Source organism: Camarhynchus parvulus, chromosome 13, assembly GCF_901933205.1.
Source record: "Camarhynchus parvulus chromosome 13, STF_HiC, whole genome shotgun sequence".
Taxonomy (NCBI): domain Eukaryota; kingdom Metazoa; phylum Chordata; class Aves; order Passeriformes; family Thraupidae; genus Camarhynchus; species Camarhynchus parvulus.
The window spans coordinates 2,008,009-2,144,384 of NC_044583.1; the positions used below are offsets into that span (position 1 = coordinate 2,008,009).

The 136,376-nt window shown below is 57.7% G+C and overlaps 6 protein-coding genes and 1 long non-coding RNA gene across 8 annotated transcripts; 5 read left to right on the plus strand and 2 right to left on the minus strand.

Annotated features, from left to right (window-relative positions):
- The first annotated feature begins 20,413 nt into the window (after nucleotides 1-20,413).
- LOC115908706 (START domain-containing protein 10-like) lies at nucleotides 20,414-27,058 on the plus strand. Its single transcript, XM_030957502.1, has 6 exons — nucleotides 20,414-20,578; nucleotides 24,372-24,519; nucleotides 24,610-24,713; nucleotides 24,805-24,922; nucleotides 25,590-25,642; nucleotides 26,590-27,058. The coding sequence occupies exons 1-6, from the start codon at nucleotides 20,414-20,416 to the stop codon at nucleotides 26,800-26,802; spliced, it is 801 nt and encodes a 266-aa protein (XP_030813362.1). The 3' UTR covers nucleotides 26,803-27,058.
- Nucleotides 27,059-33,047: 5,989 nt separating this feature from the next.
- ARAP3 (ArfGAP with RhoGAP domain, ankyrin repeat and PH domain 3) lies at nucleotides 33,048-58,176 on the plus strand. Its single transcript, XM_030957667.1, is given in 35 exon segments — nucleotides 33,048-33,198; nucleotides 34,837-35,356; nucleotides 35,359-35,905; nucleotides 36,493-36,548; nucleotides 36,776-36,849; nucleotides 37,631-37,701; nucleotides 42,505-42,774; nucleotides 44,161-44,230; nucleotides 44,651-44,771; nucleotides 44,971-45,158; nucleotides 46,614-46,720; nucleotides 46,823-47,022; nucleotides 47,171-47,256; nucleotides 48,082-48,264; nucleotides 48,476-48,638; nucleotides 48,934-49,065; nucleotides 49,138-49,294; nucleotides 49,422-49,524; nucleotides 49,727-49,925; nucleotides 50,007-50,070; nucleotides 50,884-51,047; nucleotides 51,190-51,402; nucleotides 52,195-52,300; nucleotides 52,775-52,922; nucleotides 53,079-53,147; nucleotides 53,438-53,512; nucleotides 53,621-53,735; nucleotides 54,408-54,536; nucleotides 54,706-54,839; nucleotides 54,981-55,063; nucleotides 55,271-55,306; nucleotides 55,757-55,820; nucleotides 55,914-56,051; nucleotides 56,331-56,369; nucleotides 57,003-58,176. Coding segments are annotated over 34 exon segments (5,352 nt in total). The 5' UTR covers nucleotides 33,048-33,198; nucleotides 34,837-34,875; the 3' UTR covers nucleotides 57,570-58,176.
- Nucleotides 58,116-60,440, minus strand: LOC115908820 (proteinase-activated receptor 3-like). The gene is made up of 3 exons (XM_030957684.1): nucleotides 60,332-60,440; nucleotides 58,459-59,474; nucleotides 58,116-58,169 (listed from the first exon to the last, which is right to left on the minus strand). Exons 1-3 carry the CDS (start codon nucleotides 60,438-60,440, stop codon nucleotides 58,116-58,118), a joined length of 1,179 nt encoding a protein of 392 aa, XP_030813544.1.
- Nucleotides 60,441-62,366: 1,926 nt separating this feature from the next.
- FCHSD1 (FCH and double SH3 domains 1) lies at nucleotides 62,367-68,250 on the plus strand. Of its 2 annotated transcripts, XM_030957348.1 has the most exons (19): nucleotides 62,367-62,490; nucleotides 62,747-62,844; nucleotides 63,420-63,465; nucleotides 64,310-64,383; nucleotides 64,612-64,756; nucleotides 64,831-64,967; nucleotides 65,041-65,104; nucleotides 65,188-65,316; nucleotides 65,492-65,614; nucleotides 65,695-65,790; nucleotides 65,866-65,973; nucleotides 66,076-66,180; nucleotides 66,384-66,614; nucleotides 66,701-66,784; nucleotides 66,892-67,048; nucleotides 67,131-67,336; nucleotides 67,433-67,523; nucleotides 67,603-67,670; nucleotides 67,828-68,250. In XM_030957348.1, exons 1-19 carry the CDS (start codon nucleotides 62,470-62,472, stop codon nucleotides 67,891-67,893), a joined length of 2,049 nt encoding a protein of 682 aa, XP_030813208.1. In that variant the 5' UTR covers nucleotides 62,367-62,469; the 3' UTR covers nucleotides 67,894-68,250. The 2 variants fall into 2 exon arrangements, with proteins under 2 accessions (XP_030813208.1, XP_030813207.1); XM_030957347.1 differs by having other exon boundaries at nucleotides 65,695-65,973.
- Nucleotides 68,251-68,268: 18 nt separating this feature from the next.
- Nucleotides 68,269-83,864, minus strand: RELL2 (RELT like 2). The gene is made up of 8 exons (XM_030957349.1): nucleotides 82,952-83,864; nucleotides 78,819-79,032; nucleotides 76,921-76,983; nucleotides 76,759-76,825; nucleotides 76,317-76,505; nucleotides 70,709-71,321; nucleotides 69,172-69,205; nucleotides 68,269-68,922 (listed from the first exon to the last, which is right to left on the minus strand). The coding sequence occupies exons 1-7, from the start codon at nucleotides 83,171-83,173 to the stop codon at nucleotides 69,173-69,175; spliced, it is 1,401 nt and encodes a 466-aa protein (XP_030813209.1). The 5' UTR covers nucleotides 83,174-83,864; the 3' UTR covers nucleotides 68,269-68,922; nucleotide 69,172.
- Nucleotides 83,865-85,945: 2,081 nt separating this feature from the next.
- Nucleotides 85,946-96,610, plus strand: HDAC3 (histone deacetylase 3). The gene is made up of 15 exons (XM_030957637.1): nucleotides 85,946-86,055; nucleotides 86,310-86,392; nucleotides 88,920-89,062; nucleotides 90,703-90,784; nucleotides 90,959-91,015; nucleotides 91,108-91,163; nucleotides 92,397-92,530; nucleotides 92,779-92,859; nucleotides 92,954-93,027; nucleotides 93,161-93,225; nucleotides 93,959-94,048; nucleotides 94,151-94,209; nucleotides 94,651-94,730; nucleotides 95,022-95,179; nucleotides 95,444-96,610. The coding sequence occupies exons 1-15, from the start codon at nucleotides 86,001-86,003 to the stop codon at nucleotides 95,511-95,513; spliced, it is 1,287 nt and encodes a 428-aa protein (XP_030813497.1). The 5' UTR covers nucleotides 85,946-86,000; the 3' UTR covers nucleotides 95,514-96,610.
- A 10,014-nt stretch (nucleotides 96,611-106,624) lies between these two features.
- LOC115908625 lies at nucleotides 106,625-121,461 on the plus strand. Its single transcript, XR_004061124.1, has 4 exons — nucleotides 106,625-106,693; nucleotides 109,153-109,327; nucleotides 114,656-114,709; nucleotides 118,611-121,461. It is a non-coding gene; the product is annotated as an uncharacterized LOC115908625 (long non-coding RNA).
- Nucleotides 121,462-136,376: the final 14,915 nt, after the last annotated feature.

A 136,376-nucleotide genomic window follows, 5' to 3' on the forward strand; every position in this document is an offset into this window, starting at 1 on the left:
GCTGGGCACAGCCTGGCACTGGTGCCCAAAGGGGGTAAAGGGGCAGAATCCCAAGCTGAGCTCCCAAGGGCTGACCTGAACCCCCCCAGTGCAGGGCCTGGCTCAAGGACAGACCCCCAGATCCTGCCCAAATTCCCATCTCAAATGCCCAGATGGAGAGAGGGACCTGCCACGGGGTGATGCCATCTCCCAGGCTATCAATAGCACTGCCTTTATGGTATGTTATAAAATGTTATTTTGGTCCTGGCAGTGCAGAACCACAGGAGTGTGAGAGCAGCCATGGGAATGAGATCACGGGAGGTGTGTGGGGTGGCAGTGTGGAGGGTGAGAGTGCCCTGGGCAAGGTGTGAGGGCGGCCAGGGAGCAGGGGGTGCTGCAAGGTGTGAGTGCTTGTGCAAGCTGTGCAAGCTGTCAGCCTGCAGGGTGCAGGACAGGCATGTGCACGCAGGTGACAAGGCACAGGAGGGACAAGAGAGGATCTGTCCCCAGCTGGGACAGCGATGCCACTGCATTGAGGCACAACCGGGGCACACAGAGCAAGGAGAGGCCTTTCCTGTGTGACCTGGAAAGGGGAAGATGCTGCAGCCCTGTCGCAGAGGGATGATTTTGCTCTCTGGATGATAATTCCCAGCGTTTGGGGCTGTCAGTTCCTGGTTAGCAGCTCCCCTTCCCCGGAGCTGCTCCGTGTAGTTGACACTGCAATTGTTCTCTGAAGAGAACATGCGACTCTCTTCTTATGTATTCCCTTTCCCGGTGTTTGTATTTGCTTCAAAGTCTCCTCATCACCCTGTTTGGTGACAAAAACTCATGTCTGGAGATCAGGGTAATGTGTTGCTTTTCAAAGCTCGGGGAGGAGGGGGTTGGCAGACACGGGTTTGCTGCATTATTCACTTCCCTGCGGCACCCTGCCTGCCTGGCAGCCCCCCCTCGGGCTGCTGGGACCCCTCTGTGACAGCTGGGACCCCCACCCTGACAGCTGGCACCCTCCAGGTGCTCAGCACCCCCCAGTGTGCTCTGGGGTGGTCGGGGGCACCCTGGCACAGCCAGGATGAGCGGAGAGCTGGGGATGCCAGGGTGAAGAAGCCCCCTGGGCAGGATTTGGAGCACTTGCACCCTCCCAGCGTTGGTGTCACTGTGTCACACGGGGTATGTGGCACAGGGATGAGGTGCCTTGACCTGCACCCGTGGTCACCTTGGCTGGTGGCCTGTCCCCTCCACTGGGGACACCAAGCACACCCAGGGCGCACAGAGCGCTCCCTCACTGAGGCGTGGGCACTGCCAGGTGTGCTGGCACAGCCCCCCCTCCTCCGTGTGTTCAGTGCCACGAGCACAGGCAGTTCTCTATCTAATTGATCAATTAATTATCTCCAGCATTCAGCTGCATATTGGTTTTAGATGAAGGGAGAGGCTAACAAGAGGATTAGGCATGTGAGGCTTCAAGGGAGCCAGCGAGAAGTGGGAGGAAGGGAGAGAGATGGGAGACAGGGAAACACGGGATGAGCACTCTCATGGTGGAAGGGATGGGGCTGGGAGCTGGGACTGGCACCGTGGGCACAGCTGCAGTGATGAGGAACTGAGCAGAGGATGCTCCAGAAGCGGAGATGCCAAGGCAGGGGATGCTCCAGAAATGCTGAGGCAAGGGGATGCTCTAGAAGGGAAGGACTGAGGCAGGAGGATGCTCCAAAACTGGTGATGCTGAGGCAGAGGACGCTCTAGAACTGCCATGCCAAGGCAGGAGGATGCTCCAGAAGGGATATGCTGAGGTAGGAGGATGCTCCAGAAGGGATAACCTGGGGCAGGAGGGTGCTCCAGAAGGGATATGCTGAGGCAAAAGGACGCTCCAGGAATGGTGGGATGATGCTGTGCCCCAGAATCACTCAGTGCCCACCATGACCTGCAGCCCTGGCCGAGCTCAGCCTGTCTCCAGCCCCTTCCACCCTGCCCAGGATGGCTGGGGACAGGCAGGGGACACTCCCGAGTCCTTGCACACTCACAGGCAGTGCCCCGCGCCTCCTGGAACCCTCAGCCTGCCGGGCTCAGGCACACCCGGGCAGCTTCCCAGCGACGTTCAGGAGAAAGGACGGCATCCGTGTCACCCCCAGCCGCCCCAGAGCCCCCCCGGCCGAGCCTGGCGGTGCCGAGCCCTCGGGGATGGCCCCGGGAGGTGTCAGCCATCGGCCTGGCAGCGGCTCATTAACGCGACAGGCTGTCACTCAGGCTGCAGCCAGCCCCGGGGGCACCCCGAGCGCCGCAGGGACCCCTGGCAGCGGAGGGCAGAGCCTCTGCACCCCCTGCACGCTTGGGGACAGCGCGGGGACAGCGGGGGGACAGCGGGAGCGCTGCACGGCCACCCCCGGGCAGGGCAGCGGGCAGGGGGACAGAGGTGACAGCACGATCCGCGGCCCCCTCCTGTCACCCCAAGAGCACGGCGGCCTCGTGGCGCTGTCAGGCGCTGGTGGCAGCTGCCAGCACGGGAGGTGACAGCCCGCTAATGACCGCGCGGGCCGGGATGGCTCCGACGCAGGGGAGGGACAAGGGGGTGACATTCCCGCAGCCCATCGTGCTGCCACCCGCTCCCTGGAGCCCTGTCAGCCCTGCTGTGCCCTCGGGACCCTCTGCAGCACAAACTCCCCGCGGCTCCGCGTGGCACAAGCGCTCGGTGGTCACACAGGGAGAGAGGTGGGCGCGGGTACCCCTGGAATTCAGCCTGGATCGTAAATTCATGGAATCCCAGAGCGGCTCGGGCTGGGAAGGACCTCAAACCCATCTCATTCCACCTCCTGCCACGGGCAGGACCCTTCCCACCATCCCAGGGGGCTCAGAGCTCCATCCCAGCCATGTCTGTGCAACGCCCACACATTTGCTGTGGGATGGGGGCACTCGGGGAACACTCCCAGGGGCTTTAACACCCCTCACCCCGGGGTGCTCAGCATGGGAGCTGCATGCAGGCACTCACAGCCCATCCCCGGCACAGCCACCACCTGCCCCGGACAGGGCTCTGGGGGCAGGGAGCACCCCCAGGCTCCTGCCCAGGCACCAGCACATCCCCGGGTGGTGCCAGTCGGGAATTCTGGCGTGTCCCAGCTGAGCTCCGGCTGATCCTGGCACAGCACAGCCCCATCCACCAGGCTGGGCAGCCACGGTGTCACACAGCACGGCAGGAGCTGCAGGGAGGCGAGCCGGGCTGGGCCGTGACACCGCCAAAAAGGAGGATGCTGAGGACGGGGACAACGCCAGGCAAGGCTGCGGTCACCGTGGGTTGGCTGCCTGGCTGGCTGCGACAAGGCCGCTGTGACAACGGCGCTGTGACAGCGCTGCTCGTGTCCCGGGGGCACGCAGCATCTCCCTCGTTAGGAGCGCTCGGGCCGCCCGCAGCTGCCGCTGCCGCCGCCGCTCTCTCCCCGTAATTAAACATCCAACGACCTTTGCCGGCTGCCTGAGACGCTGCAACAAATGAACGGGAAGCGCCAGATTAGAGCCCGGCTCAGCAGCCCCGCAAATCCCTTTAATGAGACATTTAGGCAGGGCCAGCGGGGTGCCCGCTGCCAGGGTGGGCTGGCACGGCGGGGATGGCACCTCGGCCAGCCTGGCGACAGCGACACCGAGCTCCTGCTGGGCCGGGAGCCGCGGGGCATCATCCCCGCAGGCACCCGGCACTCAGCCCTTGTTGGAGGGCGGCTCCAGCTTCTCCCACATCCCTTTGCATCCGCAAAGTGCCCCAAAGGATGTGGGAGCAACGCTGTGAGTGGCACCAGGACCAGGCTCCTGCAGGGACAGGGGGTCCCAGGGAGTGGGGACAGGGCTGGTGACACTGGGACAAGGCTCCTGCAGGGACAGGGGGTGCCGGGGAGTGGGGACAGGGCTGGTGACACTGGGACAAGGCTCCTGCAGGGACAGGGGGTGCCGGGGAGTGGGGACAGGGCTGGTGACACTGGGACAAGGCTCCTGCAGGGACACAGGGAGTGGGGACAGGGCTGGTGACACTGGGAGCAGGCTCCTGCAGGGACACAGGGACACAGGGAGTGGGGACAGGGCTGGTGACACTGGGACAAGGCTTCTGCAGGCACAGGAGGTCCCAGGGACACACAGGGAGCCCAGCCCAGCACTGCAGGGAGGTTGATCCCCTCCAATTGTAATATCAAAAGTGGAAAAGCCCGAATGAGTGACGGGGCCGTGTGGCTGGGGATCGATGGTGACACGGCACGCGATGTCACCGCTCAGATGGTGCCAAATGAAGCTGTTTGCTCCAAGTTCCCCCACAAAGGGAGAAGCCAGGGCTGGCACAGGGAGCAGATGGATGGTGGTGCTGAGGGCCCAGAGGGGGGATGTTTCCTGCCTTGACAGATAATTTGGAACAACAGCACCTCCCTCTCCTCACCTTCGGGTTTGGAAGGTGCAGATGTGGTGGGGGGACTGGGAGAGTGCCAGGATTCCATCCAGGCAGGCTGAGCATCAGGGACTGGGGTTCATCTAAGAGAGCCTGATGCCTCTGTCCCCCTTCTGGGACCAAAGTGTCCCCAAGGTCCCCAGTGACAGGGTCCAGGTGGATCAGGAAACACGGGCACATCCCATCTGCACTCTCCCTGAGCTGACTGGTGTCCCCAGCTCCTCTGCACTGTCCCACATGTCCCTGCTCCAGGGGTTATCTCCAGTGTCCCTGTGTGCCTCTGGACAGGGGGATTTAGCCCTGGTGTCCCTGGTGAGGCCATCCAGGGCCATTTATCCCTGGTGTCCCTGGCTGTCCCCACCTGAGGCATTGATCCCTGCTGTCCCTGGGTGTCCCTGCCTTGGGACATCGATCCCTGGGCTCCCTGATCTCAGGGTTACTCTCCACATCCCTGTGCCAGGTGTTTATCTCCAGTGTCCGTGGCATTCAGGGATTCTCTGCCCCATCCACCCCAGGGCCTGGTCATGCCCAGCCCCGCCCCATGCCCTCTGGCCACCCCAGGGCTGTGACATCGTCCCCACTCCAGCTGGGGGGTTCCCAGCTGGCTGAGTACCCATTCCCAGCAAAATCAGAGGGACGAGACCCAGAGGATCAGGGAATTCAGGTCAAACTCAGCCAGCACAGGAAGAAAAGCAGGGATGCCACACAGGAGAGCAGCAACATTTTCCAACCTGCTGATTCCAACGTGGCTCGTTCCAAGCTGACCTTAATCCCTGGCTAGCACAGCCAGTGCCTGGCACCTCCTGGTGGCATTTGGGACACGTGTGACAACCAGGCAGCGCCGGGAGCCGGCCGTGGCGGCGCCGGGGCCGCTCCCTCCTGCGGGAGAGGGCAGCGGGCAGAGGCGGGGGCCGGCAGCATCCACCTCATGCCTTTTAATAAAACATGAATTAGGTGCCAAGGCGTATTAGATTCACTTCCCCGGTGACAGAAAATCAAAGGCTTCTCCCATCTTTTCTAGAGGCGCGTTCCTGATTGATCTGGAAGAAGCAGCTCAGTGCGAGGGAAGGAGTCTATACACACCGAAACAGCTCTTTAATTTCTTAATTTAATATCTGACACGTAAAGATTCTCATTAAGCCAGTCAATGAAGCCTGGAAATACAATTTTCGTGCAAACTGTCGCTATCATAACTTACACGAAACTTCAGATGGTGCCCTGTGAGCGGTGTGATTAAAACCATTCATCTTCCCTGGCAGCCGCCCGCTCCCGCAGCCCCGGGCCGGCCCCCGCCTGTGCCCACCCGGCAGGTCCCGGGGTGCCCCCGGCGATGGGCACCCCCCGATGGATGCTGCGGGATGCGGGGCAGCGCTGTCCGGAGCGGCAGCAGGGCTGGGGAAGGAGCCTGGGCAGCTCCCACCGGGCACAGCCTCCGCAGCGCGTCCCGAGCCCGGGAATCTCCCCCACCGAGGCATGCGCGGGAGGGAGAGCTTCCCAAAGACGCTAATTAGGCAAATTAATTCCTATTGAGTCGCAGCTCTTCGCTGCCTTGAAAGAGGGGAGAAAAAAAAATTAAATACAGAAGCTACTTATTTCAGTGCTGATTAAATCCCAAATATTGAGACGTGGATTAGAAATTCCATGGGAGGTGACTCCACAGCAGAACCGGTGCCCACCTGGCACAGAGCAAGGGGGAGCCCCGAGGTTGGCATGGGGACATGAGCCCTTCTCCTCCTGCTCATTCCTCACGTCCCCTGGTGCTGCCAGCACCGGTCAGGGCCTGTGTTTGCTGGGCTCCTTCCTCTTCCATGGGCTGAGGAAGACGATGGTGAAGCCATGTGGGCACAGGACACCAGCCTGGCACAGGGCTGAGCCTCGGGGTGCCCTCAGGAACCACCATGAGAGGGATCCAGGCAGGGGTCCCATCCTCAGCAGGGCTTGAGAGGGGATTCATCACTTTCCATCCCCCTCCCCTGATCCAGCCCTGCGGAGCATTTCAGCTCCGAGGAAACTCCAGGAATCTCCCAGGAGCTGCAAATCCGTTCAGGACACCGGGCTGAGGGAAAGAAAAGCCACCCCAGGGACTCTGCAAAGGCTGCTGGATCTGTGTCACTGCAGGGGGAGCAGGGAAGTGTCGCACAGAATCCCAGAATTATTCGGTTTGGGCTGGAAGGCACCTCAAAGTTCATCTGGGCAGGGACAACTTCCACTATCCCAGGCTGCTCCAAACCCATCCAACCTGGCCTTGGGCACTGCCAGGGATCCAGGGGCAGCCACAGCTTCTCTGGGCACCCTGTGCCAGGGCCTGCCCACCTCAGGGATTCCTGTGCCAGCAGCTGGTGTCCATCAAAGAGGAGCTGGGGATGGCATTGGGGAAAGGGACTCCGTGGGCTGTCCAGCCCTTGGGGCTCTGCCGCCAGCCCAGTGCACCCCACGAGGTGCTGCCCGTGGGGTTGGCTGTCACACGCTGTCCCCAAGCCCTGCCCTCCTGCTGGGGAGGGGACACATCCCAGATGGATTCCCCAGGGTCCAGCCGCCATGCCTGGAACCCAAAGGATGCTCCAGTGAGGTGGAGACTGGGAAGAGCCTCGAGCACCGGGATGTCCCCTGCCCCCTTGTCCATGGCACAGGATGGGGTGGCACTGGCACCACCTAAAGGTGTCCAGCTCTGCTCCCCAGCATGCCAGAGCTCCGTGCAGCTCCAGGCCAGAGCGAGGAGGACGAGTGGGCCCCAGCAGGGTCACCCAGCCCTGCCTGTCTGAGCGACTGTGACTCCAACCTGTCGGGGTCTCTGGCTGCTCACAGTGACCCTGAGAAGAGTTGGAAAGTCTCTTTTCCCAGCCTGGTGCTTGAAGAAGGAGTCAGGGCTCTTCATTTCTTGATCTCAAGGTTGTTTATTGTTCCTTATCTATAAAAAATTTTCCCCTGCCCTGCCGAGGTCCATCCAGCAGGACAGTTCCAGGCACTCTGCCTGCCCCCAGGGCGGTGTTATGTCTTTATACTAAAAACTACATGTATACAATGTTTACAATTCCTTCCCAATACCTATCACCTGTGTTAGACAGTGAGCTTCTACTCTAAACCAATCCCAAAGTGCCACCATCACAGCAGAAGATGGAGGCCAAGAAGAAGGAGAAAGGCTGGACACACCCAGTTCCCTCCATCTTGCCTCCTGAACCCCCATACCAAAAACCCCAAAATCTACTTTTTCCACCCCGTGATAAATTCACTATCATTCTACTTAATTTGTCATGGCTTGCAGATCTTCATCTAAGGTTGGTAACTTGCTCCAGGGGTCATAATCAAACCCACAGGTGTTTTGGGCTCTGTGCCAGGGTCTCTGAGCCCCCTGGCAGGGGTCTTGGCCATCCTGGACAGCCAGAGGGATGTTCTGGGTTCCCACACCAGCCTCTCCCTAGGGACCAAACCCGCACCCAGCTCACCCCAGTGCGGTTCCTGCACCCGAGGGGCACCTTGTGGGTGTCCCGGGGGCTGTGGAAGGCACCGTGCCCGCTCACGCTGCCGCCAGAGCCGCTCCCCTGGTCCCCCTCCCGCGCGTTATCGGAGCCGTCGGAGCTGGCAGCTCCTGCCAGCGCTCCCGCTGCCTGACGTCGGCGCGGCTCGGAAGCGCGCGTGGCGTGTTTGATGTCAGGATTACCGGCTGGCTGTATTGTAAATGCTAAAATGAAATAAGAAGATTAGAGAAGAAAAGCGCCGCTCCGCAGCGTGCCTGTCGATTGCCTCCCGCCGGAGCCGCCACCACCGAGGGCGGGGGAGGGGGGCACGGCCTGCTGGCAGCCAGCCCTGCCAGGCAAGGGTTAAACGGGGCCAAGCGGCTCCCAGAGGCGCTGGTGCTGCTGCCACCGAGCCGGGGGAGAGGCGGATGGAGCCCTTTGCTCTGCCGGGGATGCTGGGACTCTCTGGCTCACGTGAGTATTGATGCTGCCACCCCGGGTGGGCCCTGGCAGCCCCCAGCCCCTGTGTCCCCCGGGGCAGGGCAGGGAGGGCTCACCTGGGCTGGGGTGGGTGTCTGCAGCCTGCCTGGGGGGGCTCTGCATCCCTCCCCACCCTGCTGCATCCCTGCCCAGGAATGAGGGCACGGCTGCCTCCCAGCCCTGGAGCTGGCACTTGGAGGGGAGGAGGCTTGTGCAGCCCCAGAGGGGGTGAGGACCCTCTGCGGGTCTTGTTGGGGGAGTCTGGGGCTTCCAAAGGGCAGCGTGGTGCTTTGTCCCTCAGGACATTCCTGAGCCCAGATCCAGCAGGGAATGGGAAGCAGGGATCAGGAATGTGGGCATCTCCACACCCCTCCTGCACCTCCTGCTCCCCCCACAAGCCTCTGTCACGGCCCTGAAGGGAAGGAGAGCCGGAGGGAGGGAAGGAGGGAGAGCTGGCACAGGGTCAGGCCCTGCTGAGCCTCTCTCCATCTCCTGCTGACAGCACCGTGCCCCAGGCACCTCGGCTGGCACCCCAGGGCCCAGATCCACGCACGCCAGGCTCTCCGTGGGCAGCAGGGCAGGGGATTTCAGCAGCACCATGATTAGCCTTTGTTTTGAGCTGTGCCCTTGGCCTCAGCCTGGCAGAGCTGTGGCTTGTCCTGCTGGGCCCAGCGCTGGAGGAGGAAGAGGAGGAAGATGAGCTGGAAGCCACGCCAGGATTTTCCCTGCATTCTTTGTGCTGGTCCTGCAGCAGCGTGTGGGGCACAGGCTGCTCAGCCTCACACGCAGTCCCACATCCCTCCTGGCAGGATAAATCCTGGCTCGCAGCTCCTCCCGTTAGGGCAGAACATGACCCCACCCAGCCGGGGCCGGCTCATCCCTCCGGGAATGCCGCGGGATCCCTGGGGCTGGATCCATAGCCGGTGTCGGGCAGCCAGGAGCATCCCAGGCACTGCTCCATCCTTCACCTGCTCAGGGCACGCCGGCAGCCCTGGGGCAGGCAGGACAGCACGAAGGGAACCTTCCCTTCCCTTCCCTTCCCTTCCCTTCCCTTCCCTTCCCTTCCCTTCCCTTCCCTTCCCTTCCCTTCCCTTCCCTTCCCTTCCCTCCTTCCTTCCTTCCCTTCCCTTCCCTTCCCTTCCCTTCCCTTCCCTTCCCTCCCCTCCCTCCCTTCCCTCCCTCCCCTCCCCTCCCTCCCCGGGGCTGGCCCTGTGCCCGGTCCATCCCGGTACCTTCTCTCCCGCATCTGTTCCCAATCAAAGCCTCATTTCAGCCCTCAGGAGGTTTTTCTGCTCCCGCTAACGAACACTATTGTGTTCGCCGTGTTTTCCCGAGCCCGGGAGCAGCGCTCGGGCCCAGCCGGTGCCAGCTCTGCTCACACGCGTGCGGAGAGAGCCTCGAGCAGGATCCTGCTCCTCTCCCTCCTGCCGGGACGGGGGTGGATCCATCCCCAGGGCACAGCGCGGGGCTGGAGCGGGGAACATGGGGCTGGTACCCCCGGAGGAGGAGGAGGAGGAGGGGGAAACTGCGGGCTTCACCCCTCTGCCCCCCAGCTCGGTGCTGGCAGCACTCGGTGCCCCGGTTGATGTCCCCACAGGGCTGCTGGGCAGGTGACACCATCACAGCACCCCCACCGCCCCAGGCCAGGCTCAGCCCAGGGCGTGCAGACCCCGCATCCCCCCGGATCTGCCAGGGACGGCCGGGGCTGCTCTGCCCCCTGCGGGACTCACCCCTCCCGTATTGCCGCGGGGCTTCTGTTGCTTCTGCGTGCCATTAATGAGCTTTAATTGCCTGTAAACACATCCCCGGCAGCGCCAGGGCTGCCTTGGGAGGACGCTGGAGTCGGGGAAAGGGAATGGGAAGAGGAAATCGTAGTAACTGTTGCTACGGCTGGAGCCGCCGCTCCCAAATGGGGCTGGGGCAGTGCCCACGCGGGGCAGGGGGCACAGCACAGCCCCTGTGCCCCGCCCGCAGTGCCACCAACCCTCTGTGCCACACGGGGCTGGGCATCCCCCCGAGAGCCCCCAGCCGGGATGCGACTGCATGTGGGGTGCCACAGAGGGGCTGGGGCAGTGGGGAGGGGTCCCTGCCCTCCCCTTTTCGCTGTCTTTGGGGTGCCACAGAGGGGCTGTAGGGACAGCGGGGTCCCTGTCCTACCCCTCTGGCTGTGTTTGAGGTCCCATAAAGGGCTGGGTCAGTGGGGAGGGGTCTCTGCCCTCCCGTTTTCACTGTTTGGGGTCCCAGGGAGAGGCTGTGGGGCTGGAGGTGGTGGGAAAGATCCCGGCCCTCACCCTCTGGCTGTGTGGGACAGCCCCCAGCGGGTCTGTAGGGTTGGGGCAGTGAGGACGGGTCCCTGCCCTCCCCTTTTCATTATGTTTGAGGTCTCACAGAGCAGCTGTAGGGACAGTGGGGTCCCTGCACTCCCTTTTCTGCTGTGTTTGAGGTCCCTTAGAGGATCTGTAGGCCTGGGTCAGTGGGGAGGGGTCCCTGCCCTCCCCTTTTCGCTGTTTGGTGTCCCAGGGAGGGACTGTGGGGCTGGGGGTGGTGGGAAGGATCCCGGCCCTCACCCTCGGTGGGACAGCCCCCAGCGGGTCTGTAGGGTTGGGGCAGTGGGGAGGGGTCCCTGTCCCACCCCTCTGGCTGTGTTTGAGGTCCCACAGAGGGTCTGTAGGGTTGGGGGCAGGGGGCACGGGTGTCCCTGTGCTGTCCCCTCGCTGGACACACACGTGGCACGGATGAAGCCTGCACAGGCCGGTGCCAGCGGGAGGGGGCTGTGAATGCCACTTTCTAGCTCAGCGCCCTGTAACTCTCCCTGACGCCGGGGCTCCAGCACCACAAACAGCGCATTTTAATCACCCTGAGAGCTCCCTGCCCCCATCCCGGCTCCCTGCCCTGCCCCCTGGCACAGGACAGGTGGCACTGGGTGTGTCCAGCACTGCTCCCGAGGTGCGGCCACTGATGTCACACCAGGGGCGTCACTCGGGACACATCCCTCGGGAGGGGTTGGGGGTGGGAGGGGTCCCGAGGTGCCCGAGAGTGGCCACGGGGACCCGGACAAGCCCGAGGAGCGGCCCAGGAGGTCCAACAGCACCAAGTGCTGGTGCTGCCCCTGGGTGGGGACAACCCCTGGGGTCAGGCCAGGCTGGGATGAGCAGCTGGGAGAAGGACCTGGGGGTGCTGGGGGTGGGAGCTGGACCTGCCCCAACCCAGAACCACCTGGGCTGAGCCCAGTGTGGGCAGCAGGGCAGGGGGGATTCTGTCCCTGTGGTGCCTTGGGAAGGCTGGCCTGGAACAGAGAATAGACTGAGCTAAAGGATAAAGTAGGGATTTATTAAGAGGCCTCAAATAGGTCCACCTTGGGCAGCACAACCCAAAATGAGCACAAAAGGGATGACAGGTCATGGGGTCTCTCACTTTTATAAGTTTTGGTCCATTTGCATATTGGAACTAATTGTCTAGCTCCAGCCCCTGCAGTCCCATCCTGTTTGTTTTCCTCTCTCCAGCCCATGTTGTTTGTGCTCTTGGGCTGAGATTTGGATCATTTGTCCTTGGTCCCCAGCTGGAGAAGGAATTGTTTTGTCTCCCTGCTCTGTGCAGAGAGCTCACCACCCCATAATATGAAGCCCAGACTCACACATTAAAGCAGAACAGAAACTGAAAAACAGAAAAGCTGAAACCTGAGGCCTCACCTGTGCCCCTGTGCTCAGGTGATTTCCCACGTGCAGAGCTGCCCCAGCCCCGGCCCAGCACAGGCAGGAGCTGGAGCTGCTGCAGCCAGGCCAGAGGAGGCTCCAGGATGAGCAGAGGGATGGAGCAGCTCTGCTGGCAGGAAAGGCTGGCACAGCTGCCATTGTTCACCTGCACAGGAGAAGCTTTGGGGGGAGCTCAGGGTGGCCTTGCAGGGCCTGAAGGAGCCCCAGGAAAGCTGGAGAGAGACAATTGCCAAGGGATGGAGGGACAGGACACAGGGAATGGCTCCCACTGCCAGAGGGCAGGGCTGGATGGGATATTGGGAATGAGGAATTGTTCCCTGGCAGGGTGGGCAGGCCCTGGCACAGGGTGCCCAGAGCAGCTGGGGCTGCCCCTGGATCCCTGGCAGTGCCCAAGGCCAGGCTGGAGCACCTGGGGCAGTGGGAGGTGTCCCTGCCATGCCCGGGGTGGGATGGGATGAGGTTTATCAGCTTTCAGCGCTGCAATCCAAGCAAGTTTCGCCCTGAGGACTGGGTGTGGGAGCAGCGGGAGCAGCGGCAGAGATCAATTCCTGCCACAAAGTTTCTTTTGCTGCTAATTTTCTGATTAGCCGCTGTCTGATGCGGAGCTTATTCCGAGGCGGGGTAATCTCGGTAAGCAGCAGGAGGGGCAGGGCCGGCGCTGAGCCCCGCACTCCGAGCCCATCACTCCTCAGGGGCTGACAAGCGCCGGGAGCGCTGTGGAAATCCTGTCTGCGGATGAGCCGAGAGGATTCTCCCGCTATCCCCCTAAAGCCTGCGTGTCACCTAGTCCAATAAAAGGCATTATCGGCAAGGTGGGATTTTGTTCTGCCGTATCTCGGGCCTCCAGCCCAGCCTCGACTCGGCTGATTTGCATGAGAACGGGGGGGTTTGGGCACGGTGGGTGCTGGGTGCTGCCTCCAGAGATGCTGATGGGAAGGGAGCTCCCGCCCGTTTTCCATCCTGCATTTTCACCGTCCCTTGGCCACCAGCCCTGCCCTAGGGTGGCTCCTGCCCTGGGAACAGCAGCAGCACCCAGCACTGGGTCTCAGCCCACCCATCTGCCTTCACGGGGGAGCTCGGGAGGCTCAGAGCATCTTTAGGGTGTCTCAGCTTCATCCTGCTCCATCCATCAGCTCAGAGTGATCCTGCACAGGGTGAGCACAGCCGGCTCTGGGGAGGCATTCCCAGGCTGGGAGGAGTGTCTGCAAGGGCACGCTGCGGTTATCCCCCCCAGAATGAAGAGCTCAGGGTGCAGGGTGTCACTCTGGGCTGGTCCTGGCCGTGCCATGTCCCCTGGATCCTGCACCCCACAGGAGATGCCACATCTCCAAGGATGGGGTGGGTACCACGGCATGGCAACCAGCTGTGCCCACACCTGTGGGGACACCAGCCTGACTCCTGAGCTGGCAGAGGATTCCGTGCAGAATGAAGCTCTCAGGGTGCAGGATGTCACTCTGGGCTGATCCACGTCCCCTGGATCCTGCACCCCACAGGAGATGCCACATCCCCAGGGATGGGGCGGGTACCAGCTGGTTGCTGTGCCCACACCCGAGGGGACACCAGCCTGACTCCTGAGCTGGCAGGGGCTTCCCTGCTGCCACCCAGCCCCTGGCAGCCCCGGGAGGGGGGCAGCAGGCACGGGCAGGCCTGGCAGTGGTGGGAGCACCCACGCCTGCTGCGCCCGGCTAATTTACTGTGTGGCTGCGCGCCGCGCCAGCCAATAACTTTGAAATGATGTGGAGATTTGCAGCCAAACCTTCTCATAAAGAGATTTAGGAGGGTGACAAAGATAATTAAACATCCTTCCCTGAGTATTGACTTGCAGCTGAAAGGGGAAAAAATAACTACATTTTTCACAGTCCTTTTAAATCATCCTGAGGCCCGGCTGGGCTCTGTGCAAATAAGGCTTGGCCTGGCAGCCGTGGGGCCATGGGTGCCAAATCCCTGCCTGGCAGCATGGCAATAACAACTGGGGGGAGCAGGGGGGACTTTGGGGAGCCCAGGGTGGGCAGGGAGGGATGCTCCAGGGCAAAGAAAAGGGGGGACGTGAGCCTGGCTGTCCCCTGCGCAGCCCTGAGGAGGAGGATTTGGCTAAAACAAGGAGCAGGGGGGTGGGAGGGACAGGAAAGGAGGGACACAGGGACACAGGACAGGGACAGGGGGAGGTGGCAGCTGTTGGAAGGCATGAAGGAGTGGCAGAGGGACTCAGGAGGTGGATCACAGCATGGCTGGGGTTGGAGGGGACCTTAAAGTCCATCTCACCCCAGCCCTCCAATGGATGGATGGAGTCCCATCATCCATGCCACCTTCTGAGGCACCTGCAGTGGGACAGAGCTGCTGTGGGATCCCCAGGAGCCCCCCCGTGCACTGAGGGCAGAGCTGGGGCCAAGCCTCATTGCATGGATGAGCAGCAGAGCCCCAGCCCACCCTTCCGTGCCCCTGTGGGCAGTGCCAGCCTCGGGAATGTGCCTGGCAGCCTCCTGCCACACCCCCGTGCTGTGCCAGTGGTGCCACCCGGCTCTGCCCGCTGGGACCCGGCAGGGCTGGGCACCTCAGGCTGAGATGGGCACCCCAGCAGGGATGGGCACCCCAGGTGTGCAGGGTCCCAGCTCCAAGGACTCTGGGGGGTGATCCCACAGACCCCCCCACACACACAGATTTCCCCTGACCCCAGAAACTCCCAGAGTGCCCACAAAAGCTCCGTGTTAGAGCTGGAGGTCCCGGGCACAGGATGTCTGTGCTGTCCCCGCTCTGTCCGTGCTGTCCCCGCTCTGTCCTCGCTCTGTCCCCGCTCTGTCCCCGCTCTGGGGGCTCGGGGTGCCCGGGGTTGAGCTGCTGGGAGCTGCCAGGAGCAGCAGGGATGCAATGACAGCGCAAGGAGGAGGAGGAGGAAAATTTCCGGGCAATTTCCACCCCATGCTCTGTTTGAGGGTGACATTTCCAGACAGAGTCCCCCCTCAGCCGAGGGGTGACATCCGAGTGGGGCGGGGGGACGCTGCTGGCGGCCGCGCTGCTCCTCGGTGTCCCTTTTCTGGCCGTGTCGCTCCGTGCGTGGAGCACGCGTGACACCCGCTGGGCGAGCAGCACACTGCAGGGCCGGTGCCCGGGCACGGGGGCACTGCCCGGGGCTGGCACCGTGCGCGACACGGGCTGCCCCCGAGGGAACGGGCTGGCACTGCCCGATGGGCTTATGGGGGGGTAACCTGGATGGGGGCAGAGCTGGGGGGGGCCCACAGTCCCCAAGGCTCTGGGGTGTTCTCAGGACCTGGTGGTTCCTGTGACTTTGGGGTTTTGGGGTCTCCTCAGGACCAAGTGTGTCCTGTGACTTTGGGGTTCAGGGGTCTCCCCAGGACTTAGTGGATCCTATAACCTCGGGGTTTTGGGGTCTCTCCAGGACCTGGTGGGTCCTGTGACTTTGGGGTTTTGGGATCACCCCAAGACCAAATGTGTCCTGTGACTTTGGGGTTTTGGGGTCTCCCCAAAAATTAGTGGGTCCTGTAATATTGGGGTTTTGGGGTCTTCCCAGGACTTAGCGGATCCTATAATCTTGTGGTTTTGGGATCACCCCAGGACCTGGTGGGTCCTGTGACTTTGGGGTTTTGGGGTCTCACAGAGGCTCTGGGGTCTCTCCACACCCAGGGTCCCTGCAGATTTGGGCTCACCAGGGCTCTGGGGCCCCACTGGGACTCTGGAATCTCTCTAGGATCTTGTCCTTGTAACTTTGGGGTCCCATTTATGGGACCAGAGCCGCAAGGCTCTGGTGGTAACGGGGCTCTAGAGTCTCTCTAGGATCTTGTCCTTGTAATTTTGGGGTTGCATTTGTGTCCCTGGGCTCACTGCAGCCCCAAGGCTCTGGTGGCTCTGGGGCTCTGGGGTTTCCCAGGGACCCTGGGGCCTCTGCAGCCCCCAGGCTTTGGGATCTCTCCAGAGCCCCTGCGGGCCCCTGCAGCCCTGGGACTCCCGGGTGGTTCCTGCAGCCCTGGGGCTCTGAGACCCCTCTCAGCTCCAGGGGCACCTGCAGGGCTTTGGGATCTCCCCTGCAGCCACAGTGTTTGCTGCCTTGCACCACTCCTGCCTCTGTCTGTGTCCCTCAAGGATCCTGATGTCTCTCAGGTATTCAGCACCTTCCTGGGACCATCCTCACCTCCCAGCCCCATCTCCTGGTGCAGCTCTGACCCTTCCTGGCTGCTCCAGCTGGGTTTCTCTGGGACAGGAAACTCTCAACCCATCTTCTGCTTTTCCTCCTGACTCTCTCGTTCCTTCCCCAGGGGATAAACCCTGCAGGAACAAGGAGCTGAGGGGAGTCAGGGCTGTGCTTCACATCAAGCCAAAGCAGAACCATTTCCTGCAGGAAAAACATTTTCATTTCAATTTGCAAAGGCTTTCAAAGGTGATTCTCAGAGGAGCAGGAGCAGTTGCTGCAGAGGGGATTGGATGTTCTTCTCCAGCTCTGGAGAGGCTCATCCTGCTAAGGCATCCAAGCCGTTAATGGAGCTGTGAACACCCACATGCAATGCCCTGCAACCGCACTCCCAGCATGGAAACCTCACATCCCAGCTCTGTAAAGACACTTGGAGGGTTTACAATGGGCCTGGAGGATGAAAAGGGGAGCAGGAGGAGGGAGGGAGCAGTGAGACACAGACAGGACAGAGCTGGGTGCTCCTCCCTGTGCCCCAAGCAGGGCCCCACATGCCCTGAGCCCACCTGGCTGCACTGAGGGCACAGAGGGACCCCTGGAGCTGCTGGTGTGACAGTCCCCTGTGCCATTCCCACACAGGGACAGCGTGGCCAGGAACAGGACCCTGCTGCTCCCAGCAGCCCTGGGCAGCCCAGGGAGTGGAGCTCCAGCCCAGGATGGGATTGATGGGACTGTTGGACCTCGAGGGCACATCATAAAATTGCCTCTGAGATAAAAGAATCATCATCATCCCAGTGTGGTTTGGGTGGGAAGGGAAATTAAATCCCATCCCATGCCAGCTGTTGCCATGGCAGGGACACCTCCCACTGCCCCAGTGTCCAGCCTGGCCTTGGGCACTGCCAGGGATCCAGGGGCAGCCCCAGCTGCTCTGGGCACCCTGTGCCAGGGTCTGCCCACCCTGCCAGGGAACAATTCCTCATTCCCAACATCCCATCCATCCCTGCCCTCTGGCAGCGGGAGCCATTCCCTGTGTCCTGTCCCTCCATCCCTTGTCCCCAGTCCCTCCCCAGCTCTCCTGGAGCCCCTTCAGGCCCTGCCAGGGCCTCTGAGCTCTCCCTGGAGCCTTCTCCTCTCCAGGTGAGCACCCCAGCTCTCCCAGCCTGGCTCCAGAGGGGCTCCAGCCCTGCAGCAGCTTTGTGGCCTCTCTGGTCTCACCCAGAAGCTCCCTGAGGAGAAGTTAAACAAGATGTGACAGAGGCAGCACCAACGTGAGGCTCCACATTTGTTGCACTGACCTTCCTCCTCCCCTGGGAAGCTCCCAGAGCACCCCCAGACCCAAACCTTGGCTGCAGAAGAGCCAAAGATGGTGGTGAAGGGCTTGGTTGGAGCCCTGAGTGCTCCAGGTGGGCCATGGGAGCCCAGCTCAGCCCAGCTGGAGGCTTGCAGGGGGATGTGGTGGTGAGCAGCAGCTCCTGGCTGCCTGTGCAGCTTTCCAGCTTGAGCACTGATCCAGGGGCTGCTGCTGAAGGGAAGAAAGAAATTTCCATTCAAGTTTCCAGCTGGAAGAGCCAGGGAGAGAAACGCTGACACCTCTGAGGTGCAGAGCAGGGCTGGTTCCACCTCAGTGGTGCTGTGCTGCTCCTTCACCGGGGGGCTCCTCCATGCCAGGACTGCAGTGCCCTCCCTTCTCTCTCCCCACGGATGCCTTTGGAGCTCCAGAGCCCCAGCCTCGGGTCCCACCCACAGGAGGCCCCTCCAGGCTGTACCTGGGGACAGTCCCCCCCTGCACAGGGACACACAGCACACTGCAGCACAGGGCTGGACAGCTCTGGGCAGTAAATCTGTGTGGCCAGAGCTGCTCCACAGCCCCAAGGCCACCCCAAGGTCTTTCCAAGCCGGGATCTGCCCCTCCCCTCCACTGCAGCAGCTCCTTCATGGAGCGTGGCACTGCCAGCCCTGCCCTGGGTGGCACTGCCAGCCCTGCCCTGCCCTGGGCAGCCCCAGGTGGGTGGCACTGCCAGCCCTGCCCTGGGTGGCACTGCCAGCCCTGCCCTGGCTGTGGCACAGCCCCAGGGACAGCCTGGGTGCCTGGGGAGCAGCAGGGCGGCCTCGGGCACTCTCAGGGCAGCCTCTGCCCTCTGGGAGCAGCTGCAGCTCCCCAGGTTCCTCCCTGCTCTCCTTCCCAGGGCTTTGTCCCCGTTCCTCAGTGCCCAGGGGATGCTGTCCCAGGGTCAGCATCCAAAAGCTGTCCCCAAAGCTCATCCCAGTGTGGATGAGGAGGGAGTTGCAGCCTGGCCTTGCAGGTGAGGCTGATCCAGGGGGAAGGGGTGTGACAGTGGTGGAGCCTTGTTCCAGGTGGGCTTCAAGAACCCCAAAACTCCAGTCAAGAGAAACCTTGTGGACATCAACAGGATGGGCAAGATGACCCCAGATGGCAGGCAGGCTGGGGCCCAGGGGCTGAGCAGGATCCCAGTGGAAGGTCCTGGATAAGGTTCTGGACAGCAGGATGGACAAATGGACAGCATGAGGAGGACGTGGCCCCAGCCTGGGTGCTCTGTGCAGCACCAGGGAATGCCAAGCTCTGTGCTCAGAGTGTTCCCAGTCCAGGGAGAGGTGGAGGGGCTGGAAAAGGAGCAGCAGATGCTGCTGGCAGGGCTGGAGCTGGGGGAGAGCTGGGTTGGGATCTACCAGCACCCTGCAGGTGCCCTGGGGACAGAGCCAGTCCCGCTCAGTAGGGCATGACTGGTACCCAGGGACAAGGGACATTCACTGCAGCTCCAGGCTGGGCAGCAGAATCGGTATTTCACCCTGGGGAGGTGGCACAGCTGTGGCACTGAGCTGGGCGAGCCCGTCCTCGCAGGCTGGGTGACCTTTCCTGTGCTGCTGGTGGGAGGGGGCTGGACACGCCCGGGGTGCAGCACGCTGTGAGCCCAGCGAGTTTCGGGTTGTGCTGGGCTGTGCCCCTGCCAGGCCCAGGGAGGCTGAGAGCGCCTGTGTGCTGGGCTGTGCCCAAACCTGGCTGGGGAGCGCTGTGTGCTGTGCCCACTAGCAGGCCCCTTGGTGCCACCCACACTGCTGTGTGCTGGGCGGCCCTCCCTCACTGAGAGCAAGCCCTTGCGGGCCCCAACGCCCCAGGGCAGGCTGAGAGCCCCGGGCCCCCCTTGTGTGCTGGGCGTGCCCCTCCCGCAGGCGCTAAACCTGGCCCAGGGCAGGCTGAGAGCAGAGCCTGTGTGCTGGGCTGTGCCCAAACCTGGCCAGGGCAGGCTGAGAGCGCCCTGTGTGCTGGGCGGCCCACTGGCCGGCAGGCTAGAGGGCCTGTGTGCTGGGCTGTGCCTGCCAGGCCCAGGGCAGGCTGGAGCGTGTGCTGCTGCAAACCTGGCCCAGGGCAGGCTGAGAGCAGAGCCTGTGTGCTGGGCCGTGCCCAGGCCAGGAGAAGATGTGTGGGTTCATGGGGTGTGCCCAAACCTGGCCCAGGGCAGGCTGAGAGCAGAGCCCTGTGTGCTGGGCCGTGCCCAAACCTGGCCCAGGGCAGGCTGAGAGCAGAGCCCTGTGTGCTGGGCCGTGCCCAAACCTGGCCCAGGGCAGGCTGAGAGCAGGGCCCTGTGTGCTGGGCTGTGCCCAAACCTGGCCCAGGGCAGGCTGAGAGCAGGGCCCTGTGTGCTGGGCCGTGCCCAAACCTGGCCCAGGGCAGGCTGAGAGCCGGGCCCTGCCCCCTGCCTGGCCCACACCCAGGGCTGGGCTCTCTGCTGCTCCTGGCATCAGCTGATGTCTCCGGGCAGCCGCTGCTGCAAAGTCAGGCACACAGATTGCCGGGGCAGCGGCCAGGGGACAGCAGGGGTGGCAGCCCGGGGGGCTGGGAGAGCCGGGGGCAGCCGGGCCCTGAAAGCCGAGCCACCTGCGCGCTGCTACCTGCTGAATAATAGAAGAGCTGCCGGCCAGCCCAGAGAAATGTGATGCTGCTGAGGCGGCCCGGGAGGACATCCGAGCTGCTGCCGGAGCTGCGATAGCGACTGCAGCCAAGGAGCCTCCCGGCCCCGAGGAGCCTGCCGGCCCCGCGGGCTGCCCGCAGCGCTCTGCCCGGCCTGCCCGGGGTGCCCGGCCCGCTCCGGGGGCACGGGCTGCGGCTGGCAGGACCATGTGAGCTGCCCGGGCACCCAGCGAGCAGAGAGCTCAAGGGCAGGGCTGGGTGTCCCGGGGGGTGAGGCAGAGGCTGCCCGCAGGCAGGCAGCAGCTCAGCCCCATGTCCAGAGGAGGGGAGATGGTTTATATCCCCGATGACTCCGACTTCAGCTCCTTCAGGGATCAGTGCGAGAGCCTGGAGGGCTGGCACTGCCGCTACAACAAGGCTGGCGTGACCGTGTGGAGCCAGGGCCAGGAGGAGAGCTGCACCGTGCAGAAAATCAAGGTAAGCGGAGCTTCCCTGCCCCAGCCGTGTGTCGGCGGCTCCTGAGGGTCCCTGGGCACTGCCCCGTGCTGGGGATGCCAGTCCGGCTGGCCTGGGGGTGTTTCTGCCCCGAATTCCAGGGCTGGCAGGGTTAGACCCGAAGGTGCTTCCCAGCTGCTGCTCCAGCTCCTGCTGCCGGTCCGGGGCTGCCCCTGCCGGGATTCCCCAGCCTGCTGCTCACCTGGGCCTGCCCCTGCTCCCCACAGCATCCTGCTGCTCACCTGGGGCTGTCCCTGCTCCCCACAGCATCCTGTGCTCACCTGGGGCTGTCCCTGCTCCCCACAGCATCCTGCTGCTCACCTGGGGCTGCCCCTGCTCCCCACAGCATCCTGCTGCTCACCTGGGGCTGTCCCTGCTCCCCACAGCATCCTGCTGCTCACCTGGGGCTGTCCCTGCTCCCCACAGCATCCTGCTGCTCACTGGGGCTCTCCCTGCTCCCCACAGCATCCTGTGCTCACCTGGGGCTCCCCACACACTGCTCACCTGGGGCTGTCCCTCCCCACAGCATCCTGCTGCTCACCTGGGGCTGTCCCTGCTCCCCACAGCATCCTGCTGCTCACTGGGGCTGTCCCTGCTCCCCACAGCATCCTGCTGCTCACCTGGGGCTCTCCCTGCTCCCCACAGCATCCTGTGCTCACCTGGGGCTGTCCCTGCTCCCCACAGCATCCTGCTGCTCACCTGGGGCTCTCCCTGCTCCCCACAGCATCCTGTGCTCACCTGGGGCTGTCCCTGCTCCCCACAGCATCCTGCTGCTCACTGGGGCTCTCCCTGCTCCCCACACCACTGGGATCAGTCACACTGTGGAGATGGCCCTGCCGGGAGCCCCCGGACAGGCTCATGGGATGTGTCCCCGGTCTCCCTTCCCCGGCTCTGCCATCCCCTCCCATCCTCATGGGATGGGATCCTGTGGCAGCCCCAGGTGCTGTTCTGGGAGGTTTGTCACTTGCCAGGGGCTGGAGCTGGGGTGCTGCAGAGGGACAGGAGGTTCAGCCATCCCTCAGGTACCTTGTGGTTGATCTGCACAGCCCCAGTGGCACTGCCAGGTGGCCCCAGGCACGCCAGGAGTGGCTGCAGGGGGCACAGGGTGAGCCCAGGGTGGGTGTCACAGGCTTTGGCTTTTCTGGCACCAAGAATCCCAACCCCTGGGCAGGGATGGGACCTGCCAGAGCGAGGAGAGGCAGAACATCCGACCTGCAGGGCAGCCCAGCTGCTGGAGAGCATTAGGGTCAGGGTTAGAGCTCACCCAGCAGTGTTGCCACAGCCCCAGGGAGGTGGTGAGGAGGGAACAACGCCCTGGAAGAGGCTCTCCCACCGCTGTCCTGAGCACAGGACAGCCAGCAGTGCCTCTCCTGCAGCCGAGGCACGAGGAGTGGCTGGGCACACACTGCTGCCCTGGACAGAGACCCTTCAGGGCCAGGGGGAGGAGCAGGAGCAGCACTCTCAGCAGGGCTGCAGCTGCAATACACATTTCCCTGCTGCTGTGAGCCAGGGAAGAGCTGCTGCACCTGGGTGAGGGAGCATTTAAACCAGCTGGGCATGCACAGGATTAAGGGGTGCTGAGGGGTCAGGCCAGTGCCCCTTTAAAAATTCCTGGTGACTGCAGCAGGTCCCTGACACGTGGGAAGAGGCAAAAATCACATTCCTGACCTAAAAGGAAGCTCCAGGGTGGCACTGTGGGCTGCTGTGTCACCTCCATCCCCAGGAAGGACACGGAGAACGTGCTCCTGGAAGAAGGAGGAGGGCAGTGGTGGCAGCAGCAAGGACCTGCCAAGGGTAAATCCTGCCTGAGCAGCCTCTGCAGGAGAGGTTGGCTCTGTGGCTGTGGTCAGGTCCAGCCTTGGACAGGGCTTCCCATGGTGAGATGTGGACTGGAGAGGTGGATGCTGCTCAGGGTGACCAGGACAGGCTGGCAGGAAGCCCTGGAGTCCAGCCCCCAGCCTGGCAGAGGGGCTGCAGCTCTGTCCCCCCTGCCACCACTGAGCCCACAGGGAGGGGACCCCAGGCAGGTCCTGGGTACTCAGGGAGCATCACCAGCCTGGTTCAGGGCAATCATGGGGGTTTCCCTGCCCTGGAGAGGGCCTGGGCACGGTGCAGGGGTTGTCACTGCCCAGAGCCCCTTCCCAAAACGTGGGATGCAGTCTGAGCTGCACAGCTCCCTTGGGGTCAGGAGAGCATCAGTCTGTCCATTAGCAGAGGGAGTTAATTACCTCAGACTCCCTGAGCAGCTGGAGCTCTGGGTTTTTTTCCCACCCGAATTCCCTGTGGATGGGTCTGGGCTCTGTGCTTTCCCCATCCCAGCTGCTGGGGGTGGTGGACAGGCTTTAGTGGGGAATTTAGGGCTGCAAGGCTGTGACGGTCCCTCCGTGACAACCAGAGTTTCCTGGATCCCATGAGCTCCACCTGCAGCTGGAAAAATCCCTCGCCCTGCAGCAGCAGCACCTCCAGCCCCCGCTGCAGCCAGGCAGGGAGAGCAGGAGGGGGCTGGGTGCTGCCACCCTGCCCCGGTGCCCCGGGCACTGCAGCGCATCCCCGAGCCCGGCCTGGGCACGAGTCCATCCAGCCCCGGCCACCAGGGAGAGCTTGTCCGAGATTGATGGCACCTGCCACGCTCACAGGGCCAGCTCCGCTTACACGGCGCCTCATCAAAGATGCAAGGGCTCTAACGAGGAGCCGATGACATCTCCCTCCTGCCGGCGCTCGGAGGAGCAGGGCGGCCGCCTTCATCAATAATGCACGGCTGGTGCAGCTCCGCGGCTCCGGTTACAGCCGGGCCCGACAGCCTCTGGAGCGGGCCCGAAACCCCCCGAGAGACAGCCCAAACCCCCCCAAGGAGTGGCTCTGAAGCCCCCCTAGAGTGGGCCCAAGATCCCCAGGGAGCGGGCCTGAAATGCCCCTGGGAGTGGCCCCAAAACCCCCCGGGGCCGGACACAAAACCTCCCTAGAGTGGGTCTGAAACCCGCCCAGAGCGGACCCAAACCCCCCCCGGGACTGGGCCCCAAACCCACCCAGAGCAGCCCTGAAACCCCCCGGGAGCAGCCCCAAAACCCCCCAGGAATGGCCCTGAAACCGCCCTAGGAGCGAGCCTGAAACTCCCCCAGGAGTGGCCCCAAACCCCCCCGGGGGCAGCCCCAAAACCCCCCAGGAGCAGCCCCCGTACCCAACGCTGTCCTGAAGCACGGGGGCACCCCTTTGTTTGCCCTGCAAGGACATGGGGTAGGGGACGGGCATCAAAGCCTGGACCAGCAGGATCACCGGTGTGAAGGTCATTCCAGCCCCACGGTGGCTCCAGGGCTGTCCTGCAGCAGGGACTGTCCGGCATCCTCCATGGCACAGGGACAGGGGACAGCCCGAAGTCATCATGCCATCCTCCATGGCACAGGGACACAGGACAGCCCAAAGTCCTGGTGCCATCCTCCATGGCACAGGGACACGGGACAGCACAAAGTCCTGGTGCCATCCTCCATGGCACAGGGACAGGGGAGAGTCCGAAGTCTTCATGTTATCCTCCATGGCACAGGGACAGGGGACAGCCCGAAGCCCTGGTGCCATCCTCCATGGCACAGGGACAACCTGAAGTCTTGGTGCCATCCTCCATGGCACAGGGACACAGGGCAGCGCAAAGTGCTGGTGCCATCCCCCATGGCACAGGGATAAGGGACAGCCCGAAGTTCTGGTGCCATCCTCCATGGCACAGGGACAGGGGACAGCCCGAAGTGGGCACAGCCTGGGCTGGGTGCTGCCCCTGTCCCCGCAGACCCGCATCTCCTGCAAGGACGTCCCTGCAGAGACGCTCTATGACGTGCTGCACGACACCAGCTACCGCAGCAAATGGGACTCCAACATGATCGAGACCTACGACATTGGCCGCCTCACCGTCAACGCTGATGTGGGATACTACTCCTGTGAGCACCCCCGAGACCCCCGGGCCCCTCCCCAGCCCCCCTGAGTGTGTGTGGGGCCGTGGGGCCGGGGGTAACGGGATCTGCCCGCAGGGAAGTGCCCCAGCCCCCTGAAGAACCGGGATTTCGTCACGCTGCGCTCCTGGCTGCCCCTGGGCAATGACTACATGATCATCAACTACAGCGTCAAGCACCCGGTGAGCCCCGGCTGCCCCCAGCCCTGGCAGGGCTGTCTGTGGACACAGGCAGGGCTGGGCAGGCTCTGAGGTGCCTGGAATGTCCCCACAGAAATACCCACCCCGCAAGGATTTCGTGAGGGCCGTGTCCCTGCAGACCGGGTACCTGATCAAGGCCAACGGGGACGGTGCCTGCATCCTCTATTACCTCACCCAAGTGGACCCTCGAGGTGAGTGCCCCTCACCCAGAGCTCACTCCCTGGCTCTGATTTTATATTATGCCACTTTTGTTTTCCCCCCTCCCTTCCCCAGCCTAAAAAAAGTTCCATCTGTCTGCCAATCTCTGATCCTCCCAGTCATAAGAACCACTGTCCAGTCAGTGGAACTCCAATTTTAGTTTGTAGGATCATGGCTTAAAGGCTTTGGGGTCCTGTGTTCACAGAAATATGCGTGTCACCGTATGTGTGTCTCTGCTATGCAGGTTTATGGTATGTCTTTTAATGCTGCAGAATTATTTGCAGAAGGTGGGCTCAAGCCCAGAAGTCATGTAGGAAGACTTGGTATTGATTAGAAAAAGAATTAACTCTGGCCTGGTGTTCTGCTTCTTCAACAGTCACAATCTTCTATCAATTCAAAAGTAATACAATTATTTTTATAGAATAATCTCTTTTTCAAAATCCAACAGTAGAATTAGTTCCACAAACTCATTCTGAAGCCCTCCCATTACTACATTATCTACGCATATCCAAATGGCTCTCCATCACCCAGGCGCCCAGGAATGGGGACAGCCCGAGGATGCAGGGGTGCCCACGCCAGCCCTGGGGGTGCTGCGGGCTCGTGGTGCCTCCCCTGGGGCTGGCCCTGCTTCTCTGGTGACAGAGCTTTGGGCTCTTGCAGGGTCGCTGCCGAAGTGGGTGGTGAACCGCGTGTCCCAGTTTGTGGCACCCAAGGTAAGGAGGGGATGGGGGTCCTGGGCAGCAGGGATGAGCTGCCCAAACTACCCTGGGTGGGGGCAGGATGGGTGACCCTGGGCTCACAGGGTGGGTGCTGGATGACCCAGGGCTCTGAGGATGGATGCTGGAAGACCCAGAACTCATAGAAAGGTGCTGGGAGACCCAGAGCTCACAGGCTGTGTCCTGGATAATTCAAGGCTCACAGGATGGGTGCTGGGTGACCCAGAAACTGCAGGATGGGTGCTGAGTGATCCAGAGCTCACAGAGCTCGCAGGATGGGTCCTGGGTAACCAACAGTTCATTCTTGCTCCCAGGTGGGTGCTGGTGAACATGCAGGATGGGTGCTGGTGATCCAGAGCTCACTAGGCTGGGTAAAAGCTCGCAGGATGGGTCCTGGGTACCCAGAAGCGCAGATCTGAGTGTCACTGGATGGGTCCTGGGTAATTCAAGGCTCCCAGGATGGGTGCTGGATGAACCAGAACCTGCAAGATGATATGATATTGATATAATCCAAGCTCTCAGGATGGTGCTGTTTGAAGCTGCAGGATGGGTGCTGAGTGATCCAGGGCTCACAGGATGGTTCCTGGATAATTCGAGCTCACAGGATGGGTGCTGGGTGACCCAGAACCTGCAGACGTGCTGGTGGTCCAGTTACAGTGGCTCTGGGTTTTTTTGTGCTGGGTGGTCCATCCCAGGACGGGTCTTGTCCGCTTCAGAATGGGTGCTGTGAGCGCGCAATGGGCCGACCAGGGCTCACAGAACGGATCCTCAGTGATGCAGGGCTCCCAGGATGAGTGCTGGGTGACACAGGGCATGCACTGGGCACATTGCTGGGACAGCCAGGCCCCCCATCCCATACCAGCACCCCAAACCCTGCAATGGGGTGCTGGGAGCTGTGCCCACAGCCCAGAGCAGCCCAAACCCCAGCCCCGCTGTGCCCTCAGGCCATGAAGAAGATCTACAAGGCTGGGCTGAAGTACCCGGAGTGGAAGCGCCGGCACGACCCCGGGTACAAGCCCTGGGTGTACCCCGAGCAGAACACGCTGCCCAGCGTCAGCCTGGCCGAGTTGTCCGTGCAGCACGCGGATTCCTTGGAGAACATCGACGAGACCGGCCTGCCTGAGGAGCACCTGAGCACCAGCGACCACGAGGCCTGAGCTCTGAGCACAGGGAACCCCCTCAGCGCCCAGGCTTGGCACCCAGGGGGCACAGCTGGGAATTTGGGCTGTCCCTGCTTCCCCGTAGTCACATCTGCTCTCCAAGTCCTTCATCGTTGACCCCTCTCCCTACCCAGGCAGTGGGAATTGTCCCATGGGGTCTGTGCAGTCACAGGGGCTGGGAAGAGGCAGGGTGGGCACCCTTGGTGGCCTCTGTGCCCATGGAGATGTCCCCAGAGGAGACAGAGCTGGCAGTGGGTGTTCAAGAGAGGCTGGGCAGGAGCTTTCCTGGCACCAGGATATGGCTCTGCCTCTGTAAGACCCTCAGAGGCCCAGAAGTGGGAGTCTCTGAGGGTCCTGCCCAGGCTTTGCAGCAGCACAAGGTTTGCATTGACCCTGTCTGACCTGGGTCCAGCTCTGCCAAGCCCGAGGTCAGGCTGGACCCACTGCAGCCCCCCACACCCAAGCTTAGTGTGACCCTCCCATCTCAGGGAGCCCTCCCAGGCCCTCTCCTGAGCACCAGGCTCACCTCTGCAGGCTGGCTCCAGCCCAGCTGGCTCTGGGGACCCCTTCCCCTGCTGGTTTGTGGGGCTTGTCCCGGCAGTGGGCTCCTGGGCCTCCTGTGTCCCCGCTCTCCCAGTGTTTGCCGCTGCTGTGGTTCCTGGCACAATAAAGGGGTTGGTGTGTGTGAGAGCTCATGGGGCTGGCACAGCATGGGGAGGCATGCAGCTCTGAGTGGGGCAGGAGGGCCCATCCACACAGCCCCAGCACCCCGGGGTGACCCTCAGCAGGGACAGAAGTGGCCCCAGCAGGACAGGACAGAGGGATGCTGGGCTCTGCACCCCACGGGAGCATGCGTGGGCAGGGGGCAGCTTCCACCCGACAACGGGAAGTTGGTCTAGACAGGCACTGCCGTGGGAATTCGCTGACAAATGAGGGATTTTCCACCCACTCCTCGCCCCCACACCCGAGGCAGCTGCTGGGCTCCATCCCCACCTGGGTTTGAGCCTGAGCTGTGCAAGGTCAGTGCAAATGGGGGTGTCACTGCAGCTTTTGGGGTCCCTCTGACCCAGCTTCATTCCCCCGGGCCCACTCCAGAGCTGCCCTGTGTATGCTTCCCCCACTCCTGGAGCTTTTCTCCACCCCAGCATCTCAGGCATGAATGCTTGCTGTCCCCCTTCAGCCACCGTGTTAGGTCACAAATGTCCCCTGCTGCCTCGGGGGACATCACACACACACAGAGTGCTGGGAAGGGGACAGCAGGGTCTGGCTGGCTGTTGGGACAGCGGGATCCAGGGGTTTGCAGCTAGGCTGGCTGCACAGAAGGCACCTCTGCCAGGAAAATGTGGGAAACAGGGGCAGGGGATGTGCAGCGTGCAGCACACCGTGACCCAGGGGTGCTCCCTCTCCTCACGCTGCTCCCACATCTGCCAGCACACCGGGATTATTTTACCTGTTAAAAGACACAAGCCAGCCTCAAATTGCCCCAAAACCACTCTGGCAGAGCTGGGAATTGATGAAAAACACCCCTGGGTGCCGCCGTGATGGGGCAGATCCCTCTGGCACCCCGAGCCCGGGGGTGCTGGGGTGCAGACCCTTCCCCCGCGGGAAGGAGCCTCATCCCTCATCCCTTCGCATTCCCGGATGTTTCCCTGCAGGATCCAGGCTGCGGCTCTGCCGGGGGTTATTTTTAGCCAGCCCTGAGCGGGAGTCAGGAGCTGCAGCCTGAGCACCGAGAGCCTGGCAGGGAGCCCCAGGAAAAGCTGTGCGGGGCTGGGTGACACCTCAGCCCGGGATGTGGCACAGGGAGCGTCCCTGTCACCGTCCGCATCCAGCACTGGGCTCTAGGAGAGCTCCTGGCCCCCAGAACGAGCCAGGGTGGGACCGGGGGGGCGCCGTGCACCGTGATTTCTCCTGGAACGATGTGGGTTTCCTGCGGCACAAACAGGAAAGGGACCGGCCACCGGCATCCCGATGGCGCGGGCAGGGTGCGGGGGGCTCGGAGGCCCCCGGGGGCCCTCGCTGGGGTTTTGGGGGAGCGGGTGGCCCAAGGTCCGGTGGGACCAGGGCCAGACACGCGGGGGCTGCGGCCCCGCACGAGAGCCCAGCTGGGCGCTCTTCCTGCCCGGCTCCGAGCGCGGAGGAGCCGCCCGCGCGCAGAGCTTGGAAAGGAAACGGGAAGCTGCTGCTGGCCGGGAGATTAGCCCGGGGCAGTAATGTCAGCCGGCCCTGATGCATCGGGGGCAGCGGCAGCGTGCCACGGGCCCCATCTGGCCACACACCGTGTCAAACGTGCCCCTGCTGGGGCAGGATGTGACTCCATCCCTGGATCCCGTGATTTGTGACTCCTGAGCTCATGGATAGGTCTTGGGCAGCTTTCGGCCCCACCACCCAGACCAGGACAGCGAGGAGCCCTCCCAGCAGCCCCATGGACTGGCCTTGAGCAGGGCTTTTGCCTGGAGAGGTCCAGCAGATTTCCAAGACTCCAGTTTCCTCCTCCCCAGGGGCTCAGCTCTCTGCCGTGCCCTGCAGACCCTCAGGGGCAGCCCCAGCCCCACATCCCCAGCTGTCCAATGTGGTATTTCCTCTCTAGGGATGAGCCTTGAGTGTCCCTCACCCTGTCCTGCTCCCCAGAGGTGCTCCCACCATCACCCCAGTGTGAACTGTGTGGGTGGGGCTGAAGGAAAAGCAAAATCTGCCCCAGGGTGCAGCAAAAGCTGAAGGCTGGGGAGGAAGGGAGGGATGGATGGATCAATGGAAGGATCGATGGAAGGAGAAGAAGGGAGGGAGAGAGGGATGGAAAGGAGTGGAGAGATGGACGGATGATGGATGGATGGATGGATGGATGGATGGATGGATGGATGGATGGATGGATGGATGGATGATGGATGGATGGATGGATGGATGGATGGATGGATGGATGGATGGATGGATGGATGGATGGGATGGATGGATTATGGATGGATGGATGGATGATGGGATGGATGATGGATGGATGGATGGATGGATGGATGGATGAGATGGATGGATGATGGATGGATGGATGGATGGATGGATGGATGGATGGATGGATGAGTTTGGATGATGGATGGATGGATGATGGTGATGGATGATGGATGATGGATGGATGATGTGATGGATGGATGATGGATGTGATGATGGAGGGATGGATGATGATGATGGATGGATGGATGGATGGATGGATGATGGATGGATGGATGGATGGATGGATGGATGGATGGATGGATGGATGGATGATGGATGGATGGATGGACGGACGGATGGATGGATGGATGGATGGATGGATGGATGGATGGATGGACGGATGGATGGATGGATGAAGGATGGATGGATGCATGGATTCCTGGACACAGGAATCTTGAGGGACGGTGTCATCCTGGGTACTGCCCAGAAAATGGAAGGATCAAAGGGACCTTCATGCTGGAAGGATCTAACCTTCACTTTGATGTTTGCTTCCTGCAGCCCCTTCTCAAAGCCCAGTCCTACCTCAGAGGGGTTTTCTGATCCTGCCCATCTGCCTTCTCCTGAGAGCAGGCACAACCTTCCTGCTCTGTCACCATGGCAGGACAGGGCCCTGTGCCTCTGCCCTAGCATGCTGCTGTCTAAATATAAATATAAATATAAATAGAAATATAAATAGAAATATAAATAGAAATAGAAATATACATAGAAATATAAATATAAATATAAATATAAATATACATATACATAGACATAGACATAGAAATATACATAGAAATATAAATAGAAATAGAAATAGAAAATATATAAGTAAATATATAAATATAAATAATCACATCAGCCGGCTGGCAAACACTAGGAGCAAGCAGAGGCTTTGAAACCTGCTCTACAAAACATGGGCTGATAAGAAGCCCTCGGGAAACCTCCCACCCCTGTGCCCTGCCCTGGTGCCCTGCTGTGCCCTGCTCCCCTCCCCGTGCCAGCTCTGGCGCTCTGGGGTGGTTCTATGGCTGGGGGATGTCCTGGGGGGGTTCTGGGAAGGAGCACTCCCCCTTGGGAACCAGGTACTGAGCAGGGACTCCTCCTGCCAAGGGAACAGAGCCCCAAACCCGGGAATTTGATGACTGTGAGGGAGAAGGGAGCAATGGAGAAGGTTTTCTGCACCAAACTGCCCTGTAAGCAGCCAGCAGGGTGTGGGACCTACACCCTGTCCTTGGGCACACCAACCCTGCCAGGACAGTGACCTGCCATCGTGAGGACACCCCAGAGACAACATTTCCCTCACCCACTGCCCATCCCTGCCCTGCTAGCAGCAGGGAGGGGCACTGCTCCCAGCAGCAGGTTCTGGGGGCTCCCAAAAGCCAGCAGGACAGGGAGGGATCCTGCCCCTGTGCCCAGCCCTGGGGACACCTCTGGCTGCTGTGTCCAGCTCTGGATGCTCAGCACAGCAGGGCCAGGAGCTCCTGGAGCTGAGCAAGGGCCTGGAGCATCTCAGTGCCCAGGAAAGGCTGAGGGAGCTGGGGCTGCTCAGCCTGGAGAGGAGCCCCAGGGAGAGAGAGGGGCCTCAGCCCTGGCTGTCCCTGCCTGTGTCCCTGCCTGTCCCTGCGTGTCCCTGGGTGTCCCTGGGTGTCCCCCTGGGTGTTCCTGGGTGTCCCTGAGTATCCCAGTCTGTCCCTGTCTGTCTGTCCCTGTGTCCCAGTCTGTCCCTGTCTGTGTCCGTGTGTCCCCCAGTCTGTCCCTGTCTGTCTGTCCGTGTGTCCCCCAGTCTGTCCGTGTGTCCCCCAGTCTGTCCCTGTCTGTCTGTCCGTGTGTCCCCCAGTCTGTCCCTGTCTGTGTGTCCGTGTGTCCCCAGTCTGTCCGTGTGTCCCCAGTCTGTCCCTGTCGTCGCCCCCCCCAGTCTGTCCATGCTCTCGCAGGCGTCCAGCCGCCCAGGCCCAGCCATGGCCCCAGAGCCACGGGCAGGGCCTGAGCCCAGGAGCTGCCCCTGCCCAGGAGGCAGAGCTGCTGCCCTGGGCAGTGCCAGCCCTGAGCAGATGGGGCAGAGGCTGTGCAGTGTCCCTGCCTGGGGACATGGCAGAAGCTTCTGGACACAACCCTGTGCCCTGAGCTCTGTCTGAGCAGTGAGTTTGGCCCTGCTGGAGCCCCTGTGGATCCTCCCAGCCTGACCCTGCCTGGGCTCTGTCCATGGAGGTGCTGCAGGTGCCAGCCTGTGCTCACTGCTGCAGCACAGCAGGACAGCGATGGTGACAGATCTGTGCTCTGTCCCCCCCAGCCACACCACAGACCTCAGCAGCCTTCCCAAGAACAGCAGGGCCCAAGAGCTTCCTCTGCAAGGCAGGGGGATGGCAGGGCAGACTGTGCCATCCCCCTGCACACCCTGAGTGTCCCCTGGCACCCCGAGGGTCTCCACACCCCATGCACAAGGGGGTCCCCTGCCCTGGGGATGTGTCACTGCCTGCTGGAGCAGCTGCTGGGGAAAGGCAAGGAAGGCAAAAGCCTTGCCAGGCTCGTGCTGAATTCTGCTTCTGCTTTGCAGCAGCAGCCTGTGGTGAGTGCCTTTCCCCCTGAGCTGCATGCAGGATTTCATGGGGTGGCCCTCCCACACCACCCCCACAAGGGCTCTGGGGGCACTGCTGGGGTGGGGAAGGAGCTGCTGGAGCTGGAGCTGGAGCAAGGCAGTGCTCAGCCCTCACAGGGCAGGGTTATCAGCATGGCATCAGGAGGGAGATATCAGCCTTGACACCCTCAAGCTTGGGTAAGAGCTGAGCTGCACCACCAGCCAGCCCTGCTGGGGCTCTTTCAGGAGGTGTTGTGTTAAAAGCAGCTGGGCCAGGCTGTGCTGAAAGCTCAGGCTCCTTGCAGGAGGGGATCCCATTGGATGTCCCTGTTCCACGCCAGCCCCTGCTGCCATCCTGCCCCTCAGCTCACCCCACATCCCCCTGCCCATGGGGCACCAGAAGTGGGATGAGGTGCAGCATTCCCGGCATCCCCACAGCACAAAGATGTTGATCTTCCCAAAATTTCACCCACCCAGCCCCCCAAGTGCCAGCCCTCCCATTCCCATAATCAGCATGAATATTTTATCCTGTTTTCCTCAGTTCAGCCCCAAGGAAGGCAGAGCCTGGCTGGGGGACAGGACCCAGCACAGCCGGGGCAGCGTCATGCCTGGAAGGGACAGGACAGAGGGTGGGACAGGGATGGGGACCAGAGGGCTGGCCTGGAGGAGGGACCGGCAGTGGGAGGCGCAGGCTGGGTGTTGCGGAGCCCGCGGCAGTTCCTGCACGGGACTGCCCTGGCATCCCCCCGGAGCCCAGAGGACACTGCCAGCCACCGTGCTGCCCCAGCAGAGCCAGGACACTACCACCCACCGTGCTGCCCCGCCGGAGCCAGCCCGGGGGCTGCGGGCCGCCAGAGGTGAGTGACAACCGCGGGGATGGCAGGAGAGGGATGGGACAGGTTTGGGCACGGTGGGGAAGGGCCAGGGCTGGGACAGCCCGTGCTCACTGTGCCGGCTGGGCAGGGGTTTGTAGGCACGGGGATGGTGCCCACCTGCCCGTGAAGTGTCACTGTCCCAAAGGGCCACAGCCCAGCACGGTGCCCGGCACGGTCCCGGAGCCCCAGGCACAGGGAGGTCTCAGGTGCCATCTCCTCACTGGAGAAGCCCCAGGCAGGGCAGGCAGAGGGCAGAGCCGGCTGCAGATCCCTCAGGGCGATACAGGCATGAAAAAGGGGGAAACTGCCCCATTTCGGCCCCAGCTGCTGGGCAGAAGTGGGTACAGCCCTTTAACCCTGGGGCACAGACACGCAGCCCACATCGCATGGGGACATCGCTGCCCTGCTCTGCCTTTTCTGTGTGGGACATCTCTGTCCTGCTCTGCCTTTTCTGTGTGGGACATCTCTGTTCTGCCTTTTCTGTGCGGGACATCGCTGCCCTGTTCTGCCTTTTCTGTGTGGGACATCGCTGCCCTGCTCTGCCTTTTCTGTGTGGGACATCTCTGTTCTGCCTTTTCTGTGCGGGACATTGCTGCCCTGCTCTGCCTTTTCTGTCGGTCCTGCACAGCCTGACAGCTGCCCTGTGCCCTGTCCCAGTCCCTGCCTTGGCTGTCCCTCCTCCTCCTCGCTGACAGCGTCCCCCACGTGCTGCCGGGGACACCGCAGCCTGGCAGGGCACCCGGGCAGGCCTGGCCCGGGCAGCGGGGCCGTGCCGGGCACGGGGGCTCAGCCCGGCTCTCCCGGGCCGGTTTCGGGACGCGGCGCGGCGGGAGGGGGCAGGGGATGCGTGGGAGCGTGCAGGCAGCAGGAAGGAAGCCTGCGCCGAACAATAGAGGGAAATGGAGGAACTGGAAAAAGAGCCAGTGGCAGCACCGTCAGCACAGATGGTTTAGCGCGGAGCTGCGTGATTCATGGGAAAAGGCCCTCAGCAGGCTCTGTCCCGGGCTGTGCCGCAGAGTCACCTCGGGCTGAGCGTTCCTGGTGGCGCCCGAGCCCGGCCGTGCCTCTGCGGCGATGCGCGGGTGTGTGGGTGGGTGGGTGGGTGGGTGGGAGTCTGTCCCCCCTCTGTCTGTCCGTGAGTCATGCTGACCTCTCCCATGCCCTCGCCAGCAGTGAGAGAGAGAGATTATGGTCTGGCCCTTCCGGCCGCAGAGCCCTCCCCGCGCTGGCCGGCACAGGAGCTCATCATCCCCGGGGAGGGGCCCGCGGCTCCCCCGCTATCTGCCCGGACCTCCCCCCACCACCGGCGGCTGCGCGGCTCTGCCGGCCCCGCGGAGCGTCCCGGAGCTCGGCATCTGCCCCAACCCTGCTCCTCGAGAGCTCCCGGAGCCTCAGTCCCTGCCCGGGCTCGGTCACGGCTCCGGAGCCCCGGGGAGCGCTGCAGAGCTGGGGAACAGCAGGACTGGGGCTCCCGGAGCTGGGAGTGGGAGGTGAGAGACTCTGGGGACGGCAGCGAGGTGTGGGCACCTCCAGGAGCATCCCGCGCCCTTCACGGCAGCTGCACCCACCCCCTTCCCCTTCCCGCCGCCTCCTCAGCCCCTCTCTCCCCTCCTCGCACAGATGATGGGCTGAGCATCCGTCCGGAGGCACCCCAGGGCCATGAGCTCCCCGTGCGGGCCTGACTCGGATATCGCGGACTGGCTGGCCAGCATCCACTTGGAGCGCTACCGGGATGTCTTCAAGCAGCACGGATACCACGTGGCCAGAGATGCCACCTCTCTGGACAGCCACCACCTGCAGCAGATCGGCGTCACCGCCACCGGGCACCGCAAGCGCATCCTCACCCTGGCGCAGCAGACTCGGCTGCTGAGCCAAGCCCGGGGCAGAGCCGCGGCAGGAGATTCCCATTGCCGGGGCACGGAGGTGCTGGATGCCCCCCAGGAGGGCAAGGATGCCATGAGAGCAGAGCCGGGAGGGACCAGCGACGCCTTTGGGACGCAGCCGCGTGTCACCGTGCCCAGCCGGGCACCGCCTGGAGACAAGGACGCTGCTCCTCCCGCCTCGAAGCCGGTTCCCAAGCCCAGGACGGTTTTCCCTCGCTCAAAGGCGGAGCAGGGATCAGTGCCCGTGGCCCCGGCACGCCCACGGTGCCAGCGCACGGCCCGGGCAGCGAGCGGGCACCGTCAGCCTTTGTGGTACTGGAGGGGTTCGTGCCAGGGGAGAGCTGCACGGATCTGGAGAGCCCGGAGGCGGCTCCGGGGGCAGCTGTGACCATGGGCGCGATCGCGTCCCGGCTGCGAGGGCGGGACAGCGCCCGGGAGGAGACCCGGCCGGCCCCGAGCCACGGACAGACCCTGGAGACAGCGGAGAACAGACAGACATGCCCCCCGTCCGTGCCCAGCGTGCCCCCACGGCACGGGCACAGGGCCCTGGCGGCCGAGCCCAGCCCTGGCAGTGCCCAGCAGGCTCCCCCGGGCAGGAGGGAGCCCTCGCCGTGCCCCAGGGCAGCGTCCTGTGAGCCGGGCTCGGGGCAGCCCCGGCTGCAGATGGTCTCCAATGTCATCTACGAAGGACTCGAGCGGCCGGCGGCAGCGGCGGAGGAGCCGGGAGGGGAGGAGGGGCCCCGGGGGGAGGGGGTCCCGCCGCCCCCCGCCCCGTGCCCGCAGGAGCAGCCCCGGCCGGAGGACAGGTCTGAGTGAGCCGAGGCTTTCCCTCGGCGCTGAGAGAGGGGGGCAGAGCAGGCAGAGATAAGGGTGCGGAGACCCCCCCAGCCCCGGGACCCACCCCAGAGCTGGCCCTGCTGCCCCCAGGTGCTCACCAGCCCCTTTCAGCACCCTCCCCGTGCCTTCCCCGGGCTCTGGATACGGCAGCTGGGATCCCTCTGGGATGACAGGACAGCCCTGGGCCCCCGATGGCTCCTTGCGGATGCAGGGAGGGGCTGCTGCCCTTTCTGTGCCCCTCTGGCAGCAGGGCTGGGGGTCCCCAGCATGCTGAGGGGTGGCTGAGTGAGGTTCTGGGGCTGCTCCTGCTGGGAACGGGGTGGGAGATGTCAGAGGAGGGAGATGCTGCGGTGGGAAATGGCCCACAGCCCCAGCAAACATCCCAGCAGTGCCAGGGTGGGAAGAGAAGGGAGCCAGGAGGTCACCGGGAGCGGGGAGGGGACGCTGCACATTCCAGGGGACAAAGCCGGGCTCGGGAGCAGCGTGCAGCGTTCCTGCCCAGCCAGACCGGACACCAGGGCCCCCAGTCCATAACCCCTGTCCTGTTTCCCTGCAGTCCTGGCTGGCCCGGCGCCCTGCCCCCCATCCCGCAGAGACCCACCGGCAAGCCAGGTGAGAGCCCCGGGGCACAGCAGGGACATCGGGGTGCCCGGGAAGGGGGAGGGGTCACCCACACCCCCTGCCTCACCCAGGGCCGGGGTGTCCATGCAGAGCACAGCCCCTGTGTCACTGTGTGTGTTGGGGGGCACTGTGGTGGGCTCGGGGTGCCCCCAAGGGCTGGCAGTCCTGGCTGCTCTCTGCCTGCCCTCTGATGCTTTCCCTGCCCTCTGTGCCCGCAGAGGGGAATGATCCGCCCATCACCCCCTACAGCGAGACCATCTTCGGCCACGTGGGCCTGCCTCGGGAAACAAAGGTGAGGGGACACTGGGGGGGGCTGTCCCCTGCTGTCACCCTGCAGCCCAGCAGTGCTGCAGAGCCCGGAGCTGCAGCTGGTGAGGCCACGGTGCCCAGCAGTGCCCAGGGAAGGTTCATCCCCCCAGAGGGTGCTGGCACTGCCCAGGCTGCCCAGGGAATGGGGGTTTAGCACGGCTTCCCAAGGAATGGGGATGGATGCAGGAGTTCCACCAGCCCAGCAGGCACAAAGGGCTCGTGGCAGGAGTTCCACAGTGCTGGGAATGTTGGAGGGCACAGGGAGGGAGCAGCTGGACTGGGTGTACAGCAGGGAGCAGGATTTAGCATTGGGGATCTGCCTGCCTTCCTTTTGCTGCACGTGAAGAGGGGCAGGAGGTGATGCCAGGGGTTTGGAGACGTGTGGTGGTGGCCTGTGTGACATTCCCTAGAGCAGGGAAGCCCTGGCCTTTGTGCCATCACTCAGGACTGGCTGAGCCTCGGGCTGCTGCTGGCCATGGGGCTCCTGAGCACTCCCAGAGATGCAAACCCCAACACCCCTGGGTGCCCCAGAGCTGGGCCGCCAGAGCTCCAGGAGCCTTTGGACACCAGGGATGCACAGGGGGGACTGCTGGGGGGTCTGGGCAGGGCCAAGGGGCTGGGTTGGATGTGTCCTTCCAGCTCAGCAGATTCTGTGATGTTGGGTCAGGGTCACAGGCTGAGCCCCTGCACTGAGGGCCAGGCAGGCTCAGGGGGTCTGCGATGGGACACAGGGGACAGGAGATGTGACCATTGTCTCCTCCCAGGCTGTTGGCAGCTCCTCCGAGCAGAGCTACGAGGCCGTGTCCGAGCTGGAGCTGGAGAGGGAAGGCTGCAGGTAGGGATCAGCTCCTGGGGCCTCAGGGGCTGGGCTGGGGACAGGGGACAGGGCACAGCCCTGGGGACAGCCTGAGGGGGGGCAGGGGACAGGGCACAGCCCTGGGGACAGCCTGAGGGGGGACAGCCCTCAGGGCACAGCCCTGGGGACAGCCAAAGGGGGAATGGGGGTTTTACCCCACGGCAGAGCTGATCAGGAGCCGCTGGGATGGTGACAGCACAAGAGCTGATGGGTTTGGAGATGAGCAGGACCTGTGCTGGTGGGAGATTTCTGGGGCAGCCCCAGGGGCACTGCACGCCTGTACACCCAGAGGAACCTGGTTTGGCCTCTGGGAACAGAGAAACACCATGGAGGACGGGGATTACTCAGAAATTAGCTGGCTCCAAGCTCCAGATGAGGGGTTGTGCAATCCCTGAAGGCTCCAGCAGCCTCAGAGCAGCATCTGCTGCTGCTCAGGCACTCTGTGGTGGACGACAGTGAAATTGTGAGGGGCACCTTTAAAACACTTTTGAAATGTACTTTCCATAACTCCTGATAGCATCTCAGAAAGAGGAAGGAAAGCTGCTCTTCCCATTTCGGATGGGGAGGGTTCCTTTTCCTGTGTTGCTCAGTGAGGAGGAGGTGAGCTGCAGCTCTGTGGCCTTCAGCCCTGCTGTGGCCTTGCTGGCCAGTGTGTGTCCCTCTCCTGCCTGGGGACACTCCCAGTGCCTCTCGTGCCCAGGGTGTGTGGCATTGTGGTGGCACCTGATCCATGGCACGGATCACAGCCACGGATGGGGAACTGCAAAGTTTCCTCCCCTGTGATATTACACACTTCTAATCAAGTACACACCCGCAATCCCAGTGCTGGCAATCAGTTGTGGAAGCCTTTTCCATGGCCTCAGGTCACATGCAGTGCTCTCCTGGGGGTCAGAGTCTGCCTGCACAGAAAGTCTAAAATCCTCAGCATCCAGAGCTCCAGCACCTGGGAACTGCTGTTTTGTACACAGAAACACTGCAATCTGAATACAGAAATACTGAAATACTGTGGAGCCTCTGAATCAGCTCAGAGGGGGGCTGGGCACTGACCTGTCTGCATCCAGGGCCTTCCAGGGACTGGGATCCAGAACATCCCAAGGGAAGTGGCCAGGCACTGGCAGCTGTGGGGTTTTGCAGCTGGCCTTGCTGAGAAGAGGCAGGATGTGACCATCAGCGCTGGCAGGGACAGCAGTTCAGGGTTTTTTCTCCCAGCCCAAGCAGGGCTGGGGTGTGGAGAGTGGAACAGGAGACAGAAAAGCCCTGAGATCCTTTTGCAGGAGGTGAGGCTTTCTGTTTCGGAGTGGATGTAGGTTGTTATTGGGATTAGGCTGATTAAGAAGGAGGTTTTGGCTGTGTTTGTAACTGTCAGACTCCCTGACTCCATCACCCCCCCCAGCCCCGCTGGTCCCAGCCCATTCCCTGGAGCAGAGCTGTGGGGTCCTGCTCAGCTGCTGGGGGGCTGCTGGCCAGCCCTGGCCCAGCTCTGCTGCCTCTGTGGCACCTCCTGATCCTCCCCTGCAGCGCTGGTGTTTCTCCACTCCTCATCCTTGTGTCACTGGGAATGACCAGCCATCCTCTGCAGCCCACCCATCCACTTGTCATGGGAAATATTTCCCAGTCCCAAACCTCAGAGAGGCCCTTCTGCCCCTTTTCCTACCTGTGGTACCTCCTCTTGCCCAGGTCTGGGGGAGCTTTGTCTGGCCCATGCTGCTCCCTGGCTTGGATGTGGCAGTGGCAGGGGTGAGCAGAGCCACCTCACCTGCAAGAAAATACCCTCAGAAAGAGGAAGAGAAATGCAAAACTCATGCAAACTGGGAGCTGAGGGTGCAGCAGGTGGGATTTACTTGCTCTGAGTCTGAGCACCTGCATCCACGCTGGTGATGCTCAGCCCCACAAAGTGCTGGTGCCCTGCTGCAGCCCCAGCAGGACAGAGAGGTGGCACAGCGTTGTCCCTGTCACCCCAGGGAGCTCAGGGGACTGGGTCACACTCACCAGGCACCGTGGGTGGGCTTTGCTTGTCCCTGCCAGATGCTCAGTGCCCTCTGTCTCTTTGCAGCTCCATTGACTGTAAGGCCCGGCTCAGGAAGGGGCTGCCGTGGATTTTTTCCCCGTTTTCCTCTTTTCCTGCCCCATTCCGTGGGTCTGCCTCCCTCTCAGCCCTGGCACTCAAGGCTGCTGTCTGTCTGTCTGTCTGTCTGTGACTCAGAGTCCTGCAGCCTCACCGTTCCCTGTCCAGTCCTTCCTGAAGCATCTGCAGACAGGGCTGGCATTCCAGCCAGATGAGTCACCGCGCCAAGGCTCTGTTGTGTTAATTAAACAGCGATTTTCCTTGTGCTCCGAGCCTCGAGGCCAGCCAGGGCCATTTCTTGTCTTTCCTGGGCCGTTTTCCCTCTCCATCCCCTCCCCAGCCCCGGCACTACCCCGTTTCTCTGAGCAGACCCAGCTGGGATGGCTCCAGCATCTTCCCAGGCAGATTTTGGGCTTGCTCCTGTCCCTTGTGGATCAGGGACAACTGATCCTCAGAAGGTGCCTGTCCAGGGCCTGTCCTAGGATGAGGCAGTGCCTAAATCCAGGTGTTGGGAGAGTTTAGGAGTGTTTGGGGTCCTTCTCCTGGTCCTGAAGCTTCTCATGAACTTACACTGGAGACATTTTCTCACATTCTGTGGGTTTCTTCTCCAAAAATGTCTCCATCTCCAAGGAGGATTCCCACAGCACTCCTGCTCCTCTCCCACGTGGGTCTGTCCCTTGCTCCTTGGCTTTGTCTGGTGTCCCCTCTCGGGTTGCTGTTGATAATTGCAGCCCCAAGATGTGCAGGATGTCTCTGCTTCAGCCCGCACGGCTGAAGAACAAGTCAGAGCTCTTCAGTTTTCAGTCTTGAATTTGTTTATTAATTCCTATCTATAAAATTTTCTCTCTGCCCAGCTGAGATCTGCTCAGCAGGGCAGCCACAGGCACTCTGACTGCCCCTGAGGCGATGTTGTCCTTTTATACTACAAACTATGTATAACATATTTACACTTAATTCCCAATACCTATCACCTGTGTTAGACAGTGAACTTCTACTCTGAACCAATCCCAAAGTGCCAACATCACAGCAGAAAATGGAGAAAAAGAAGAACAAGAAGAAAGGCTGGACACGCCCAAGTTCCTCCATCTTGTCCCCAAAACCCTCATACCAAAGATCAAAAATCTACTTTTTCACCCTGTGATCATTTTGTTATTGCACTATTCAAACCTCTGTGACTTTCATGTCCTCATACAAAGCTGGTAATTTGCTCCAGGGGTCAAAATCAAACCCCCAGGTGCTCTGGACTGTGTGCCAGGATCTCTGAGCCCCCGGCGGGGTCCTCAGCAGCTCTGGACACAGAGGGATGCACTGAGTTCTGACAGTCACCCAGCTCCTGAGGCTGAAGCAGTGATGGCCAAGAGAGTCCTTCCAGTTCTCCTCATGACCCTGCCCCATCACCCACCCTGTCCCCTGGAGATGCCCAGTTTGCACAGGTTCTCCTCAGACAGAAGCTGGGACAAGCCTTGGATCATCCTTGTTGCCTCTTTAGGAGCCTTCTCTTTGCCCTGGCATTGGATTCCTCAGGGGAATGTGGCGTGGATGCTCTCCTGGGGGTGCTGGGCTGTCCCAGGAACTGCCTTCCTCCCATCACCATTGCACCTGGGCAGGTCCCTGTGACCTCCTGGGACTGTCAGACATTTTCCAGCACATTTCCTTTCCAGGGAAAGAAAAACTCTGGCTAGAGAGGGCTGATGGGAAGGGGCAGGCTTTGCAGTTTATTTTTATAATTTCCTTTTATTGTTATGGGCTGGAGAGCCCCAGCAGGGCTGGCTGGGGGTTTAGCACGGCTTCCCAAGGAATGGGGATGGATGCAGGAGTTCCACCAGCCCAGCAGGCACAAAGGGCTCGTGGCAGGAGTTCCACAGTGCTGGGAATGTTGGAGGGGCACAGGGAGGGAGCAGCTGGGCTGGGTATTGAGCACAGAGCAGGATTTAGCATTGGGGATCTGCCTGCCTTCCTTTTGCTGCACGTGAAGAGGGGCAGGAGGTGATGCCAGGGGTTTGGAGACGTGTGGTGGTGGCCTGTGTGACATTCCCTAGAGCAGGGAAGCCCCGGCCTTTGTGCCATCACTCAGGACTGGCTGAGCCTCGGGCTGCTGCTGGCCATGGGGCTCCTGAGCACTCGCAGAGATGCAAACCCCAACACCCCTGGGTGCCCCAGCCAGGCCAGGCTGAGGCCAGGAGCAGTGCCAGGTGTCCCCAGACAAGGTGGCACTGCCCAGGAGCAGTGCCAGGTGTCCCCACATGGGGTGGCATTGCCCAGGAGCAGTTCCAGGTGTCCCCAGATGGGGTGGCATTGCCCAGGAGCAGTGCCAGGTGTCCCCACATGGGGTGGCATTGCCCAGGAGCAGTTCCAGGTGTCCCCAGATGGGGTGGCATTGCCCAGGAGCAGTGCCAGGTGTCCCCAGACAGAGTGGCACTGCCCAGGACCGTGCTGTGCTATCGAGCCAGGAGCAGTGCCAGGTGTCCCCAGATGGGGTGGCATTACCTAGGAGCAGTGCCAGGTGTCCCCAGATGGGGTGGCATTGCCCAGGAGCAGTTCCAGGTGTCCCCAGACAGAGTGGCACTGCCCAGGACCGTGCTGTGCTATCCAGCCAGGAGCAGTGCCAGGTGTCCCCAGATGGGGTGGCACTGCCCAGAAGCAGTGCCAGGAGTCCCCAGGCATTGCCCAGGTCCATGCTGTGGTGCCCAGCTCCCTCCCAGCCCCTCTTGCCTCAGGACCAGCAGCGAGTGCAGCAGCGAGGGCCGCAGTGAGGATGAGGAGGGCCGCAGCCGGCTCATCGAGCGCATCGCCCACAGCGACACCGAGGGCTATTCCATGGTGGAGGTGCCGCGGGCCCAGGGCTCCCCGTTCAGCCTGCCCGCCCACCTGTACCCCGACGAGCTCCTGGACGACCTGACCATCTCCCCGTACGCCAGCTTCACGTCGCTGTGCGAGCCACGGCCCACCATGCTCAGCGGCTGGCTGGACAAGCTGTCCCCTCAGGGGTACGTGGGGCTGCCGTGGGGTCACAGCGGGATTTGGGCTGGGAGGGGCCTTAAGATTGTGTGAATTTTCCATCACTCAGGGTCACCAAGTGTGGTGGTGTTCACAGGGGTCCCAGGAAGAGGGGAGAGATGAGGATCTGACTCCATGTTTCAGAAGGAATTTATTATTTATTTATATATTTATATATATTATCGATTTTTCTATATTTATATATATATTTATATATTTAATATATTTATAATCATTATGATTATTTACATATTTAATATACATATTATTATTTGTGTATATATTTCAGAAGGAATTTATTATTTATTTATATATATATTATAGATTTCTTATATATTTATATATAAAAATATATATTTATATATTTAATATATCTATAATTATTATAATATTATATGTAATATATAAATATAAATTTATTATTATTTATATATATTCAGAAGGAATTTATTATTTCTTTATATATTTACATATATTATATATCTTTATTATACATTTATATATATTTTAATATATAAATATATATTTATATATATTTAATTTATTTATAAGTATTATAATTAGTTATCTATTTAAGGTATTTATATATTTATTATTATTTATATATTTCAGAAGGAATTTATTATTTCTTTATATATTTGTATATATTATATCTCTTTATTATATATTTATATATAAATATATATTTTATATATTTAATACATTTATAATTATTATAATTATTTCTGTCTTTAATCTATTTATATGTATTTATTATTTATATATATATTTCAGAAGAAATGTATTATTTTATTATAGATATTATATTAAAACTATACTAAAAGAATAGAAGAAAGGATTTCATCAGAAGGCTTGAAAGGAAGGCAGAGAATGGGATGATAACAAAAGTTCCTGACTCTCAGAGAGTCTGAGCCAGCTGGCTGTGATTGGCCATTAATTAGAAACAACCACATGAAACCAATCACAGATGCACCTGTTGCATTCCACAGCAGCAGATAATCATTGGTTACATTTTGTTCCTGAGGCCTCTCAGCTTCTCAGGAGAAAAAATCCTAAGGAAAAGATTTTTCATAAAACATGTCTGTGACATTGAGATCATCTCGTTCCACACCCTGCCATGGACAGGGACACCTTGCACTATCCCAGGTCCCGTCCAACTGGCCTGGAGCACCTCCAGGGATGGGGCAGCCCCTGTAGGTAAAGCCCCCTTGGGCAAGGTGAGGTGGCTGCACGGGTCACTGTGCTCCCCGTGGAAGAGGAACCTCCTGGGGCCCCAGCTGTGCTGCAAGGCCCTCTGTGCAGCTGTGCCTGGGAGGAGGAAGGGTCCATGAGGAGCAATCATCCCCTTCCCAACAGTTTTTCTGCCATCCCAACAGGAACTATGTCTTCCAGAGGCGCTACGTCCGTTTTGATGGCAAGAACCTGATGTACTCCAGCAGTGAGAAGGTACCAAGGGCACAGGGGGGCAGGGTGGGGAGGCTGAACCTCGACACCACCTGGGGAGCTGCCACATCCCCTTGGCCTGCCCTCGTCCTTCTGGAAGGAGCCAGCAGTGCTCTGCCATCACCAGCGTGGAGCAGCCGATGCCTGGCAGGCTCCCAGCACAGCCTCAGCCATGGGAGCCCAGGAGAGCAAGGGGTCCCTCTGCCAACAGGGAGCAGGAAAGGGGAGGTCCTGCTGGAAACAGGGACAGCCATGGATCCACCCCTTCCCGAATTCCCAGCACTCACCTGGCTGCTGATGCCTGCAGGCTGTGCTGTGAGGCAGCACCAGCAGAGCACCCAGGGGATGTGGAGGATGTGCCAGGTCATGGAGGTGCCCTGTGGGAAGGGCAAAGGGGGTAATCCCACCTGGGGCTCGTTCCAGGAGCCCTATCCCAAAGGAGTGATCCCGCTGTCTGTGATTGAAATGGCTCGTTCCACCAAGGACAACAAGTTCCAGGTCATCACCAGCCATCGGATCTTTGTTTTCCGTGCTGAGAATGAGGGTGAGTGACAACCTGGCCCAGGGCCCAGCAGCCCTAAGGACCCATCCCTGCCTCCCTTCTCCAGGCAGAGCACCCTACAGGCAGCTCTCATCCCATCCCCAAAACATCCCCTGCCTCCCTGCCTACCTTCTGGGTGCTCTGCTCCGTGCCAGGGCTGTGGGGAAGGGCTCAGCCCCGCTCCCTCCTGCCTGGTCCCCAGCCCAGAGGAATGAGTGGTGCTCCACGCTGCAGAAGAAGGTGATGGAGCAGCGCCTGGTGGGGTCCCGGCCCCGGCCTGCCAACACTGCCCACTGCCAGAAGTCAGGAACCCTGGAGCTGAAGGGCCACAAGTCCAAGGTTTTCGCAGCCCTGAGCCTGCCTGAGATGTGGCTGTACAAGAGCGAGCAGGTTTGTTGCCAGACCGCTTCGTGGGATGAGAGGGATGGAGGGAGCTGAGCCAGGACTGGTGCCAAAGGGAGAGCAGGGAGGAAATGGGTGGGCAGGAGAAAGGGAATGGCAGTGCAAGAGGCTGGAGATCCTGCCCAGGGCAGCAGTGAGGGGTACCAGGAGTGGACACCCCTCCCAACCTTCTCACTATCACCAAACCATCATCATCTCCACCAGGCATTTTGGTCTTGGTCACACCAAGCATCCCAACACATCCCAGGACAGCTGGATCAATGGCAGCAAACACATCTGCTGCAAGGGACACTCACAGGGACAGCTGGTCCCTGTCACCTCCCACGCTGCTGCTGTTGCTGCCCACAGAACACCTCACTTCCTTCCTGCTGAATTTTCTTAGCACCCCTGGGTTTTTTTCCATCACTTCACTTCTAGGTGCCTGCTGTGCACTAAGCAGCGTCAGCTCTGAGGAGTTGGCTCAGGTTAATATTTGTTTTCTGAGGGTCCCTGACTTGAATCCCCAAAAGAAAGGGACCTGGTGTCTTGGTTTGAACAGCCAGGTGTTTGCTAAGGAAGGCAGGAACCTCCCTTGATATGGAAAATGCAAACCCCCTCCCTACAAGTTATTGTAATTTTGAAATTAAGGGGCTCTCAGGCAAAGAGATGAGAATAGGAATAATGGTTCTTTATTAGGGAAGAAAATAAAAATAAAATTAAAAATGCAGTAATACAAAACACCCCTGCCAGAGTCAGAGCAGTCCCTGTCCCCTGTGTGTCAGGGGTGGCACAGCCCCATCCCATGGGGGCTCAGCCCTCCTGCAGTGCCAGCTGTGCTGCTGCTGGAGCAGGGATCCTGCACAAGGGGGGAGTTTTCCTCTGCAGCTCCAGGGCTGCTGGAGATGGGCCTGGGCTCCCTCTGGCAATGCAGGGCAGCAGAAAGCTGCTCCTCTGGCAATGCAGGGGGCAAAGGCTGCTGTGCTGCTCCAGGCTCAGATTGGATCCAGGTAGGAATGCTTGGCTCCTCCCCTGGGCACAGCATCTCCCCATGGGATGCTGGAATTGGATCAGCCCTGCAGGGACACTCAGTGGCCATGGACAGCAGAGATCTCCTGCAGGGAGGGTTGGCTGTGGCAGAGATAAAGAAAACTTGATGATAAGATAATGATAACTGCTCCATCTCTAATGGATGGGAAATAGAATACACAGCCCCAAACCACATCTTGCATCCCAGGACACCTGGGTATCCACATTTCAGGGGCTGTGGACAGAATCTGCCTTTCATTTGAAGGTGTTTGCAGGGTGCTTTATGTCAGATGAGAGGTGGTTGAGGAAGCAGCAGGGGTTTGTCCAGGCAAAGCAGGGACGGGATGCTGGGGGTGCCGTGGCTGCAGCCCCAACCCCACAGGCGTGCCCTGGGTGGTGCCCAGCAGAACCAACAGCGCCGTCACCCTGACTTTGCAGTTCTTCAAGATGGGCATTGCCATGTGCTTCATCGAGATGCGCGGCTCCACCATCCGCGAGGCCAAGAGCCGCAGCTTCGAGCTCATCACCCCCTCCAAAACGTTCAGGTATGCTGGGATCCAGGGGGATAAGCAGGGAGGAGCAGCCTGGGGCTGGGCTGGGCGCTGGTGGCTGCAGCCCCTGAGCTCTGGCTGTGCTGGTGCTCCCAGCTTCATGGCCGAGTCGGAGCGGGAGAAGCGGGAGTGGATGGAGGCGCTGCAGGAGGCCATCGCCGAGATGCTCTACGACTACGAGGTGGCAGAGAAGATCTGGTCCAACAAAGCCAACAAATACTGTGCTGACTGCTGGGCTCAGAGCCCTGACTGGGCGTCCATCAACCTGTGCGTGGTCATCTGCAAGCAGTGTGCAGGTGGGACAGCTCCTGGGGGGCACAGGGGCATTCTCGGGGGGTGGGCTGGGCTGGCCTGGGCAGGCATGATCTGCCTGGGGTGTGGGCATAATTTGGGAGGCAGTTCCCTGGGAGGATCAAGGGGTGCTGACTCTTCTGCTCCCTGCAGGGCAGCACCGCAGCCTGGGTTCCAACATTTCCAAGGTGCAAAGCCTGAAGCTGGACACCAGTGTCTGGTCTAATGAAATCGTGCAGGTGAGGCACTCAGGGTGCAATGAAATCGTGCAGGTGAGGCACTCAGGGGTGCAAGGAAATCACGAAGGTGAGGCATTTGGGGATGCAATGAAATTGTGCAGGTGAGGCACTTGGGGTGCAGTGAAGTTGTGCAGGTGAGGCCCTCAGGGGTGCAAGGAAAATGTGCAGGTGATACATTTGGGGGTGCAATTAAATAGTGCGGGTGAGACACTTGGGGTGCAAGGAAATCATGAAGGTGAGGCACTCAGGGGTGCAATGAAATTGTGCAGGTGAGGCACTCAGAGGTGCAATGAAATCATGCAGGTGAGACAATCAGGGATGCAATTAAATCTAGCACATAAGGCACTCAGGGGTGCAAATGAAATCATGCAGATGAGACACTCAGGGGTGCAGGGAAATCATGAAGGTGAGGCACTCAGGGGTGCAATGAAATCGTGCAGGTGAGACACTCGGAGTGCAGTGAAATTGTGCAGGTAATAAGCTCGGGGTGCAATGAAATTATGCAAGTGAGGCACTTGGGGGTGCAGTGAAATTGTGAAAGTGAGGCACTCAGGGGTGCAATGAAATCATGCAAGTGAGACAGCCATAGGTGCAACGAAATCCTGCTGATGAGGCACTCAGGGTTGCAAGGAAATTGTGCAGGTGAGACATTTGGGGGTGCAATGAAACCGTGCAGGTGAGGCACCCAGGCATGCTGTGCTCAGGGGCCAGGCTGCTTCTGGCGGGGCAGCATCCCCAGGGCCTCCCTCAGGATGCAGGAACACTGGGAATCCTGCTCCTCCTGCTGACCCTGGTGCTCCCCATGACCACGGGACTCTCCCACAGCTCTTCATCGTGCTGGGCAATGACCGAGCCAACCGGTTCTGGGCTGCCAGGCTCCCCGCCAGCGAGGCCATCACCCCGGAGAGCGGCGCCGAGCAGAGACGGGAATTCATCGCCCGCAAGTACCGGGAGGGACGGTACCGCCTGCCCCACCCCCAGCACGGCACTCAGGAGGAGGTGCTGCAGGTAGGGGACACCTCCAGGTGCTGGGAGCCGCCCCAGAGCTCCTGCTCTGAGGTGCCAGCCCCTCCTGCCGGGCTGCGTGTGCTCACTCCCTCATGCCAGGCAGATTTTGAGAGGTTGTGCCCCGGTTTGGCTGCCTTGGAGCAGCCCTGGGAGGGAGCTGGGCTCTCCATGAGCCCGAGCAGGGTCCCTAAATGTGCCTGTTTCACCGCAGGCGCTGTGCTCTGCAGTGGCAGGACCAGCCCTGCTCAAGACCATCCTGCAGTTCTTCTCATCCTCGGAGGCTGCTCTGGCCTCTGACCCTGCTGCCAGCGAGGCGGCCCCGGGGGCCGACCTTTGGTGGGGACCAGAGAGCAAAAGGCCCAGGAACCTTTCAGGTAAAGAGGGGCCTCGAGCTTCATCTGGCTCTGGTGGAGGAAATTCCTCTTTACTGCTGGCCCTGCCCCTCCTGGCACAGCCCAAGGCCAGGGACACTCAGGGTGTCAGGTGTCGTGGCTCCCTGGGGAACTTGCCCTGTTGAAGGATTCCCCTGGAATCTCTGATTAGTGGGTTCCTCTGGAGTCCTTTTTCAGAGAACCCCGTTGCCTACACCTGCATGAGGGGGATCTCCCTCTGTACCCACATTTTGGTGGGTTCCTGCTCCCACCCCACCCTCCGTACTGTGTCCCACAGGGAGCCCCCGCGCACAGGACCCCGGCCCCGAGGGTGTCTACAACGAGATCACCCAGCCAGTGACACACAGCGGGTACCTGTACCGAGCCACGGCCCCCCCGAAGCTCCCAGGGGCCAGGAAGAGCAAAGAGGGTGAGTGTGGGCAGCGTGGGAGGGCAGGCAGAGGGTGCCCAGCCCAGTGCCACTGAGCCCCTGTTCCTGCAGACTTCCAGCGCACGTGGTGCTCCCTGGAGAGAGCCCTGCTCTTCTTCGAGACTGAGAAATGCACTGAGCCCCTGGGCCGCATTGACAGCGGGGATCTCCTCTCCCTGGGGGTCAACAGAGCCCACCAGGCACTCACCAGCCCTGGTCCCACTGAAAGGTACCCCCAGCCATGCCCCCAGTCCTGCTCAGAGAGTGTGGGGCACACAGGCAGCAGGGCTGGGCTCCCTGCTCTGGCTCTGGGGGCAGGGACAGGGTTGCCCTCATGGCTGCTTCATCCTCTGCAGGTTTCGCTTCACCCTTGAGCTCTTCCTCACTGGGGAAAAAGTGCAGCAGCTGGGAACTGATGGGCCCGAAACGCTGCAAGCCTGGGCCAGTGCCATCGGCAAGGTGAGCCAGCCCCAGCGTGTCCCCAGACTGTCCCTGCTCACCCAGTGTGATCCCTCACAGCTCCCCATGCCCTTCATCCGCTGTGGGAAGCACTCTCCTCCCTTTCCAGGGCTCCTGTCCTCCCTGGTGAGCTGCCCCCATCCTCATGGGGGTCAGCTCTTGGGAAGTCTTTCCCCCACTCATCTCCCGTTCCATCCCACAGTGGTTCACCCCCGTGAGCTGCCACTGCCTGCTGGGCTACGAGTTCCAGCGCGTGGGCCAGCTGCGCTACAAGTGCATGCTGAACCCCGAGCGCTGGCAGAGGGCCTTCTTCATCCTGCAGAAGAGCCACCTCTTCATCTGCCCCGCCGAGGAGGATGGGGCTGAGGACAGCATCAACCTGCGGCGGCTGCAGGAGCTCAGTGAGTGCCGGCAGCTCAGAGGGCCCGGGATGGGCACTGGCCCCGCGTGGCTCTGACCGCTCAGCTTCTCACCCAATGCAGGTCTGGTTCCCCCCACAGACACCCCGGAGAAGAAGGAGCTGCTGGTCCTGGTGGAGATGGGGAGGTGAGTCCTGGCCGTGGGGGTGATGGGGAGTGAGCCAAGCAATCTCAGTTTGCTGCCCTGGGTAAAGGCACTTTGGGATGTGTTGGGACTCGGGTGTTTGCTGGTTCTTATCTATGCCACAATCTCACAAATGTGAGTTCTACAGCACTTCACTCTAGCCAACTAAAAAATGGACACTAACAACACTCTAACTAAAAACTGGAGCTCCATCTCTCTCTCTACCAGGTCTTTTAAGCATAAACTGTCCAATTAAGAAATGACACCTAAATTATTTTTACTTTTAACGCAATAACCAACCACCCGTGGCCCGCAGTGCAGACTTCTTTATCCAATTACACAAAACCACCCAAACCCATGGAGAAGAAGAAGGACCAGCCACGACCCTAAAACTTCCATCTTGCTTTATATATATTACTATACCCTAAAACCCCAAACTCTAAGTTTTCCACCCTGTGATATTACACACTTCTATTCAAACTCAACACCCACAATCCCAGTTCTATCATTCCATTTTGGAAGCCTTCTCCACGGCCTCAGGCCAAATGCAGTGTTCTCTTGGGGGTCAGTGCCTGTCAGCACAGACAGTCTGAAATTCTCAGTAGCCAGGGTTCCAACAGGGATGGGCCAACGCTGATCCCAAATCCCTGGTGGAGAAGTTACAGGGGCAGCAGGGCTGTGACTGAGGGCCTTGCAGGGGTGTTTTGGTGGGGTAGGGTGTCCCTTGGCTCAGCCTGGCTCCCTGTCACAGGCAGGAGGGATAACCTGCCCCTGGGACTACCCTCATTCCCTATTTTCTGCCCTTGTTGTTCTCAGGACATTTTACCTGCAAGGCTTGTCGCGGGCAGACTCGGCAGCATGGTACAGTGACATCCAGGCGTCAGCAGGGGGCCGGGGCAACGCTCTGAGGGACCAGCAGCTGAGCAGGGGGGACATCCCCATCATCGTGGACTCCTGCATCGCCTTCATCACCCAGTACGGTGAGCCCAGCATGTCCCAGCACCCTCCAGTACCTCGGGATGGCCAACAATCCAGGCAGGAGGCACCGCTCCGGGGCCACCAGCTCCATGAGGGATTCTCTGAGCAGGACCCGGCCCCTGTGACCCCGTGTCCCTGTCCCAGGGCTGCGGCACGAGGGGATTTACCGCAAGAACGGAGCCAAGTCCCGGATCAAGGTACTGATGGAGGAGTTCCGGCGGGACGCCCGCAACGTCAAGCTGCGCATCAGCGACAACTTCATCGAGGATGTCACCGACGTGCTGAAGAGGTTCTTCCGGGAGCTGGAAGATCCCATCTTCACCCTGGAGCTGCACCCGCAGTGGAAGGAGGCTGCAGGTACCTCCTTCACCCAGCCCTGCTCCACGCTGGGTTCACTGTGTACCCGACAGGGGTAGGACGGTCGGGATGGACGGAGACAGGAGATCTCTGCAGCCAGGTCAGGAGCTTGGGGTTTATTGCAAAGGGCCTGGGTGCAGGGCCCTGCTGGGAGCTGCCAGCCACAGCTCAGAGCAGGCTGAGAGAAGAGAGGGGGAGAGAGGATGAGAGGGTAAGAGAGTGAAAGGGTGAGAGAGTAAAAGGGGGAAGAGCGTAAAGGGGTAAAAGAATAAATGGGGTAAGAGAGCCAGGTTCCCATTCCAATACCATAAATCTTCTTCTGTGTTGAATGTTCTAATTCTCACTAACCAATCTAGTACAAGATACAAATCCTACAGCATTTCCATACAGCCTATAAGAATCATTACATTACCACACTGTGTTACATTTTAAACCCTAAAAACTCCTCTTTGGGCCCCTTCTGCCAAGCTGTAGGGTCTGCTCTGACCCTTGGGCCTGTCTGCAGGCAGAGGGTGTTGTTCCATCAAAAGGGGATTACCTTCAGCCAGCCACACCATTGTTTTCCAGTTGTTCAGTAACTGAGGTATCTCAAAGCTTGCTTTCATTTCAATCTCACAGTTTCTATATTCTCAAAATCTTTTGCCTGGCAATCATATTTATAAGGCTTTCCTGTTTCACCTTCCCCACACCCTGGGGCCAGTGTTCCTCTGGATGGGTCCTGGTGCCAGCCTTGGTCCTGTGTCACCTCTGTATCCGCTGGGTTCAGCCAGGATCTGGTTTTCCTCTCCCCAGAGATCTCCTCGAAGCCGCAGCGCTTGGAGCGGTACAAGGAGCTCATCCATCGCCTGCCTCGCCTCAACCACAAGACCCTGGCTGCGCTCATCGGGCACCTCTACCGGTCAGTGGGGCACCCCAGTCAGGGTCCCCTGGTCCAGCCAGCCCTGTGGGGTCTCCCTGCTGCCCAGGGAGTGCTGGCTCCTATCCCTAAGAGACAGGGAGGGTCCATGCCCTGCTCCACCCACACAGCTGGTGCTGGGACACCTTGAACATTGCCAAAGTCATCCTGCAGCAAGGGGGAGCGACAGGAGGTTTGGGACTAGGGGACATCACCCTGTAGGATGTAAATGTCATCCAGCGCCCCAAAAAGACAGAAAACACTCAATTCCCATCATGAGTCAGAGTTTGAGTTAGCGCCACTGTCTGGTTTGATGTCAGAGGGAAGTTCTGAAACAGGAACTGCCCAGTTTGGAGTTCCCACTGCTGAGGGGCTGGGGACATCCAGGCTGTTTGTATGAGGCAGAGGAGAGTGGCTGGGACTGAAACCCCACCCTGAGCAGGACCAGCCCCCTCACCTGTGTGCTCCTTGTGCCAGGGTGCAGAAATGTGCAGACCTCAACCAGATGAGCACCAAGAACCTGTCGCTGCTCTTCGCACCCAGCCTCTTCCAGACCGACGGCAAAGGGGAGCACGAGGTCAAGGTGATGGAAGATCTCATCGACAACTATGTCAGCATCTTCAATGTAAGCAGGGCTCTGCAGCGCCCTCCACGCTGGCTCTGACCCCTTGGATCCCCCCATAGCCCCACCTCTGCCTCCCCCTGCGTCCCCCCACCCTGGCCCTGTGTCCTCAAGCCAGATCCCACTCCACACTGACCCTGTGCACCCTTCCTCTGGCAGATTGATGAGGATCAGGTATCCCAGATGGATCTGGAGAACAGCCTGATCACCACCTGGAAGGACACCCAGGTACTGGGAATGTGATTGTTGGCCCCCACCACATTGGGGACCATTGGGCTGGGGGGACTGGCTGGAGGATGGGGACACTCCCAGCTGCCCACCATGGATTCCTGCTGTCCCGTATCCACATTTGGGAAGGGATGTTCCCCCTCTTATCTCCCCTGTGCCCACCACCCTGAGGCTCCTGCCTGGGGGAGGAGCAGCCCCAGTTTCCCAGGACACCATCTCCAGCCCCGGGAAGGTGGGATGTGCTCAGCACCCACACCAACACCTCACCAATGCCACCACTCTCCCCACAGCTCTCCCAGGCAGGGGACCTCATCATCGAGGTGTACCTGGAGCAGAAGGTGTCCGACTGCTGCGTCACCCTGAAGGTGAGTCCCAGAGCAGGGCTGTGCCAGAGCACGTGGGGAGGGAGCTCCTGGCTCCCCTGGGACCCGTCCTGCACCACCCACTGCAGCTCCCCGTGTGTCCGGCCCCAGGTGTCCCCCACGATGACAGCAGAGGAACTGACCAACCAGGTGCTGGAGATGCGCAACGTGCCTGCCAGCCTGGACATCTGGCTGACCTTCGAGGCGCTGGAGAACGGGGAGCTGGGTGAGCACGGGGGGATGGCCCAGGGTGTGCTCCTGGCATGGCCAGGCTGGTGAGGGGCAGGCATGGGGGACAGCGAGCCAAAACCACCTAGAACAAGAACCCACCAACCGCAAACGAGTCTTTGCTACAACAGTAGTTCTAGCTCAACTATTCATCCTCTTAGCCTTCTGGGCCTCAGAGCTAAATACCCTTTTACATTGCATTCGAAGCCACCCTAAACCCCACCCTCATCCTCATCACACAATGAGGGAACCAACCAGAACGCCTAAACACTGGCATTTACCTCCTATTTTATACACTCACCAGCTCACTCCCACTACTAATTGCTATCCTCCACCTGCACAATCAAATTGGTACGCTGTACTTCCCAGTACTCAAACTTTCACATCCTACATTAAACTCCTCTTGATCAGGCCTGGCCACAAGCCTAGCTCTTCTACGAGCCTTCAGGGTTAAAGCCCCCCCTGTACGGCCTGCATCTGTGACTGCCTAAAGCCCACGTAGAAGCTCCCATTGCCGGTTCCATACTGCTAGCAGCCCTGCTTCTAAAACTTGGAGGTTGTGGTATTATACGAATCACAATCCCAGTAAACCCAACATCAAACCGCCTTTCTGGTGGTGGCAGAGAGGACAGGAACTGGCACGGTGGTGAGAGTGTCCCTGTGTCCCCAGAGCGGCCCCTGCACCCCAAGGAGAAGGTGCTGGAGCAGGCCTTGCAGTGGTGCAAGCTCCCGGAGCCCAGCTCTGCGTACCTGCTGGTGAGGAAGGTTCCCATCGGCGAGGGCAGCTGTCTCTTCACAGGTAAGGTGGGCACACAGGGACCCAGCCCCTCGGGGTGTCCCCAGAGGGGGACAGCTCTGCCTGAGCTTCCCCTTGCAGCCATCAGGGGCACATCACCGATCCCACAGTGGGGTCCCCCTGCAATGCCACCCTGCCAGCCACCTGAGCCTTCTGTCCCCACACTGCACAGGTGCCAAGCGTGAGACCCCCAAGTGTGGCCTGCTGAAGTGCCGGGAGGAGCCCCCCAAGCTGCTGGGGAACAAGTTCCAGGAGCGTTACTTCGTCATCCGGGACAGGAGGCTGCTGCTGCTCAAGGAGAAGAGGGTAGGGGGGATGCTGTGGGATGGACCTCAGCCCCAGGGTTGGCAGGAGGAGCCTGGGGACAGCAGCAGCACAGTGGTGGCTGTTCTCCTGGCAGGGAGGCTGGCACCGAGCCGGGCTGACCCACTGGATGTCCTTTCCCAGAGCGCCAAGCCGGAGCGTGAGTGGCCCCTGGACGCTGCCAAGGTTTACATGGGCATTAGGAAGAAGCTGAAGCCACCAGCTCAGTAAGTGGGACCTTCCCAGGCATGGCACTGGGGCAGATATCCATCCCTCAGTGCCTGCTCCTGGCACCCAAACCCAGCTGCTGGAGTACACCTGGACCCAAAGCCTGTGCCTGTGGGGCGAGCTCAGCCCCCTGCCCCACTGCCCAGAGACCCCAGGCTGTGTCTGAGCTTGGCAGTGCTGCCCTACAGCCTTGTGTTCTTTTCCAGGTGGGGTTTCACGCTGACCCTGGACAAGCAGCAGCTGTGAGTACCTTCCCTTGCCATTCCGGGGCTGGGGGAGGTTGAGATCTGTCCCCGGTTTTAGTGGGGCAGGACAGCCAGGGGCAGTGGTACAAGGCCCTGGGGTCAGGGCAGAGCTGGGGCTATTGAGAGGCAGAGTGGTGGGGACACATTGTCCCTGGCATAGGATGGGAGCCAGGCTCCAGGGGCCACCCATGTCTCTGCCACACAGCCTTCCTGCCTCCCCACCCAGCCCAGCACCCCTGGGTGGTGCTGGGTGCCCTAAAAGCTCCCACCTTGCCCTAAAGCAGCAATTTGGGCACACAGAGATTTTCAGAGATTTAGCCCTGTGGGGTGTAGATGAACCTGAGAGCCCCAAGCTCACAGACAAGGTGACAAGGTGACAAGGTGACAAGGGGACATGGGCCCCACTGCCCCCATTCCCTGGCAACTTCTCCACTATTTGCTCTGCAGGTACCTGGTGTGCTCAGGGCAGGCCGAGCTGTGGGACTGGACCACCAGCATCCTCAAGGCTCAGGTGGGTGCAGGCTGGCGGTGCCACCCAGCTGGGCAGGGCTGGCAGGGGGCTGGCAGGGCCTGACCCCCGTGCCCACCCTGTCCTTGTGCACAGCACGATGACCTGCGCCCCGTGGTGCTGCGCCGCCGCTCCTCCTCCGACCTGGCCAAGCAGAAATTCGGGACGATGCCACTGGTGCCCCTGCACGGGGACAGCACTGACGCCACCATGCTCTCTGCCAACCAGACCCTGGTAAAGCCCCTGCAGCTCCCCCTGCCCACAGATGCTCCTGCACCCATCCTGGTCCTTGTACCCGCCCCAGGACCCCGTGCCCACCGCAGGGCCGGAGAGGCTGGCGCCCCGATGGGTGCTGTGTGTGCTGTGTGCCATGCTCGTGTCCGTGCCCGTGCCCGTGGCAGCTCTCCGTGCCTGCAGGCTCCTGCAGCCTCTGCCCTCCCCTGCCCACCCAGGCAGCCGTGGCCCTGCTCTGTGCTCTCCGTGCTCACCCCTGTCCGTCTCCTCTGTTTCTAGCGCCGCCTGCACACGCGAAGGACTTTGTCCATGTTCTTTGTAAGTACCTGCACACCTGGAGCACCTGCTGCTGGCTTTGCACTGTGCCAGGGCTCACCTGCAGCATCCCACGGGCGTTCAGAGATGTGCCCACCTTGTGTGGCAGACGAGGGGGTGCCCACTGCTCTCTGTGTTCCCTGCCTGGGGATGTGGGTCCCTGCATGGTCCCAGTGTGGGTAAACAACAGCACACGAGTCCAGCCCAGTTCCCAGAGCCTCTCCCGTTGGGCACACAGTGCCCATAGGGTATCAGTGGAAGAAATGTGAGGAAAGAGGTTTAGGTGTGCCTTGCCATCAGGTTATTTCCAAAAAGGCCACGGAGCTGAACCTCATCTCTCCTTTGTGCTCTGCATGGGATCCACCTGCCCGCCCCACCCTGAGCGCTCTGCCAAGGGGTGCTGGGCTGGTGGCATGGACCATGCCCAGGCAGGGACCAAATCTCCACTTCCTCAGCCATGGGGAAGAAAGGGCAGCAGAAAGGGACCTGGTGGAGGGTGGGTCCACTGCAGGTACAGCCCCATAGTGAGGGACAAGGATCCCCAGGCAGTGCAGGGAGGGCAGGGTGAGGGGGGACAGAGGGGTACAGCTGAGCTGTGTGGGCAGTGCCCCTCACCCTGCCCCCTGCCCTCCCCAGCCCATGAAGATCCACCAGGACTCCCTGGAGGAGCAGCAGGAGAAGGAGGCAGACACTGATCCTGTCTATGAGGAAGTGGGGAACTTCCCCGAGCTGGCGGCGCTGGACCTGGGGCAGGGGCTGCTGGCAGAGCTGGCGGCCGTGCCCCCCGTGGACAGGTCCAAGAAGCCATCCCCGTTCCCTGAGGAGCCCCCAGGCACCGCCCTGCGCTCCTCACTGCCTGCCAACCCAGCCCAGAGGGTGACAGGGCCCTCTGTCACCAAAGCCGTGTCCCTCGAAAGGGGCTTGAACCTGGAGAGCAGCAAAGCCCCGAGCCCGGGGCTCAGACCCACCAAAACGTCCTCTCTGGAGAGGAACATGGAGCCTTCCCTGGTGCTGGGCAGGGACTGGGAGCAGGCAGCCACCCCGGGGAGCAGCCCCACAGCAGAGACCTCCCTGGAGCTGCCCAGGAAGAGGAGCTTGCAGCCTCCCTCTCCCATCAGTGACAAACTGATGCAGGAGCTCAGCAGTGTCATCCTCAGGAAGAGCGATGGCCAACCCCCCGGGCCTGGCCAGCCGGTGACGTGACCCGCTGTGCCAACGGGGTGGCCACCAACCTGGGGTCAAGTCGTGCCCATCGGTGGCAGCGATGATGGGTACCCCCGTGGCAGAGGGGATGGTACCCCACACTCCCACATCGTGGGAGCCCCACCCTGCTCCTCCTCCTCCTCATCCCGGGGCCAGGCTGGCATCGGGAACCAAAGGGACAAGTGGTGACCAGGATGTTGGGGTGTGGTACCCCCTCGTGGGAGGGCTGGGACTGCTGCCACCCACTGTGCCCTTGCTCGTGGGTGGCACATCTGTCATGGAGCCCAGCACCGAGGGACACAAGTAAAGGGGAAAACAAAACAGGAGCGTGGTGCCCACGTGTTTGGCAGCACGGCACCGTGCCAGGCAGGGGGCATGGGGTGCCTGCCAGCACGGGGGCACGCAGCATGTCCCCTCCAGCTCTGGGCCTGCGGGGCAGGGCCAGGACACCCAAGCCATCCCCCCTTCCCTTCTTGCACCCACTGGGGCATACTCTGGGGGGACAGGGGGAGCAGCAGGAGCAGGGCTGGCCGTGTGTGCCTGGCGTTAGTCCCAGCGATGGAGGGCAGCCCCTCCTCTGCGAGGGTGTTTGTACCTTTTCTGCCACCAGCAGGGAGAAATAAAGGTTTATTTGTACTCTGGAGGGTTTGGTCACTGCAGGGGGAGCGGTGAGGGATGCCAGGGTCTGGCAGGTGGGGAGATGGGGGTGCCAGGCACCCAGCTGAGGGTCCCATGGGATTGGGCAGTGCTGGTGTCATCAGGGGGGAAAAACTGAAGCAAAATCCTTGTGAACCTCAGATCCAGATGGGATTTTTTACCTGAGTCTATTGTCAGCCCTTCATGATGGGCACGCTTCAGGCTCCCCTGTCCCTGGGGCAGGGGGGACAGCCTGGCAGCCCTGGCTCTGCTCACTGGACCTCAGGGGCAGGGCTGTCTTCTCTGTGGACCTCCCTGATGAGGCCTCGAGCCCCCGCAGGCAGCGGCCTCCTGCATCCTGGAGCCAGCCCCGAAAATCCCGGGACACGTAGAAGTAGATGAAGGGATCAAAGCAGTTGTTGCAGGCGCTGAGCACCAGGGCCAGGGCGTAGGAGATGTAGGTGCCATTGTTGCAGCCCGTGGGCTCCAGCAGGTGGTGGATGAAGAGCAGCACGTTGCTGGGCGTGAAGCAGAGGATGAAGACCAGGAGGACCAGGGCCAGGACACGGATCACCTGCCCGTGGCTCCCTCCCTTGGCCAGCAGCCGCGCCAGGATGCAGCTGTAGGAGATGATCATGAGCACGAAGGGCAGGCCAAAGCCCAGCCCCACCAGGAACAGGAAATAGTGGCCAAAGAACCTTTGGGTTTCCTTTTCTAGCACATCGTGGCACGTCGTGATGTTGAGGCTGGAGATATCGCGTGTGTGGGAGCGCAAAAGCAGAGGGCTCATGCCCAGCCCCACCAGCAGCCAGATGCCCACAGAGATGCCCACTTTGCCTCTCGTCCAGCTGGAGCCCTTCCACAGGAAGGGGTGTGCCACGGAGATGTAGCGCTCCAGGCCGATGCAGGTGAGGAAGAGGATGGAGCTGTACATGTTCCCGTAGAAGAAGGCCACCATGGCACGGCACGGGTAGTCCCCAAAGGGCCAGTGGTTGCCCAGGATGTGGTAGGAGATCTTGAAGGGCAGCAGGAGGACAAAGAGCAGGTCGGCCCCAGCCAGGTTGAGCAGGAAGACGGCGCTGGAGCATCTCCTGAAGTTGGTGGCCAGGACCCAGCAGGCCAGAGCGTTGGCTGGCAGCCCCACCAGCAGCACCAGGGAGTAGAGGGCAGGCAGGAGGCGGGTGCTGAGGGTGCTGTTGAGAAAATCTTCCTCGGAGGCCTGGGAGCACACGTTCTTCTCCTGGGGAGTGAGGGGCAGCAGGGCCCGCCCTTTCTTGTTGGGCACTGCGGGGACACAAGGGGGCACAAGGCATCGGGCTCAGCCGAGGGCAGGAGCTGCCACCCTTCCCTGCAGAGCCACCACTGCACACAGGAGGTGGCATCTCCCTGTCCCACGGCAGGGGAGCCCCCAACACCCTGCAGAGCTGTGCCCCGTTCTGTGCCAGCCACCACCACAGCGGTGGGTGGGTGTCCTGCTCTGAGCCTGGATGGGCTCTGCTCCCACAGCCCTGGTGCTGCTGGTGTCCCTTGGCCTACCCAGCCCGGCACAAAGGGACCAGGAGGGCAGCACGGGGCTGGGATAGTCCCAGCCGTGTCCCCAGCTCAGCTCCCCACCACAGACAGAGACATCTTCTCATCTTCCTGTGGTCAGGGGATTTTCGTTGCATGCAAAGAACTAAAGTGAAGAACAGGAAGGTCCCAGGACACCAGAGAAACAACCCAGGATCAAATCCCTTTTCTGGCTTGCTCAAAAAAGAAACCAGACAGGCTCTGCACGAAACCCCAGCTGCAGAATTTCTATCCTGATGGTCCCCAGAACACCCCAGCCCGGGGGGCTTTGGTTACATCCAACACATCTCCCACAACCTCTGCCCCCTCTCCACATCCAGGGGATGGAAAATTCAGGTTACAAGAGCAGCAATCTGAATTTTGCTGCCAAAAGGGGAAATGCTGGCTGGGTTTCAGGTCTTCACTCAGATTCGCTATGTGGACACCGAGGGAAGGCAGCAGAGCAGGGCCCCAAACTCTCACCATGTCACCCAGCCATCACCTCCAAGTGTCACAGGACGTGATGTTGGGGTGTCCCAGTGAGGTGTCCCTGCCCTACCCCATCACCCCAGACCCACCGAGGCACTCACCTGAGGAGGGATGTGCAGCAGAGCCAAGCCAGGCGCAGCTGAGCAGGATGGTGACACAGGCAGCAGCAGAGGCAGGTGACAGCCCCCGCCAGGACATCTCTGTGGAGTGCCCGCTGTGCCAGCTGGGTGTGCACCAACGGCACAGGGCTGGTGACACGGCGGGGCTGTCACCCGTCCCTTTCCCTGCTGACACCCCACCGTGTCTCCACCACGTCACAGCAGCGTCCTGCCCACATCCTTGCGGTGTGACAGCCAGACTGAGGCGCAGGGTCACCGCCACTGTCCCCGCGGCGAGCACCTGGGGCACGCCATCGCCATCGAGGGGGAAATTTCCAGCTGTGTTACACGACCGCACAGACCGTGGGGAGGAGGAAACGGCGAGAGGCAGCTGGAGGCAGCCAGGAGAAGCACAGCGGGGAGATGGAGCTGTTTGTGCTCCGTGCGTGGGACAGGAAGGTGGCAGCGGGTCCCCAGCCTGGTGACATGTGGCCCTGCCCCACTGCAGCACTCCAGGGCTCTGGGCATCCTGCGTGCCCAGCCCTGCCAGGGCCACACATGGCCAGGATCCATCACTGGGGCCAGGCTGACATGCTGGTGTCACAGCTTCGTGTAGTTGGTGCCACCCTGCATTGTCCCCTTCCTGTCCCCAAAGTGGGCGGTCCATTTTTCCAGCTAAGGAGGGGAATACCAGAGCCAGTGACACATCCCCAGCCCAGCCTTGTGCATTGTCACACACCAGGGGACCGGGACATGTGCAGCCAACCCCAGAAATGTCATGGGGACGAATGGGACAGTGGGGAGAGCCACGAGCTGTGGAGGAACAGAGAGAAATCCAGACAGAAAGAGAAGTGAGAGATGAACGGGGTGGGAGAGGGTTGGGAGGGGGACAGGGGGACAGACAGGGACTGGTTGGGGTCCCTCATGATTCCAGGTGGCCCCCACCGAATGCCACTGCTCGGCTCTGTGCCCCGGTCCCCACGGCAGGGTCCTGCCAAGCCAGCGGCTCTGTGTCCCCCATGTGATGTGGGACCCCACACATCCCTGTGCTGGGGGCTGTCCCCTCAGTGTCCCACATGGCCCCACATCCCAGGGCCAGTGCCCCAGTGTCACCACATCGTGGGACCAGTGTCCTGTGCGTCCTCATGCGCAAGGACTCGGTCCCCAGTGATCCCAGTGCTGTGATCCCCATGTCCCCATGTCCCCCTGCCCAAGGACAGTGCTCCCCATCCCCCCATGTCCCTGTGATGCTGTGCCCACACATCCCCATCTCTCACAGCCCTGTGTCCCCATGTATGTCCCTGTCCTCCTGTCTCCTTGTGTCTACATGTCCCCACGTCCCTGTGTCACATATCCCTGTGTTGCCATGTCCCTGTCTCCCCAATTCCCATGTCCCCACGTCCCTGTGTCACACATCCCTGTGTCCCCATGTCCCTGTGTCACATATCCCTGCATCCCCATGTCCCTGTCTCTCCATGCCCACGTCACCACGTCCCAGTGTCACATATTACTGTGTCCCCATGTCCCTGTCTTCTCATGTCCTCATGTTTGCATGTCACTGTCTCTCATACCCCTGTGTTCCCACATCCCTGTCTCCCCACCTACATGTCCCTATGTCCCTGTGTCACATATCCCTGTCACCTGCCCTTGTCTTCCCACATCCCCATGCCCCCATGTCCCTGTGTTCCCATATCCCTGTGTTCCCACGTCTCTGTCTCTCCATCCCCATGTCCCTGTGTTCCCATATCCCTGTGTCCCCACGTCCCTGTCTCCCCCTGTCCCCTGTCCCCGTGTCCCATGGCCCCGCCCACACATGCAGCACCGACCACCAGGCGGCGCTGCAGCCCCCGAGGGGCGGGGCTTGCTGGGGCGATGGGCGGGGCTCCCGGCAGCGCGGGGAAAGGGGCGGGGCTGGTTGGAGGCGGCTCTGGGGGCGTGTCCGTCAGTGAGCTGTGGGCGGGGCCTGATGGGGCAGGGCTTGTAGTGGGGCGTGGTCTGTGGGGGGCGTGGACAGTGGGCGGGGCGCGGCCGGCCCGGCAGTTCCGGGCTCCGCACACGCGGATCGGGGCGGCGGCGATCGGCACCGGCACCGGGATTGGGATCGGCACCGGCACCGGGGCAGCGCAGCCATGCAGCCGCCGCCGCGCAAGGTGAGCGCCGGGCCGGGCCGGGCCGGGCCGGGCTGGGCCGGGTCACCGGGGCCGGGTCCTCCCTCGCTGCCGCGTCCTGCAGCCGTGACCGAGGCTCGCCCCCGGCGGAGCCTCCCGGGGCTGGGGAAGCGAGGCCGCGTTTGGGCGGCGCTCAGGAGCGGGGCCCGGTGGGCACCGGTACCCGGGCGGGGCGGACAGCGCATCCCCGCACCCCGTGCCCGCCGCGGCCGCGGGGCTGAGCGGGACCTTCCTGCAGGTGAAGCTCACCCAGGAGCTGCGGGTGCATCTCCTGGAGCAGCTGTCGGGCCTGCAGAGCAAACAGCAGCGGGACGCCGAGCTGCTGGAGGACATCAGGTAGGGCCCGCACAAGTGACAGCCGGGTGGAGCTGACACCGGGCAGCTCATCCCGTGTGCGTGTGTGTGTGTGTGTGTGTGTCTGTCTGTGTGTCTGTGTGTCTGTGTGTGTGTGTGTCCGTGTGTCTGTGTGTGTGTGTGTCCCCAGGCTGAGACCAGGCAGCTCATCCCGTCTGTATGTGTGTGTTTGTGTTTGTATGTTTGTGTGTCTGTGTCTGTGTCTGTGTCTGTGTCTGTGTCTGTGTCCCCAAGCTGAGACCGGGCAGCTCATCCCGTGTGTGTCCCCAGGCTGAGATGAAACAACTCATCCTGTGCGTGCGTGTCTGTCTGTGTGTCTGTGTGTCTGTGTCTGTGTGTGTGTGTGTGTCCCCAAGCTGAGACCCGGCCCAGGCGGGCCAGGGACCGGGCACGGCTCACCTTGAGCCTGTCACCTCGAGGTCATGGGCTCCATCACCCACTGGGGTGGCCTGATGGGGACAGGATGGTGGCAGGGGGATGGTGGCAGCAGGTCATGGGAGGGGTGGTCCATGCCTGCCCCTCTCTGTGTGTCCTCTCTGTGTCCCCTCTCCCCCCAGGTCCTACAGCAAGCAGAGGGCCACCATTGACAGGGAGTACGGGCAGGTAAGGAGGTGCCACATCGGGATTTGGGATCAATGTCCTGGGGGTGCCCAGGCCCCATCCTGCCGGCCTGGATGAGGGCAGGAGCTGGGCACGGCCCCACGCAGGCAGAGGGCAGCCTCGGGAATCACCCGAGCGTGGCTGCTCCGTGCTGGCCCCGCAGGGTGGTGGCAGATGGCTCGTCCTGCCGGGAGCACCCTGACCACGTCCAGCACCCGCTGGGGGCTCTGCTGAGCACGGCATGGCCCAGACCTTGGGTGTTTTGGGAGCCTGGAGGGAAAACCTTGTGGGGGAGGAAACCGCTGGGCTCTGCTGTCTGCTGGGTCATCGCAGGGCGCTGCTCTGAAATGTCAGTTTGGTTTTGATGTGAGATGTCCCTGCAGCATCCCCTGGGGACATACTGCAGCAGAATTGTGTCCCTCCTTCCTGCAGCTGGTCACTGTGTCACTGCCCTCCCTCACACCCCCAGGCTGGGGGTGACCATCCATCCCCCCAGGGTTGGGGTCTTGCTGTGCTTAGCTTTGCTGGGGCTCCTCCACTCTGTCTCTGTAGCCAGTGTCCTTCGCTGATGTCCCCTTGCAGGTGCTCTGTCCCAAAAGCCATAGCAGGGGGATCCTTTCATTGTGGTGGCTGCCCCCCCAGAAAGGTTTTGGGGAGCACAATGGGATTGCTGCTGACACTGAGCCATGGGGATGTGTCTGTGCTCTGAGGGGACACGTGTGTGTCCCCAGGTCCTTGGGGTGGGCAGCCAGGCTGGGGGAGCCCAGTTTTGGGCCCAGAGGGGGGTGCTGGGTGCTGGGTGCTCAGCAGGGTTGGGCAGTGCTGGTGATGCTGGGTCTGTCTGCAGGCTCTGCAGAGGCTGGCCAGCCAGTTCGTGAAGAGAGACTGGCAGCGGGGCCGTGGCGAGGCCGGCGACTCCAGGTGGGCTGGGGACAAGCAGCTGGGGCTTGCCATACCTGCCCATGGCCCTCCCAACTTGGAGATGCTGAATGCCAACCAGGATTTGGGTGTCACCGGGACACAGCTGTGGGTGGGATGTCCCCAGTGCCAGTCTGCTGTGACTGGGGGTGCTGGCAGTCCTGCTGGGCATCCCCAGAAGGTGTCACAGGGCAGGGAGTGCCCGGCCCTGTGTTAACCCTGTGCCCACAGGAGCGTGGCAGCTGTCTGGAAAGGCGTCATCGAGGGGACAGCACACGCCGGGCAGGTCCGTGTCACCGCCTCCGAGAGCTACCGCACCCTGGCCGCCGAGGCCGCCCCCAGCGCCCGCCTCTGCAAGGAGAGGACGCTCAAGAAGGTACCGGGGCAAGGCCATGTCCCTGTGCCCAGGCGGGGGGACAGCTGTCCCCCACCAGCTGACGCTCCCCGCAGGGCATCGAGCGGCTGCAGAAGGCACAGGTGGAGCTGCTGGAGACGGTGAAGGAGCTGGACAAGGCCAAGAAGCAGCTCAGCCACCTGCGGCGCAGCAGCGAGGTGGCCAAGGACAAGGCGGCCGACGTGGAGGCGCGGTGAGTGGGGCACACGAGGCCGGGGGGCTGCTGTGCCTCAGGGTGGTCTCACACCCCCCTCCACCCTCCCCAGCCTCCGCAAGAGCGACCGGCGGATATTTCACACCAAGGCCAGCCTGCAAAAGCTCAGTGCCAAGGTCGGTGGCGCGGGGGTTGGCAGGGTACCCATGCTGGGGACACGGGGCACCATCGCCAAGCCTCGCTGCCCACGTCCCCACAGTTCTCAGCGCGACTGGCCGAGCACTCGAGGCAGCTGGCAGGGGTGCAGAACGAGTACAGCTTCGCCCTGGTGGCTGCCTCTGCCCACCTGGAGCATTACCAGCGTGTGGAGCTGCCTGCAGCCATGCAGGTAGGAGATGCCCAGACCCCCCGTGCCTCTTCCCCAGGGTCCCACAAGGAGCCTCTCCCCACTGCCAGCATGGAGGGTTCTGCTGGCACAGGGTCAGGGCTGGCTGCCCTGGGGGGTCAGGGATGTCCAGTGGGGGGATGTGGCAGTGCTTGGGGGTCCCTCTGCTTTCCCCCAGGCTCTGGATGGGGACCTCTACGAGCGGCTCCGGGAGCACTTGTCAGCTGCCAGCAGGACGGAGGTGGAGACCTGCCGAGCCACCCGGGACTGGTTCCAGGGCGTTGTGGAGGCATCTGCACGGGTAACGGCACTGTCCCCTGAGCTGGGTGGGACACGAGGGCACAGGTGAGCCCCTGGCCCCACGCCACTCCCCTGCTGCAGGTGTGCCGGGAGCAGGACCTGCTCCTCTTCCTGCAGGACCACCCCGCCTTCTCCCTGGCGCCTGAGCAGCGCTTCCAGCTCACCGGCCTGGAGGAGGTAAGTGGAGGGGGTCGTTACAGCAAGGTGGGGTCTGCACAGCCACCCCCTTGTCACCGCCGTGTCCTTGCCCAGGTGTGCCTGCTGCCACCAGCAGACGATGGGGCCAGCCTGGAGAAGGAGGCGCGGCGCTGGGCCACGCGGGTGGCCCGGGAGCAAAAGAACAGGGCGCACAGCGAGGAGGTGGGTGTTGTCCTGCCCCACGGAGCACCGGGGGGCTCAGGGAGGGGCTTTTGCAGCCCCTCACCAGCTGCCACCACCCTCTGAGCTGTGGTGCCCGCCCAGGTGCTGCAGCGGCTGGAGGCCAGGCGGCAGCAGGGGCTGGAGGCAGAGGCGGCGGCTGTGGAGCGGCAGATGGAGGAAGTGAGGGAAAACATCCGCAAGGCAGAGGTGGGACCCCCGTCAGGGAGCGTGGGGTGACATCTGTCTGTCACGCCCAGGGTGGGGCATGTAGGGTCAGGGAGGGGTGGTGGCTGGGATGCTGCACTTGGTGTGTGGTGCTGGGGATGCCACCACACCCGGGGATGGGGGCGATGGGGTTGGGACACCGCCAGAGGTATCCTGGGCACTGTGACATTGTGTGGTGTCCCCAGGTGAGCCGGGTGAAGGCCGAGGCACGGCTGGCACTGCTGCGGGCGGCAGGGCTGGATGTGGACGCCTGGCTGGCCGGGGCCATGGGGGGGACAGGCGAGGAGACCCCCACGGGGCTGGACCCGGCTGAGTTCGATGACTACGAGGACAGTGATGAGCCCGATGAGGACGATGAGCCTGGACCTGCTGCCCGCACCTACCCCTACACCTGCCGGGTGATCTTTGGCTACCAGGTACGGCCCTGCCTGCCTGGCCCTCACCCTGCCTGCCCAGGGCTGGCACCTCAGCCTCTCTGCCACTTTGTCCCCATCTCCTGCAGGGCCGCCAGGCAGATGAGCTGTCCATCAGCCAGGGCGAGGAGCTGGAGATCATCGAGGATGGGGATGCAGAAGAGTGGGTGAAGGTGGGAGCAGGCTGAGCCCCTCTCCATACTGGGGGACACCTTTTGGAGGTCCCCAGGCTCGCCCCACTCTGGAGCCTGGGATGTTCACATGGTTTCTGCCTCCTCAGGCTCGGAACAAGGCTGGGCAGGTCGGCTACGTCCCTGAAAAGTACCTGCTGTCCCTGGGGTGTGACTCAGGGGCTGGGCTGGGCCCCCCAGGCCCCTCTGCCTTGCACCGCCAGCTCTCCAGCATCATGGCTGCAGAACTGGTGCTGGAGCCTGGAGGTGGGTGCTGGGCATCACCCCCACGCCAGAGAGGGGGGCGGGATCCAGAGGGTGCTGAGCCCCCTCCCCGCCTTCCCCTCAGCCTGGCTGGTGCGGGCCCTGTACGACTACGAGGGGCAGAGCCCCGAGGAGCTGAGTTTCCCTGAGGGGGCCATCATCCGGGTGCTGCCCCGTGCTGCCGGCGAGGTGGATGATGGCTTCTGGACCGGCGACTTCGACGGCCGCGTCGGCGTCTTCCCCTCGCTGGTGGTGGAGGAGCTCACCGGGGCCCGGGAGGCAGCCGGGCAGGTTGGTGCCAGGAGGGTCATTGTGTCACTTCCATGAGTGCTGAGGTGAAGCCCCCTTCCCACCATGCCCATCCCTCTTGGCTGTGTCTTTTCCCAGGAGCTGCCATCACCGTCCCCTCCGCCCTTCTCCCCTCCTGGCCTTGCACCCGGGGCCAGCCTAGTCCCCAGCTCTGAGACAGCACTGGGAGGTGAGTGCTGGTTAAGCTGGGGAAACTGGAAAGGGCTGGGGGAGCCCAAAAGCCAGGCTGAGCTGCTGGGCCCTCCCAGGTTGCCGGCAGGATGGCACGGGCAGCGGGCAGAGCTCTCCAGACCTGGCAGCCACGCGCCTGCGGCCGGTAAGTCCCTTCACAGGGATGCTGTGACCCCAAAAGCCTGCCCCAGCCCTTCTGTAATGGAGCCACCTGTGTGTTTTGGGGGCTCTGAAGGGGGATGAGTGGCCTCAGCGTGTTGGCACCACTTCTCTCCCTCTCCCTTTCCCCCTCCTCTCTGCAGCTCCGTGCGCCGCCCCCGCCGCCCGGCAGAGCCCCCGAGCCCGACCCCGAGCTTCACTTCAGCTGACCCTGTGGGTGCCCCCAGCCCCCTCCCCCAAAAAGCTTTGCCTGAGCAAACCACCACAGGCTGCTGTCCCGGCAGCAGGAGCTGCTGCTGCCCCATGCCCCGAGCTGGTCTCTCCAGGGGCTGCGCCCTGCTTGCAGAGTGGTCCTGCATCCCAGTACAGCACCCAGAACCCCTTTTTTGGGGTGCCCTGTGCCACAGCCAGGCCCCATCTCACCCCCCTCTTGCCTCCACCCTTCCTGCCTGGCATCACCCGTGTACACCCAGCCCAGCCCTGGTTCCTGGGGGGCTCCTCTCTGGCCCCTGCCAGCCCCCACAGGCAGGAGGGGGCATGGGGGGCTGTTCCCAATAAATCAATAAATCTCCCTGGCCCTGCCGAGGGGTTCAGCAGCTTTAATGGTTGTAGCTCGTCTATGTACAGGGCGTTACACACCGAAGCTGGCACGGCCCGGGCTGCCCGCTGGCCTGGCCCGGGGCCATCCCGCCCGCAGGGCCCGTGCCGGGATGGGGCCGGGAGCTCCTCTCTCCGCCAGCGTCTCCCAGGACCTGCCGGTGCAGGGTTTGTGCCAGTGCCCGCTCTGCGTGGCAGGGGTGCCCGGGGGGGCTGTGCTCTGTGCTGAACGTGCCCGGTGGGCGAGGGGCTCTCCCCACCGCCCCGGGGGGGGCTCAAGCCGCTGCCTCCATCCCTGCCCCTCGCCGCGGCCCCCCGTGATCCTTCCCCCGAGCTGGGGGCCGCGGGGGCAGCGGGCTCCGGGTGCCGTCCTGCCCCTGCCAGGCCCGAGGGTCCCTCGGGGGGTCTCCGGGGAGGGTGCGGTGGGTGGGACTCGGGTACCTATTGCCAATGGGATGAAGGCTGGCGCCGAGCGCGGTGTCGGTGTCGCGGGCGCGTCGCTCCGGCCATGCCAAGCGCGTAGCTGCCCACCCGGGGCCGGGCACGGCTGCCCCGCGGCTGCCCCACGGCACAGCCCCAGCCCCGAGGGGCCCGGGGGCTGCGCGCCTCCCGTGCACGCTCCAGCCGGGAGCGGAGAGGAGCTGCGGGAGGGAGAGAGGCAGGATGGGGCTGGTGCCCGCGGCCATGGCACCTCCCCACCACCTAAATGAGATTTCCCGGGGTCGCTGCCTGTGGCTGGCCACGTCCCGACCCCTGGAGGAAGGGTTCAGCCTCTCTCCATCTCCAGCAGCAAGCTGAGACCCAGCAGGGCAGGGACAGCGACAGTGCCCTCCCAGCCGCCCAGACATTGTCCCAGGGGCAGGGGACAGGGACAGGGGACAGGCACTCACCTCACACACGGTCCTGCTCCGCGGCGCTGGGCTCCTGTGGGATGGAGGAGAGGGGTCAGTGCTCCCATGGAGCTGGGGCTCTCCCGTGGCCACAGCAGTGCCCCGAGGGGCAGAGCCCCACCGAGCCTCCCGGAGTACAGCCCAGGCACCTTCTCTGCCCTTCCCCACCACCTGCAGGACGTGACAGCAGCAGCCACCAACCCTGGTGCTGGCTCTGACTGCGACTGAGGGCATGGGGGATGGGGGAGAGTCCAAGCGGCACCAGGGCTTGGTGACAAACATCCCAGGGCAGTCCTGCCACCGTTCTCCTGGGACCCCATGTCCTGGAGCAGCCCAGCACCACGAGCAGCATCCAGGGCAACAGCCTGGCACTGGGCTTGCCCTGCACCTGCTTCCCCAGGGATCAGAGGGATTCCCAAGGCTCAGTGGGACACAGGAGGACCTGTCACCACCTCCCCAGGATTCTGAGGAAGGACTGCAGCCCATCAGCTCTATCCTGCCTTGCCCTCCTCCATGAAACAGCTCAAACCTTCCAGCCTGCTCACCAGAAAGCAAAGGGGGAAACACTGGGATCCTGCTTTGTCCTTATCCAGCATCCAGCCAGGCACCTTCCCCAGGCCTCTCCCTGCTGACCCAGTCCTGCCCCATGCCACCCCCTGCCAAGGGCTGCTGGCATGTGCCCAGCCCCCGTGCAGAGCCAGCCCCAGGGGATCTCCATGGCTTTGAAGCATGCCAGGAATTTCACCCAGGCATTTGGCTTCCTTTTTCTTCCAAGGGCTTTGCCACATCGTGCTGGTTTTGTGAGGCAAGTCAAGGCCCAGCTCTTGGAGCTGCTGACACTACACAGGGGGTGTTCCCCAGCCCTTTTCCATGAAAATCACCTTTTCCCAGCTGCAGAACCACAAATGAGTCTGGTTCACAGGCATGAGCCTGTGAGTGAAATTCTGGGTGTCTGAACCACCACCACCAGCCTCATTTGCTCACTGGTACCAGCACAGAGACAATTCCAGGGAGAAAACCTCCTGGAGCTTTATAACCCCTCCAGCAAGGTGGTTGGGTGGGACACTGGGAGGTACCAGGGTACTGGGAGCTGCAGGCAGGGTGGGCTTTCCTCCTCTCTGAGCTCAGCTCCTCAGGAGCAGGGGGAAACAGCCAAGACACAACCACTTGGCTTTGCCATTTCCTGACCTTCGAGGTAAGGAAGGCTCCTGGAGAAATCTGCCCCTGCCTGTTCCTGACTGCCAACACTGGACCCCATTGAGGCTACGGCTCTGGGGACACCATGTGCAGCAGTGGTGTCCCCAAAGGAAAAGGAGTCCCTTGCCAAGGGGAACAGACCTCTCCCAGGTCAAAATCCCAATGGATGTCCCCAAAGGAGGAGTCCCTTGCCAAGGGGAACGGGCAGCAGGTCTGCAGCACCTCCCACTGCCCCGACCTGCAGTCACTCCACTGCCTCAGACATCAGAAAATGGATGGGAAAAAGCAATCCCCTTCAGTCCAGGGGGTCACATGGGGACCAGGAGGAGGAGGAACATACCTGCTGCTTCCCATCCTCCCCTCCAGACTGTTTCCTGCTGCTCTCGTCTCTCCCCAGCTCCTCGGCCTGCTCCTGCAGACTCAGGCTCCCGTGAATATCCGACACTTCATCTGCCGACGCCAGTCCCATCTCCTCCAGGCAGATGCCGGCTCCTTCCCTCGCCAGCTCTCCCGGGATGTTGGGACTCGACGCTCCCAGCACGGGCAGGCTCAGCAGCCTGCGCTGCCGGCTTGAGCTCCCGGGAGCGGATCCAGCACCCGGCAGGGACCCTGCCCGGTTGGACCCAACCGGGCCAGGCCCAACCGCGGGCCCAACCGTGCCGGACCCAACCGTGCCCGACCCTGCTGTGCCCGCCCGCCGGCTGTCACGGGTGCTGGAGCTGGCGGGTGTGTTGGCGGCCGGGCTGGCGGACAGGCTCTGCTCGGCGCTCCTGGCACTCTGGGTGCCCGTGTGCACGGCTCCGTTCTGCAGGCCGGCCGTGGGGACAGTCCCGTTGAGCAGCTCGCTGCTGCGCTCCAGCTCCTCCGTGCTCGGCAGGCGGCTGCCCACGGGCACAGCCCCGTCCGGCTGCTCCGGCAGGCTCGGCTTCTTCCCGATGTGTGTGACACGGAACCTGCGATGGGAGCAGGACAGAGCAGATGTTGGGAAAGGTGAAACAGGAAAGCCTTGTAAATATGATTGTCTGGCAAAAGATTTTGAGAATATGGAAACTATAAGCAAGATTGAAATGAAAGCAAGCTTTCATTTCAAGCTAGCAAGATCCCTCAGTTACTGAACAACTGGAAAACAATGATGTGGCCGGCTGAAGCTAATCCCCTTTTGATGGAACAACACCCTCTGCCTGCAGACAGCCCCAAGGGTCAGAGCAGACCCTATAGCTTGGCAGAAGGGGCCCAAAGAGGAGTTTTTAGGGTTTAAAATGTAACACTGTGTGGTAATGTAATGATTCTTATAGGCTGTATGTAAATGCTGTAGGATTTGTATCTTGTACTAGATTGGTTAGTGAGAATTAGAATATTCAACACAGAAGAAGATTTATTGTATTGGAATGGGAACCTCACTCTCTTACGCTTTTACTCTCTTACCTTTTTTAGTCTCTTTCCCTCTCATCCTCTCTCCCCCTCTCTTCTTTTGGGCTGCTCTGAGCTGTGGCTGGCAGCTCCCAGCAGGGCCCTGCACCCAGGCCCTTTGCAATAAACCCCAAGTTCCTGACCTGGCTGCAGAGATCTCTGATCTCCAGCTGTCCCGACCGTCCTACCCCCCAACACTCCTACAAGCAGTTTTTTCCATGCTGTCCCACCACTGGATTCCCAGCTTTTCTGTACCTCCAGCCCGGTTCTCCTCTCTTTGCCATGATCTCCAACCTGTCTGAGCTGTTCACACCTACACAAGCTGTGTCCCCAAACTGATTTTCCCCTTCATTTTGAGCAAAACAAACAGAAAGAGAAGAATGGGAAGTGCAATCCATGTCTTGGCTGGGGCAGAGCTTGTCCTCCAGCAGCAAGATGGATCACAAATCTTGGAAATGCTCCGAGGCAGCCTGGATGACAGTGTGCCCTCAGTGAGGGCAGGGACAGGGGTTTGGCAGTCATTTGGATACAGGGATCAAAGGCTGGAGGAGTTGTTTGGCTAAAATCTGCCAGAGCACATTTTGCACCATCACCTGGAGGGGTGGATGGTACCTGAGTGTTCACCAAGGTTCCACCATGAGCAGGTGACAGCTCAGAGCTCTGGGTGGGCAGGAGAAATGGGTCTGACACCCTCAGAGGGTGGGTTCATAATCAGAGGTGATGCAACACTGCACGTGGGGAGAAGAGAGGGGTTAGGGATCATAGACTCATGGAATGGCTTGAGTTGGAAGGAGGTCCTAAAAGATCATCCAGTCTCACCCCCCACCATGGTTAGGGACAACTTCCCCTCAATCTGGCTGCTCCAAGCCCCATCCAGCCTGGCCTTGGGCACTGCCAGGGACCCAGGGACAGCCACAGCTGCTCTGGGCACCCTGTGCCAGGGCCTGCCCACCAATTCCTTCCCAATATCCCTTCCAACCCTGCTCACTGGCAGCAGGGAGCTATTCCCCCTTGTCCTGTCACTCTGTGCCCTCGTCCCAAGTCCCTCTCCAGCTCTCCTGGAACCTCTCCAGGCACTGGAAGGGGCTCTAAAGTCTCCTTGGAGCTTTGTCCTCTCCCAGTTCCCTCAGCCTGGGAAGGGCAAGGTGTCAGCAAAGCCTGAAGTCTGAATTGTGATTGTGCTGACTGTGACTCCTCCTCACCAGTGCTGCCAGCTGCTGCTGGACCAGCAGAGAGGAAATCTCCTCCATGGTGACCTGGTGTCCCCCAGGCAGAGCACCCCAATGGCAGCACTGAGAGCTCGTGCAGCCCATGGCTCACCCGCAGCTGCTCTCACTGCGCTTGGATCACACATGGAAAACCAACAGACCTGGCTGAGTTCAGCTGCGAGGCAGTGTCAGGGCAAAGCACAATTTCAGAGAGTTCAAGTGCTGCTGGTGTGGAAAGAACAGCAAGGCACAAAAGTCAAGCACATGGCAGCAGTGCTGTTCCAAAGGAAAAAGCAGAGAGGTCCAAAAGATAAGAACAGATGCCAGGAGAGTTGGCAGAGATGAAGGAGACCACTTCCAGGCTGGAGCCCAGCCTGTGGGCAGCACCAACCCCTCAGCAGGGCCAGAAAGGATAGGGAGGGTGGAGAAGAGAAGTGCTCCAGCTCCGGAGAAGGTTCCCAGGCCAAGCAGCAGCAAATGTGACCTTTCAGGTCTGTCCAGATATTCGGAGATAAGGCACCAGCACTGCGATTTGGGGAGACCAAAGAATGTTCTGGCCCTGAAGAGGAACAGCAAGGAGACACAAGTGACAGGATCACTTCTTGGTAATGCCATTGAGCAATGTCAGGAAGAGTCGGGAGTGGATTCAGAGAGCAGGAAGGGTTTGGACCAAAGAGGGCACAAGAAGTAACATAGCCAACCTCTGGCTGGTGAGGGAAAGCAGAGGAGCCCTGGCTGGCTGCCTCATCAGCATCCCTGGGATTCAGTGGGATGTGACACACTCTGGCCGATGGGGCTGAGGACAGAGGGTCAGACACAGATGTTTTATGGACAAGCTCTGCCACTGACCACACCTGGTTGAGGGAAAGCGCTGAGCTAAGTGGTAAATCATCCTATACCATGCATAACCCTGAGTGCCGCACAAGTTTAGAACAATTTAGGTGCAAAAAGCCCTCAGGAGGTCTCCAGTCCAGACCCCTGCTCATATCTGGGTCCCCTCCTACCCTCAAGCACTTTGCCCAGAGCCCTGTCCTGTCAGGTTTTGGAAATCTTCAGGGATGGATATTCCTCCACTCCTCAGGGCCCTTTGAGGGCTGCACCATCCTCGTGGCTGAACAGTTTTTCCTTGCATCTTTTCTGGATTTCTCTTGTTGTAACTCATGGCCGTTGCCTCCTGCCCTTCCCAGTGCAGATCTTTGAGGAGAGTCTTGTTCCATCTCCATTTAGATTCCACCCACCCTTTGGGAAGTGTTAGAGGACAATTGGATCATCCCTTTCTAATGCTCCAGGCCAAAAAAGCCTCCTCAGGTGCCCCATATTTCAGCCCTGGATGATCTTGGTGGACCTCCATAGCTCCCATCCTTTCCACTCCTCAGGGATGAGCCTGTGCCTACCAGTGCTCATTCCATGTAGGATCAGGCTGAACCCTCAACCACTGCATCCAAGGCAAGAACAATACCAAAACCAAAGGAGAACAAGACCTGAGGGTGTCTTTAACTCTAGGGGTGGGTTAAAGAAGCCCTGTTTTGTAGGGTCAGTGCTGGGTCAAAATACTTCAAGATATTTGTCATAAATAAGACACAGGAAGGGCAATCCTGGAGGATCTGGAAGGGAAGAGGGGCCAGCCTGGAAATAAGAAGCAGAATTTGGGGGTGGGATTGTAGCTTATGGCCACATAGGTCCTTTAGCAGTTGGACCTTGTACCAAAGAGATTCAGGATTGAAAGTAAAGCCTTGGAGAAATGGGATGAGTGCCCTGTGGAGAAGGCTGGTGTGGGGTGGGACACTGACAGGGTTAAAGAGGAAAATCAGGAATTGAGGGAAAGTGCCTTTGGGAAAGGAGAGCATCTTGTCCAGCACTCCGAGTGCTGAGAGGAGGCTGCAAGAGCACGGACAGAGGACATGGAGGAGGGGATGGAGCTGGGCACCAGCCAGGGAATGAATTAGTGGTGAGCAGGAGCTGTGCAGAGCCCCGGCCTGCCGGGCACCACCTCCAAGGACAGCCACGGGCACGGAGGAGCCGGGAGCTGGCAGTGCCCATGAGATGTGATCTGAGCTGAGCTGGGCCTGGGGAGTCCAGCAGTTCTCCCTGCTTCTCCAGCTGCCCAGAAAGCCCCAGCTCACCTCCCTGCTGAGGCTCCTGCCTGTGGTGGTGGAAAAATTCACATGATAAGACACAGGGAATGGCTTCCCACTGCCAGAGGGCAGGGATGGATGGGATATTGGGAATTGTTGGGAATTGGGAATTGTTTCCTGGCAGGGTGGGCAGGCCCTGGCACAGGGTGCCCAGAGCAGCTGGGGCTGCCCCTGGATCCCTGGCAGTGCCCAAGGCCAGGCTGGACAGGGCTGGGAGCACCTGGGACAGTGGGAGGTGTCCCTGCCATGGCAGGGGGTGGAATGAGATGAACTTTGACCTCCCTTCCAACCCAAACCATTCCACGATTCCATGCCCACTTTGGCTCAGCATTCCCATGAAAGGACTGTCTCTGCACCACAACATGAAGTTTCATCAAGGCTCAGGCCCTGAATGAGGACCTTGTGCACAATCTGAGCATGGCAGAGCTCTGTGTCTCACCATGGTGGCCATCCAGGGACCAGCAGCTGCTTGTCACCCTGCCCCAGCCACCACAGCCGGAGGGAGCCAAGCCCAGGAACTTTCCAAACCCTTTCTGCTGGGGAATGGGGCAGCCTGGGCGAGCCTACAGACTGCTCTACAGGTTAGTGACGACACAGTGAGACCACAGGAAGCTCAGGAAGTCCCTTGAGGTGAAACCAGGTGGGGATGGAAAGCATTTGTGGGAAGTATCAGGAACACTCCCCTATTCTTACATTGCAGCTGTGTCATCTAATTACAGACATTGTTGGAGGCAGCGACCTGGAGCAGCACAGCCACTCTTTCATCCTGAGCAGGTGGTGGCTTGCACCTGGGACATGCTGTCCCCTCTGTCCCCCCCAGTGAGGTTCCCTGAAGCCCCCAGTTGGGCAGCAAGGCCCTGCTTGCACCGAGCTGGGACAGCGGGCTCTGGAAGGACACGGAGCTGGGGCTGTGCCCAGCACTGACTCAGCAGGAAAACCCAGCTTGAGTCACCTTCCCGGGGAAGGAGGGAAGCCACCGGTGCATCACAGCCTGCCACACACCACAGGCATTTCCAGGTGCAGCAGCCACCTGGCTGCTCAGGAGCTCCAGCTGCACAGCTGCTGCTGGGGCATCTTGGGGTGGAACAGCAAGAGGGAACCTTGGGGACAAGGGGAAGGGGGAAGGAGCACGACTGAGGAGAGCCCGTGGTGCTCATTCCAGCAGGGAAATGTCCGGCAAAGCTCGTTTGGGTACCTGCCCACTGAGAAGACGGTGGTCTCTCCAGGATGCATCCTGCTTTTGCCCTCCTTGGAGCGCCCCTGGCGCTGCAGGGGGTGCCTCTTCTTCCTGCTGCAGTGGATGCAGGGGGCGTGCGTGGAGCCCAGGTGCACCGTGTGGTGATGGGGCGGGCCCCCGTCCTGGCTGCTGCTGTGGTGATAAAGGCTGCAACAGAAGATGACAGGTTGTGTCACCTCGGGGAGATGTCCCAACCCTGGTGCAGCCCCAGTGCAGCACGGCCTGGGAGCAGCAGCTCTGGGGGGGACAGGAATGAGGAAGAGCTGTTGCACTCGACAGTGGGGTGAAGCACTCCTCAAAGCCCTCAGGAGAGCAGGACTCCCCCTTGGGAAGATGATTTGTAGCATCTGGAAAGGGGCTGCTTGTCCCTCACTCACAAGCTGCTGTGAGCTTCCCTCACCTGGGCACTGGCACTGGCACGTCCGGTTCATTTTCTCCCAACATCTCCTTGAGGGCCTCCACGTTTGCTGAAGAGAGAGGGAAAAATGGGAATGCTGAAGAGAAAGGGAAAAACGAGCTAAAGTGGTCAGCACGGCTCCAGGCCAGCCAAGGAAGTGCTCACCTTCATTTTGGATGATGCATCTCACAATCTTCTCCACGGTGTCATCGTTCTTCTCGGCCTCATCTGAAAAGAGACAACGTGGCACTGAGGGCTGGGGTTCCAGGGCTCTGCTCGCTCATCCCTTCGCAGGAGCAGCTGCATCAGCAGAGTTGTTGGAGAAGCCTCGAGTCCCCTGCCACACTGGGAAGGCACTGGGAAACACCAGATCCCTCATCCTGGAAAAGAAATGGCTGAGCCAGCAGCTGCCTGTGCAGGGAGAGGGGGCTGTGTTGCTCCTTCAGAGCATCTGGAGAAATGACAGGGAAGCAGGTTCCAAAAAGTTGGAAGAGGAGGGTCCTTGTCCAGCTCTGAGGCCCCTGGCTGCAGGATGCTTAACGTGCTCGAGGCTCCAAGGGTAGACAGGACACGTCCACAGAAAATAAACCCACTGGGACCCACTAAACACAGAAATGGGGAACACACAGTGACAGAGACAGCCCCAGAGCTGCACACTATTGGAAGCTCGAAAGACTGTTCTGAGGAATCTTGGCTGGTGCCTGCTCTGCTGTGGAGTTCACCCACAGCTTTCAACTCAGCCTGCTTCCAGCCACTGTTGGAGGCAGGAAGCCTGGATGGATGGATGGATGGATGGATGGATGGATGGATGGATGGATGGATGGATGGATGGATGGATGGATGGATGGATGGATGGACGGATGGATGGATGGATGGATGGATGGATGGATGGATGGATGGACGGATGGATGGACGGACGGACGGACGGACGGACGGATGGATGGATGGATGGATGGACAGACAGACAGACGGACCCTCCAGCCTGGTCAGCAGTGTGAGATGTTCCTGGAAGCAGGTTGGAGCCGTGGTCTGGCAGGCAGCTGCCTCAAAGGCTCAAGAGCTGCTACCATGATCTCGGAAGATCTCCATCCTCCCATGGAGATGTTTCCCTGGGCTGTGGTGTGTCCAGAGGGCAAAGCCCATCCTGGAAGGCTCAGAGACTGTCTCCATGTCATGTACAGCCAAGACATTAAAGCCAGAGGAGCACATCCATGGGCACCTGAGGCTCTGGCTGCACCAAGGACGAGCCCGAGGAGCTGCATTTCCCTCCTGAGTGCAGGCAGCGGCAGCAGGAGGTGCTGATCCTCCCCAGCACTGCCACAGCACGCGGAGCTGGAGGAGTTCTGTGGCACCATGTGGCTGTTCCCAGCCTGGGAAGCAGCCGGAGGAATGTGTGTTCCCCACTTCAGCAGAGACTCGGGGAAGCACCGGATGACAGAGCTCGCTTGGGCCGGGCACCCACGCTCGATGCAGCAGTGACTTCCCAATCCAACCAGCCCAGAGTGACTTGCAGTGCCCTGAAGCCATGGAAAAAATTCCCTACAGGTCCCTTCCCCTACCAGCAGCAGCCTTACTTCTGTGGTCTGCATGAACACAGCAGGGACCAGAAGAAGACATGGCCAATAACAAACACCAGCTGGCTCCCTGCCAGACATCCTAACGCCAGAGGGGCAGAGGCTCTCGTGCTCCAGCTGGGAGAGGTTTTCCTTGAGGGAACAGGGGTTATGATTGAGATGCTGGGGATTCAGCAAGCCCTGGATGTTCATCAGAACGACCTTTTGGTGATAATGCTCCTTTGGGAAGGGCCAGGCACTGGCTCCCACCTCCCTGTCACCTCCACCCATGGTCAGCTCGTGGATCAGAGGGATCCCTGGCCCTCACACTCCCGATCCCCAGGGAACACCACGCTGTTCTCACCGCCCTGGCCCTTTATCCCAGCCCAGCCACACGTGACAGGTAACCCTCCCAGCCCCATCCCACAGCCCAGAAGGGTGCATGAGGAGCACCAGCCCACAGCAGGCACAAGGCTGAGCCCCCAGCGAGCCCCACTGCCCAGCACTCACCATCATCGAGCTCCTCCACCTCGTCTTTGTCATCTGGGTCAAGCTCGTCCCGGAAGGTGCGGCACCGGTAACCCTTCTTCTTCAGGACATGGCAGATCAGGAACCCCACCAGCCCCATGATGAAGAAGACAAGGACAAGGAGGAAGACCACAGTAATGCCGTGCTGGGGTTCTGACTCCCCATAGTGAGGGTTGTGATAGTCTGACATGCGGATCTAGGAGGAGGGGGAAGGCAGGTCAGAGCCGCGGCGCTCACCCCCACCCTGTGCCATCCTCCCGTTCCTCCTGCGGGGCAAGGGGCAGCCTCAGCCGGGGCAGCTCCAGCTGGGGGCAGCTCCAGCCGGGGGCAGCTCCCAGCCGGGGCAGCTCCAGCCGGGGCAGCTCCCAGCCGGGGCAGCTCCAGCCGGGGGCAGCTCCCAGCCGGGGCAGCTCCCAGCCGGGGCAGCTCCAGCCGGGGGCAGCTCCCAGCCGGGGCAGCTCCAGCCAGGGCAGCTCCAGCCAGGGCAGCTCCAGCCAGGGCAGCTCCCAGCCGGGGCAGCTCCAGCCGGGGGCAGCTCCAGCCAGGGCAGCTCCCAGCCGGGGCAGCTCCAGCTGGGGGCAGCTCCAGCCAGGGCAGCTCCCAGCCGGGGCAGCTCCAGCCGGGGGCAGCTCCCAGCCGGGGCAGCTCCAGCCAGGGCAGCTCCAGCCAGGGCAGCTCCAGCCAGGGCAGCTCCCAGCCGGGGGCTCAGCCCGAGCCCCGCAGGGTCCGGCGCGGTGCGGAGGGCAGCACCGGCCGGAGGTGGCTCCTCGCGGTCTCCCAAGGACACTGCTGTCCCGCACGGCCCCGGCAAGAGGCATCCCAAGGGCAGCGCCGGCGGCAGCGTCCCCGCAGGCCCCGCCGGCCCCGGGCTGCGGCGCTCCCCCGTCCCTTGCAGGCGGCTTCCCAAGGGCACCGGTGCCCCGGCCTGCCCGGGGCTCTGCGGCGGGCGGCATCCCCGGCTCGCCCTTGCCGGAGGATGGCTGAGCATCCTCCCGCGCCGCGCCGCTCCCCCGCAGCCCTCGGTACTCACGGCCGAGGCCCTCCACCGGCACCGGTACCGGCACCGGCACCGGCAGCGGCGGGCAGGGAGCCGCGGCAGCCGGGCTGGCGGAGGGCCGAGCCGCCGGCCGCTCCCGCATCGTCCTCCCGCAGCACCGAGCCGGCTCCCTCCGCCCCGGCTCCCTCCGCAAGGGCTCGGCGCCCGCGTTCCCGCTCGCCGGCTCCGCTCCCCGGCACGGAGAAGGTCCCCCCCGCCTGTCCCCCGGCCCCGCTGCGGCGCTACCTGGGCCTGCGGTCCTCCGCAGCGCTCTCCTCTTCACCTTCACCTTCACCTTCACCTGCCTCCTAGCAACCCCGCATCCCCGCGGCTGGGCACCGCGGCGAGCATCCTCCGGCCCCCGGGCCCCGGCTCCGTGCCTGCCTTCCCCGCGACGGAGCCAGCTGCCTCTGCCTGCCGCTCTCTGCCGCGCTCTGCCACAAGAGCACCCGCCTGTCCCGATCCCAGAAAAAAAATCTCTCCGGAGCTGTTTCGGCGGAGGAAGGCGCTGAGAGGAGCTCGGGGAGATGCCGGAGGCTGCAGCAGGACTCGCAGGAGCGCTGCTCGGGGAAGCTGCCAGGCTGCCGCCCGCCCCGGGGCGAATAACCTCACCCGCACGCGTGCCAGCCCCGAGCTCCCCTGGCACCTTCCTTTCCTTGAATTTTAGGGCACTGAGCCCTGGCGATGGGAGGGAGAAGGGTGGAAGTGGGGCTCAGTGAGAGCAGGACTGATCACACAGCAGCGTGGGGGGGGAGAGGGGCGCAGCCCCCACACGGGGATCCCAGCACCGAGGAGAGGGTGGAGAAAGAGCCCCGGGAGGCTCCTGTGTCTCCCTCTCTCCTTCCAAAAAAAGGAGTGGCTAAGCCATTGGCAATCTCACGCTGTGGTGGTCCCATGACCTCCTTCTCCATCTCCACCACATTATCCTCACTCTGGGAGGCTTCATCCACCACTCCTTTGCTACTGGAAATCAGACCTGCTCCTCTCCATCCTTCAGCCAGTTCTCCATCCAAAGCCTGAGGGATGCAGCCCTTGAAACCCGTCCCAGGCCATCTCCATTGAACTGAGCTCAAATCCATGGCCACATTCCTCCATGGGAGTTATCCCATGGGAATTATCCCACTACAGTCTGTAACACAGCCTGTGACTCCTCCAGGCTCTCAGCTGAGCCTCGCTGAGGGCTCCTGTCCCTTTGCACAGGTGACAGGTTGGCTCTGAGGAGCCTCCTCCATCAGCGTGACTTCAGGGTGTCACCACATCACAGGTGACACCCAGCTGCCTGCTGTCCTGACAGGGACACAGGAATGGAACATCTGTGCAAGAACAAGACTTCTCCTCCTGCCACGGATTGCTGAGCCACAGGAGAGCAGCGCTCTCCAAACTCTGGACAACAAGCTGCTGCATCATGCGAGTCTCAGCTGAGGAAGAGCCCACAAAGCAAAGCTCAGAGGCAGTTTGCTCCTTGCCCCTGTTTCTGAGCACAGGGGGAGCTGGCAGCTCCGGGTTTCTGCAGGGCCCTGAGGGGACGCAGTCATGGCCAGTGCATTCCCGTTCTCCCCGTGCCCACGCACGCTGCCCTGCACAATAAATCTCTCTTTCTCCTCCCGGGCGTTCCCGCCCACCCAGAGCATTGCTGCACCCTGCCCCCTTCCAGCTCCCCACCCCCTTCCAGCATCCCACCCCCTTTCCCGACTCCAGCCATGCCAGGCTGATCAGGATTCCCCATTCAAGGGGACATTCCCATTTTCACACAGCCTCTGGTGTGTGGTGGCATTTCCACCAGCGTGGCGCAGCAGCCCGGCCCTGCCTGAGGACAAATCCTGGCCTTGGTGGGGTGAGCCAGCATGAGGAGGGGGTTCTGGGGCTGTCAAACTGCTCCCTCCTGGCTCTGCAGCTGGATTACCCCAGCTGATTGTTTCTTTTCCTGATTCTCCCCACCAGGGATCGCCTGCTCCCCGTTTCCATCCTGCTTCAGAGTCCCTCCAGGGCCTTGGTCCTTGTCCCACTGTGGGACCTCGTTAGCATTTTAATGGTCCCACAGAGCACCTCGCAGCTGAGCCAGAAACAACACCCTGGCACCTCTGTGCCCCCAAAGCAGCCAGCATTTGAGGCATGGACCCACACAACAGAGCTCCCCTTCTGAGCAGGCTGGCCATGTTCATCCTGGCCATGTGGGGACAGAACCCACAGGGGTAAAACCCCACACCAAGGCAGGGAGGTGCAGCCATGGCTCTGAGCTGCCTGCTCGTGGCACATCCACAGTCTGGGCTTCCTCTGTCCCTCCTGACCCCATCCCAGCCCTCTCCCATCCTGTGTGACCCCATCAGCCCAGGCAGTGGCATCTGAGACACAGGACAATCCAGCAGGAGCTCTGGGATAGGCAGCTGCCTTCTTTGTGCCTGCCCACCTCATCCGGCACCACCAGCAGGAGGAAGAGGAGGAGGAGGAGGTTACACAGTCCAGGACAGTGCTGGTCTAGAGAGTCCCCTCTGCCTGGTGAGGGGCACTGCTGTGGGATTTGTCCCTGCATTTCCCATGTCCCTTTCAATGAACTGAGCTCCTCTTTCCCCATCTTTTCAGGACTTATGAAACCTCCTTGCTCGTGGATGAACCAATTAGTGATGAGCTCCCCTACAGTGGTAAGTTGGAGATGCTTTTTTTCCTTATGAACTCAGCTGGAATTCTTGGGATGTTCTATTCTGCATTGACCAGGGCCAAAGTGTCAGCACTTCCTGACCTTGGAGATGGCCTTAGCCATGCCTGGAAGTGTCCAAGGCCAGGTTGGGTGGGGTTTGCTCTAGTGGAAGGGGGTTGGAATGAGATGAGATTTAAGGTCCCTTCCAACCCAAACCATCCCCTGCCCTTCCTTCCCAGGCCCCCCCTCGGGGCTTCCCTGAAACCTGCAGGTCCTTGGAGGCTTCACTCCCTCTCCAGGCATTGCCTGGGAACACTGAAATTTCAACCCTTGAAGGCTTGGGAGGGAGGAGACAGAGTGGCCAAGGAGAGGCTGGTGGGACAGTGCTGTCCCCTGTCACCCCGTCCCTCAGCTGGCTCTGGTCCCAGTGAAATTCCACATTACCTCTTGTCCGCTCTTTTCCTGCTTCTCTTCCACAGCCACTGGAGCAAATGTCACCCCACAAACAATGGGACCACGTCCTTTTGTGGCATCAGCCGCCCTGGCCCCACCGCCTGTCCACATGGCAGCTAAACAGGCTGGAGTGCCCAGATCCAGGCTCCTCCTGGGGTCTTCACTTCGATGCTCAGCCCAAAAATTCTCCTCACATCTGCAAAGCTGCTCCATCCCATGGTGTCAAACGTGCCCCTGGATCCTCAGCCCTGCTCCATCCAGCTTTCCAAACATGCCCAGCAGCTAATGGCCATTAAACCACAGCCTGCCTTTGCTCTCTGAGCACAAAGAGCATCTAAAAATATCCCTCTGTGACACTTCCCTGCTCTGCTCCAACAGCCGTGAAGATGCCCGGAGCAGCACCCGGCTTCCAGAAGGACAGCTCAGGCAGCAGAGAGATCCCAGCTGGAAACAGGGCTGTGTCTGCTTTCCTCAAGCAGGGCTGGGTCTCTCCTCAAGCAGGATGTGTCTCTGCTCTCCTCTCCTCAGGTAGGGATGTGTCTCTGGTCTTCTCAAGCAGGGCTGTGTTTCTCCTCTCCTGAATCAAGGATGTATCTCTCCTCTCCTCAAGCAGGGCCGTGTCTCTCCTCTCCCCAAGAATGGCTGTGTCTCCTCTCCTCAAGCAGAGATGTGTCTCTGCTCTTCTCAAGCAAGGATGTGTCTCTGCTCTCCTCTCCTCACGCAGGGGTGTGTCTCTCCTCAAGCAGGGCCATGTCTCTGCTTTCCCCAAGCAGGGATGAGTCTGCTCTCCCCAAGCAGGGCTGTGTCTCTCCCCAAGCAGGGATGTGTCTCTGCTCTCCTCTCCTGTCCCCAGGCAGGCACTGGGACGTTTCCCAGGTGGCTCTGTGTCCCGGGTGGCTCCGTGTCCCCAGGCTGGTGTTATCTGGTGGCAGCAGCTGGTGGAGCAGGGACAGGACAGGTGTCATGAGGGAGCACCAGAGCAGGGACAGGACAGCACAGGACAGGCGTCATGAGGGAGCACGCTCACAGCTCCGGGGGCTCAGCACGTGCTGCTCAGCACGTTCAAACCCCAGGGACTTCCTGCAGCAATGGACCTGAACCCAGTGAGCACCGGCCATGCCACTTGTCACTGCTCTTATCAGAGTTTGCTCAGAACCCTCTGGAATCCATCAAGGTTTCTAAGATATAAACTGTGCTAAAGAACAAAGAGGAAGCTGAGAAACGGAATTCCAAGACCACAAGAAGTAAATAACAGCAGCAAAGCAGCTGGAATGGGACCAGTCCCATATTCTGAGAGGGGCACTCAGAACACGTGGACAAGACAAAGGCACCAATAAGAAATGTGTGCAGAGAGTTAGAATGTATAAATAACTATATAATGTAAACAATAAATGGTTTCTGCTTAATCATATTGGCCCAGGAGTCCTGAATTTCCCCCTCTGGGTGCTGGGCTCGGTGCCAGGTGCCCTCTCTGAGTGTCCCCAGCCCCGGCTGGGCCCTGCAGGGTCACAGTGAGAGGGTCCTGGTTCTCCTCTGGAAGTGTCCCTGCCCCTGGCAGGGACTGGAATAAAATTATCTTAAAGTCCCTTCCAATCCTATCCCCTAAACCCTCCTGTGATCCTTGCTCCACGCTGGAGCTGGGATCCTAAAAGGAAACCCACACAAGGAGCAGTGTGGAGGGGGCACTGTCCCCAGAGGGGGGGACAGAGACAGCCAGAAATATCCCATAATAACCCCACAATTTCATCCCACCTTGACACCTGCAGCCAGCACAGCACCCAGAACTCCCGGCCATCCCACCCTGCCCCACCCCATACAGGCAGGAAGCTCCTCTTGATGCTTCCAGGAGGTTTCCATGCCCTGGGAATGCCAGCCTGGCACCCACTGAGCTGCCAGGGAACATGCCAGTGCCCGCCTGCCCTGGTGCCCATGCTCAGGCAGCTCTGGGGGTGCTGCCCTCTCTGAGGAGCCTGGCTCCAGCACAGCTCCCCTCACCCCAAACTGCAGGAAGCATCAAGCAGGAGGCTGGCAGGACCAAGCCTTGATTTTGGCTTGGTTTTCCAAGCCTTTGGCCCAGGCTTCCTGCTCTGTCCGTCTGTCCTTCCCTCCAGCCCCAGGGAGCAGGTTCGTGCTGCCATTCCCACACCATGGCAATGTTTCCATCTCCTGTCAGCTCCGGCTGCCTCCTCATCCCCAGCGATTTCCCACCCTGCCTTTGTCCTCCTCCTGCCTTGCAGCGCCTCCAGAGGGTTTTCCCCGAAGCTCCGGAGAGCCTGCAGCCCCCAGGGTGGCACCTGGTGACAGCTGGAGGTGACAGCTGGTGGCGGCAGGTCCCCATCCCTCAGGGACTGGGATGGAGTGAGCCCCATCAGGGCGTGGGTGTCCCATGGGAAGCCCACTGCCCACCGCCTGTGCCCTGGGGTGGGGGCTGTGGGGGTGACAGGGGCAGCTGGGAGTGACTGGGAGAAAACTGGGGGGAACTGGGGGCCTGGAGAAGAGAATCCAGTGGCCAGCTGGGCTCTTTGGGAGTAACTGGAGCAGCTGGCAGTGACTGGGAGCGGGTGAGGAGGAGGGAGGAATGATGGTGGCACCTGAGGGAGCAGACGGAGAATTATGGCAGAGAACCAGCAGGCAGCTGGAGGTAACTGGGAATGACTGGGAGGCAGCTGCAGGCCTGCAGAAGGGAAACCAGTGGGCAACTGGGGCCTGCTGGGGGCAACTGGGACCTGCTGGGGGCAACTGGGGGCACCTGGCAGTAACTGGGATCTGCTGGGTGTAACTGGGAGCAGCCGGGGGTGACACTGGGAGTAACTGGGATCTGCTGGGAGTAACTGGGATCGGCTGAGGGTGACACTGGGAGTCACTGGGATCTGCTGGGGGTGGCACTGGGACCGCTGGGTGGCCACGCCCCTTGACCAAGCCACGCCCCCTTTGTAGGTGTGGTTTACCGTGGTCCCGCCCCAGCCCTGTCCCGGGTCCGGCGGGTGTCGCGGGTTGATGACGTAAGCGGGAGCGCGGCGCGCGGCGCGGCCTGTCCGCCATGGCGAAGACCGTGGCCTATTTCTACGACCCGGACGTGGGGAACTTCCACTACGGTGCGAGCGGGGCCGCGCGGGGCCGGGGCAGCACCGGGGCGGGGCGGCGGAGGCGCTGCTGTGGGGCCGGGCGGGGCCGGCTGGAGGCGGGGGCGCGGCCCTGCCCGCTCTCCCTGTCCCCGCTCCCCCGCTCCCCTCTCCCCGCTTCCCCCCGTCCCCTCAGGCCGGACCTGCTGCGGAGCGCGGCGGGCGGCGGCAGCGGCCGTTGTGCCCCGGCTGGCGGCCCCGTTAATCCCCGCGCGGTTCCGTTCCAGGCGCGGGGCACCCCATGAAGCCGCACCGCCTGGCGCTCACGCACAGCCTGGTGCTGCACTACGGCCTCTACAAGAAAATGATCGTAAGCCACGCGTGGTCCCGGCCGGGCTGGGGGGCGACAGCAGGGCACCCCCGAGGGGTCAGCCAGGCTCTGACCTGAGCCCCCAGGGCTGCTTTGGGGACCCCACGGGTGGGGCACGCGTTCAGTGCTGGGTTTGGAGCTTTGGGGACCCCACGGGTTGATGACAGTGCTCAGTGATGGCTGTAGAGCTTTGGGGACCCCACGGGTTGATGACAGTGCTCAGTGATGGCTGTAGAGCTTTGGGGACCCCACGGGTTGATGACAGTGCTCAGTGATGGCTGTAGAGCTTTGGGGACCCCACAGGTGGATGGGTGACAGGTTCAGTGGTGATTTTAGAGCTCAGTCTCACACTGTTGGTGCAGCTGTGGATTCCAAGGAGCTGCTGAGGTCAGGCAACTGTAGAGATACAATTCATGAAAAGAATTTTAGGTGTTTAGATAGGAGAAAAGTTTCCTTAATTAATAAAACTACATCCAGGGCAGCGACTGTGTGGAAATGCAGCACTTGGGGGAACTGTGGGGAGCCTTTGCAAAGTTTCTCTGACAGATTTTTACTGTCATTGTGTGGATTTCCACAAGTAACTTCCCCAGAGTTTGTTTTTGGTTTTATTTATTATTTCCAGAAGAAACTTCCCCAGAGGTGTTTTGGTGTTTTTTTGTTTGTTTGTTTGGTTGGGTTTTTTATTTCCACAAGTAACTTCCCCAGAGTTTGGTTTTGGTTTTGTTTATTTCCACAAGACACTTCCCCAGAGTTTTTTTTTATTATTTCCACAAGTAATTTCCCCAGAGGTTTTTGTTTTGTTTTTCTTTTATTTCCACAAGAAACTTCCCCAGAGGTTTTTTTTATTATTTCCACAAGTAACTTCCCCAGAGGTTTGTGTTTTGTTTTTCTTTTATTTCCACAAGAAACTTCCCCAGAAGGGATTTTATTTTTTTTATTATTTCCACAAGTAATTTCCTGAAGAAACTTCCCCAGAGTTTTTTTAAATTATTATTTCCACAAGTCACTTCCCCAGAATTGGGCTTTTCCTTGCAGGAACAACCAAAAATCCTGTTCTGACCTAACACTTGTAAATGGCAAATCCCTGCCTGAAGGAGGCAGTGGGCAGAGCTCTACATTTTTAATCTTGAAATTCTTTTTTGGGTGGTTACTTTTCTACAAGCTGCCACTGGGAAGCTGAAAATCTTCATCCCCAAGCAGTCAGGGACTGGCCAAGTCAGGAGAAATGAAACCAGGGGTTTGGAGCAGTGGGACTGTGAAATGCCTGCTGATTTGGTGTTGTGCTTGCTTTGTTTCTGCCTCCTTACAGCCCAAGGCTGCGATGCTGCTGGGCTGGCTGTGCCTCTTCCCCCCTTGCCCAGCTCAGGAAGGAGGGTGGGATTGCTGGGAAGGCTGCAAGGAGCCAGCTGTGCCCTGCCAGCAGCTGAGTGAACACTTCAGCCTGCTTTTCCCTCCCTTTCTGTTTGATCCCCACATCCCTGCTCTGAGAGCCTCTGGCTGTCCAGTGGGAGCCATTTCTCCTCTCTTTGCCAGAGGTTTTGGGCTGGTTTGGTTTAATGAACAATTCCTGGGGGATCCATGGGAATAAGGAGTTGCCTCATCCCCTGTTTGAGCTGTAAGAGGCAGCAGCCTCTGAGAAACACCAAATTCCACATGGAAAACACAAGGAGAGGAGGAGATGGGCTTGTTCTGCTTTATGGTGGCTCTGAAAATGCCCAGGTTTCCTGCTCAGCACAGAAAACAGGAACATGCTGTGTTGGGGAAGATGAAACAGGGAAGCTTTATAAATATGACACTCCTACAATGCTGCAGTTGTCCTGAGGAATTTCCCTTTGGAGACCAGCTTGTGCATCTTCTGTTATGTTCATGTTCCACTTTTTCTATGAAGTGGTTGCTTTAAATAAGAGAAATTTAAATAAGAGAAATCACAGAAAAGATCTCTTATCAATTGAATTCCTTCTCCCAGTGGGGTTGATTTTTAACTTCCCCTCTCCTGAGGGATGTGCCCCAAGTGCCAAACCTGTGTTGTCACAAGGTTCTGGATCTGACTCCATCCACCTCCCTGGCCATTCCCCCTGTTTTCCTTTCCAAAGGAAACAAAACTTATGCAACTCTTCCATCTTCCTGGGAGGTTTCCCCAAATAATTTGGAACCTGTCAGTTAAATCTTACAGAGGGATCAGAAGCACCCCTAGATCAAACTGGTGAGTAGGGAGGAAGGATCCCCCAGGGAAGGAAAAGCTGTGGTTTATTTTGCTGCCCAAGCAGGAGAATGTGCCATGAGGTAGGAAGAAATTTTATGGCAAGAAAGAGCTGCAGTCAGGAGAGGCAGAATTTGGATTTAGGAAAGGAAAGATGAGAGGAGAGCAGGTTCCATAGAGCAGCTGAATTTAAATGAATACAATTACCAGTGTTTGCACATTTTTAAGGTACCTGGTGCAGTCCACTTGTCAATTAGCTCGAGATTCCTTCCAGCCCAAGGAGCCAGAGTTTGGATGGGAAATAACTGCTGCTTTTGTCTCTGGAAGGTGTTCAAGCCCTACCAGGCCTCCCAGCACGACATGTGCCGCTTCCACTCCGAGGATTACATCGACTTCCTGCAGAGGGTGAGCCCCAACAACATGCAGGGCTTCACCAAGAGCCTCAATGCCTTCAACGTGGGTGACGACTGGTGAGTGCCCAGGGGCTGCCCTGCCCTGCCCAGGGCCCTGCTGCAGTGTGCCATTCCTGCCCTGCTTTGGGCAGCACAAAGATGTGTCCCTCCTGTGCTGGCTGGGTTTGAACAGCCAGGTTCTGCTGGGGAAGGCAGGAGCCTCCTCTGAAATGGAAAATGCAAACCCCCTCTCCTGTGGTATTTTCAGGGTCCCCTCTGGCAGGAAGGAAATTGTAAGAGCCTGAATGAGAGCTCTTCCAAATGCAGTTTATTCCATCCAAGAGGTTACAGCAGTCCAGGGTCGTGGGTGACAGAGCTGTGCCCACAGCTGTCAGCTCCAGCTGCAGGCAGGCCTGGAGACCCTTTGGCTTTGGTTGCAATGCATTCTAGACTTTTCTTTGCTGAGCATCTTAATACAGTAGAGCCAATCTATACCTGAACTGTTATCTATAGCTTATCATAACTCCTGTCATTACCATATTCATGTTACTGTTCTCCAATCACTAAAAGTCAGTACATTACAGTTTTAGCTAGAAGTTGGTTTTCAGTTTTCTTGCAGTGGAAAATTCTGAGACCTTTTTTCTACTTGCAACATTTGCTGCCTTGTTTGCCTGTGCTATTTTTTTGCTTGGTAAAAACATCCTTTATCCTTTGCTCTAAGCCATAAAAACCCCTTCTAACTAACACACCCTTTGCCTCCTTGGTTATCCAGTAAGACTGGCTCAGCAATTCTTTTCTTCTATATCTAAACTTGCTTCCATCTCTATTCCTTCTTCAGATTCTACATTCAAAAATCTTTCTGCTAAGCACACCTATCTGTGAGACTTTCTTGTCAAACTTTCATCCTTCCCAGCAGGAAATGATGAATCTGACTCCATGTTCTTAGAAGGCTAATTTATTATTCTATTCTATTCTATTAATGCTATACTAAAGAATGGAGAAAGGATACTTACAGAAGGTGTGGCCTTCCAGTACTTGAAGGAGCTGACAGGAGAGCTGGAGAGGGACTGGGGACAAGGCCTGGAGGGACAGGACACAGGGAATGGCTCCCACTGCCAGAGGGCAGGGATGGATGGGATACTGGGAAGGAATTGTTCTCTGGCAGGGTGGGCAGGCCCTGGCACAGGGTGCCCAGAGCAGCTGTGGCTGCCCCTGGATCCCTCCCAAGTGTCCAAAGCCAGGCTGAGTGAGGCTTGGTACAGTGGGAGGTGTCCCTGCCATGGCAGGGGTAGAACAGGATGAGCTTTAAGTTCCCTTCCAACTGAAATCATTCTGGGATTGGGAGCTGTCACAGTCTCCCCCTCTCCTGAGGCAGTGTCTCATCGTGTCCCAGCTGTGGGCACACCCCAGCAGAGCTGCAGGACAGACTCTGACAGGTTTTGAGAACAGTGAAGCCTTCTCAAGGCTGGTTTGGAAGCTTTGGGAATCATTCTCAAATTCCCTGTGTTCCCCACGGTGTTTGCAGGCAGCTCACTCCCCTGCTGGGGCTCAGTGAGTTACAGGCAGGTTCAGAGTGATCCTGATCCCAAATTAACACTTCCACAGAGAACTGAGCTTTATTCTTGCTCAGGTGTTACCCCTGACCAGTTTGATTCCTTTTTCTCTGCAGAAAAGGGGAGGAATGAGGATTCTGAGTTGGAATGTGGTTTCTTTTTCAGCCCAGTGTTTCCAGGCCTCTTTGAATTTTGCTCTCGTTACACTGGGGCCTCCCTGCAGGGAGCAACACAGCTGAACAACAAGGTAAGGGGCTGAGGTGCTGATCTTGTGGAACCCAGCTGGAGCTTTGGAGGAGGAGGGGGAAAAGCCAGGAGGGTGCTCTGGACCCCTGGGATGGGCAGGTGGCAGTGGGAAGGAGGGTACAGAGTTGTTGTCACCATATTGTCACTTTAAACTCATTTCTCTTTCCTCTCTTAGATCTGTGACATTGCCATAAACTGGGCAGGGGGCCTCCATCATGCCAAAAAGTTTGAGGTAATGAGGCAGAGCTGTGGATTCCTCTTGTCTTTGGGGCCTGGGCTCTGTTGATCTCATCCTAAAGCTCTTGGGGTTTCTCTCTCTTCCAGGCTTCAGGCTTCTGTTATGTCAACGACATCGTGATCGGCATCCTGGAGCTGCTCAAGTAAGGACAGGCCCCAGGGCTGAACTCTGCTTGCTGCTTCGTGCTTTCCCTCTGCTCTTTCTCTCTTTCCCTGCTTCATTTGCCTTTCTGGAATCCAGGAAGCCCAAAAACTTCATTTTTGTTGAGGCCTTACCTGTAAGATGCACAAAAGGGTTTGAGCGCTGGAACATCTGAGTCCAGTTTTGTTGGAGTCAGATGTTTTGTTATCTCTCAGGGAGCTTGAGGGATACAGAAGAGTTCTTCAATCCCATTTCAGGGGCTCCTGAGTCTCAGCCTTTTTGCCACAGTGAGGTTTTGGTTCACTGGAGACACAAAAATGACTCAAATCTTTCTGGAGTTGTTTGGGCGCCTTAAGAACAGGATTTGGGCTGCACATGGATGATCAAAGGATACTTGGTCTCCATAGAAAAGAGTCAGGTTATTTTTCACTTCAGGAAATGAAGTGAAAAATGAATTCCGAATGAGAGGAGAGGTTACAGAAATACCTTTAGTTTCTTGAGTTGATCTGAGGTGGTTTTTTGGGGCTTTTTTTGGTACTTCAAAGTGCCCTCCTTGTCACTGAACTTCAGACGAGTTGTCATGGAATTAAAAAGAATTTGGAGTTGATCAAACAATAGTTACATGACTGCTGGCAAGTTTACTTGCTCTCAGTCAGATTTATGGGATGTACTGGGTTTTCTTGTTCCCCCTTCCCTGCTGTTTGGAACCTCAGGATTTCCCTGGCTATCCCTGCACAAGAGGCCTCAAGTACAGCCCAGTTACCCCTCATGGGATGTTATTTATGTCCCTGTTCTTCTGTTGCCTGTTTCCAGGAACCATTTCTGCAGAGGTGACTGCATTTTGAGTTTGCTTCTGTCTCTGTGTCTCTGGCTGCTTCTCCAGTAAATTTAGCCTGGAAATTTTGGTGCTCACCAGCTGGGACAAAGTGCTCCATTTCCCACCTCCTCCATGCCAGCTTGCCTTTCATTTCCTGATATGATTAAAATCACTGGAGCTCTTAAAGATTAACTATGAGCACATTGGAAACAAGAATCTGCAATTTGTGAACATCCAGCTGCTTAAACAAGTTATTTTCCAAGACATTTCTGGCCCTATTTAAAACCTTTTTGTTCTAATATCCATTTCCAACCACCTCAGAAGAAAATGTTTTAAATACCAATTTCCAAGCACATGAAAGGAGGATGTTTGAGTGTGTACAGATGCCTGGAACCCCAGCTTTGATGTGTTCCACAGGTATCACCCCCGGGTGCTGTACATCGACATCGATATCCATCACGGGGATGGGGTGCAGGAGGCTTTCTACCTGACAGATCGTGTCATGACAGTGTCCTTTCACAAATATGGCAACTATTTCTTTCCTGGCACAGGTAAGTTTTGAATTTCTAGTGGGAACCTGCTTAGGAATCCCTTCGAAGCTCTGCTAGAGTAGAAAAGAGTAAATCACAAAACTCAAGCTGTGGGGGGGATATGGTGGGAGAAAGTGATTAGAGAGGAATCGAGCTGTAGTTGCTTGTAAGAAGGGGGTTCTGATTAGGTGGAAGGACTCAGCCCAGCTCAGACCTGGCTTTGCACAGCTCTGAAGCCTCAGGGCTGTTGTGCCTGTCCTGTTTTGCAGGTGACATGTATGAGGTTGGTGCAGAGAGTGGCCGTTACTATTGTCTCAACGTGCCCCTCCGAGATGGCATCGATGACCAAAGTAGGTGTTCCCTCCCCTTTCCCCTTGGCCCCAGGGCTTTCCTGGTCCTCCTGCTCCAGAGCCATGACAAATCCACCTCTCTCTCTCTCCAAAGGTTACAAGCACCTCTTCCAGCCAGTCATTAACCAGGTGGTAGATTACTATCAGCCTACCTGCATAGTCTTGCAGGTAAGGAAGCAAACCTCTGTGCACACATCCATGCCTGCAGAGGGCTCAGAGGGCTCTGTCTGTTTGACCTTCTGTCCCCTGGTGTGGATCTGGAGAGCAATGCCAAATTGTTTTTCTGTTTTTCTATTCTCAGTGTGGTGCTGATTCTCTGGGTTGTGACCGGCTGGGATGCTTTAACCTCAGTATAAGAGGTCATGGGTAAGTACAGCAGGGCTGGGCTCAGAAAAACCACCTGAAGGACTCTGAGGAGTCTCTGCTGTGAGGCTGGAGCTTTGGCTTTGGCCTGCCAGCAGTTTTTGAGGGTTTTTTTTAACATTTGTGTAACTAGAGTAGGTCTGATAATGAGGCTTTGTATGAGGTGCTGCAGAGGGGTGATGAAAGAGGCCATGGAGATGGTCCTGAGGACTGGAGGCAGCCTGGGAGAGCTGGGGGTGCTCACCTGGAGAGGAGAAGGCTCCAGGGAGAGCTCAGAGCCCCTCCAGGGCTTGAAGGGGCTCCAGGAGAGCTGCACAGGGACTGGGGACAAGGGATGGAGGGACAGGACACAGGGAATGGCTCCCACTGCCAGAGGGCAGGGCTGGATGGGATATTGGGAATGAGGAATTGTTCCCTGGCAGGGTGGGCAGGCCCTGGCACAGGGTGCCCAGAGCAGCTGGGGCTGCCCCTGGATCCCTGGCAGTGCCCAAGGCCAGGCTGGACACTGGGGCTGGGAGGAGCCTGGGATGGTGGAAGGTGTCCCTGCCATGGCAGGGGGTGAATGAGACAAGCCTTAAGGTCCTTCCCAACCCAACCCCATGCTGGAGATTCCTGGGTGGAAGCTCCAGGTATATCACAGCAGCCATGGTGCTTTTGGGAGTTCAGGGGGGCATTTCTGACACGTGAACCTGTGCTGCAGTTTCCAGCTCTGCCATTTTCCTGTTTGGGTTTGTAGGGAGTGTGTGGAGTATGTGAAGAGCTTCAACATCCCCTTGCTGGTGCTGGGAGGAGGAGGTTACACGGTCCGGAACGTGGCTCGCTGCTGGTGAGTCCCCTCTGCCTGGTGAGGGGCACTGCTGTGGGATTTGTCCCTGCATTTCCCATGTCCCTTTCAGGGAACTGAGCTCCTCTTTCCCCATCTTTTCAGGACTTATGAAACCTCCTTGCTCGTGGATGAACCAATTAGTGATGAGCTCCCCTACAGTGGTAAGTTGGAGATGCTTTTTTTCCTTATGAGCTCAGCTGGAATTCTTGGGATGTTCTATTCTGCATTGACCAGGGCCAAAGTGTCAGCACTTCCTGACCTTGGAGATGGCCTTAGCCATGCCTGGAAGTGTCCAAGGCCAGGTTGGGTGGGGTTTGCTCTAGTGGAAGGGGGGTGGAATGAGATGAGATTTAAGGTCCCTTCCAACCCAAACCATTCTGTGATCTCCCACCACCCACTTTGCTGGGCAGACACAGTTGTGTGTGTCCAGTGTGATTCAGTTTGCACCATTTCCTGTTGTTTTGTCTAATCCCTTCCACTCAGGGTTGAATATCACTGTGCTTTTTAAGCTCTGCTCTCCCCCAGGCAGGTGGGAGGGTGAGCTGTGCTCTCTGCACAGCTTCTGGCCCTCTGTGCTCTAACTCTGCCTCCTTGCATCCCAGAGTACTTTGAGTACTTCGCTCCAGACTTCACCCTTCACCCTGATGTCAGCACGAGGATTGAGAATCAGAACTCCAGGCAGGTGAGTGCTTGCAGCCATGCTGCAATATCACCTTGGGATTTCCAAAACCCTGTGGTTGATGCTCTGTCCTGTGAAACCAGCTAGAGCCCAGGGCAAAAAAAACAATGAGAAACAACAACTGGGTTGTGTCAGTGTTTCCTGCTTGGGTGGCAATGATTGAATTCACTCTGCTCTGATAAGTGACTTTTTGCACAAGTGTGTTGCTCTTGGCCAGCACAGAGGTGATGCAGGCAGGTGACAGAGCTGTGACACGTGCCACTGTGGTGATCCCTGTGTGTTGTGTCCCTGTAGTACCTGGATCAGATCAGGCAGACCATATTTGAGAACCTGAAGATGCTGAACCACGCTCCCAGCGTGCAGATCCACGACGTGCCCTCAGACCTGCTCAGCTACGACCGCACAGATGAGCCTGATCCTGAGGAGAGGGGCTCAGAGGAAAACTACAGCAGGTACCAGAGCCTCTTCTGGAGCAATGGGCTTCCCTTTCTGCCCCTGGAGGGGGTTTAGAGGAATCCATCTGAGTCCTAGAACAAGTCATAGAATCCCAGAATTTGGGGTTGGCAGGGACCTTAAAGCCCATGGGCAGGGAATTCACTTCTGAGTCTTTTGTTTTTACCCAAGGAGCTTCTGTGGTCTCCTGCTATGACATTCCCTCAGGCCCCAGGGGTTCCAGGTCTCTGTCCCCTCCCTGACAGGGATTTCTCTCCCCCCAGGCCTGAAGCTCCCAACGAGTTCTACGACGGTGACCACGACAATGACAAGGAGAGCGACGTGGAGATCTGAGGGCTCTGGGCTGCGGGGCCTCCCGCCTTGGACATGGATGCTTGGAGCACACAACTGGGCCCTGCAGGAGCCACTTTAGCCCTCTCTCCATCTTAGACTGCGTGTGGTGGCAGCAGAGCCAGCCCCACTGCAGGCTCCTGCCACCTGGAGAGGCACAGATGTGACGTGTGCTCCTTACTTGTCACCGCGTCACAGTTCCCGCTGTCGCTGCTGTGGGCATGGAGCCCTGCTGAGTCCTGGCTGGCAGCTGTGGGACTGCCACAGAGCCTGAGCCACCTCCATGGTTCCCATGCAGGCTCCTGCCAGCCAGCTGGGAGCTGGAGCAGCTGTGCCTACGATCTCTGCCTCTCTGCAGCACTTGGGATCCATCCTGCTGTCCCTGACCTGCACTCAGGTACCGCCCTGCCGTCCTCTGCAGCCTGCACTGAGAGCTGCTCCTGCTGTCCCTGCTAAGCAGCTGATGCTCCACAGCTCCAGGAATTATTGGATCAGACCAGTTGTGGGGTAGGGATGTCCTTGGAGCAGCTCAGTGGAGTGGATGGAAGGATGTGTGCAGAGCATAAGGTCATTCCTTCCCCCCACACCTAGATCTGCATTCACAAACGAGTTCTGCAGCACTTTGCTGAGTTGGACACAACCTCCCTGTTGTGTTTATTCCTTGGGAAGCTTAAATCCCTGTGCAACAGAGGTTTGGCTGCCCAGGTCAGTACTTAGTGTGTCCTGCACCTGTAATGTAGCTTCCAGCTGTGTTCCCCAAGTTCACACATGGTCCTGCTGTGTGTCAGCAAGAGATCTGGGCTGTTTGCTCTGAGAGGAAACAGTTCTGGGCTGTACCCAGCAGATCTTGCTCTGCTGCTGGGTGAGGGAAGCTGCTTTCCTGCAAGTGCTCTGTTCCTGCCCTCACCCAGCAGAGAATTCCCTCGGCCATCCCTCCAATCCCAGATTTTGCTGCTCCTTCTCCTGAGTGCTCAGCTGGTACCTGTGGTGGTTTGGAACGTGCTGTTAGGGGAGGTGGGGGGTTCAGCCTCTGTCTGTACGGTTCTGTTTGTTTACTGATGTCTTTGAACATTAAAGAAGAGGCAGTATTTTTCTTACCTGACCTCTTGTTTGTCTGTTTCATCCCCACACCTTTTTGGCTCCTGTTCTCCCAAGGGTCGAGCATGTCCCTGGCAGGGCAGTGTCATCCACTGTCTGAAGGAATGGAGGGAATGCTGCTCCTCAGAGTAAATGTTGGTGAGTTTTTGGCATTTCTGCACATGAGGGGAGCACCCTGAACTCCCTTTCAAGAGGCCAGGAGGGGTGGACACTCCAGTTACACCTCTGAGTCCAGCAAAAGCTTTGCAGGAAGCTGCAGAGCCAATTCAGGAGATTTTTCCTGCAGTTATTTAAAATGCCATAATTTTTGAGTTGCAGTGTCCATAACAGCCTGTGCACTTTGCACTCCCACTGTCCCAAAGCCCTTTTGGGGACTGTTCTGCAGTTCTGGTCACTAAAACATGAAGCAGGCAGTAAGTCAGGGTGTCAGTGGGTGCCCAGAGAAACCCCTCAGAAATAAATTGTGGTAGAATTAGACTGGGGATGGAGCAGGGTGATCAAAGGTCCTGTGTGAGGAGGGATCTGGTGGGTCAGGATCCTTCAGCTGAGGGGGGAGAACTGAGCAGGGAAAGGAAATGTCGTGTGGGAAGGTAATGTCATAACCAAGAGTGCCAGAGAGGGTTTCTCCAAGTGCCAGACTGCAACAGCAGGGCCTGGAGTGCCAGGACCCAGGGAATGGGTCCCACTGCCAGGGGCAGGACTGGATGGGATGTTGGGAATAGGAATTGTTCCCTGGGAGGTGGGCAGGCCCTGGCACAGGTGCCCAGAGCAGCTGGGGCTGCCCCAACCCTGGCAATACCCCTGATGGGAGGATATTTGCTCCTGAACCAGGCTGAATTCTCAGCTCAGTGCATGAGGCTCCCTGTGCAGAGCTGTGCTCGGACACCAGGTGGCAGCTGGATCGCTGGGATTCTATGGAGGCTCCGTGGCCCTGCTGCAGCCCCTGTGCAGACACTGCAGCCCCACAGAGGGGTTTGGGGTGGGAGCAGAGTCCTGGCTGCGTTCTCAGGAAGGTCTGGGGGTTCTGGGCGCTGTCAGGCCTGGCTGTCACTAGGGCACAGGGCCAGGGATTGCTCCTGCTGCACCTCTGTGACTTCCCTGGGTGAGCTTCCACACCGTGCCCTGCAAACCCCTTGGCACCAGGGATGGGGCCAGGCTGGCACTGCCCTATCTGCACAGGATCTCCCAGAGATTCCCTCCTGGGGAGAAATGAATATTCTGTCTTAATTTCCCATAAAGAATCACATAAAGTACTTTCTTTTTTCCCTGACTTCAGGCTTTACCTGACTCTGTCCTGGCTGTGAGCCCCAAAACAGAACAACCCCAAGCTAATGAACTCACTGCACCATCTCCTGGAGCTCAGGTTGTTCCCAGAGGTGGGAGCTTTGTGCACATCTGTGCCTGGGTAGGAAATTGGGATAAGAACATCCTTGTTGTTTTGGGTGCTCTGGGAAGTGTTTGTACCTTCCCTGGTTCCCACCTGTGCATATCAGAGCCTGGAGGGAACTTCCCACCTCCCAAACTTTCTGTAGCACAGCTGAGATGTTCAGCTGCTGTTCACACCTCACACCAGGGCCTGCTTGCCCTGTAGCACACCCTGGCACTGACAGGAGCTGATTTTGGGAGGTGCTGCCCAGCCAGGCCTGGCTCTCAGCCCCCAAACCCTGTTCCTCACTCCCCTCATGCCAGAGGGCCCAGGGGATCAGGAGCATTCCCTGCTGCCCCCCAGGCACTGCCACAGCCCAGGCTGGTGCCCCATTGCCAGGGTAAGGTGCAGCACAGCCAGGGGAGTGTCACCTCTTCCCCTTCTCTGATCTTTTAGGGAATGAGAGTTTGGGGATAGAAAAGTGCCTTAAATCTTCTCCCTCCCTCTGTGCTGAGCAAAGAGGGAACTTGGCAGGCCCTGACCCATCTGAGTGTCCTGGTTATTTTGTGTTAACCAAATTTCCTAGGTGGAGATGTCCATGGGAGTGGGGAGTGTGGATTTGATTCCGTCTGGGCCAGAATTACCTGCAGGAAGGAAAAGCAGAGGTGTTTCCTGCAGCTCTGTGCTGGGCTCAGCCCTGCCTGCGTGGGACAGGTCAGTGACAGCTCAGGTGCTGCAGGGGGGCTGGGCTGGGGCTGCCAGGGCACTGCAGAGCCCCTCAGGGGCAGCTTTGTGTCTGGCTGTCTCCAGGAGTTTGTTCCTGTGACTTCCCTGTGTGAACTTCTGGCCCAACAAATCCTCTGTCCCCCCTCCCCAGTGCTCCCATTTCAGTTTAAATCCCTCACCCTTGTCCTGTCACCACAGGCTCTGGTTCAAAGTCTCTCTCCACCTTCCCTCTAAGCTCCATCAGTGCCAGGGGCTGCTCAAATCTCCCTTCCAAGCACAACCCTAATTAATTACTCTCAGCATCACCCACCACCCTCATTGTGCATTTCCTCTGTCCAGTCTAAACCTCCTTCTTCCAGTTTAAACCCTTCCTCCTCCTCGTGTCATGGCAGGCTCTGATAAAAAGTCTCTCTGCACTTCTCTTATCAGCCCCTTCCAGTGTGGGAAGCCCCAGATAAGGGATCCCCACACAGTCCCCCCAGTCTGATGTCACTGCAGGTCCCAGTATGGACCAGTCCATAAGTCAGACCAGGCCAATCCAAAATTAGGGATTGCTCAGGGCATTTTGCAGTCAGGTTGGAGTCCCTGCAAGGCAAGACATTGTCCCAGCTCCTCTCTCAGCATAACTAAAAAAAAAAATTCTTAAATTTTTGTTTAGTTGGTAGAATTTGCTGTGTTTTTTGAAGGATTTTTTGCATTATTATTTCAGATTATTTTTGGAGTATGAGGAAATGAGATTAATTTTTTGTTTGTATGTTGTAAAGATTTTTTTTTTAGGTTTTGAGGAATTTTTTTGTTTTGCACAAGGAATTGGTAGTTGTTTTTGTTGTTGTATATTATTAGAACTGGAAGGTGTAATAACAGCAGTGATTAGAGGTGGTGGTGTAGTAGGAGGCTGAATGTTTTGTTGGTTTTAACATGGTGTTGGTGGAAGCAGGTAGGTATTGTTTATGGAAGTATTTAGGGTGTTGTTATTTCGTTGTATGGAGGGTGTTTGAGATGGTATTTTGTGTTTAGATTTAAATGTTTATTATTTTTATTTCTATTATAAGTTGTGAGTTGCTGGTTCCCATTTGGACCTGGGGATGTTGTCTGTAAGTCCTGGATGCAGCCCCCCAGGAATTCCTCACCCATCTGACCAGAATTCCTCACCCAGGCTCACCCAGAGCAATTCTGGAAGTCAGTGACCCCTCAGGTCCATGAGGTCAGGTCCAGGATGGATTTAACTCCTGACATGTGGATTTGGAGATTCCTTTACAGGGCAGTGACACTTCACTCCCCCAAGCTGGGGCTCAGGGCCCTGAGCTCCTCATGTGGACCCAAATCAAAGTTTCTCTTGGGACTGAAGCTTTGGGGTTTCCTGGCAGTGCTGGGGACCTGTCCCCAAATTCCTGTTCCTGGTTCTCTGCCTGTCTTTCCAGCATCCCTGAGTGCTCTTCCCATGTCCTCAGGAATTCCCAGGATACTCTGGCACCCCTTCCCCTTGCTCACAAATATCTGGCTGCAGGCATCAGGGTCTTCTGCAGCCAAAACCTCCCTCCCCTTCCTTGTCCATCCCAGTGTCCCCAGCTCTGTCCCCTCAGGCCTTTGGGATTCTGCAGCTGTGGCTCCTCTCTCCCTCCTTCTGTTCCTGATGTGCCAACATTGGCTGAGAAGTGGCAGCAAACAGGGACAGAAACTTCTCTGTGCCTCTGGAATATTCTCAGGAAAAATGGAGAAATCTGTCCCAAACCAGGAGCTGGTAAATCCAAAAGTTTCTGCTGAGGAGAAGGAGCAGGGGGAGCTCACCAGGTCCTTCCAGCATCACAGGATAATTCGGAGTCAAAGGCTCCTCTGGAGGGCTCAGGCCCATTCCTCCTGCCCCAGGTGAGGCCAATCCAAAGTTAGGGATTGTTCAGGGCATTTGCAGTCAAGTTGGAGCCCCTGCAAGGCCAGACATTGTCCCAGCTCCTCTCTCAGCATAACTGAGCTCCCTTCTCTGCTATTTAACACCCTTGTGAATATATTCTCTTTAAACAAATCCTGATTTACCTCATGGGAGCTGGTGGCTCTCTTCCCTTCACCTTCTCCCTGCTCTTGCCTCCTCATTTCCCTGGATTGGTGTTGGGGACACACCCTGGCAGCACCAAGGTGCTCTGGCAGGGCTCTGGCAGCAGCACTGCTCTGGGAAATCGTGGAAGAGATTTTACAGCAACTTCTGTGAGCCAGAGAGAAGCTTGATCAGAGGATCCATGTTCACCTCTGAAAGAATTTCCTACCAAGGTCACTTACACAGAAACCAAGAAAGAAAGAAGGAGAAATAAGAGAAACCTGCAACTGCCTGTTCCAATGAGCACTTTGTTTGTCTCTCATAACCAATGAGTAAAGTGTAAATTCATGAGGTTTGTAAGAATAAAAAGCATGCTACAATAAAAACAGGTTTGAAGCCTTCTGAAAATGGAATGTGTTGCTTTGTATTGTCTCCATCTCAACTACGACAGGGAATGAATGTTCCTTTGCTTTCTGGAGAACCTTCTCCCTGGACTTTGTGGTGAGAGTGATTTCTGCAGGATGGGTGGGCTACCTGCTCCCTGTGAGCCCTGGGACAGGGGTTTGAGGCTGTTCCTGCAATTCCTGGAAGCTGCAACCATTCCCAATGTCACACACACAGTCTGTAAGTACAGGTGGGGTGCTCTGGGAAGTGTTTGTACCTTCCCTGATTCCCAGATCTGCTTATCAGAGCCTGGAGGGAGCTGCCTGTGGATGGGCTCAGCAGCTGCTCTGCAGGCCAAGGGACTGAGTTAGCAGGGGAGGACATTGATAAAATGTGAGTTTATCCATAGCAAGGAAGAAAGCAAGGCCATTAGCACGGAAACCAACAAAACAGACACAAAAGGGATATTGCAGTTAGAGGACACCTGCCTTAGTGAGCAGTATTTGTGCCTTAATAATTTGTTATGAACTCTTGCTGATTCATTATTTCCATTAATTACTTTGTACCAATAAAATACAATAAACTATTGCTTTGTCCAATGAATAGAATGAGCTGTTTTGATGTAACAAATGACTTAAAATCACACTTTGTTAAGAGTGTAAAACTTAGGAACAACTTACAATAAAAAAGAAGCTGTTGCTGTCACTGCACAAGTGTGTGTGTGTGTCCATCTCAGCAGTGACTCTCCCACCTCACAAACTTTCTGTAGCACAGCTGGGATGTTTAGCCGGTGTTTGCACCTCACACCAGGCACTGGTGGTGCCTTTGTGCTGCCTTTTGCTGATGTTTGGGTGCAGCAGCTCTTTCCCTGCCATTCCAGCACCATCCCTGGGGCCCCTGGCTTGGTGCAGCCCCTGCAGCCAGCCTGGCCCAGGTGTTCTCCTGGCTGGAGGGGCTGCTGGGCTGCTTTTAACAGAGGACACCTGGAAAAGAGAGTGGGAGCCAGGCCAGGCTGTGACCCAGGGCTCAATCTTTGGGAGTGAGGAGCTGCTGCTGTCCCATCCCTGCTGCTGTCCCATCCCTGCTCCTGTCCCATCTCTGCTCCTGTCCCATCCCTGCTCCTGTCCCATCATTGCTGTGTCCCCATCATTGCTGTGTCCCCATCCCTGCTGCTGTCCCATCCCTGCTGCGGTCCCATCATTGCTGTGTCCCCATCATTGCTGTGTCCCCATTCCTGCTGCTGTCCCTATCACTGCTGCCACTGTGGTGGCTTCACCAGGTGCCAGTCCCGTGCCACCCCTCACTTTTGGGGAGCTGCAGGTGCCACCTGGCCCCAGCTCCTGCCTGTCCCAGGGCATTGCCCCCGCAAGCAGCGCTGGGGCTGTCACTGGTGGGGCTGAGTGCCGCTGTCTGGGGCGCACTGGGAGGCACTGGGAGGCCCTGCTGGGCCAGCAGCGCCCAGCGCACCCCCAAAGTGCTCCCATTGGGGCATCCCCACTGAGGAGCGATTTTTGGGGGCAATTGAACGTCTGAGGAGCCCCTGCCTGAACCCTGAGCTAGACCAAGCAGTTCTCCAAAGGCTTCCTGCCTTTGTGGGGGTCGCGGGGGTGTCCGGGCCGTGGCAGGGGGGCGTTTCCCGGTGCCCCCCGTGCTGTCACAGTGTCCCTGCAGTGTCGCTCGCATCCACCAGGTGCGCGCAGTTGAGCCGCGCTGGCGCCGCTCCCGGGATGAGCTCAGCGCGCCGGGATTGGGCGCCGGGATCAGCTGCTGCCCTGACGTGCGGCTGACGCGGCCCCGCATCACCCCCCGAGCCCCCCGAGCCCCCCCGAACCCCCCCGTGACCTCCTTTCGCAGACAAAGACGGGAAGCGGCGCCTGCGTGCGCATCCCGCCGCTCCATCCCCCCCTTGTCCTTCCCCTCCCTCCGGCCCCCGCTCGGAACCTGGAAAAAACAGCTCAGCTCCTATTTCAAGGAGCTTTTGTCCTCCCCGAGAGTTTTCTTGGGGACATTTGTCTTTCTTTCTTCTTCCTGTGACGGGAACATAATTGGGAGTGGGTGTCCATCTGCTGCGGGGGGAAAGGGGGGGTCCCGGGCAGAGATCACAGCAAGGAGCATCCCCAGACTTTGGGGAGCTTTGGATGGGGCATTTTGGGAGCAGGAGTGGGGATTTGCAGGGTTTTGTGCCCTGAAATGGATCAGGAATCAGGGATTATGCATTGCCTCTGTTGTGGGGCTCCCCCATCCCTGCAGTGCCCCCCCATACCCGGGGCTCTGGGCCTGGCAGTGCCAAAATCCCAAATCCTGTCCCAAATCCTATGCCAATCCTATCCCAATCCTATCCCAGATCCTATTCCAGGTCCTGTCCCAAATCCTGCCCCAAATCCTACCCCAATTCCTATCCCAATCCTATCCCAATCCTATCCCAATCCTATCCCAATCCTACCCCAATTCCTACCCCAAATCCTATCCCAATCCTACCCCAATCCTATCCCAATCCTAGCCAATCCCTATCCCAAATCCTACCCCAGATCCTACCCCAATTCCTACCCCAAATCCTATCCCAATCCTACCCCAAATCCTATCCCAATTCCTGCCCCAATCCCAATCCTGCCCCAATTCCTACTTCCCAAATCCTGCCCCAATTCCTATCCCAAATCCTGCCTTCCCACAGCTCTCCCCGTGTCCTGCCCAGCCCGGGGCCACCCTGCTGTGTCTCTTGTGCATTCCCAGCCCTGAGTCACCGGGGTGTGCTGGGAATTCAGCAGCTTTGGGAGCCCCAGAGCCCAGGTTTTGCAATTTTTTCAGTCCCCCATTGTTCATGGGGTGAGCTGTCCTGGCACCCCCTCTCCTGATCCCCCTTTTTGTGCAGCAACACTGCAAAAACTCCCTCGCCTCAAGCGCCACTTCCCTGCCAAGCTCCTGCTGCCCAGTGCCACCCTCAGTGTCCCCTGCCATGCAGGGGGACATGCCCCTATTTTTTAAATATATATATATATTAAAATTCTATCTATATATAAATTATATATATATATATTAAATATTAAAATAGATTTTTCATTTATTTTTATAGATTTATATTAATGACAGTAATAAAATCGAGGCTCCCTGGGTGTCCCATCCTGGCTGTCCTCCGCTCCATCCACCCCCAGGCATCCCCTCAGAGCTCCAGCTCCGGGTCAGCTCACCCTGATCCCATAAAAAGCTCTGCTCTCTCTCAGGAAAGGCCCCTGGAGGAATTTTTGCAGTTATATAAATTGTAGAAGTTACATAAGGACTTTCCCTGTGCGGCTCTGCAGGGCTCAGGTTGGTGCTGGGCCCCCCATTCCTGCCCGAGTCCCACCCCTCAGTGCTGCCATTTTACCTCCCATCACCTCCATCTGTCTCTTCAATATTTTAAAACTCCTTGCCTTTCTTTCTCATCCCCTCAGTGTTTAAATTATTACCAGGAAAAAAAAAAAAACCCAGCAAGAAAAGAAAATTGGGATCCTGGATATTTTCTTGTTTTTTCACCTCCTTCCTGGGCGATGCCTTTTGGCCCTTTTTGAACTGAACTTGGGAAATTTTTTGCAAGATTTCCTTGGGAATTTCAGCCTCAATCCAGCAGGATTTGGCCCTACCCTGGCACACTCCTGCCTTGAAACACTCAGGGAGCAGCTCACAGGGTTTCCATGGACTCTTTCATCCCCAAACCTTTCCTGGGGTTTTCCCTGCTCACCCCATTTCAGGTGGGGCTGGTTCTCCCTTTAGATCCACCTTCAACCCTTTTTCCCATCCCACAAGAGAAAATTTGGGTGCTCATCCTAATGTGGAACTTCATATAAATGAAATTTAATGAAATTTCTCACCCATGGGAAATTGTATCACTGCGCAGGGCAGTGGCATTCATTTTTAGGAATTGTGTGTGTGAAATATTTTGGTTTTAATACAAATTGCTGTCATTTTCCTGAGCATTTTATATGTTAAGCGTTAACATAGAAAGAAAATAGAGGTGTAAAATGGAAGGAGAGGCAACCAGGAGAGCTCAGGAGGTGACAAACTGCTGAAAATTGTTAAGCAAAAAGAATTTTTTAAGCAAAGTTGGATTTGGCCCTAAATGGGATCACCCTATTTCAGGTGGGAGCTGATTCTCCCCTCAAATCCACCTTCAACCCTTTATCCCATCCCACAAAAGAAAACACAAAGTTTTTGGTGCTCATCCTAATGTGGAACTTAAAACAAATTAAATCTAAAGGTTTTTTCAATCCTGGAAAATTAAATAATTGTGTGGGGCACTGGCAATTTAGTTTTTAGGAGCTGTGGGTGTGAAATATGTTTATTTTAATACAAAATACTCTCATTTTCCTGGATATTCTGAATGTAACACAGCAAGGAAAGTAGAAGGGTAAAAGGGGAGGGAGAGGCAATGAGGGGAGCTCTGGGAGTGACAAAGCTGCTGAAAATTTTTAAGCAAAAATAATTTTAGCCCCAGATCCAGCAGGATTTGGCCCTAAATGGGTTCACCCCATTTCAGGGGGGAGCTGATTCTCCCCTCAAATCCACCTTCAACCCTTCCTCCCATCCCACCCCCAAGAGGAAACACAAAGTTCGGGGCGCTCATCCTAACATGGAACTTTAATGAAATTTAAAGTTTTCTGAAACTTGGAAAATTATATAATTGTGTGGGGCACTGGCAATAATTTTTAGGAGCTGTGGGTGTGACAAACGCTGGATTTCATACAAAATACTCTCATTTTCCTGAGCATTTTGAATGTAACACAGCGGGGAAAATAGAAGTTTAAAAGGGGATGGAAAGGCAACCAGGGGAGCTCAGGGGGTGACAAGGCTGCTGAAAAAAAATTTTAAAAGATAATTTCAGCCTCAGATGCAGCAGGATTTGGCCCTGCACTGACACAGTCCTGGATTAATAGCTGGATATTCAGGGAGCAGCTTGCAGGGTTTCCCATGTACCCTTTCACCCCTAAACCTTTCCTGGGGACCACACCTGGTCACCCCATTTTAGGTCAGTGCTGCTCCTCCCCTCCTGTCCATTTTTAACCCTTTTTGCCATCCCACGAGAGAAATTAACAAGTTTTGGGGGTTTGTCCTAATGTGGAATTTCAAATAAATTAAATTTAATGGCTTTTTTCAAACCTGAAAAATTCCATAATTTTGTGTGGCACTGACAATAATTTTTAGGACCCGTGTGTGCGAAATATTTTGGTTTTAATACAAAATACTGTTATTTTGGGGGCGATTTTGAATGTAACACAGCAATGAAAATATAAATGTAAAATACGCGGCAGGGAGAGGCAACCAGGAGACCTCAGCACGTCACAAGGATGCTGAAGCTTTTTCATCAAATATTTTGACTATCACAAGAAATTTAATCACCCAGTTAGGGAAATTTGGGTGTTTTTGGCTGCCTGGGGGCTGCGGGGCTGGAGCAGGGCCGGCCAGCTCCTGGCAGCCCCCAGACCCATCCAGCAGCAGAGGGTGCTCATGCACTGCTGTGAGATTCCTGCTTCTCCCTCAGCCATCTTAGGGAATCCTTTCCCTTCCCTGCAGTCTCCATTTTATGTTCCTGACGCAGAAAATGAAAAGGTCAGCACGGGAAGGAAGGAGGATGGGCCGGGGGGGTGTGCGGGGTGTGCTGAGGCAGAGCTTGGCTGTGGGGTTTGGGGTGCCAGGGCGGGATGTGGGGCTGCAGAGGGGGGCACTGAGCGTCTGCTACCCAGGGGGGTGCAGGGAGAGGGGCTGCAGAGCACGACTGGCGAGGGGGGAGGTGGAATTCCAGCTGGAACGCTGCTTGGAGCCCCCCGGGGCAGCCCCCAGGGTATGGGAGTGCCCCCTCCCGCCATCCCTGCATCCCTCCCTGCATCCATCCCTGCAGGATGCTGCAGCTGGAGGATTTTTTTAACCCCTGTCTCCACGGGAGGCTGAGCAGATCCCTCAGGCTGCCTGGAAGCAGGATGGAGCTGAGGATGGAGCTGAGGATGGAGCTGAGGATGGGGTCAGGATGGAGCTGAGGATGGAGCTCAGGATGGAGCTCAGGATGGGCTCAGGATGGAGCTCAGGATGGGGTCAGGGTGGAGCTCAGGATGGGCTCAGGATGGAGCTCAGGATGGGGTCAGGATGGGCTCAGGATGGGGTCAGGATGGGCTCAGGATGGGCTCAGGATGGGCTCAGGATGGAGCTGAGGATGGGCTCAGGATGGGCTCAGGATGGGCTCAGGATGGAGCTCAGGATGGAGCTCAGGATGGAGCTCAGGATGGGGTCAGGATGGGCTCAGAATGGGCTCAGGATGGGCTCAGGATGGGGTCAGGGTGGAGCTCAGGATGGAGCTCAGGATGGGGTCAGGATGGAGCTCAGGATGGAGCTCAGGATGGGCTCAGGATGGGCTCAGGATGGGCTCAGGATGGGGTCAGGATGGAGCTCAGGATGGGCTCAGGATGGAGCTCAGGATGGGCTCAGGATGGGGTCAGGATGGAGCTCAGGATGGAGCTGAGGATGGAGCTGAGGATGGAGCTGAGGATGGAGCTCAGGATGGGCTCAGGATGGAGCTCAGGATGGGGTCAGGATGGAGCTTAGGATGGAGCTCAGGATGGGGTCAGGATGGAGCTTAGGATGGAGCTCAGGATGGGGTCAGGATGGGGTCAGGATGGAGCTCAGGATGGGCTCAGGATGGAGCTCAGGATGGAGCTCAGGATGGAGCTCAGGATGGAGCTCAGCTTTCAGCCCTTGCCAGGCTCCCCAGCCCGGAGGGACTTTCCTGTTTTCATTGTTCGGGACACTGCGATCTGTCCTTGTTCTTTCTTTCCTTCCTGCCTGCACACGTTCGGGAGGGGGAGGGGGTTGCCCCAGCTCCGTGACCAACAAACCCTGGCAGCAGCAGCAGCAGCAGCAGCAGCACCTTTCCCAGCTGTGTGGAGAGTCCCAGGAGAGCTGCCAGCATCTATGGAGCAATTGTTGTCATCATCCCGATTTGTGGGAGCCTTTCTTTGTTACTCATCGCTGCCTGCTCCGTGCTGAGCAGTGCTGAGGGGGGGGCAGGCAGCCCCAATCCGGGATATGGAACAGCCCGGGGGTCCAAACTGCTCCAGTCCCAGCCACCCAACCAGCCAAGGATGCTCAGGATGGGCTGTGCTCCCCCCTGGCCCCTGTCTCTCTGTGCCCTGTGATGGGCACAGCACATCTCCCCCTTCCCTGAGGGCTCTGTGAGCTTCCAAAGGTTTCCTGGGATTGTCTGAGTGGTTTCCAGGCTAAGGAGAGCAGTTTGGGGTTTGGGGAGGGGTTTTTTGTGGCACCTCACACTTGAGAACCCAAGTGCTGTGCCCTCCCCTTCACAGGACTGTGCACACAGACAATCGGGGGTGTCACTGCCTCCAACAAACTTCAACCAGCCCGAGCTGCCAGCTCCAAAACCTGCCCGAGGTGGGGATTAAACACTCCCAAATTCGGGCCAAGTCCATCGGCAAACTTGAACAAAAATCCCTGGGAGAGCTGACTTGTCTGCAGAGTGTTCAGCTGAGTCTGCCCAGGCAGCTCATCCCTGAGAGCCAGGGAGGGGAGGAATCCCTGTGTGCCATTCCCAAATCCCCGTGGGACCATTCCCACAAATCCCTGTGTGCCATTCCCACAAATCCCTGTGTGCCATTCCCAAATCCCCGTGGGACCATTCCCACAAATCCCTGTGTGCCATTCCCACAAATCCCTGTGGGTTCATTCCCAAAAATCCCGGTGGGACCATTCCCAAATCCCTGAAGGACCATTCCCACAAATCTGCTCCTTCCACATCCTGCCTGTCCTTGTGCTTATCCTACACCCAGTTTATTCCTAACTCTTTTATTCCTTTCCTAAAAACCTGCCTTTGCTGCTCAGTGGATTCACTTTTGGTCCATTTTGGTCAGTTTTGGCCTGGTTTGGTCAGATTTGGGCGTCTTTGGTCCCTTTTGGGCGGATTTGGTCAGTTTTGGTCAATTTTGGTCTGTTTTGGTCAGTTTTGGTCAGTTTTTGGCCCGTTTTGGCCCGGTTTTGATCAGTTTTGGTCGGTTTTCCCCCAGGTCCTCCATCCCCTTCCCGCATCCCACACGAGGAGATGCTCCTGGGCAAGAAAACACCACAAGCGCCTCTGTGCTTTCTGGAGACACTCAGCTCACTCCGAGCGACTTTTCCTTTAAATACCCCGAGCTAAAGCTCCCTTTGTCTGTCATCTTGCGCCTGCCTGGACTAAAATAGGTCAGTGATTCCTGATTCCGTGCCGGGCTGGCGGAGGCAGCGCTGCCCCAGGCGGCGGGAGGGCTCGGGAGGCTGCCGGAGGTGGCCCGGCCATGGGGGAGGGATGCTCGGGATGCTCGGGGTGCTCGGGATGCTCGGGATGCTCGCAGAGCTGGCCCAGCCATTGGCTGTCACAGACATATTTTCTGAAAAATCCTTTCTCTAGGATTTTTTCTCTTGAGAAGCTGAGAGGCTTCAGGAACAAAATGTAAACAATAACTATGTGATAGCTGTGGGATGTGGTTTGAAGATAGTTTACTAACAAGGGGATCTTTGATTGGCCTTGTGAGAATTGTTTCTACTTGATGACCAATCACAGATCCAGCTGTGTCAGGACTGTGGTCAGTCACAAGATTTTATTATTCATTCTCTTCTTTTCTTTGCTAGCCTTCTGATGTCTTTTTTTTTCTTTCTTTAATATACTTCTAAAATATCATTATAATATAATATAATACCATAAAATAATAAATCAGCCTTCTGAAACATAGAGTCAACATTCTCATCTCTTCCCTCGTCCTAAAAACCTACAAACACCACCACAACGGGCCAGCTCCGGGGCAGGGATGCTCGCAGAAGTGGCCATTGGCCAGCTCCGGGCAGGGATGCTCGGGATGCTCGCAGAGGTGGCTCAGCCATTGGCCAGCACCAGGGGAGGGATTCTCGCCCTCCCTGCGCTGTTACCAGGCAGGAGCCGCTCCTGGGGCTGCAGGGGGAGCAGCGCCCCCGTGCCCACCTCTCGCCTGGCACAGTTGGGTTTGCAGGATGCTTTTCCGCCTTTTCGTGATGTCTTTTTTGGACTATCAAAAAATAGAAGGCAGAAAATTAAAGGAATAAAAAGGAGTTTATTTATTGAAGGGCTTTCAGGCACATTTAGGGCAGATGAAGCCCATCCAGGGCTGTTGGAAGGCTGGATGCTGAGAATTTAAACTTTCTGTGCTGAAAGGCACAGACCTGTAAGAGAACACTGCATTTGGCCTGAGGATGTGGAGAGGGCTTCCAACATTGAATGATAGCAGATTGTGAGACAGGCTGTGCAAACCCAGAGCACCACAGGGAATATTTCTGTGTCTGCTCTGGGGTGCCCTGACCCCCACGGCAGCACTGACTTTGACCCTCATTCATAGAGAAAGTTTCCCAGACCTCAAGATAGACTGGAACCCACAAAAGTGTGAAATAGATTATAGAGAGCAGTGTAGGTGTGTCACTTGGTGAGAAATTGAGGTTTTGGGATTTTTAGTCTGTTGTGGATGGAAGCAAGATGGAAGGCACAGGGTGTTGTCCTGGGTTTCTTCTTCATGCTTCTTCTTCCTCCTTCATGGGTTTGGGTGGCATTTTGTAATTGGGCAGAAAATTCCCATTGCTCTTTGGGATCAGTTATTGGGTTAAAAGGGAAAATAATCCAGGTGTCAGCTCTTAATTGGATAGTTTAGTCTTAAAATACCTTGTACCAAGAGATTGTTGGCCATTTTGTGCCTTCTAATGAAAAGCTGCTGAACTCACAGTGATGAGACTGATTTACTGATAAGAAATAACAAACCCCTGAGTCTGAACAGGAATTACTGTCTCAAGTGCCTTCAATCCCGACCCAGAGAAACCCACAACTGGGACCCCCACAAGGGCCTTCCAAAAATGGTTTCCAAAACTGTTTGACAGCAGATTATGAGACAGGGGCTACACCCAAAAATGGGCACGGGTTTTCACACTTTTATAAGTTTGGTCCATTTGCATATTGGGGGTTAATGGTTCAATTACAGCTCCAGGTAATGAAGTCATTGACCCCAAGTTTGCTCCCCCCCAAGTCACTTTTGGTTTATATTTCTCAGGGCCTGAGGCAGTGAGGTGTCCTTGATTGCCAGGCCTGGAGAGGATTTGTTGTGTCTGCCCAAAATGGGAAAGCAGCAGCTCACACTGTACATGGAGTTCAGAGTTACAAATAGATGGAAAATACAAAAGCAGAAATCCTGAGGCATATCCCTGCTCAGGGTGCAGGTTTTGGCGTTTGTGGGCACCCAGGATGGGCACAGCCCCCGTTCCTGTTTGCTCCAGCCCGGGGTGAGGCACTGAGCACTCAGGCACCGAGCAGGGAACTGTGGGGACACCATAAAGGTAAGAAAACTTTGAGGAAGTTGTGAAAGCAGGCCCCAGAAACAGAAAGGAAAAAAACCAACCAAACAAACAAAAAAAAACCCAACAACAACAACCAAACAAAAAAAAAAAACAAAAAAACCACAAAAACCCCCAAAACAAAACAAACAAAAAAATAACAACAAAAAACCCCAAACAAAAACACACACACACAAAAAAAACAAGAAAAACCAAAAAAAAAACAAACCCAGAAACTTTGAGCTAGCTGCAGCTGCAAATCTAAAAGTAGAAAACTAACAATGGTACAGCAAGCAAGGACATGAAACAATAGCTTGAGTTTTGGGCTTGGCTAAGATAGACCTTAAGACTGCAGAAAAAATATGCTTAGCAAGGTAGTAGAAGGTTTTAAGCTTAATAATAGAGTATTGTGTATTGTGAATAGAAAGCAGACAAGCAAGCTTTGTGTAAAGCAGGTTTGTGTGTGTGCTTTAAGTGGTTGGCTAAAAATCTTTATTATTTATTTCTTTGTTTTGAAATTTTTAGCTTTAGCGCTGTGCTATTGGCTGGAAAGTTTTTTACATGCTCTGTAACAAAGCAATCTTTGGCTGCTGCTGGCTGTACGTGAGATTTGCCATCTTCCCATTGTCGCAGCCAAGCAGTGAGGCTGATGCCACATCCTCCTATCAGGGTCCTGCATGCATTCTTCTGCTACGAGGGAGGGCTGAGACAATTGGGACTGTTCAGCCTGGAGCAGAGAAGGGTTTGGGGACACCACAGAGCCCTAAAGGGGCTCCAGGAGAGCTGGAGAGGGACTGGGGACAAGGATGGAGGGACAGGACACAGGGTTCATGGTTTTAACTAAAACTGGGGGGACTCAGACTGGATATAGGGAAGAAATCCTTCTGGGAGGGTGGGCAGGCCCTGGCACAGGGTGCCCAGAGCAGCTGGGGCTGCCCCTGGATCCCTGGCAGTGCCCAAGGCCAGGCTGGACAACCTTGGAGCACCTGGGACAGTGGTGGGAGGTGTCCCTGCCATGGCAGGGGCAGTGGGATGGTCCTTTGAGGCCCCTTCCAGCCCAAACTATTCTGTGACTTTTCATACAGCAGAGATGCTCTCAGCACCTTCTCCTGAGAGAAAAATTGTATTTATTCCTGATTTTTCCCCACTCCACCTCCCCCTCTGTGCTCCTTGCAGCATGCCTGCATTTCTCCTGGTGTTGGACTGAAGGTGCCCAGCCAGCCTCACACACAAATCCATCCTCAGCGCCTGCTGCTTGTGCTAAACACCAACTACAGCAGGAAAGTTCCTTTTGCAGGTGCGGGGAGGAGGAATAAACAGGGGAAAAGAGAAAAAAGGAGAAGGGAAAACTCCCCAGCGGCCACCTGGGCTGAGAAGCAGCAGCAGTCCCTCACTAATCCCTTTCTCCAGAGTCCCCCAGGTTCTTCTCCCACTCTTTGAACCTCCCCATGGTCAGTCCCGGGGCTGGAAGTGCTGATTGCAGCAGGCTTTGATTAGGAGCAGATGCTAATTACCCGTTAAGCCCAGCCTGCTGAGGCCAGGTGACGATTAGCGCTGCTTTAATGACCCTTGTCCCCTCCTGTTGTCGCCTGAGGGTCCCGGGCTGAGGTCAGAGCGCCAGGAAAGGGCAGGAAAAGGGAGAGGAGCATTCCCAGCCCTTGTAATTAACTCTTGTAATCGCTCCCCGCCGCCACACACAGCAGTGGGCTGGGCTGATTTTGAGATAAGGGTTAGAGATCTGCAGCTTAGGGCACTGTGTGGCCTCAGGGTTAGTCTTAGGCCGGGATTTGGCAGCTTTCCCAAGGAAAACGATGCTGGAAAATCTCTTCTGCTTGTCCTACATCCTGTCTGGCAGCAGGGCCTTTATTTCCATTTCCTTTGTTTCTATTTTTCTTCCCCATCCTGCTTCCTGGGAATGGTTTTTTGTTATGACCAGCCAGAGATGAATTCAAATCCTGGTAAAATAAAATTTAAAAAAAGAAATAAGAAAAAGAAAAAAAAAGAAAAGAAAGAGAGAAGGAGAGAGAGAGGAGAGAGGAGAGAGAGAGAGAAAGAAAGGAAAGAAAAAGAAAGAAAAGGAAGAAAGGAAGAAAGAAAAGAAAGAAAAGAAAGAAAGAAAGAAAAGAAAGAAAAGAAAGAAAAGAAAGAAAAGAAAGAAAGAAAAGAAAGAAGGAAAGAAAAGGAAAGAAAAGAAAGAAAGAAAAGGAAGAAAGGAAGAAAGGAAGAAAGGAAGGAAGGAAGAAAGGAAGAGAGGGAGGGAGGGAGGGAGGGAGGGAGGGAGGAAGGAAGGAAGGAAGGAAGGAAGGAAGGAAGGAAGGAAGGAAGGAAGGAAGGAAGGAAGGAAGGAAGGAAGGAAGGAAGGAAGGAAGGAAGGAAGGAAGGAAGGAAGGAAGGAAGGAAGGAAGGAAGGAAGAAAGAAAGAAAGAAAGAAAGAAAGAAAGAAAGAAAGAAAGAAAGAAAGAAAGAAAGAAAGAAAGAAAGAAAGAAAGAAAGAAAGAAAGAAAGAAAGAAAGAAAGAAAGAAAGAAAGAAAGAAAGAAAGAAAGAAAGAAAGAAAGAAAGAAAGAAAGAAAGAAAGAAAGAAAGAAAGAAAGAAAGAAAGAAAGAAAGAAAGAAAAAGAAAGAAAGGCTACCAGCGGCTTTCACCTCCATGGACATCAATTCATCAATTATTCCCCTGCACTGATGAATTCCAGCTTTGTTCCCTAAATTTCCCGATAAACCGACCCTATCCCTGTAGGGAAGGCAGCTTTAGCATCACATTTCCATGTGGGGAGCATCTAGGTGAGGGAATTTTGGACTGGATGGATTTTGAAGATCCAAGCAATATTTTTTTATACATATATATGTTCTAGAAAATCTATTTTCCCTGCCCTTGTTCCCATTCAGAAATGTGGTTGCTTGGCTTCACACCCCCATCCTGCTTTTTTTAAAGGCAGGAAAAAAGGAGAGTTAAGAGCTCCCTATTTGTCTTCCCAAAATATCCTGAGAGGGTCTCAGTTGTCCTGGATTTTACACAGAAATCCTGGGTTGTCCACATTGGAGAAATCTGGTCTCTGAAATGGGAAAACTTCAGTGGAAAAAGTCATTTTCTCTGGACACATTTCATTCCAAACGGAAATAAAACATTTTGGCTGTGCAATGTCGGTAGGAAAATCTCATTGTGATTTTTTTCCCCTTTCTGCAGTGCAAGAAGTCAAATCTAAGTTGTCAGAACTAAAAAAGTCTCCTGCAGAAGAATGTAAGTAAGTGTTCCCAGGGCTGTTTAGCCCTGCTGGGGGATAATGAGGGGAAGGGAGTGGGGTGGGAATGGGGAGAGCAGGGTCCTGACCCGGGGATGGGGGTCCCTAAACCAGGACCTGAAAGGAGAAACAGGGCACTGGAAAATGAACCCAGGGCTGTCCCCAGCACAAGGTTTGAGAAGCACAGGGAGGGTGGAACACCTTGGAAATGGCTTTTCCTGTAATTTTTTTCCTTTAATTGATCAGAGCACTATTTTTACCCAGTTCAGATGCACTCGGGGCTCAGAGGCTGCTCTCTGGGGAGGAGGAGGAGGAGGATTCTGTCCTTGCTGATTCATTCAGCCCTGGCTCAGGATCTTTCTGGAAGCATCTCCTGTGCCCAGGTGTCAGAGTTGAGGCAGAGACAATAACAAAGCAACACACTCCATTTTCAGACCTGTTTTTATTACAGCCTGCATGCTTTTAATAAATTCTTACAAACCTCATAAGTTTACACTTTACTCATTGGTCATGAGAGACAAACAAAGTGCTCATTGGAACAGGCAGTTGCAGGTTTCTCTTATTTCTCCTTCTTTCTTTCTTGGTTTGTGTGTCAATGACCTTGGTAGGAAATTCTTTCAGGGGTAAACATTAATCTCTTATCAAACTCCTCTCTGGCTCACAGAAGTTATTGTAAAACCTCTTCCACACCCAGGTGTGTGTAACCTGTCTGGAGCTGGCACCCTGAGATTCTCCTTTCTCCTCCTCAACTCCTGGATATCTCTGTAAATCCATTTCTGGCCCTGATCATGGACACTCAGGCTGAGATCTTGTAAAGAGGGCAGGGTTAGATTCGATTTTGGAAAGGTTAGGTTAGACTTTAGGAATGTTAGATTCGACTTTAGGAAGGTTAGATTAGATTTTAGGAAAAAATTCCTCCCTGTGAGGGTGGGCAGGCCCTGGCACAGGGTGCCCAGAGCAGCTGGGGCTGCCCCTGGATCCCTGGCAGTGCCCAAGGCCAGGCTGGATGGGGCTGGGAGCACCTGGGATGGTGGGAGGTGTCCCTGCCATGGCAGGGGTGGGATGGGATGAGCTTTAAGGTGCTTCCAACCCAAAAGCTGTCCCAAGGATGAGGTCTGAGTGCATAACTGCTCTGAAGACAGAATCTGCCTGTTCAGAAAATGTTCCTGTTGCTGTAACAAGTTGGAAAGCAGCACAAGAGCAGCTGTTTGTCATTAAGTGCCTGTTTCCAGGCCTGTGGGGCTCCAAAAAGCAGCAGGTCTCTCCATGAGCTGCTGCAGGACCTGGGGCACAGCCATGCTCAGCTCAGGAAGCATCTCTTGATCTCTGCTGAAACACAACTTTGCCTCATCCTCCTGCTGGTTTCTGGGCTTGTCCCCGTGCTGGGCTCTGCCTCAGGCCAGCAGGACACAAATGTCTGATTGGGCTGAGGCCTGTGGGGCTGCAGGAGTCCTTTAATGCTCTCTGCTTCTGGTCCTGCAGGTGGCAGCTGAGCATGGCAAGGGAAAGCTCCATCCCTGCCAGGGCTCAGGAGGGGGGACCTTTAAAGGTCTGTGGTCCACCCCTGCCATGGGCAGGGACACCTCCCACTGTGCCAGGGTCTCCAAGGTTGTCCAGCCTGGCCTTGGGCACTGCCAGGGATCCAGGGGCAGCCCCAGCTGCTCTGGGCACCCTGTGCCAGGGCCTGCCCATTCTCACAGGGAGGAATTTCTTCCTAAAATCCAATCTGAGCTTCCTAAGTCTAACCTAACCTTTCTGAAATTGAATCTAATCCTGCCTTCTTCAGAAGATCTCAGCCTGAGTGTCCATGATCACGGCCAGAAATGGATTTACAGAGATATCCAGGAGCTGAGGAGGAGGAAGGAGAATCTCAGGGTGCCAGCTCCAGACAGGTTACACACACCTGTGCCAGGGGCTGCCCACCCTCCCAGGGAACAATTCCCAATTCCCAATATCCCATCCAGCCCTGCCCTCTGGCAGTGGGAGCCATTCCCTGTGTCCTGTCCCTCCATCCCTTGTCCCCAGTCCCTCTCCAGCTCTCCTGGAGCCCCTTCAGGCCCTGCCAGGGGCTCTGAGCTCTCCCTGGAGCTTCTCCTCTCCAGGTGAGCACCCCCAGCTCTCCCAGCCTGGCTCCAGAGGGGTTCCAGCCCTGGGAGCAGCTCCAAGGCCTCTCTGGATTTGCTCCAGCAGCTCCAGATCCTTCCTGTGATGCCTTGTGCAAGCTGGCCTAGAACAGAGGCTGGACAGAGCTAAAGAATAAAGCAGGGATTTATTAGGAGGCCTCAATGGATCCACCTTGGGCAGCACAAGAGCCCAGCCAGAGCTACAGCCAAGATGAACCAAAATGGTCCCAAAATGCACAATCGATCACGGGGTCTCTCACTTTTATAAGTTCTGCTCCATTTGCATCTTGCAGTTCATTGTCCCATTCCAGCTGTAGCCCATGCTGTCCCACCCTGCTTGTTTTTCTCTCTCCAGCCCACAGTGTTTGTGCTCTTGGGCCTGAGATTTGGATCATTTGTCCTTGGTGCCCAGCTAAAGAAGGAATTGTTTTGTCTCCCTGCCCTGTGCAGAGAGCTCACCATCCCATAATATGAAGCCCAGACTTACACACTAAAGCAGAATAGAAACTGAAAATATAAAATCTAAACCCTGAGGCATCACCAGTGCTGTGGCCCCCAGGGCTGGATGCTCCAGGTGGGTTCCAGGAAGAACACCAGAGGATTCCCAGCTCCTGCAAGCCCCCGCTGCTGGCCAGGCTCCCAGTCCCTCCTGCACGGTCCCATTTTCCTGCTCAGATGTTTTCCTGACCAGATTTCCTCACATCCATCTCCAAAAAACCCAGTCCTGGGATCAGAGTGATGCCAGGGCAGGTGAGGTGATTGCTGGGGGTGGGGAACAGGGAGCTGGATCTTGGCAGCTCCGAGCAAAGACAATTTTAGCTCCTTGCTGAGTCTGCAAAGCCCAGGGCTGCATCCCAAAGATGCTTTATTTGAGTGGCTGCAGTGGAAAGCTTTTTATTCTGAAAGCTGTGGCTGTGCTGGGCTGCACAGGGAGGGAATTATTGATGGAATAAGAGGATGTGATGCCTGGGAGGAAGGACACCTATTGTTCTGTCTGGGATGAAAGGCTGCTGCTGCTGCTGAGTCAGTGGTGGGAGGAAGGAAAGCAGGAGCAGGATATGGAGAGCAGATGCATCCGTCCCTGAGGGGCTGGAAGCTCTGCTGAGCCCCTGACTGTGCCCCCAGTGCTCTGCTCTGCCTGACCTGCTCCAATGTTGGCGTTCAGCTCCAAATCTTCTCCTAACCCCCCAGTAAATCCCAGCCCCTCCCCTGTCCCAGGCTGCACTGGAGCTGGGCACTTCCCAGAATCTTTTTACTGCTCAAGCTCCTCTTTCATTCTTGAAACAGCTTCAAGCAAATCCAAAGGAATCCCCTCTTTTTTCTCACCTTGCAGACTGGTAAAACATTCAGATCTCCCCTGGTGAGTGTGTCCCAGACCAAAACACTATAAAAGAAGCTGGGGAGAGCCTGGGTGCTGCCTTGGGGAGCGTTTATGCTGCAGAGAGCTCAAATCTGCCTGGGAAGTGCCCAGGAGCATCAGTGTGATGAGCTGTGCCCGTGCCCTGAGCACACCCCCCCATGCAGGGGCAGGAAGGATGAAGTTCACATTTCCCAGGAGATCTGCTGCTCAGAAATTGCCTGAAGCAGTTAATTCTCTTTTGGGGGGGTTGTTTGCCTGGATATAAAGAGGGGGGATGAGCCCCACTCCTGGCAGGGAGGTCAGAGGGTTCTCAGAGGGTACAGCTGGAGTCCTGATGACTCCAGGATAGGAACTGCTCCTGCTTAGAGCAAATATTTTAGGAATGTCCTTCTCTGTTTTTATGTCTTTTTCTTTCAGTGTCTGCTGAGAACTTGAAGAAAAGCTTGAACAGGACGAGGAGATGGATTTTGACTGTGCAGTGGAATATTCTGAACTTCAACACAGATAAGATAAGAGTGACAAATCTGTGGGGGAAAATTGACAATATCCTCTTGCTCTTAGGGAGCAAAACATTTCAAAGAGGATGTGAGCTATGACAAAAGGAGGCCATTTCCCCTTGTCCACCCTTCCCATAGGAGGTGCAAATGTCACCCCAGCACTGAGTAGATTAGGCTGGGCTCATCTTTGAGTGTCCTTGAGCTTCTCTGGGCAGCTGTGCCAGGGCCTCACTGCCCTCCCAGGGAAGAATTTCTCCCCAGTATCCCCTTCCAGCTGCCCTGCCATGCCCAGGACATCCTTAACTGGAGCAGATTTCTCAGAGCCCCACTGCTCAGCTCTGCCATGCTCCTCACTCCCCTTTAACAAGGATTTAACCCCTTTTGTGTGGGTTTCCCCCTCCCACCCATCACAGCAGCTGTTCCTCCTGTCCTGCAGGAGCTGCCACGGACAGGCAGGAAATTCAATCTGCCAAGCTGGGGAGGGGGGAGGCAGAGGAGAAGCAGCAGGGAGCAGCTGCTGGACATGGGTGGGATGCAGCTGTGTGTTTGGGGCAGCAGGAGCTCTGGGCTGGATGCAAAGAGGGTCCAGGTGAAAAGAGGGATGCTCTGGAGCTGGATCCCCAAGGATGGAGACTCGGGGCAGCACAAGGGGCATTTCAGTGAGAGGAGAAGCCTTGAAAGCAGCAAGTTCAGGTTTGCCTGCAGAGCTCCACCTTCATATGAGGGACACCCCACAGCAGCCCCATGGCTGTGCAAAGCCTGCTGAGCTCCAGAGAACCTTCTCCATGCCCACATTGTTTCTGCTCTTGGCCTGAGATTTGGATCATTTGTCCTTGGTCCCCAGCTAGAGAAGGAATTGCTTTGTCTCCCTGCTCTGTGCAGAGAGCTCACCATCCCCTAATGTGAAGCCCAGACCCACACACTAAAGCAGCAAAGAACCTGAAAAATATAAAAGCTAAACCTGAGGCATCACCTGTGCTGTGGCCCCCAGGGCTGGATGCTCCAGGTGGGTTCCAGGAAGAACCCACAAAATGGGCTCTTTTGGCCCTACAAAATGCAGCAATTTGCACCCCAGCCCAAAGACTGTGCATCCCTGCAGTGCTGCACTCCATCTCCTCCTGCATTTCCTGGGAAGCTCAGTGGGTGTCAGCCCCAGAACTCTTTTCCCTCTTCCCAAGCTGTGATGCTGTGCCAGAATCCTCCATTGCAACCACACACATTTCACATTTATTTCAAATGTGGTTGAAAAGGGAGGAGGGGACAGGCCATAAATATTCTTTCCCAGGGCTGTTGCCTGAGCCTGGGAATACCCAAAGGAGTGGGGTAGCCCCTGTGGGGTTGGCTCTGTGGGACAGACCTGGGCAGCCCCAGGTGGCTCTTTCATCACCCCAAATGTGTCTGTACCCCTGGCTGAGAAAATGCCCCCACAGCAGGCAAAGTGTTGGGGAGCAGAGAGGACCTGGCCTCGCTCCTGGCACTGCCCATATTTTCACATTTCCACTTTCCTCCCTGGCTCAGTGCATGCTCAGGGACATGGGTGTAGAACAAACCCTGTCATTTTGTGATGAAGCAGCCATTTCCTTCACATTTTTCCTACATTACCCACGAAATTTGGATGTTACTGAGTGTAATTTTGGAAGCCTCCTGAGCCTGCAGCCACTCCAGGCACAGACCTGCAACAGTGACCCCTCTCAGCAGTTGTGGCTGCTCTGAATTCAACCTTCTGCTTGGCCCTGGAGGTTAATGTGGCTCTGCATGTCCCCTGCTGTCCCCACGGCGTGGGCCTGCTCCCTGCTACCAGATGCATTCTTTGCTTCCAACATATGGCCTCAATTACTGTCCTTTCCCTGGATTTCCTGCCTGAAACTCATCCCCTCCTCCTGGCAGCCTGAACTGCCTCCTCTCTCCTGCAGTGAGATGCCTTGCAAGCTCTCACATTCCTCCCTGCCTCCCTGCTGCTGCTCTGCTGCCTCTGACCAGGGGGTGCTGATGCAGAGCAGGCACAGAGGAGGCTCAGACCCCCCAGGTGCTGTCACTGAGCCCAGGAGCCCCAAGGCCTGGCTGGTCACAGCCAAACTGCCCAGCCCAGTGTCCAGCAGGGCTTTGTCCAGAGCCCCCTCCTCCCTCAGCACCCATCCCACACCCCCTGCAGTTTTCAGGGTTTTTTTTTTGTTTGATTTGCAAGGCTCAGGCTTCTTTTTATTTCCATCCCTCCTGAAGCTGGGGGCTTTCCCAGCCTCTGCCCTTTGAAAGGAGCATCAAACCACTCTGGGTTTCCCCTGGGCACTGCTTGGCCTCGTTCCTGGGCACTTACCCCTGCAGAAAAGCCATGTGCCCGTGGCTTCTGCCTCTCAAAGCTTTGGAGGAGGGGAGAGGGCTCTGTCAGTGGCTCTTTGTGGGAAATGGATTTGTGAAAAACCCTCGAAACTTGGCAGAAGGCTCACACAGTATGTATCTGTATGCAAACCTTGAGATAAGAAATGCTGACTTCGAAATGCCATGGAATAGGACAGACATGGTTTGAGAGAGAAATGGAACTAGAAATAAATTTCAAAGGATGGCCTTGTAAAAAAGACTAGATACTTTGGAGAAATAGAACTGTGAAAGATATTGTAGTGGGACCCATGAGGAGGAATTTTAGATTATTGGCTTTAAGGCATCTACAGCATGGTGTGACAAAAGCTGATAGGCCAAGAAATGCTTATACTGTATTGTAAATAAGAAATAATTGGCTTCTGATTGTGATGGCGTGAATTACAACATCTGTATTGTCTCACCCTTCTCATGAGACTGAAAATGGAATAAAAGTTTTTAAAATACCTCTCAGTTGCCCCATCTCTGGGTCAGAAAAAGGCTCAATCCAACAGCTCTTCAGCCCCTTCCTGCTGCTGGGGGGAGCCCCAGGCCCTGCAAACCCTGAGCAATATGAGCTTATTCAGGGCTCAGGGGGAGCTGGGAACGGTTCAATCCCACAAACAGCCAGTTAATGATTCCCAGCCCCTCGCTGGCACGTTTCAGGCTTTGGAAGGGGGTCTGGCCAGCAGCTGTGCCAGCAATCGTAGCTCCAAAAGAGCATTTTCATTCTGTGTCAGCTTTCATTCGTGGCCCCTCTGCATTCCCCGGTGCCTGCAGATGCCAGAGTTTCCAGGGCTCCTGCTGCTCCAAGCCCCTGGGACTCTTCCCTCCCATCCAGCCATGGAGCTGTGTGATGGGGAGGGGGTGAAGAAGGCACTGCTGGCCCCGTGTTTGCTTCCTCTTCCTGTCCCGTCCTTCCCTAAGCGTGGGAGAGGCTTTTTCCCGGGATAAAAACGGCTCAGCAGCATTTGGGAATGGCAGGAAAAGCTGAGAGCTGCACCTCTGAGTGCAGCAGTGCAGGGGAGCAGTTTGGGATGCGGTGGGGGATAACAACACCTACAGCTGAGCAGCCACAGCCACGTTCAGCTGCAGCAGCCCCCTTGAATAATAAGGTTTATGGATCATATATATATAAATTTTATCTATATTAAATATTGTAAACAAAATATTTTTGCAATATCTAAATAATATATTTTAACAATATATAAATATTGTAAATATAATACATTTTACATATAATACATATTTTATATAATATAAAAAATATATTTTTAGAATATATAAATAGTGTAAATACTTTAAAACTGTATTATAATAAGCCTGGACACTGGTTTCTGATTTTCTGGTTCAGCAAGAGCATCATTGGTGGAGTCACCATCTCTGGAAGTGTTCAAAAAGTGTGGATATGGCACTTGAGGACGTGGTTTAGAGGTGAACACAGTGGCGCTGTGAATTTGATGATAGTAAAGTTGTCTTCTCCAACCTTAACGATTCTGTGATCCCCTGAAATGTGTGCCACCTCCCCAAATTCCTCCTCATCTTCTCCTGGTGCCTCCTCCTGCTGCGAGCAGAGGTGGAAGCGTGAAGAAGGAAAAGTCCAAATTTCTGAAATCAAATAGAAAGCGTTTTTAGAAATCTGGGAGTGCACAAAAGCTGGAGGGGAGTGGATGGAGCACAGAGCTGAGGATCCAGGTCACAACCTCCCTCCACACCCCTTGAGTGGTTTGGATGAGTTCATTCTGAAGTTGCCACAGGGCCACCACACTGTCTCACCCTCAGAGACCCTTCACAGCTCCCCAAACCCACCACCAGCAGTGTAAGACCCCCAAAAGCTCCAGTAGGTGCCAGTCACTCAAACCTACCTCAGAACTTCGAGGGGTGAATTTGGGCAGGTTTGTCCCTGCCAGCCCAAACCCCAGCGCTGGGGCTGCTCCTTCCCAGGACACCCCAGAGCTTCAGGGGTGTAAACCAGCACCCCAAAGCTTCAGGGGCTAAAAACCAGCACCCCAAAGCTTCAGGGGTGTAAACTGACACCCCAGAGTTTCAGGGGTGTAAACAGGCACCCCTGAAGCTTCCTGAGGCTCGGGGCTGTGAACGGGCACCCTCAGCCCCCACGGCCCCAGAGCCGGCTCCGGTACCGGCCCTCACTGCCCCAGGGGCTCTCCCAGCCCTCACGGTCCCAGGGTCTCTCCGGTACCGGCCCTCACGGCCCCAGGGCTCTCCGGTACCGGCCCTCACTGCCCCAGGGGCTCTCCCAGCCCTCACGGCCCCAGCGTCTCTCCGGTACCGGCCCTCACTGCCCCAGGGGCTCTCCCAGCCCTCACGGCCCCATGCCCGCGCTGCGGATCGGGGGTGCCGGCAGGTGGCAGCCTGGGCAGGCGGCACGGGCAGCCTCTCGCAGATGTTTAATGGGATTTCCGAGCTCTGGGATCCATCGGGAGCTGTTGTCACGGAAACGCAGATCTGCGAGAGCCCGGCAGCTCGGCCTTAACCCCCTCGGTGCCGGGGAGGATGTGAGGAGGGGAGCGCTCCGTGCCCGGGGTTCCCAACCCCCGCCTGGCTTTGTAGGGTCAGCTGTTTTATTTAGGATTGGGGTTCTAATTGCCTTTTAAACCTGCCTCGGTGCTGCTGGAGCCCCGGTGCCCCAGGAGGGAAATCCTGTCTCCTGCCTGCGTGTCCTGCTCCTCTCCTCTTCAAGTTTGGAAGGTTCCCACACCAAAAACTGGACCAGTAGGTGAGGTTGGGTGCCCATCTCCCATCTTGGGGGGCAAATATCCTACTAATTCCTGTTCCCAGTACATCCCACCCCACTCGGGGGCTGGGGCTGGACGGGAGAGGGCACCAGAGCCGCGCTGGCACTGGGGTGGCGGCCGTGCATGTGTCAGCCCCGCACGTGGGGGCACAGGCCAGCCCTGCCGTGGGGAGGACAGCAGCTGCGGCCGGGGCTAATCTGCTTAGGCCGAGCGGCAGCACGGGAGTGAAAGGGAGATTACAGGGCAAGGGGGGCTCGGGCAGCCCAAATGCTCATTGGAGAGGCGCCAGGAGGCAACTGGGGCGAGCAGAGAGGGAGAAAAACCCGGGGGAGATGAGAGGAGCAGCCAGAGAGGCCTCAGTGGGCAGCAAAGAACAGCTGGGGGCTCAGACGAAGGGAAAGGCTTTAGGGACATGTCCAAAAATCCTTGTGGAGCATCCCCCACCTCCTTCTCCCCAGGAGGAAGGTGTTGCCAGGCAGTCTGGGCCCCAGTCCATTCCCTCCATCCCAGAGGCGGGAGCTGGATGCATTTCCAGCCCTCAGTCACCCTCAGGGGCATGAAAACATTCCCTAAAGCACATTCAGAATGGAAACCCACTGGACTTTACCTTCTCCCTGAAGGACATGGGATATTTGCTGTCCTTTCCTAGGGTAGGAACAGGATACCATTTTCTGGAGCAGAGCAGGGTGTGAGGCTGCTGCTCACAGAGGCTCTGTGAGGGATTCCAGGGGCTGGAATTCCCCATTCCTGCCATGCTGCTCTCACAGGTCTGGTGTTCTCCTTGCCTGTGGCTAACAGGGCACAGTGATAGATGTTCCATGGGGAGAGTCCTGAACTCCTGCCATGTGGAAGGGGTTTTACAGTGACTTCTGTGAGCCAGAGAGGAGTTTGATCAGAGGATCCATGTTCATCCCTGAAAGAATTTCCTACCAAAGTTGTTGACACAGAAACCAAGAAAGAAAGAAGGATAAATAAGAGAAACCTGCAACTGCCTGTTCCAATGAGCACTTTGTTTGTCTCCTGACCAATGAGTAAAGTGTAAACTCATGAGGTTTGTAAGAATGTATAAAAAGCATGCAGGCTATAATAAAAACAGGTCTGAAGCCTTCTGAAAATGGAGTGTGTTGCTTTGCATTGTCCACATCTCTACCAGGACACTGCTGGGGCAGGGCAGCATGGCAGGGCAGGAGGTGCTCACTGAGCTGTGCTCCTTCCACAGGGAGCTCCAGGGCTGGGAGGGATGGAAAAAAGCAGTACCTGCTCTTATTTGTAGTGTTTGTTCCTCCCTCTCAGCTGTCAAGGAAACCATGGCATGGGCCACATACCCAGCTGGGGTTGCTGTGGTTACTGACGTGTTCTGGCCTTTTAATCCAGATCCAAAATAGCTTCTCCACCCCTCCATTTGTGCTGGCTGACAGAGCACCTTCCTCAGTGCCATCGTCTGTTCTCCTGCCCAGGAATGAGGCCCAGAATGCCAAAGTGTTTCTTAGAATCATAAAATCACAGAATAGTTTGGATTGAAAGGGACATTTAAAGGTCATCTTGTTCCAGCCCCAAACACCTTCCACCAGGGTAGAAGAGTGGGGAGGAAGATCTCTCAACCAGGCATTTGGAAAAAGAAAACCAGAGCAGAGAGGTAGAAGTGGGGATGCTACAACTTTTCTATTTCTCACACAGAAGGAGGAGAAAGGTCAGGAGAAGCATGAAGAGAAATCTCCAAAGTTTCCACAGCCTAGGCCGGCTGTGTGATCTTTGCTCATCTTTTACATGCAGAAAAGAGCAGGGATTTAAAGTAACTTTGAGGGGCTGGAGCGTGTCCAGGGAAGGGAACGGAGCTGGGAAGGGGCTGGAGCCCCAGGAGAGTCTGAGGGAGCTGGGAAGGGGCTCAGCCTGGAGCAAAGGAGGCTCAGGGGGCCCTTGTGGCTCTGCACAGCTCCTGCCAGGAGGGCACAGCCGGGGGGGTCGGGCTGTGCTCCAGGGAACAGGGACAGGAGCAGAGGGAACGGCCTCAGGCTGGGCCAGGGCAGCTCAGGGTGGATACTGGGGAAATTTCTTCTCTGAAAAGGTGGTCAGGCCCTGGAGCAGACTGCCGAGGGCAGTGGTGGAGTCACCATCCCTGGAAGTGTCCAAAGGCCACATGGATATGGCACTGGGGACACAGCTCAGTGGTTGCCCACAGCAGTGGTTGGACTCGATGATCTCAGAGGCTTTTCCAACCTAAACAATTCTGGGATTGTAATGGACTCTTCTGCCTTTTGGCCTCAGTGGGCCCAGGGTTAATCTGTGCTAGCCCAGCCTTGCTGACCCAGCAGCCAGCAGCAGTTGGCCCCTGCCATGTCCTGTTGCTGTGACACTCGGGGTGTCCCTGTACCCCCTCCCTGACAGCATCATCTGTGGGCACAGCACCAGATGTGTGCCCAAATGCCACCTCAGGTGGTGGTGACAGTGTTCCCTGTGTCCCACTGACACCTCCCTGAGCTGGTTTCACCCCTGCAGCTCTTTCTCAGAGGATCACTGTGTGCTCAGACCACAGGAATCTCTCCCACTGCAATCAAAACCCTGAGGGCACACTGATCACTGTCACAGCCATTCCAGACCCAGCTTCCCTTGGGGGGGAGGAGTTCCCCTTCCACAGCTGCAACAACAAGGGACCCTGCCCCATTGTCTGAGGGTGCAGGGACACGAGGGCTCCACTCATGGGGGTAGGAGCCAGGGCAGGGAGTCCCAGGCCCATGAGCCTGAACTCTGCCTGTCCCCATGGGATTTTCTTCTCTGACCCTTGGGTTTTCCCTTTTGCTGCTCTTTTCAGAAGGTGATTTCAGAGCAGGGTGGCATCTGTGTGGTCCTGTCGTGGCTGAACCCTGGTGAGCTGCTAAACACCAGCAGCTGCTCAGTGTCCGAGCACCTGCCAAGGGGAAGTGATGAATGAATTCCTTATTTTGCTTTGTTTGCAGGCTCAGCTCCTGCCTTATCTATTAAACCACCTTTATCTCAACCCTCACCCTTCCAGCTCTGCCCCATCCCGCTGTGGGGACGGAGGGAGGGCTGTGTGGGGCAGAGCTGCCAGGCCTGGGCTGGGTCTGGCGTCACTCTGTGTGGGATCCTGCTGGAGCTGGTGCTTCCCTGAGCCCTCCTCCCCATGGACCCCCAGTGTGATGCTCTGTGCAGCTCTCCCAGTGGGGTTCTCCTTCAGCTGTCAGGACATTTCTCCATCCCTCGTCACGGTGCCAAAGAAGGCAGGAGGAGCTCAGCGTGGGAGCCGTGGCAGCTCTGATCCCCATTCCCACCCTGGCCCATTCAGGCACCTGCAGCTCCATCCCCAGACTGGGGAGGGAGGGGCAAAGCTGTGGGGCTGCTGCTTGAAGGAGCTGTTGTGGGGGAGAGAGGTCAGGGAGAGGGAGAAGCTGCAGCACCATGCAGGGAGGCGAGAGGACCAGGGCAGGGTGTAGCAATGTACCTGAACAGCTCAGGCTGCAGTGAGCACCAGCCATCCCACCTGTAACTGCTCTTATCAGAGTCTTCTCAGGGCCTTCTGGAATCCATCAAGGTTGCTAAGACATAAACTGTGCTAAAATAAGAAAAAGCTGAGAAACAGAATTCCAAGACCACAAGAGCTGGATAATGGGGAGCGGTGAAGCACCTGGACTGTCAGCAGTAAGTGCCTGAAACAAGAGATGTGGGACTGCAGGCAGCTCTCAAAAATGTGTTTATTGTACACAAATGCTGTTTATTGTATAGAAGATGTTACAGCAGTCTCAGGTCATGGATAACAGAGCCTACAGCCAACAGCCACAGCTATGGGCAAGCCTGAAGCCCCTTTAGTTCTGGTTACAATGGATTATATTTTTGTCTTTGCTGAGCATCTTAATACATAACAACCAATCAACACCTTTATTATTACCTACAGCCTATCATAACTACCGTAATTGCCACATTATGGTCATAACTATCCAAACACATGAGTTAGTATGTTACAGTTTAAGATTAAAGTTGTTTTTCAGTTTTCTTGCAGTGGAAAATTCTGAGACCTTTTTCTACTTGCCACATGGCATGTCTGTTTGTCTGTGGTATCTTCCTGCTTTTTCTAAGATCTATTTCTGCTTGGTAAAAACATCTTTTTGTTTGTGGTCAGCTTATCCTTTGCTTTAGTCATAAAACCTCCTTCCAACTCGACTTAACCTTTGCTTTTGTAGTTGTCCAGTAAGACTGACTCAGCAATTGTCAATTTACACATCTATTGTTCTTCTATATCAAAAGTTGCTTCCATCTCTATTCTGCTCTCAGGTTCTACATTCAGAGAGCTTTCTGCCAAGCACAGGTATCTGTGAAACTTTCCTGTCAAACTTTCATCCTTCCCAACAGTGACCAATCCCATACTCCGAGAGGTGCACACAGAACACAGGGGCAAGACAAAAGCACTGTTAAAAAATGTGTGATCAGCGTGTGCAGAGAGTTAGAATGTATAAGTAAGTACATAATATAAACGATAAACAGCTTCTGATCAATTGTACTGGTCAGTGTTCCAGGAGTCCTGAATTGCCACAGCAGGGCCCTCACACAAGGGCTCAGTGTCCTGGGCTGGCTCAGTGCTTGTCCTGTCCCCAGAGCTGCACCTGCACCGTTTAAGAGCTGCTCTGTGGTTTCAGTGCCTCAGCCAGTGTCCTTCTCTGTCACCTCGATGTCACAGCTCTGCCATCTGTTCCCAGCACACAGGGAAGTGAAGGCAGAAAATCAATCCCAAATCCATCACTGCCAGCCCAGGGAGAGCAGGGGAAGAGCCAGGCTGGATGTGGGGGGACTCTGATTTCTCAAAGCAGGCACTGGTGCAGAGATCAGACACATTACCCCTTATCCCAGTACCCAGGCCCTTCCCTGCTCTGTGGGTGGTGATGTTCCTCTCTAACCCCAAGCAGAGCCAGGGCAGCAGGGCAGGTTGCAGCTTTGCCACTGACAAAACCATGCTGGGAAAAAAATCTGTATATTGTAGGTAGAGGCAGAAATTTCTGAGTCTTCCTGAAATGTTTGTCAGTCCTGTCCAAAGCCACTGCAGTCTCAGAGCAGATCTGGTGAGGATGAAGCATCTTTGGGCAGGGGCTCCAGCCCAGCAATCCCTTGGCCAAGCCATAAATACTCATTGCCCAAAATGCTATTAATGCTCAGTAACTCTGGGGTTTGCCTGTCCTGCTGCTGATGGCAGGCTGATAAACCCACCTGAATTTCCAAAGGGGTCTCTTGAAGCTGAGTTCCTGTGGGAGGAGAGGGGAGGTTCCTGTGTGGCTTCAGCCAGGTATTGAGCTGGCTAAAAGGCAGGAAACAAATTACAGCAGGCAGGCTGGCAGTAGCAGCAATATTTCTGACAATGTTCCAGTGGGGAAAAAACAAAAGACTGACTGTGAAGGGATGCACAGGGACCTCACCTGGATGTCTGGGGGCTCAGAGGGCCACAACAATGCTGGGAAGAGAAGGGAAGGGAAGGGAAGGGAAGGGAAGGGAAGGGAAGAAGGAAGGGAAGGGAAGGAAGAAGGGAAGGGAAGGGAAGGGAGAAGGGAAGGGAAGGGAAGGAAGGAAGGGAAGGGAAGGGAAGGGAAGGGAAGGGAAGGGAAGGGAAGGGAAGGGAAGGGAAGGGAAGGGACCAGGGAGATTTTAGAGACCCTGGCAGGGCCTGAAGGGGCTCCAGGAGAGCTGCACAGGGACTGGGGACAAGGGATGGAGGGACAGGACACAGGGAATGGCTCCCACTGCCAGAGGGCAGGGATGGACGGGATATTGGGAATGAGGAATTCTTCCCTGGCAGGGTGGGCAGGCCCTGGCACAGGGTGCCCAGAGCAGCTGGGGCTGCCCCTGGATCCCTGGCAGTGCCCAAGGCCAGGCTGGACAGGACTTGGAGCAGCCTGGGACAGTGGGAGGTGTCCCTGTCCATGTCAGAGGTACACTGGGATGGGCTTTAAAGCCCCTTCCAGCCCAAACTATTCCATGTCTCTGTGTGACTTTTCATACAAACAGAGATTGTTAAGGTCCCTTTCACCATTCTGTGATTTTATGATCTCAGAAGGATTTTCCTGCCCTGGCTGCTTTTCTCATCTAACTCCATGAACAGAGGGATGCTCCAAGCCAACAATTTCCAGCTGGAGCAAAACACGGATGTGTGGGCTGTCCATGTCATGTCTGCAGTAGTTAAAACCTCAAAGCCCCCTCTGAGATCAACAAATCCCCGGTAAAGAGAGGAAGGAAAAGCAACCACAGCAGTGGCTTTTTTTTTTCCCTTTGTTTTAATTTCGCTGTGCTGCCTGCAGCTCTGGCTGTGCTGCCTGAGGAGGGACCTCATGAGCCAGATCAGGTGCAGAGGGAGGCAGCAAAGGGAGTGGGATAGCCCTGGAGCTGCTTAATTCAGGAAAGGGGCACGGAGGAGGCATATGAAATGATAAACCGGAGGTGTTTGTGTCCCCGTTGTAAGGAAGAGCTGAATGAAGCTGGGAGGGGCACCTTTAAATGCCAAGCTGCCACTTCCCAGCCCTCCCCTGCACAGGATGTCACAGATCCTTACGGTTTGTCCGGGTTAAAAAAAGCAATGGGATACATTTATGGAATAAAAAGGTGGGAGGATGTGAGAAAATTCACCGTTTGAGAAAGATGAGAGCGTCGGTGGGGGCGTGAGGGAGCTGCAGGGAGCGGAGGGAAGGGAGGAGGGAAGGAGGGCAGGAGGGAAGAGCAGTCTGCCGGGTTCATGCTGTCGTGGGAAGGGGGTTAGCCGGGGGGAGAGACGGGCTGTGGGAGGAGGATGGCTCTGCCCGGAGGAGCAAGAAGCTGTCGGGCTCAGGAGAGGGACTGGGAGCGTGGGAGAGCAGAGCCCGGGGGGAGCAGGGGCTGCCGGCTCAGAGCGCGGTTTGCAGGGCAGGAGGACAAGCGGGGCATTGAGAGCAGGCTCCGGCTTCCTTTCAGCCCCGTCCAGCTCTGCCCAGCCCAGCTGGCAGCTGGGGGGACACCCCACATCCCCCCCTTCCTGCAGCCCCGGCGGCTCAGGCACAAAGCCTGGCAGCTCTGAATGCTCCCTGTGTTGTCTGCGCTCACCAAATGCTCCATCCCTGCTGCCGCCAGAGCCCAGGGGCTGTGACCCAGCAGCAGCACCCACACAGAGGCAAAATAATACCCACGGCTGGGGGGGACGGCTTGGAAGGGGGAGGGATGGGAGATGTGCAGGTTTGGGGGCTGTGGGTCCCTCCCAGGCAGGCTCTGTGCGTGACCCGGGTGTGACAGCCCCGCCCTGCACAGCTCGCTCCTGCCTGAGCCCCGCCGTGCACGCCCCACGGGTCTCTTGCTTTGCTGTGTTTTAGGGCTCAGGACACACCCAGAGGGGGCATCTCCTGCCCGCTGTGCCACAGTTCCAGCTGCCTGCGTTTGCAGAGGGAGAAAATGCACCAAGGAGGGACGAGGGGAATTGTCAGGGATGCTCCAGTGATGCCTTGTGCAGGCTGGCCTAGAGCAGAGGGTGGACAGAGCTAAAGAATAAAGCAGGGATTTATTAGGAGGCCTCAATGGATCCACCTTGGGCAGCACAAGAGCCCAGTCAGGGCTACGCCCCAGGTGAACCCAAAATGGTCACAAAATGCACAACTGCTCACGGGGTCTCTCACTTTAATCAGTTCTGCCCCATTTACATATTGAAATTAATTGTCCAATTCCAGCTTTAGCCCATGCAGTCCCACCCTGCTTGTTTTTCTCCCTTCAGCCCCCATTGTTTGTGCTCTTGGGCCTGAGATTTGGATCATTTGTCCTTGGTGCCCAGCTAGAGAAGGAATTGTTTTGTCTCCCTGCTCTGTGCACAGAGTTCACCATCGCATAATGTGAAGCCCAGACCCACACACTAAAGCAGCACAGAATCTGAAAAATAGAAAAGGTGAAACCTGAGGCATCACCGGGGCATGGAGATGGTGAGAGAGGGGTGCTCAGTTTGTGGTTGTTGTTTAGCAGTCTCCAAAAGGATTTTAAATCCTACAGCATCCTCCTGCCCAGTTCTCACGTGCCTGCCTTTGGAGGAGGGGATCCCACAGGAGCTGGGGGGGACAGCACGGGCAGATTTTCAGCCCTGGAAGAGTTAAATCCTCCCGCCTGCAGCGCCTGAGCAGTAACTCAGCAGCTGCTATTCCCGAGCAGGTCCTCTCCCTTCTGCCGCCTCCTCCCGATGTAAAAACGCCTTTCCCGGGGCACCGCGGGCAGGAGCGGCGCTGCCGGTGCCGCTGCCGGTGCCAGCCCCGCGGCCGGGCCGTGCCGCACTCACCCCGTGCCCTCGGCACCCGGCTGGCACCGGCAGCTGCTCTAATTCGGGGTTCCTGCCGCGGGCGTGGCGTCATGAGCTGGATGAGCTCCGGCTTTAAGCTGCAAAGGCTTCTTAAAGGGAGAAACCCCTGTCTGGGTCCGGTTATTGGGGCACCGGGGCTGGGCTTAGCGGGATAAGGCCGGGGAATGGAGCGGGGGTGGGGCGAGGGGGCTCTGATCCTCTGCCGGCACAGCCCGGGAGAGCCTGGGACAAAAACCTCCGGCCCAGCGCCCGCCTGAACCGGGGAGGCACGAGAGGAACAGGGGATGCACAGGGGATGCATGGGATGAGCAAGGAATGCATGGGATGCACAGGGAATGCATGGAGTGTACAGGGAATGCACAGGGGATGCATGGGAGGCACAGGGGATGCACAGGGAATGCACAGGGAATGCACAAGGAATGCACAGGATGCACGGGGTCCACAGGGAATGAATGGGACCCACAGGGCATTCAAAGGAAATGCACGGGAGGCACAGGGAATGCTCAGGGAATGCACAGGGAACACAGGATGCACGGGCAATGCACAGGGGATGCACGGAGAATGCATAGGAGGCACAGAAAATGCATGGGATGGACAGGGGATGCACGAGAGGCACAGGGGGATGCACAGGGGATGCACGGGGAATGCACAGAAAATGCATGGGATGCACAGGGGATGCACAGGATGCACAGGGAGGCAGAGGCAATGCAGAGGGGATGCACAGGGGATGCACAGGGGATGCACGGCCTGCTAAGGAGATTGTGTCTGGAGCTCTGCAGTCCCATTTGGGTCACAGTGCTGCCCATTGACAGCTCTGGGGTTCTCAGGGGTTGGGGTGTGTCCTGGTTTAGGGCGAATTTTGGAGAGACCCTCCAAAGGGTTCCTCTGGAAAGCAGATTCATGGGGCCCCTCCCCCAGCTGGTTCAGGAAAATATTTCCTTGGAGAAAAGTGGAAAAAACCCTGTTTATTTAACAGGCAAAGCATTCATCTGCACAAAAAAATGAACTAAATAAACAATAAAACCTCTTGCCACTCCAAAAGAGACTACAAACTCAGAAAGTTTATTTTCGTGGGTTACAGCAACCTCATTCAGTCTCTTATCAGTCTCTTATCAGTCCCTCTGGCCCAGGCCCGGCCCGGTGGGCCACAGGTGGAGCTGCTGGTGCTCTTCTGGGTGTTTATTGGTTTCTCTGGGTCTGGATTGAAGGCACTTGAGACAGTAATTCCTGTTCAGACTCAGGGGTTTGTTATTTCTTATCAGTAAATCAGTCTCATCACTGTGAGTTCAGCAGCTTTTCATTAGAAGGCACAAAATGGCCAACAATCTCTTGGTACAAGGTTTTTTAAGACTAAACTATCCAATTAAGAGCTGACACCTGGATTATTTTCCCTTTTAACCCAATAACTGATCCCAAAGAGCAATGGGAATTTTCTGCCCAATTACAAAATGCCACCCAAACCCATGAAGGAGGAAGAAGAAGCATGAAGAAGAAACCCAGGACAACACCCTGTGCCTTCCACCTTGATTCCATCCACAACTTACTAAAAATCCCAGAACCTCAATATCTCACCAAGTGATACACCTACACTGCTCTCTATAATCTATTTCACACTTTTGTGGGTTCCAGTCTATCTTGAAGTCTGGGAAACTTTCTCCATGAATGAGGGTCAAAGTCAGTGCTGCCCTGGGGGTCAGGGCACCCCAGAGCAGACACAGAAATATTCCCAGTGCTCTGGGTTTGCACAGGTGTTCACTCCAGAGCAGGTTTAAACAGTCCCAAGAAAAAGAAAATCCACAATCCAGGGAACTTCTCTGCCTCAGCTAGCTAAAACTAACTACGAGCAAAGGAGAGCTCTGTCCTGCTGTCTGTCCATCCACAGACAGCACAGTCCAGTAGCAGGAATGTGGAGGAGTGAGAGCAGTGTCTGATAACAAACTGAGCTTCTTCTCTCCCCCCTTTGCTCTCAGACCAGCCTTAAACGTGCAAAATGTATTTCTGGGCTGAATAGACCAATGGGGGCACTAGCACCATAAATTCAGCCCAGGACAGGGGAAACAGGGGATGCCTGAGCCCTGAACGTGGGGCACTTGGGACACTGACCCCGGGGACAATGTCTGGACTCCCCCATGTCCCCAGGTCTGGTGGCCCCTGGGGAAGGTCTGTGCCAGAGCTGGCCTGGCTGAGCTCCTCCCTCTGTTTTTACCTTCACCTTGTTTTCAGAGCCAGCAAAGCCAGTGAGGTGGCAAGAAATGGATCATCCCTGAGCCCACCAGCTGGACATTGATCCTGCAAAGAGGCAGAAAGCTGCTGGACCCAAGTGAGCCTTCAGTAAGTAAAATAAAGATTCACTCTGGGACCTGGGCATGGCTGTGAAGGGTAGTTAATCCTCACTCTGGCTCTTGGGGCTGTTTGTGGCAGGGTTTGTGCTGTTTCAGCTCTCCTGTCCTGTACGAGTGTCAGGGGGTAGGATGGTCAGGACAGATGGAGATGAGAGATCTCTGCAGCCAGGTCGTGGAATTTGGGGTTTATTGCAAAGGGCCTGGGTGCAGGGCCCTGCTGGGAGCTGCCAGCCACAGCTCAGAGCAGGGGTGGAGAGGATGAGAGGGTAAGAGAGCAAAAGGGTGAGAGTGTAAGGGAGTAAAAAAGGTAAGAGAGCCAAATTCCTGTTCCAATACAATAAATCTTCTTCTGTGTTGAATGTTCTCATTCTCACTAACCAATCTAGTCCAAGATACAAATCCTACAGCATTTACATACAGCCTATAAGAATCATTACATTACCACACTGGGTTACATTTTAAACCCTAAAAACTCCTCTTTGGGCCCCTTCTGCCAAGCTGTAGGGTCTGCTCTGACCCTTGGAGCTGTCTGCAGGCAGAGGGTGTTGTTCCATCCAAAGGGGATTACCTTCAGTCCAGCCACATCATTGTTTTCCAGTTGTTCAGTAACTGAGGGATCTCAAAGCTTGCTTTCATGTCAATCTCACTTATAGTTTCTATATTCTCAACATCTTTTGCCAGACAATCATATTTATAAGGCTTTCCTGTTTCACCTTCCCCAACACTGTCCCATTTGGGTCTGTCCCTGCTGACAGCTGAAGGATCAAAGGCTTCAGTCAAGGGAAGGAACATCATCTGAGGTGCTGGTGGTGGAGCAGCCTGGGCACAAAGGCAGGGACAGAGTAAAGCCACAGCCATCCCTACACATCACTCTGTGCTGGGGTCACAGCCAGGCACCCCAGGCCTGGTCCTGCAGGGTTCTGGCTCCTGGTGGAGTTATCAGTGGGAACAGCTCTGCCCCAGCCTGTCCGTTACATGTTTGAGTTCTTTTCTTGTTCTAAGAGGCAATGGAGGGATCTGTAACAGCCCAGCATCCCCTGGGGCTGGCACAGAGCCTGGCTGCTGTCACATCCCTGCAGGAGGAGCCAGGCTGATCCCAGCCCGGGTAAGAGCTGGGGCCTTGGGAAGGTGGAGAAGGAAAGAGGGTGACTGGAGTGGAGAGAAGGCATTGGCACCTTCTGGTCTGGGAGAGCCAGCACAGGTGTGGCAGGGTCTGGGGACATGGCTGGGGTCAGCATTTCCTTCAGGAACCTTTGCACACCAGAGCGCTGCTGGGAGCACTGGTCCCTCCTGGGGTCACACAGAGCCTTTGAAGTTTAATTTTAATGCACTTCTCATAGAATCACAGAAAGGTTTGGGTTGGGGGGAACCTTACATCTCCCCTTGTCCCAACCCCCCACCATGGGCAGGGACACTTCCAGTGGAGCAGATTGAGTAAGAGCTCAACAGCAATAATTCCATTTTTCCATAGCACTGGGGGCATTCCTGTCCCCTCCCGGTCCCTTCCCGGTCCCTTCCTGGCCCTTCCCTGTCCCTTCCCGTCCCTTCCCGGTCATTTCCCTGTCCCTTCCTGTCCCTTCCCGGTCCCCTCCCGGTCCCTTCCCTGTCCCCTGGCAGTCCCCTCCCGGCAGGGCAGCGCTCGGAGCGGTTCTTTGTGCCGGGCACAGCCCCCGCTGCCCGCCCCCAGCGGTCCCTCTGCATCCCAGCGTGACAAACACGGCCACTCTCCTGTGAACACGTAAAAAGTTTAATAAAGGACAATAGGAGACAAGGAGCACAGAGCAAAGGTTGTTACAGCCGGGTGCATCCTGGCGCTTCACCAAGTCACCTTCGGGGATACCCCTGAAATACCTTTTAATTCCATCAGCCCTTTGCATATTCATAGACCCTTATGAACAGTAAACGTTTCCCCCAAAGCAGTTTACATGTTCCAAGAACTG

Coding starts and splice junctions, on each gene's coding strand:
- LOC115908706 (XM_030957502.1), top strand. CDS start 20,414: ATGTCCAGAGGAGGGGAGATGGTTTATATCCCCGATGACTCCGACTTC. Junction 24,714..24,804: donor ACTACAGCGTCAAGCACCCG/GTGAGCCCCGGC, acceptor ATGTCCCCACAG/AAATACCCACCCCGCAAGGA. Junction 25,643..26,589: donor CCCAGTTTGTGGCACCCAAG/GTAAGGAGGGGA, acceptor CTGTGCCCTCAG/GCCATGAAGAAGATCTACAA.
- LOC115908820 (XM_030957684.1), bottom strand. CDS start 60,440: ATGTCCTGGCGGGGGCTGTCACCTGCCTCTGCTGCTGCCTGTGTCACC. Junction 59,475..60,331: donor CTCCTCAGGTGAGTGCCTCG/GTGGGTCTGGGG, acceptor CCAACAAGAAAG/GGCGGGCCCTGCTGCCCCTC. Junction 58,170..58,458: donor AGCAGAGCCAGGGCTGCCAG/GCTGTCCCCCCT, acceptor TGCTGGTGGCAG/AAAAGGTACAAACACCCTCG.
- FCHSD1 (XM_030957347.1), top strand. CDS start 62,470: ATGCAGCCGCCGCCGCGCAAG. Junction 66,615..66,700: donor GGGTGATCTTTGGCTACCAG/GTACGGCCCTGC, acceptor CATCTCCTGCAG/GGCCGCCAGGCAGATGAGCT. Junction 67,337..67,432: donor CCCGGGAGGCAGCCGGGCAG/GTTGGTGCCAGG, acceptor GTCTTTTCCCAG/GAGCTGCCATCACCGTCCCC.
- RELL2 (XM_030957349.1), bottom strand. CDS start 83,173: ATGGAGCAGCTTTGCAGATGTGAGGAGAATTTTTGGGCTGAGCATCGA. Junction 79,033..82,951: donor AGGAAAAGAGCGGACAAGAG/GTAATGTGGAAT, acceptor CCCTCCTCCTAG/ATCCGCATGTCAGACTATCA. Junction 76,984..78,818: donor GGTGGAGGAGCTCGATGATG/GTGAGTGCTGGG, acceptor GTCTCTTTTCAG/ATGAGGCCGAGAAGAACGAT.
- HDAC3 (XM_030957637.1), top strand. CDS start 86,001: ATGGCGAAGACCGTGGCCTATTTCTACGACCCGGACGTGGGGAACTTC. Junction 86,056..86,309: donor CGTGGGGAACTTCCACTACG/GTGCGAGCGGGG, acceptor GTTCCGTTCCAG/GCGCGGGGCACCCCATGAAG. Junction 92,860..92,953: donor AGATGGCATCGATGACCAAA/GTAGGTGTTCCC, acceptor CTCTCTCCAAAG/GTTACAAGCACCTCTTCCAG.